Here is a 119,459-nt window from a genome sequence, read left to right as displayed (position 1 = left end):
GATAAACAGGTAGAGGTCATTAAAAAGGAAACACATAAATCCCTTAAAGAAATACAGGAAAGTAGAACCAAAGAGGTGAAGGAATTGAACAATACCATTCACAATCTAATAATAAAAATAATAAATCACAAAGGGAGACAGTCTTAAAGATAGAAAACCTGTGAAAGACATCAGGAGTTATAGATGCAAGCATCACCAACAAGAAATAGAAGAGAGATTATCAGGTGTAGAAGATACCATAGAAAACATTGATATAATAGTCAAAGAAAATGCAAAAATCTCCTAACCCAAAACATCCAAGATATTCAGTACACAATGAAAAGTCCAAACCTAAGAATAATAGGCATAGTAGAGTGCAAAGATTCCTAACTCAAAGTGCCAGTAAATATCTTCATCAAAATTATAGAAGAAAACTTCCCTTACCTAAAGAAAAAGATGCCCATAAAAACACAAGAAGCCTACAGAATGCAAACTAGAATGTACCAGAAAAGGGATTCTTCCTGTTACATAGTAATCAAAACACCAAATGTACAAAACCAAGAAAATTATTAAAAGCATTAAGGGATAATGGTCAAGTAACATATAAAGGCAGACATCAGAGTTACACCAGACTTCTCCACAGACAGTCTAAGAGCAAGGAGATCTTGGGCAGATGCCATAAAGACACTAAAAGATCAAAATGCAAGCCCAGAATACTCTCAATTATGAACATCTATGCCCCAAATCCAAGGATACCCATACTTGTACAGGAAACATTACTAAAGCTGAAAGCATTGGGAGACTTCAACATCCAACTCTCACCATTGGACAGAGCATAGAAACTAAACAGAAATGCAGGTAAACTAAGAGAAGTCATGAACCAACTGAATTTAACAGATATCTACAGAACATTTCAGTCTAAAATAAGAGAATATATCTTCTCAGGAACTCATGGTACTTCCCCAAAATTGAGCATGTAATTGGTCACAATACATCTCTCAACCAATTCAAGAAGATTGAAATAATAACATGCATCCTATCAGATCATGACAGACTAAGACTGGTCTTCAATAAGGACTCAACCCCTGAGGGCCAGCAGAAAGAAAGGAAACAGGCAAACATGGAAGATAGGAGGTGGGAAGACACTCTGGAATGTACCAGAGACCTATGAGGTTACAGACTCTCAGAACTCAAATGGGAGAACTTAGATGAAATGCCCTGCAATGGGGAGAGGGAACTTATGGAGCCCACCTTCAGTAAAAAGACAGGGCATCAAGTGAAGGGATGGCGTTGTCATCCCACAGTCAAAAACTCTGACCTATTATTGTCCCTATCTGAAAGAACTGTAGGAAAAAATAGAGAAGAGCCTGAGGAAAAGGAGGTCCAATAACAGGTCCAAAATGTGTTCTAGCTTAGGGGGAGGCTCCAAGTTCTGAGACTATTACTAATGCTATTGTGTGCTTAGAAACTAGGACCTACTATGATTGCCCTCAGAAAGGCTCAACAAGTAGCTGAAACGGTCAGATGCAGATATTTACTCCTAATCAATGGACAGAAGCTGGTGCCCACTGAGATGGAAGTACAGAAAAGCTGAAAGAAGCTGAGGAGGTTAACGCCATCGGAAGACCAGCAGATTCAACTAAACTGGACTGTTGGTATTTCTAAGAAGCTGAGCCACCAACCAGGCACAATACACCAGCTGATATGAGACCCCCAGTACATACATAGCAGAGGACTGCCCAATCTGAACTCAGTTAGAGAAGATGTACCTAACCCTCAAGAGATTTGAGGCCCTAAGGAGTGGGGTAGTCTGGTGGATTGAGTGTGTACAGACATGCTTTTGGAGACTGGGGTTAGAGGAGCACAGGGGTGTGGAATAGTCTAGGGTAGGCTAGGAGAGAGATAAAATATGGACTATAAAAAATGATTAAAGGATAGATAGATAGATAAATAGATAGATGATAGATAGATAGATAAAATAAAAGGCATATTCAGCAGATGGTGCTTCCTGAAGTGTCAGTCTGTAGAATAATGGAAATTTGTCCATTCTTGTTTCCTTGTACAAGCTCACGGTCAAGTAGATCAAGTACCTCCACATAAAAACAGATATAATGAATCTATGAAAAAGAAAAAGTGGGAAAGAGCCTTGAACATATCTGCACAGGTGAAATTATCCTGAACAGAACACCAATGGCTTAGGCTCTAAGAGCAACTATAGACAAATGAGATCTCATAAAATTGAAATGCTTTTGTAAGACTCAGGACACTTTCAACAGGAAAAACCGGAAACCTACAGATTGGGAAAAGATGTTTACCAATCCTACTTAGATAGATAGGGCTAACCAAACTAGATAAGATGGATGCAAAGAAGTGCAGGCTGACAGGAACCAGATGTAGATCTCTCCTGAGAGACACAGCCAGAATACAGCAAATACATAGGCAAATGCCATCATTAAACCACTGAACTGAGAATGGGACCCCTGTTGAAGAAATCTTAGAAAGGACAGAAAGAGCTTGAAGGGGCTTGAGACACCATATGAACAATGCCAACCAACCAGAGCTTCCAGGGACTAACCCACTACCCAAAGACTATACATGGACTGACCCTGGACTCCAACTGCATACGTAGCAATGAATAGCCTAGTAAGAGCACCAGTGGAAGCGGAAGCACTTTGTCCTGCCAAGACTGAACCCCCAGTGAACATGATTGTGGGGGAGGACGGTAAAGGGGGGAGGATGGGGAGGGGAACACCCATATAGAAGGGGAGAGTGAGGGGTTAGGGGGATTGGCCCCGAAAACGGGAAGGGAAATAACAATCGAAATGTAAATAAGAAAAACTCAAGTTAATAAAGAAAAAAAAAAAGCAATAAAGAAAGAACACAGAGAAAAAACCCTGGATATAGAAAACTAAGGGAAGAGACAAGGAGCCATAGATACAAGCATCACCAACAGAATACAAGAGATAGAAGAGAGAATCTCAGTAGCAGAAGATTCCTTAGAAATCATCGACACAACTGTCAAAGATAATGTAAAACGGAAAAAGCTACTGGTCCAAAACATACAGGAAATCCAGGACTCAATGAGAAGATCAAACCTAAGGATAATAGGTATAGAAGAGAGTGAAGACTCTCAGCTCAAAGGACCAGTAAATATCTTCAACAAAATCATAGAAGAAAACTTCCTTAACCTAAAGAAAGAGATGCCCATAAGCATACAAGAAGCCTACAGAACTCCAAATAGATTGGACCAGAAAAGAAACTCCTCCCGTCACATAATAGGCAAGACACCAAATGCACAAAATAAAGAAAGAATATTAAAAGCAGTAAGGGAAAAAGGACAAGTAACATATAAAGGCAGACCTATCAGAATCACACCAGACTTCTCGCCAGAGACTATGAAAGCAAGAAGATCCTGGACAGATGTCATACAGACCCTAAGAGAACACAAATGCCAACCCAAGTTGCTGTATCCTGCAAAACTCTCAATTAACATAGATGAAGAAACCAAGATATTCCATGACAAAACCAAATTTACACAATATCTTTCTATAAATCCAGCCCTACAAAGGATAATAAATGTTAAAGCCCAACATAAGGAGGCAAGCTACACCCTAGAAAAAGCAAGAAACTAATCGTCTTGGCAACAAAACAAAGAGAAGAAAAGCACACAAACATTATCTCACATCCAAATATGAATATAACAGGAAGCAATAATCACTATTCCTTAATATCTCTCAATATCAATTGTCTCAACTCCCCAATAAAAAGACATAGATTAATAAATTGGATATGCAATGAGGACCCTGCATTCTGCTGCCTACAGGAAACACACTTCAGAGACAAAGACAGACACTACCTCAGACTGAAAGGCTGGAAAACAACTTTCCAAGCAAATGGTCAGAAAAAGCAAGCTGGAGTAGCCATTCTAATATCGAATGAAATCGATTTTCAACTAAAAGTCATCAAAAAAGATAAGGAAGGACACTTCGTATTCGTCAAAGGAAAAATCCACCAAGATAAACTCTCAATCCTAAATATCTATGCTCCAAATACAAGGGCACCTACATACATAAAAGAAACCTTACTGAAGCTCAAAACACACATTGCACCTCACACAATAATAGTAGGAGATTTCAACACCACCCTCTCATCAATGGACAGATCATGGAAACAGAAATAAAACAGAGACATAGACAGACTAAGAGAAGTCATGAACCAAATGGACTTAACAGATATCTATAGAACATTTTATCATAAAGCAAAAGGATATACATTCTTCTCACCACCTCATGGTACTTTGTCCAAAATTGGCCATATAATCTGTCAAAAAACATGCCTCAACACATACAGAAAGATAGACATAATCCAATGCGTCCTATCAGACCACCACAGGGTAAAGCTGGTCTTCAATAACAATAAGGGAAGAACGCCCATGTATACATGGAAGTTGAACAATGTTCTACTCAATGATAATCTGGTCAAGAAAGAATTAAAGAAAGAAATTAAAGACTCCTTAGAATTTAATGAAAATGAAGGTATAACATAGCCAAACTTAAGGGACACAATGAAAGCTGTGCTAAGAGGAAAACTCATAGCTCTGAGTGCATGGAGAAAGAAACAGGAGAGAGCATATGTCAGGAGAGAGCATATGTCAGGAGAGAGCATATGTCAGCAGCTTGACAGCACACCTAAAAGCTCTAGAACAAAAAGAAGCAAATACACTCAGGGGGAGTAGAAGGCATGAAATAATCAAACTCAGAGCTGAAATCAAAGAAGTAGAAACAAAAAGGACCATAGAAAGAATCAACAGAACCAAAAGTTGGTACTTTGAGAAAGTCAACAAGATATATAAACCCTTATCCAGACTGAGGAGAGGACACAGAGAGTGTGTACAAATTAACAAAATCAGAAATGAAAAGGGAGACAGAATCAGAGGAAATTCAAAAAAGCATGAGATCCTACTACAAAAGCCGATATTCAACAAAAATTGAAAATCTGAAGGAAATGGACAATTTCCTAGACAGATACCAGGTACCGAAGTTAAATCAGGAACAGATAAACCATTTAAACAACCCCATATCTCCTAACAAAATAGAAGCAGTCATTAAAGGCCTCCCAGCCAAAAAGAGCCCGGGTCCAGATGGATTTAGTGCAGAATTCTATCAGACCTTCATAGAAGACCTCATACCAATACTATCCAAATTATTCCACAAAATTGAAACAGGTGGAGCACTACCAAATTCCTTCTATGAAGCCACAATTACTCTTATACCTAAACCACACAAAGACCCAACAAAGAATGAGAATTTCATACCAATTTCCCTTATGAATATCGACTCAAAAATACTCGATAAAATTTTGGAAAACCGAATCCAAGAGCACATCAAAACAAGCATTCACCATGATCAAGTAGGCTTCATCCCAGGCATGCAGGGATGGTTTAATATATGGAAAACCATCAACGTAACCCATTATATAAACAAAGTGAGAGAACAAAGCCACATGATCATTTCATTAGATGCTGAGAAAGCATTTGACAAAATTCAACATCCCTTCATGATAAAAGTCCTGGAAAGAATAGGAATTCAAGGCCCATACCTAAACATAGTAAAAGCCATATACAGCAAACCAGTCACTAACATTAAACTAAATGGAGAGAAACTTGAAGCAATCCCACTAAAATCAGGGACTAGACAAGCCTGTCCACTCTCTCCCTACTTATTCAATATAGTTCTTGAAGTTCTAGCCAGAGCAATCAGACAACAAAAGGAGATCCAGTGTATACAGATTGGAAAAGAAGAAGTCAAAATGTCACTATTTGCAGATGATATGATAGTATATTTAAGTGATCCCAAAAGTACCACCAGAGAACTACTAAAGCTGATAAACAACTTCAGCAAAGTGGCTTGGTATAAAATTAACTAAAATAAATCAGTAGCCTTCCTCTACACAAAAGAGAAACAAGCCGAGAAAGCAATTAGGGAAACGACACCCTTCATAATAGTCCCAAATAATATAAAGTACCTCGGTGTGACTTTAACCAAGCAAGTAAAAGATCTGTACAATAAGAACTTCAAGCGTCTGAAGAAAGAAATTGAAGAAGACCTCAGAAGACGAAAAGATCCCCCATGGTCATGGATTGGCAGGATTAATATAGTAAAAATGCGATCTAGAGATTCAATGCAATCCCCATCAAAATACCAATCCAATTCTTCAGAGGTAGACAAAACAATTTGCAAATTCATCTGGAATAACAAAAAACCCAGGAGAGCTAAATCTATCCTCAACAATAAAAGGACTTCGGGGGGAATCATTATCCCTGAACTCAAGCAGTATTACAGAGCAATAGTGATTAAAACTGCATGGTATTGGTACAGAGACAGACAGATAGACCAATGGAACAGAATTGAAGACCCAGAAAGGACCCACATACCTATGGTCACTTGATTTTTGACAAAGGAGCCAAAACCATCCAATGGAAAAAAGACAGCATTTTCAGCAAATGGTGCTGGTTCAACTGGAGGTCAACATGTAGTAGAATGCAGATCAATCCATGCTTATCACCCTGTACAAAGCTTAAGTCCAAGTGGATCAAGGACCTCCACATCAAACCAGATACACTCAAACTAATAGAAGAAAAAGTGGGGAAGCATCTCGAACACATGGACACTGGAGAAAATTTCCTGAACAACACACCAATGGCTTATGCTCTAAGATCAAGAACCGACAGATGGGATCTCATAAAACTGCAAAGCTTTTGTAAGGCAAAGGACACTGTGGTTAGGACAAAATGGCAATCAACAATTTGGGAAAAGATCTTTACCAATCCTACAACAGATAGAGGCCTTATATCCAAAATATACAAAGAACTCAAGAAGTTAGACCGCAGGGAGACAAATAACCCTATTAAAAAATGGGGCTCAGAGCTAAACAAAGAATTCACAGCTTAGGAATGCAGAATGGCTGAAAAACACCAAAAAAAATGTTCAACATCTTTAGGCATAAGGGAAATGCAAATCAAGACAACCCTGAGATTTCACCTCACACCAGTAAGAATGGCTAAGATCAAAAACTCAGGTGATAGCAAATGCTGATGAGGATGTGGAGAAAGAGGAACACTCCTCCATTGTTGGTGGGATTGCAGACTGGTATAACCATTCTGGAAATCAGTCTGGAGGTTCCTCAGAAAATTGGACATTGAACTACCTGAGCACACAGCTATACCTCTCTTGCGGATATACCCAAAAGATACCCCAACATATTACAAAGACATGTGCTCTACTCTGTTCATAGCAGCCTCATTTATAATAGCCAGAAGCTGGAAAGAACCCAGATGCCCTTCAACAGAGGAATGGATACAGAAAATGTGGTACATCTACACAATGGAACATTACTCAGCTACCAAAAACAATGACCTTATGAAATTCATAGGCAAATGGAGAGAACTGGAAAACATCATCCTGTTTGAGGTAACCCAATCACAGAAAAACACACATTGTATGCACTCATTGATAAGTGGCTATTAGCCCAAATGCTTGAATTACTCTAGATGCCTAGAACAAATGAAACTCAAGACGGATGATCAAAATGTGAATGCTTCACTCCTTCTTTAAAAGGGGAACAAGAATACTCTTGGCAGGTTATAGAGAGGCAAAGATTAAAACAGACACAGAAGGAACACCCATTCAGAGCCTGCCCTACTTGTGGGCCATACATATACAGCCACCCAATTAGACAAGATGGATGAAGCAAAGAAATCCAGGCTGACAGGTACCGGACGTAGGTTTCTCCTGAGAGACACAGCCAGAATATCGCAAATACATAGGCGAATGCCAGCAGCAAACCTCTGAACTGAGAACGGGACCCCTGTTGAAGGAAGCAGAGAAAGGACTGGAAGAGCTTTAAGGGGCTTGAGACCCCATATGAACAACAATGCCAACCAACCAGAGCTTCCAGGGACTAAGTCACTACCTAAAGACTATGGACTGACCCTGGACTCTGACCTCATAGGTAGCAGTGAATAGCCTAGTAAGAGCACCAGTGGAAGGGGAAGCATTTTGTTCTGCCAAGACTGATCCCCCAGTGAACATGATTGTTGGGGGGAGGGCGATAATGGGGGGAGGATGGAGAGGGGCACACCCTTACAGAAGGGGAGGGGAAGGGTTAGGGGGATGTTGGCCAGGAAACCGGGAAAGGGAATAACAATCAAAATGTAAATAAGAAATGCTCAAGTTAATAAAGAAAAAAAAAGTATACCAGTATTATTCTGGACAAAAACAAAACAAAACAAAACAAAAAAAAAAAAAAACAGAGTCATAGGTTAATCAGAAAGAACAGTTTTCTGGCCTCCCTTTTACATAAGCCCTACAGGCTAACAAGTGTATATATTTCTGATTAGCTTTTTACCTTTATGTTCCCAACTTTGAGCAATCAGTGAATTGTGGTTCGTGAGAGAAAGACAGTGCTCAGATACTTCCTGTGTCTTAGAATAGGGTTAAAGAAAGCATGAAAAAGTTCAGAAAAGGCTTAGAAAGGAGAAAACAAGAAAGAGAAAAAGCTGAGAGCTGGTGTCAAGAGTGATTCTCCACCTCCCCTTTGTTGTCCACCCTGCTTTCTTCCCTGTTGGACCCCCTAGTAGTCCTTCTTTTGCTTATATCTTTTGGCCCTTGGACATTTAATCATTTAACCAGCTTTATTAAACAACATGTAGATAATATAGCAGCAAAACCTATTCAGGTATATTTTTATAGGCTAGCTATGGAGAATGCCTTTGGTGAGGGCCAAGCTCACCTACACATCCCCTCCCAGCCCAGGCAACGATCTTTTTGTCCTTGAGCCAAATGAAGCCAACATTCTTTTCTGCCTGCTGTCCTGATGCCTTTGGTGAAACATCAATGAATCATAACCCCTGTGAGCGGATCTTGACAGTCAATGACAGGTAAGAGAGGGATATATTCGTGAATAAAGGGCCTAATACAGGAGGGCCACCATTAGCCGCTGCCTTATCCCATAACTGGCCCTGTCCACGAGATTCTCTTGGCCATGTGACAAATATCGCTCGAACCTAAGACAGACACAGTTCCTGAGGGGCTCATTTCAGGACAGCGCAGCCATTGGTCACCTTTTCATTTGACCATAAGGAAGAGGGAGATGTTGGGAGTGATGCCCTTGTAACCCTCTATTATTGGCGTTAATAGTATAGTTAGTTAAGTATGACTGGGTTCATGGAAAATACCCAGCCAGCTGCAGAAGACTAATACAAATCTGGTGGTCAGGATGCCCAGTGATATGACAAAACTGTGACCTTTCTGAGAAACCAACATCCTGCTGACTAATGATATGACAAACCTGTGACCTTTCTGAGAAACCAACATCTCACTGACTGATGATATGACAAACCTGTGACCTTTGTGAAAAACTAACATCCTGGTGACATCTGCTTACCACAAATGTACTATGTCCTTGGCTTGTGTACATGCTTCCCACTTCCCTCTTTTACCACTGATATGGTAAATTCAGCCTTGGGAAAAAATAAGTTGTTGCCTTGATCAGACTCTTGTCTTGGAATCCTTTTTCATGTCTCTTGTCCAGCATTCTCTCCTAGGTAGTCCCCAACCTCTGCTGACTGCCCTGTGGGCAAAGACCTGAGGGACAGCAACCTGTTTCCAGGTTGGAGGAAGTCCCTAATAGAGTGTGACTGACATGATGACAAGCTCACTCCTGTGGTCAAGATGATATCACAGAAGATAGTCTTGACAACCTTCTGAGGTATTTGATGTCACCCTGAAAGAACGTTTCTTCCCATCACGAATTTTGACAGTCTTCCATTTATGCTTAGACTTGGGTGGAAGTATTTCTCTCCTTTGAAATTTATGAATTGGATGAGCTGATGAATTTCTGTTGGATGAAAAAACACTGTTTAATGTCAGTGGATGAAAGGTTTAAACATATCTTTTCATCCATGTTACTGTATGCATTCCTAGTGAAAGCCATTGGTTTCCCAAACTAAACATGGATAAAACAATTTTTTTCTATTATAATTGCCTGATCTTGGGGAAAAGTTGTTTCTTTTTGTTTCCTCAGAAAAAAATAAAACAATCGTTCATAGTCATCCTCACAGATTTCATACTCAATATTTTGTAATATGTAAAAAGTCTCCTAGTAAAAATGGCAATCAATAACCTCTGCCTCAGCTCCTGCCTCCACATTCCTGCCCTGTTTGAGTTTCTGTCCTGACTTTCTTTGTGATGAACACTTACATGGATCTGTAAGCCAAATAAAACCCCATTTCCCCAATGCAAACAATACTTTCTGCATCATACAAGTCAGTATATATGTGAATACAGGCTTCATTAAATCAATTGTTTAAAATGTCAAAAATTTGTGCACGTGATAAATATATTTTAAACAAATGTGTGCTTTCTGTGTTTCTTCAGAGAAACATCATGAACATTGAAAACTCAGCATTGGTCAAGGCACAGATGGTATTATTTAGTATTAGTGCATACACAAGGATATTAACGTTTTCTGGAAAATGTTGTGGAAAAAGTGGAACATATTTTCAATACAAATTCTTGAATAAACACACAATATTATTGAAATGTATTTGATTTGTTTAAAAAGGAAAGAACACCATATAGTAAAGAGAATGTGGTTACCCTCAAAGGGCAAGGTTCACATGCAATTTAGATCTATACTAGCAATGTGTGGTAGATGGGAAATGAACTCAGAACCTCTGGAGGTATATCCAGCACTCTTCTGAGATATCTCTCCAGCCCGTGTTGCTTATTTTCATTTCATAAAAATCCAGAAGATTTTTAGTAATGTATTAAACATAACAAAACATTGATAAAATCTGGTTACAAGTAAAAACCCAGATTTCCCTTCAGGAGCAGGTTAATTTCATTGGTTTGTCATTGATTTTTCTGTATTCTACTTCTCCCTTCTCTCCTCTCACCTCCCCTCCTCTCCTCTGTTCTTCACTTCTTACTTATTAAACTATTTCATGCAACCTTCTCTCCTATCTCTTCCCCTACCATCCTCCCTTTTATATACTCCCATTTTTCCATCACCACATATATATTTTTTCTCCTCACTTATCTTATGTGGACCTCATTTCTGCTTTGTACTCTTGTCCTTTCCCGTTCTTTACATTTTTAGTTTTCTGCTCCTCACTTCGATTGTATCATTATACCTTCTCCCTTCCAGACTACTTCACTCTTTCTTTCCCCCATTCTTCTACTATGCCTTCCTCTTCCATAATTTACCCTCTTTTCTCTTCAATGGCATGAATGTTTAGTGTAGATGTACCACCGATGCCTGCTTATATGCAACAACAATTCTGTCACAGACTTGGACCAGGAATAAATGTCTCCATGGCACTCTCATACCTTAGCAAACAGGATCAGTTCCCCCTCAATCTTTGGTGCCAATTATCCCCAGCAACCTGGACTGTATCTTCCAGTATTATGAATTTCTGCCAGTGAAAAACATATTACCAACTGAACCTAACCTGATTCCTCTGTTCTACAAGGGAGTGTGTTATTTGAAGAAATTCAGCTTTATCAAATAAGGTATAAATACAGAACTCTGACCAAAATCTTTTAATCTAGCAGATTAAAGTCTTCCTATGATATAAATGGCAAAGACTTGAATCATCGATGGAAATTTCTTTATCTTATGAGAATTTGCAGCAATATTGTTATTTCAATATTGGCCTGAAGAAAATTAAATATAAGTGAGCATTAATTTTAAAAGGATACTTATAAATTACCTAATTTTAAATTGGTACTAACATGTGAGCCACTATCAATCAGGACACATAAACACCTTTGTTTTGTCCTTGTGGGGTCTGTACCACCCACTAAAATACCTTCAAGTGTATGTTCAAATAACACCACAGGAAATGGTGTAGACTTCCTGTGGATAGCAGATTCTGACCACCAGGTACTTGCTTATTCTGATTTGAGGATATTCCTTGAAAATTTTGATTTTGTAACTTTTTATTTTCAAAGATTTTATGAAAGGTTTTCTCCTTGTATCAGAAAAGGAATGTACTCACAATCATTAAGCAGTCTTCTCTGGAATTCAAATTTGTGGAGAACCTGTTGCCTTTTATATTTCCTGAGCATAGGCCTTTAAACATTTCTTTTTCAACATGACCTTCCCTCCTCATGAGGATGAGAGTATCCTTACAAAGCCATTTGCATATATTCATGCAGAGGCCTGCAGTTTATAGCTGTGTTGTTAAACTCTGAGTTCTTTAGATGAATCATATGTTCTATTGATACTACTTTTAAACAGAATTTCATCTAAATGACACTGATATAAACTTGACTTGATGTTCACTGTTTGTACTCTCTATGTCTTTCATGATTTCTAATGCATTAGCATTTAAAGCAATGTGCTTAAATGCTCTGGGCACAAAAGATGTCTGGCAAGAATGCACACACCACTCAATTGCAGTTTGTATTTTCAATTCCAACTTTCACTCAAATATCCAACTCTAGATAGCTGGAATATAGTTAATGCTTCTGAGACTAGATCTTAGCATCAGAGACTTCCATTGTTCTGGTTCTGCTAGAAAAATAGTGGAGTTCTGGGTAGCCCATGAAGTGCTTCATGAAGCCTGTCTTTTCTCCAAAGGTATTTGTCATGAAAATGTTCTTTGTTAGACTGATTCTTCTTCAGAGATGCAGTTGCATATTAGTTTCCCATGATGTCTTAAAGAACCCTTATCCATGCTGCTGTACACAATCAAAGTAGACTACCTGACTTAATAAACTAGTATTTTAGCATACTATTTCTTTTGTTCTTCCACAGCTGCCTTTATGGCAGTACCTAATATTCCTTCCCATCACACCAAGCAATTTCTTTCATACAGGCACAGAAAGAGGGACAAAATAAAATCAAAGTCGAATATGAGGATCAGGTGCATTTTCCAGCTGAAAATATGAATGAAATGGAAGCCACCTCATTTGGTGAATTGGGTCTCTCAGGAAATCCTTATGTTGCCTTCTTGCCATTTGGTATTAGCTGTGTGTATTCTTTTAGGTACAATTGTTTTGTCCCTACTTAGTAATAAGAATGGTACAAGAGAACAGTCAGTTTCAGAACAGTGTTTCTCTTGAGGATACACAAAAGGTTGTTATCCTAACTGATGAAATATTGAGTTGCACACATCATTAGTAAATGGTATCACCCTTTAAGTTACAAAGTTTTTCAAAAATGTTTAAGAACACCAGATACATTTTACATAATCAGAGTATGTTTGGCACTGTAAACAGTATCTGTGTGCTATGGGACAAGCCATTAAAGTTTAGTTATCTCTCCAGGTGGGATTTGAGATCATATGGAATAATTACAATTAAAAAATTACCTGAATTATGCCACTAAATTAGAACTTAATTAGATTTTTCAATATTACATTGTAGTTTTACACAGAAGGAGGTTTTATTGTGACATTTAATATATGTATGTAAAGTATTTTCAAAATAGTCATGCTCTCTTTCTACTCTATGCCATTATCTCAACTGTCTACCTTCCCTACTAAATCTTCCCATATGTATTGCCTCAAATTGATTAATTAAATAATTAACTTGTTGACTCAATAAAAATAGTTAAAATTAATTATTGTAGAATGGCTAAGGGGTTATTGACATGAATATGGGTAATTTACTAGTAGCTATAATACTGAAGAAAACATCCCATTTTCTTTTCCTTTCAGAAATAGTTAATTTCAGACGTCCCATAAATGCTTATGTAAGAGAAGGCCCTCCAAGAAAAAACAATCTCCTCTCTCCGTGATAAAGTGTTAGGGAGCCAATCTTTGTATCTGTGTATGTATTTGTGCACAGGTGTTAGGGTTTAAAATTTATTACCAGCCATTTACCTCAATTGATGTCCATTTAATATTTTGGGACAGAGCCTCTCACTGGAAGTAGCACTCACTTATTTTTCCAAGCTGAGATACTACTGTCTCTGCACTGTAAACACTGGAATTTCATGTCCAAATTATCAGACCCAAATTCTACATGGGTTTGGAAAACAAGCCTCGAATCTTCATGCTTATGTGACAATCTATTCTCTAATGAAAACATTTCAATAGTACAATGTCCCAGTCATCTCAAGGCCTTACCCAGGTGATTATAGCTGCTAAGTAATCAAAGGTGCAATGAACATGCTACTCCTGAAAAACAATGTTTCAGCTCTTATTTTCTGTCTTCTTCTTTTTCTTCTTCCACGATGTAATACAGGTTTAGAGAGGATGATATTTGATTTTTGATAATAATGAAGGAACCAACCATGTTGCCTTGACAGCTAACATAGATTTTATGAACGTAAATATGTACCTCTATTCTGTGCTAATTAGTCTCTCCTAGGAGCCAATATCTTGAGAGTCATTGAGAGAATCTGAGAGACAACAGTAAGAAAACTATATATCATGAATAATTCCTCTTAAGTATGAACCTTAATATCTGAAAAAAGAGAAATCTATGTCAGTGAGAAACAGTGACATCACTCTTCAACTTTGCTTGGGATAAACACTTGCATGGAGGAAACTGTTATTAGGGATATGGATGATTATTAGTGGCGAGGCACTCATGAATATCAGAATGGCACACATTAATGGAAATGCATTCCTGGTAAAACTAGGCATGAAAGAGTTGTTGTTTGATGAGAAGTTTAATGAATTAGAACTAAAGAAGGATGTTAATTTGACTGGAATATTATTTAGGTACAGATACTTCAGTGCCTTTGTAGATTCACACATTAGACAATGACGTTTATGAGATAATATTGCCACCATAAAACTGTGTATGAATTGGCTTTATAAAGTGCTAAGGCAATATGTATCAGTCTGTGTTTCCTAAAGGAAAAATGAGAACAAGCCAAATAAAGATTTGTCACCCATAAAAGGTTTAAAAGCAGAAGCAAGAATCAAGCAAAATCTTGAACCAGCAACCGAGGTAATAGTACAGGTGAGAAAAAGACTGTTGCCCCAGGAAGAAGCACTTTACCATTCAGACTGTAATATCTATATTTCTCATTATTAAACGAGCATTCTACACTGCCTCCAGCTCATTGCTCCCAAACCCCGTGGGAGAGAAAGCTCACCACCAAGACAGGTGGGCACTCCTGAGACTGCAGAGCGGAAGAGACCACCAACACTGCCCACCCTTGCCCACATCCCTGGCCCAAGAGGAACCTGTATACAGCCTCTGGGTTCCCTTGGATAAGGGCACAGGAGCAGGAAATCTGCTGTGCCTGAGACACCGCCGGACCTGAAGGGACCGACTGGATAAACAGTTGTCTGCACCCAAATCCCAGGGGAGGGAGAGCTAAACCTTCAGAGAGGCAGACATACCTGGGAAACCAGAAGAGACTACACTCTGCCCACATCTCTGACTCCAGAGGAATACACCAAACGCCATCTGGAACCTTGGTGCACAGAAGCTCTCGGAAAAGACTGTGCAGATCTTCCTGGTTGCTGCTGCCGCAGAGAGCTCATAAGCAACACCCCACAAACAAACTTGAGCCTCCGGACCACAGGTAAGACAAACCTTCCAGCTCCAAGTGACATGCCTGGTGAACTCAAGACACAGGCCCACAGGAACAGCTGAAGACCTGAAGATAGGAAAAACTACATGGCCGAAAGCAGAACACTCTGTCCCCATAACTGGCTGAAAGAAAACAGGAAAACAGGTCTACAGCAGTCCTGACACACAGGTTTATAGGACAGTCTAGCCACTGTCAGAAATAGCAGAACAAAGTAACACTAGAGATAATCTGGTGGCGAGAGGCAAGTGCAAGAAACCAAGCAACAGAAACCAAGACTACATGGCATCATCGGAGCCCAATTCTCCCACCAAAGCAAACACAGAATATCCAAACGCACCAGAAAAGCAAGATCTAGTTTCAAAATCATATCTGATCATGATGCTGGAGGACTTCAAGAAAGACATGAAGAACTCCCTTAGAGAAACACAGGAAAACATAAATAAACAAGTAGAAGCCTGTAGAGAGGAATCACAAAACTCCCTGAAAGAATTCCAGGAAAACAGAAATAAATAAGCAGAAGCCTATAGAGAGGAATCACAAAAATCCCTGAAAGAATTCCAGGAAAACACAATCAAACAATTGAATGAATTAAAAATGGAAATAGAAGCAATCAAGAAAGAACACATGGAAACAACCCTGGATATAGAAAACCAAAGGAAGAGACAAGGAGCCGTAGATACAAGCATCACCAACAGAATACAAGAGATAGAAGAGAGAATCTCAGGTGCAGAAGATTCCATAGAAATCATCGACACAACAGTCAAAGATAATGTAAAGCGGAAAAATCTACTGGTCCAAAACATACAGGAAATCCAGGACTCAATGAGAAGATCAAACCTAAGGATAATAGGTATAGAAGAGAGTGAAGACTCCCAGCTCAAAGGACCAGTAAATATCCAACAAAATCATAGAAGAAAACTTCCCTAACCTAAAGAAAGAGATACTCATAGGCATACAAGAAGCCTACAGAACTCCAAATAGATTGGACCAGAAAAGAAACACCTCCCAATACATAACAGTCAAAACACCAAATGCACAAAATAAAGAAAGAATATTAAAAGTAGTAAGGGAAAAAGGTCAAGTAACATATAAAGGCAGACCTATCAGAATCACACCAGACTTTTCGCCAGAGACTATGAAAGCCAGAAGATCCTGGACAGATGTCATACAGACCCTAAGAGAACACAAATGCCAGCCCAGGTTACTGTAATCTGCAAAACTCTCAATTAACATAGATGAAGAAACCAAGATATTCCATGACAAAACCAAATTTACACAAGATCTTTCTACAAATCCAGCCTTACAAAGGATAATAAATGGTAAAGCCCAACATAAGGAGGCAAGCTACACCCTAGAAAAAGCAAGAAACTAATCATCTTGGCAACAAAACAAAGAGAAGAAAAGCACACAAACATAATCTCACATCCAAATATGAATATAACAGGAATCAATGATCACTATTCCTTAATATCTCTCAACATCAATGGTCTCAAATCCCCCAAAAAAGGACATAGATTAACAAACTGGATACGCAATGAGGACCCTGCATTCTGCTGCCTACAGGAAACACACCTCAGAGACAAAGACAGACACTACCTCAGAGTGAAAGGCTGGAAAACAACTTTCCAAGCAAATGGTCAGAAGAAGCAAGCTGCAGTAGCCATTCTAATATCGAATAAAATCAATTTTCAACTAAAAGTCATCAAAAAAGATAAGGAAGGACACTTCATATTCATCAAAGGAAAAATCCACCAAGATGAACTCTCAATCCTAAATATCTATGCCCCAAATACAAGGGCACATACATACGTAAAAGAAACCTTACTAAAGCTCAAAACACACATTGCACCTCACACAATAATAGTAGGAGATTTCAACACCCCACTCTCATCAATGGACAGATCATGGAAACAGAAATCAAACAGAGACGTAGACAGACTAAGAGAAGTCATGTACCAAATGGACTTAACAGATATTTATAGAACATTCTATCCTAAAGCAAAAGGATATACATTCTTCTCAGCTCTTCATGGTACTTTCTCCAAAATTGACCATATAATTGGTCAAAAAACGGGCCTCAACAGGTACAGAAAGATAGAAATAATCCCATGCGTGCTATCAGACCACCACGGCCTAAAGCTGGTCTTCAATAACAAAAAGGGAAGAACGCCCACATATACGTGGAAGTTGAACAATGCTCTACTCAACGATAACCTGGTCAAGGAAGAAATAAAGAAAGAAATTAAAGACTTCTTAGAATTTAATGAAAATGAAGGTACAACATACCCAAACTTATGGGACACAATGAAAGCTGTGCTAAGAGGAAAACTCATAGCTCTGAGTGCCTGCAGAAAGAAACAGGAGAGAGCATATGTAAGCATCTTGACAGCACACCTAAAAGCTCTAGAACAATAAGAAGCAAATACACTCAGGAGGAGTAGAAGACAGGAAATAATCAAACTCAGAGCTGAAATCAGCCAAATAGAAACAAAAAGACCATAGAAAGAATCAACAGAACCAGAAGTTGGTTCTTTGAGAAAATCAAGAAGATAGATAAACAGTTAGCCCGACTAACGAGAAGACACAGAGAGTGTGTCCAAATTAACAAAATCAGAAATGAAAAGGGAGACATAACTACAGATTCAGAGGAAATTAAAAAAATCATCAGATCTTACTATAAAAGCCTATATTCAACAAAACTTGAAAATCTTTAGGAAATGGACAATTTCCTAGACAGATACCAGGTACCGAAGTTAAATCAGGAACAGATAAACCAGTTAAACCACCCCATAACTCCTAAGGAAATAAAAGCAGTCATTAAAGGTCTCCCAACCAAAAAGAGCCCAGGTCCAGACGGTTTTAGTGCAGAATTCTATCAGACCTTCATAGAAGACCTCATACCAATATTATCCAAACTATTCCACAAAATTGAAACATATGGACCACTACCGAATTCCTTCTATGAAGCCACAATTACTCTTATACCTAAACCACACAAAGACCCAACAAAGAAAGAGAACTTCAGACCAATTTCCCGTATGAATATCGATGCAAAAATACTCAATAAAATTCTGGCAAACCGAATCCAAGTGCACATCAAAAGAATCATCCACCATGATCAAGTAGGCTTCATCCCAGGCATGCAGGGATGGTTTAATATATGGAAAACCATCAATGTGATCGATTATATAAACAAACTGAAAGAACAAAACCACATAATCATTTCATTAGATGCTGAGAAAGTATTTGACAAAATTCAACACCCCTTCATGATAAAAGTCCTGGAAAGAATAGGAATTCAAGGCCCATACCTAAACATAGTAAAAGCCATATACAGCAAACCAGTTGCTAACATTAAACTAAATGGAGAGAAACTTGAAGCAATCCCACTAAAATCAGGGACTAGACAAGGCTGCCCACTCTCTCCCTACTTATTCAATATAGTTCTTGAAGTTCTAGCCAGAGCAATCAGACAACAAAAGGAAATCAAGGGGATACAGATTGGTAAAGAAGTCAAAATATCACTATTTGCAGATGACATGATAGTATATTTAAGTGATCCCAAAAGTTCCACCAGATGTCCCGTGCGCGACTTTCCGCTGGCAAGAAGCACGCGGACATTTCGAAATCCTTGCTATGACCAAACTGTATTTTAATCTTAAACAGAAGCGCCCGCCGCGCCAAGAAGGTGCGCTTATAAACCCCTAGTGCGGTGCACCCACACCTGATTTGTTGTTTACCCATGATCTCATAAGGCACGCCCCGGAGTGGGCAAAGACCTGGCACGAAGGCACTCTTGCACGTGCGCACAGTTAACTTCCTGAAAGGGGGCCGGCTGGCGTGGCGAAGGCTGGCGCCATCTTGTAATGGCGGAGGCTATCCTGGCCTTCCACGTGGGGCACAGTGGAAGCCAGCACCATCTAGTGTTGGCAAATGTTATTGCTGCCCTCTACATCTCCCCCTATTTATTTATTTTATAACAAATCAATTATTTTATAACAAATCATGATCACCCTATCGCGTGCAATGAGGAAACCTCAGCGATGTGCACGGGCTGATCAAAGGATCACTGAGTCTCTCTCATCCCAGTGCAATGGATCCACAGATCCATGGGGTGCACGAGCAGAGAACTCAGATACAGAGAGAGTCCCTCTCCTCCCAGTGCAATGGATCCACAGATACATGGGGTGCAGGAGCAGAGAACTCAGATACAGAGAGAGTCCTGAGCAAGATAACCAAATTCCAGGGGAGGCCCCTAGTACAATGGCCACAAGTACTTGAGTGATAACGGCCTTGTCACGTTTCTGTTGAGATCTGAGTTTGCAAACCAACCATAGTATGAACACTGATCCACAGCATAGGGCTGCACCAGACAGAGCCACTCCCGATAAGTAGTGGGCACCTCATTTGGTCCACCTCAGCTGTTACCACCAAGGGCCGTAGTCAAGCCGCTCCTATAATAAAATTTAGAATTCCCAATTGTTAGTAACTACTCTAGAAAGTTCACCCACTGTACTTGTCTAACAATAGATTGGGGGAGGATAACTCCAGACACTGCAGACACTATGTCTGCAGCAGTAATGGCTGCTGCAATAGCAGCGAAAGTGTCAAGGTCTTTTCCAGGACAGTTCAGGATCAGTCATGTTTCTCTGGAACAACCAGCAGACAATGGAACCATTTCTGAGATCTGTATAACCAGGACAGAGTTCCCCAGTCTACTGTAGCTTTAAGCAGGTAGCATTCCTGTAAAGCTACAGTCTGTAAAATGACCAGTTAAGGCAGCAAGAGTCACCAGGGAAAATGAAGGGGGCAGCAACGGCTGGAGTCCAGTCTTCCCTAGCAAGCAGCAGTGTACAGAGGGTCAGAGAGCAGGCCATAGTGGGACGGGACACGCGCAGCGGTAACACTGACTGCAGCAACGGCAAAATCTCTGTGATGACAAAGGATGAAGGGGAATCTTTCATCTTCGTCTCAGGGCAGAGGGATGACTCCAGGGACCCGAGCCACGAGAGCTGAATAACCAGGATCAGCAAGTCTCAGCAACCACTCAGGCAGCTGGCACACTCTTGTAGCATCCTGTAGAAAAAACACAAACATTCCCTCTCCCCCATATAAAATATCTGGACAGGATCATGTCAATAAGTGGATCTCTCTATTTCACCTAGGCAGCAGTATGCCTAGTTGTAGGGTGCCATAAACCTTGGCATCCAAAATTTTAAAATTGAAATAAAAGGAGCATTATTTAGCATACAGGGATAACTCCCACTTTTTATTTATTAAGATATAGTAAAGATATTATTTATTAAGGTAAGTCCTCGAGGATTAAATTGAGGACACTGAGCACTTGTATTTATAAATTGACTTGTATACCAAATTATTGTCTCCAGCATTATTGTATTGGATATATAAAGAATGAGATTTTTTCACTAATTGTTCTTATGTAAGGCCTATAATCTGTCTGGTATCTTGTCCTCCCTTGCTAAAGAGCCCAGGCAATCCAGTTTGAGTTCTTAGATGTCCTATAAAGGAACAATATTTAGTGCTCTTAACCACTAAGCCATTTAACCTCACAAACTTTATTTACCTAAACATAAGCATTAATTAGAAATGCCAAATCCTGTAAATATTGTCCAGATTCAGTCTTACTAGAAATCCCTGAGCTGGCAGGGCGAGGCTGGGAATTTAAAGTAAGCAAATGGAGTCTTCTTCTTTTCATATCAACTCTATTACCATTTTCAAAGTTAGGTATGAGCCTAAGGTTTAATTTAGTTGTCTGAGCCAGAGCACTGAAAGGACAGTGAGTTGTCAGACATTCACACTGAAATCACTCACTGATTTTAAGTAGAAAACCTGTCTCTAATAAAGCATTAAGTAATTGAAATCAATTGTAAAACACAAGCCACACATTGGCTATCAGTATGTAAATTGAAAGCTTGATTTTTTAAACAAGTGATCTAATCATACATGTAGCCTTTTCATTAGATGAACCACCTATAAATACAGTAAGCGCATTTCCTATGGGTTGTATGCACAAATATACAGGAAGTACAAAAGCATGCAAAGAGTAAAATTATCAATTTTGCCTGAAAAATTTGTATATGTAATAGGCCAAATATCAGTATTTTGTAATAACCAATTAACTGTTGTTTGGAATAAGATATGTTTTACCAGGTTTCTTTTCAAAATACTTCTATGATTCCAGTCCACAACTCTGTACTAACACAGCTGAAGCTTTATCTCCAATGTGCATAACAAAGACCTAAGTCCTCTGTTAGGGTGAGGTACTTAGCCAATTAACATATCCTTAGAAGCTTACAATTAGCTTCAAATATTCTTATCTGGAGTAGTGTAACAGCTACTCCCCAAATATCAAAGCTCATTTTGAGAGCAAAGGTTTGTAGTAAAAATTTCCATATACATTGAAAGATTTAAGTTCTAACTTCTTACACTGAAGAAGCAACAAAAGTACCTAATAGAAGGCTGTTAGCAATCCTCTAAATCTATCCTGAAATGGCAGTTGGAGTAAGTAAACTGGCTGTAATGTTCTCACAAGTTCCAAAACCTCATCAATCCTTCATAAATCTTGTAACAATCTCTACCTGTATGATTTTTCCTTAATTAAAAATAAGTTTGAGTTAGTCAATGTAACACTGGCAATCCTAAATCACAATCTTTAAGTTCTCTTTGTAACACCAGAACACAGCCACAAGGTCACCTGAGTTCTGAGTATGTGACTAGGCAGCTGTCCTTAGGGCAGTGGAAATTAGCATAAAAATACCGATAGCTTTAGGGCAAACCACAACTTTGGAGAGCAAAACTCGCTAGGCAACTGTTCTTGGGGCAGTGGAATTAGCATTAAAATACAGATACAAAGTTTGACTGCCAATTCTTATATATGACACGATGGTGAGGTCTCCAATACCTCAACAAAGAGACAATGTCCTAAATTCTTTTAGAAGCCTGGTTTCTAGGATAATAATTCCATAAAAATATTATTTCAATTTAGACCTGTTTCCCGAGGTTGGCCCATGTCACACGCTATCTAGAATGACTCTATCCAGATTACCAGCTTTATGTCAACTTTCTGTTACCAATATTATACCTTTTTAACCATATCCAATAACTTGAAAGCCAATAGTCCATAACCAAGGCAAGTAGAGCATATTTATACATTTAAAACCAATGAGAAACAAAATTGAAGTGGCTACACATATCTTTAATATTTAGACCAAACACCATTTTTACCTTTTTAGCTATGATTTTAAGAGAAGCACCTTGTCACCTGTTGAGTCAAATAATAAGTCAGGGATCTCTCTAAGAGAAACAGCTATCAACTCTTGTATCGAAGAAGCTGAGAAGCTGTTGGCGCCTTTAAGATCAGCTCGTGTATACGCTTAGCCTCTGGGCAGCTTCTCCAGCTAATCTAGACACCTGGCTCCAGGCACAGGGCTCTAAAAACCTGATTGAAACTGTTTTTTATTCATCTGTTCCTTTTTGAAATGAGTTAAAACCAAGTCAAGGTGTGAACGACCGGCAGATAAAGTTTTTACCATGTTTTCTTTTGAACATGAAACATAAAACATTTAAACAACAAGAAATAAAAACCACAGACATACACTGACAGGCATGGGGACATCCTGGTGCACCAGAGACAAACAATAGACAAAGAGAGAAAAAACCAGATGGTGTTCACCGCGACTATCCACTCGAGTGGAGTCGATATGGGCGATGGATTGTCTCAATTCCTGGACTAGTCCACCAACGTGTTGAAACCCAATTCCTGTAAGATACTGAGATATATTATCTGAGCAGAACGACTGACATTTGCCAATGGTATGGAAATGAAACACAGCCCTGAATATATTTACTCACAACCCAATTACATTAACTCCATCAGGCTGTGTATGGGCACTGAGATGTCCTTTTGTTTGATTCTCCTGAATAAATTTTCAGGCGGTCTGCCTCTATCAAATCTGATCAGTATGACTCTGTAAAGCTGTTGCGTCAGCGCAGGGACGCCGCGGTGTCCCCAGAGCCGGCGCCGGAGCTTAAGCACACTTCTAACAGGCACAAAGACAAAATTTTTCTCCCAAAATGCTATGTTCCTTTTATCTCCTCCCTTCTCCTCACCCGGGGCATTCTTTCCCCAATCTTTTGCTTCTGAATTGGAAGGGCCTGGTGCTTGAGATCGGTCAGGATCCTTTTCTCATTGCAACTTTTCACTACCCTCTGTTTCTGACACTCTGTCGCCTTGCCCTTCCCCCAACACTCTCCGCTTTGCTGTTACAGCTGGGCAGATCCCACGCGACCTCTGACGCCGTTTGGCGGTAACTAGAAACTCAAAGGTCCATAGAAACAACCCGAGGGCTGCCAGAGCAACCATAGCGGCTCCTGCCGCGTCCGGCAGGGGACTGAGCTGGAACAGATCAAGGCTAAACATGATCTCTCAGAGTCTTATCACCACTCACAGCTTCTGGATTTCTTCCGTGAAACGGAGGCTTCTCGTAGCGCCGGCGATGATGTGGCTTTTTGTCCCGGGTTCTCGGCACCAAATGTCCCGCGCGCAACTTTTCGCTGGCAAGAAGTACGCGGACATTTAGAAATCCTTGCTATGACCAAACTGTATTTTAATCTTAGAGAAGCGCCCGCCGTGCCACTATGACGCGCTTATAAACCCCTAGTGCGGCTCACCCACCCCTGATTGGTTGTTTACCCATGATCTCATAAGGCACGCCCCGGAGTGGGCAAAGACCTGGCACGAAGGCACTCTTGCACATGTTCACAGTTAACTTCCTGAAAGGGGGCCGGCTGGCGTGGCGAAGGCTGATGCCATCTTGTAATGCCGGAGGCTATCCTGGCCTTCCACCTGGGGCACAGTGGAAGCCAGCACCATCTAATGGTGGCAAATGTTATTGCGGCCCTGTACAACCAGAGAACTACTAAAGCTGATAAAGAACTTCAGCAAAGTGGCTGGGTATAAAATTAACTCAAATAAATCAGTAGCCTTCCTCTACACTAAAGAGAAACAAGCTGAGAAAGAAATTAGGGAAACGACACCCTTCATAATAGACCCAAACAATATAAAGTATCTCGGTGTGACTTTAACCAAGCAAGTAAAAGATCTGTACAATAAGAACTTCAAGCCTCTGAAGAAAGAAATTGAAGAAGACCTCAGAAGATGGAAAGATCTCCCATGCTCATGGATTGGCAGGATTAATACAGTAAAAGTGACCATTTTACCAAAAGCAATCTACAGATTCAATGCAATCCCCATCAAAATACCAATCCAATTCTTCAAAGAGTTAGACAGAACAATTTGCAAATTCATCTGGAATAACAAAAAAGCCAGGATAGCTAAAACTATCCTTAACAATAAAAGGACTTCAGGGGGAATCACTATCCCTGAACTCAAGCAATATTACAGAGCAATAGTGATAAAAACTGCATGGTATTGGTACAGAGATAGACAGATAGACTAATGGAATAGAATTGAAGACCCAAAAATGAACCCACACACCTATGGGCACTTGATTTTTGACAAAGGAGCCAAAACCATTCAATGGAATAAAGATAGCATTTTCAGCAAATGGTGCTGGTTCAACTGGAGGTCAACATGCAGAAGAATGCAAATGGAACCATGCTTATTACCCTGTACAAAGCTTAAGTCCAAGTGGATCAAGGACCTCCACATCAAACCAGATACACTCAAACTAATAGATGAAAAAGTAGGGCAGCATCTCGAACACATGGGCACTGGAAAAAATTTCCTGAACAAAACACCAATGGCTTATGCTCTAAGATCAAGAATTGAGAAATGGGATCTCATAAAACTGCAAAGCTTCTGTAAGGCAAAGGACACTGTGGTTAGGACAAAATGGCAACCAACAGATTGGGAAAAGATCTTTACCAATCCTACAACAGATAGAGGGCTTATGTCCAAAATATACAAAGAACTCAAGAAGTTAGACTGCAGGGAGACAAATAACCCTATTAAAAAATGGGGCTCAGAACTAAACAAAGAATTCACAGCTGAGGAATGCCGAATGGCTGAGAAACACCTAAAGAAATGTTCAACATCTTTAGTCATAAGGGAAATGCAAATCAAAACAACCCTGAGATTTCACCTCACACCAGTGAGAATGGCTAAGATCAAAAACTCAGGTGACAGCAGATGCTGGCAAGGATGCGGAGAAAGAGGAACACTCCTCCATTGTTGGTGGGATTGCAGACTGGTACAACCATTCTGGAAATCAGTCTGGAGGTTCCTCAGAAAATTGGACATTGAACTACCTGAGGATCCAGCTATACCTCTCTTGGGCATATACCCACAAGATGCCCCAACATATAAAAAACACGTGCTCCACTATGTTCATAGCAGCCTTATTTATAATAGCCAGAAGCTGGAAAGAACCCAGATGCCTTTCAACAGAGGAATGGATACAGAAAATGTGGTATATGTACACAATAGAATATTACTCAGCTATCAAAAACAATGCCTTTATGAAATTCATAGACAAATGGTTGGAACTGGAAAATATCATCCTGAGTGAGCTAACCCAATCACAGAAAAACACACATGGTATGCACTCATTGATAACTGGCTATTAGCCCAAATACTTGAATTAGCCTAGATGCATAGAACACATGAAACTCAAGACGGATGATCAAAATGTGAATGCTTCACTCCTTCTTTAAAAGGGGGAACAAGAATACCCTTGGCAGGGAATAGAGAGGCAAAGATTAAAACAGAGACGGAAGGAACACCCATTCAGAGCCTGCCCCACATGTGGCTCATACATATACAGCCACCCAATTAGACAAGATGGATGAAGCAAAGAAGTGCAGGCTGACAGGAGCTGGATGTAGATCTCTCCTGAGAGACACAGCCAGAATAGAGCAAATACAGAGGCGAATGCCAGCAGCAAACCACCGTACTGAGAATAGGACCCCCGTTGAAGGAATCAGAGAAAGAACTGGAAGAGCTTGAAGGGGCTCGAGACCCCTTATGAACAACAATGCCAAGCAACTAGAGCTTCCAGGGACTAAGCCACTACCTAAAGACTATACATGGACTGACCCTGGACTCTGACCTCATAGGTAGCAATGAATATCCTAGTAAGATCACCAGTGGAAGGGGAAGCCCTTGGTCCTGCTGTCTGAACCCCCAGTGAACGTGATTGTTGTGGGGAGGGCGGCAATGGGGGGAGGGTGGGGAGGGGAGCATCCATAAAAGAGGGGAGTGGGAGGGATTAGGGAGATGTTTTCCCGGAAACTGGGAAAGGGAATAACATTCGAAATGTAAATAAGAAATACTCATGTTAGTAAAAAAAAAAAGATTATTCTAGGTTTGGGGGATGATTCTTTTAGTTAAGTCCCTTTAGTATCCAGCTGTCTGTCAGTGGAGGAAGCAAGGGAATATTCACCTCTATGCCTACTTTTAATGGGAAGGCACCTATTGTAGCAGATAATGACATACTAAAGTTCCTCTTGGTATAGGTAAGGCTTAAGAGGGAAAGCCAACCTTGCATTGTAGGTATGTGATAGAGAACTTATAAGTGTGTGTGTGTGTGTGTGTGTGTGTGTGTGTGTGTATGTTTGTCTATGTATATGCATGTATCTTTGTATATGTGTCTTGTATACATTTGTATGTATGTATACATGCATATGTGTACATATAAATGTATGTATGTGTATATTATATATATACATATATATATATACTTGTACACATGAGTATGTATACACATATCCATACACATATTATACACATATACATACATGTAGTATATATTATAAATCTCTCTCTATATATATATATAGATTTATATATATGGAGGTAGAGAGTTAGAGAGAGAGAGAGAGAGAGAGAGAGAGAGAGAGAGAGAGAGAGAGAGAGAGAGCTGTGTGCATCACTACCAAAAGAAGCAGATGGGTAATGGATGATGATTGTACATTGAAGAGTTTACGAAGACACTGCCCCACATCTATAACACTGTACAGAATGTAGCTCAGCTGATGAGAAAATTACATGCTGTAGCATGAGTCAGAGAGAAACCAGAAAATTATAAGAAATGTCCTCAGCATCCTATGCCTACAATCATAAAGTATTGAAGGAGATTATATTTGAAAGGCATCCAAGATTTTAGGAAAAGGAACAACCAGAAGAGAGAGCTTTTAAATGAAATTTCCAGTATATTTTGCATCAACAAAGAGACTTTGCAGATCCTAGAAGAGTAGCAAATCTTGCACAGATATGGGTGTGGATAGCAGATCAAGATGCCAAGACATGTTTCTAAGACACTGCACCAAGTGTTTGAAAGACAAAGGATTTCTATTGGACAAATTATCTTTCTTGTTGTTACCTGGCTTTTATATTGTAAAATTGGAGCCAGAATTTATACTTAGTGGTTAAACTGTGTTTAATACTAATAATTCCAGCTGAGATGTGCACAGAGCAGTGAAGACATTATATGTACCAAGAACTATATTCAATTGGATTTAACACATTCCAAAGCAAGCAGGAGAAGTTTCTTTTGTTCTGTTATTGATGGATATAATTTAAACAATCTTTTTGGTCATGCAGTCCTGCTATAGAGCACCTTTTTAGGGGGAGATTATTTTGCAGTGGATAGTGATTCTGTAAATACATGACTGTTCAATTTTCACATTTTGGATTAAATTGAATATATACTGTTTAGTTTCAATAATAACTTTATTTTCCTGGTAATTATATTTATTAACTACTCCTTTAAAACTATCTTTGTTTATTCCTGAAAGGATTCTATTCTACCAAAAATTTATAAAAATTAACTCATAAGAATTCTATCAAAATTGAACAATCAGCATGGATTTAACAATCATTTTCTTGGATAATCCCATATAGGACAAATTGCCTCAATGAAGAAGCATTCTATTCATATGACTTACTGTTTTTCCATGTGGGCCAATTTTTATCATGTCTGTTATCAGCCACCTTCTTTCTAAAGAGCCCACAATCCTGTATTCATATGTTTTGCATATATGATCTATTATAATTATTATATTTAGAAGGGTCTCATTTAGTAAACAAATATTTCAAAATCAATGATCCTCTCCTTGCCTAGGAATTCATTTTTTTATTTCCAAATGTACATGATGGTTCACAGGCATCCATGATTTAAATTCCATGTGATATACAACCATATTATGAATTATGAATGCATTATGCACACACACATACACAAAAGCAAAACACTTAGATACATAAATAATGAATACTTAAGGTTAAAATATCTGTTTAGTTGTGTTTTAATAATTTTCCCATGATTTCTAAACATCTAATATCTGAATGTTCAACTGAAATGAAAAAAAAAAAGATGACATCCCAAATCCAACATTACAGTTTCCCAATGTTGGTAAATAACCATCAGTACATAAGAAACACAACCCAAACAAAATTCTATGTGGCATCCAACACCAGTAAACCATAAATGTGCCCCACTGTCACCAATCTCTTAGATATCCTCTACAACAGTTTATTTCCTTAGAGATATTTTGGCACTACATTCTGCATTCAAGTTTACAGCCTAGCTTGAAGCCAGTGTTAATATTTGTTTACACCTGAGATAAATGAATGATAAAGCCATGTAAATTCTCACAGTCTTTACAACTTATATATCACCCAATTTAAATTTATCTAGCACTAAAATATTCTAAATTGAAACAATTTAAAGTAACTGAATTCAAGAGTATGGGGAGATATTATACCTAGAGCATGGATCTGATGGGGAAATTACATACTGAATAAATAATAGTGTATACAACCTATGTTTTAAAGGGCTGACTATGCTATAAAATAGCCCATGATTCACACCTAACTATTGCTGAGCTTATAAACCCTAATATAGTTTCTTATGAACAGAAAGGGGCACAGTGCTGGGAAGCATGCATTCATGGCCACACTGACATTGGCAAGCAATGTCAATTGAAAATATAAAGAAAAATACAACGCTAAGATGACAGAAGTTCCATTAAAAACTACAAAACTGCTCACTAGGGTAACAATACTTTGTGTAGCTTTGATCTCATGAAAGGGCTTATTAGCCAAGGACCTGTGAATATACTGGACCCTTTGCTTATGCTTGAGCAAGAAAAACATCATGGAGCCACTGGTCCACATCATGAGTCCTAAACACATGACATCAGTGGAAGCCAATATGATCGCATATCCTGCATGAAAGAGCTTGGAATCCTTTACTCCTACACAGTACACCAAGTGGATAAATTCAGTAAGATTTCCTTTATCTGTCATGTCAGTCACTGCCATGATTAAGAAGATATTTAAAAGTAGACACAGGGACCAGCACAGTACCAGGGAAGGACCAATGATTTGGGGGGCTCTGGCCTTCAGCTGTGCAGACTTGCAATTGCTGGGGCTAATAGTGATGGCCTGAAAGACACTTAACAGGCATGTGGAACCAAGGGAAAATCCCCTAGAAACTCTATGCAAATAAAAGATAAGTTTACATGTAGTTTCATCTAGAAAATATGTATGACCAAAAGCAGTCATTGTCTGAGGGATTCCTTTGCAGATAACAACCATGATGTTGGCCCAAGTCAGATGTTTGACAATTCGGTCTATAGGCTTTGTCCTGATCCCAGTGAAGTCAGCGATGATTAAACAACAAAGCAAGGCTGAGTTCCCCAGCATTCCCAGAACAGTCTGAGACAGGAAAAAGATGCCCATGGTCAGGTCTCTGGATGCCATTCTCTCAAGTTATGGAGAATGTCAATCAGTATTATAACTCAACACTTCACAATAGACATGAAGGACTAATATCTATATTTCACATAAAGTTTGTGCTGTTAAACACTCAAATATATTTTATATCAGACATTATATCCATTCAGATGTAAAAATAAACTACTTCTATTTTTTTTTTAGTTTTTAACCATGTATATGTATTCATGACTTTAATTGGGAATATTAACTTCAGTTCATATACCTTTGTAGCCGGAGATGTTATAGTCAGTGGTGAGCAGCCAGATGTGTGTGCAGGAGTCTAAAACTGTGTCCTTTGTAAGTTCAGCCTTCTTTCTTAACCCAGAAAGAAGCTGATCCCCAAGATGTTTTTTAAACCAAAATCGTTTCTATGGCTCAACCTATTCCCTTCTCTTTCCACAGACCTTGGTCACAACATTGTGGTTAAAGTAATGACAAACTTAGCAAAATTCTTGCTAGGTGTCAGAATTTTTCACATGGATCTACAAATGAAGTGTGATTTACAGCTCACAGAAGTCCTGTGTGAGGGATTTTAACTGTAAAACAAAGTGTTACTATGGTTTTAGTAACCATCCAGATTTCCCATGCTCTTTTACTGTCAAGGAGAGATGTAATGCAACTGACTCCACCTTTGAAATATCTACCAGCTTATGTGGAACAACATTGTTTTTTTTCTTTATAATAGGCCTCATATGATACATACTATTCATTTTGGCATTCTGGGTCTATTTTTCATACTCCAATATGTTTTCGACATATGCTATTAATTTCCAAAATATGCTATCGGCATATATCACATAGAAAATGTAATATATCAAAATGACAATGCTAATCACATGTAAAACACATAAATTTTATACGAATATAAACTTATTAACTTAAAATGTTCAATGCTGGGATGATAGCCATGAAAATTTTATCCATTTAATGAGTTAAGACAACATTATAGCTAAAAATATAGTTATGATTCTAATTCAATTCTCTAAACATATGTCAAACGAAATTTTTTGTGTATCTAAATGTACAGTGGAAGATATTTTTCTGTGAGACAGAGAACATAAGTGATATATAAACACATTGGTCCAAAGAAGAAGATGCTGATCAAAGGCATTTCTGCAAAGTAGAAACCATAACTCCACTGACATGAACACTCAGCATTGACAAAGTGATGTCTAATTTGGCAAGACAAAGAAACACTATTAAAAGCAATTGAAATTTGAATCTCAAGTGTCTGATTTTTCCCACACCATAATGCTCATGAATTAACATGAAGTTGTTATTGCTGCTCTTAATTTCTACAAAAGAAAAAATTGCCTCCTATCCCTGTGCCACTTAGCACCAGTGTTTCCAAAAGAAAACTACCAATTGCTGAGGTGACCTAGAGTTAAAGTAACAGCCTAAAGTAGATAAGGGGTTATCAGATTTAAGTTCAGCATTTCAGGTAATTGAGGTCCTGCCAGGTATTATATCTCACTCAGCATGCCAGGAAAAATCTCTCTCTCTCTCTCTCTCTCTCTCTCTCTCTCTCTCTCTCTCTCTCTCTCTCTCTCTGCCCTTGATCATGTTGACAAAAAATGGACACCTATAGCAAATTGCTCTTACCAAAGAATATCAGAAAAAGGAGAATAGGCACAGGGGTCTCTCTTTAACAGGCTCCCTGCACCTGTGCAGTGCTTAGGACTCAGATGATCACCATCTCTAACAGCATTCAAAAGGTGCAGCACTGTGTCTCTAAAAGAGAGAGAGAGAAGAGTTCAGTGAGCTTCATTCAAACAGTTGCCCACAAAATGTCCTGTCTTCTACAGGCCTGAAAGAAGGCGTTAAGACTCACCATGGATAATATATATATCTGCTATAACAGATGCTGAATGGAGCATTACTTGTCTGTGAGCCAGATGCCTTATCTCCTTGTAAACACCCACATGTGGTGATATGTTGATATACTGAGAACTCATCTCCTCTGAGGTCAAGATGATCTCATAGAGGTATCCATGACACTTCCCAATGAGGGAGTTGACATCATCCATTTCACCATCACAAACTTAAAGAAACTTTCAATTGTGTTTGATCTGCACAGGGGCAGTTTGAAGAATTGATCTGAATTCTGCTCTCCTTTGATGTTAGGACACAAAAGGAATCCAAGGAGCTGGAGCAGAGGGATCAATTTTAAGGAAGAGTAAGAGATGATGAAAATGTGAGCTATGGTTAATTTTTGAATATTCGTGGAGCCAGTAACTCTAAATCTTACAGAATATACAAACAGAAAGCAACCAGACCATACACACACACACATGCTCTGAAACAAAACATTTTCATTTTGCTTTGCTATGTTGCTGTTTATTTTTCCAGAGAGCAAAACACTAATTGTAGAAATCGCTTATGATTAAATAACATAGATTAATTAACTTCACAGTCCTTAATTTTTCTCAAAATATAATTGTTTTATTCCAATTTAGAAGCATAGAAAGTTAAATATGCAATATAAAAATAAAACCCACATTAGCTGACTTGTGTTATTCAACATACCCCTAATTAAATTGATAACTTTAATCACACATGCCAAACTGCACCTTAATGTCATCCTGAGAATCTATGACTTTCTCTTCCATCTTTGAAGGCCTATATACCAGGAAGACAGATGAAACACCCTATCAAGTAAATTCAGATTCTTCTCATTTCAATGGCATTTTCCTTGTACATCTCTCTACCTTTTAGTTTCTTGGATAACAGTTCGTCAATTTTACTGATTTCACCAAAGAACCTATTATCTAACTCTCTGACTTTGTATTGGATTTTTTCATATTGTTCTGTCTGTTTTATTGATTTCAGCCTTGAATTTGATTACTTCTTCCTGTCTCCACATCTTATATGTGATTCTTTCTCTTCTACCACTTTTAGGTGTGTTGCTAAGATGCCAGTATGAGATCCCTCCATTTTTGTTTTATGTAGTTATTTAGTGCTATGAACTTCTCTTCTACAATCACCTACATTTTGTCCTGTAAGTATGCTGTATATTCAATTTTATTTAATTCACATTATTCTATAATTCCTATCTTAATTTTTGTCTTAAAGCAATTTTTTCATTTAAAAATGTTATCAATTTTCAATGAGTTTTTAAGTTTTCTTTTATTTCTGTAAGTTTTGATATTCCACTTAAACTCATATTAGACATATAGAATAGAGGGTGTTATTTCAATTTTGTTGTATGTCTTGAGACATGGTTTGTGTTCAAATATATGTTTAGATTTGGAGAAAGATTCATAATGTATTGAGAAGAATGCATATTCTTCTGTTATGGAATAAAATGTTGTACAAATATCTGTAGTTCCATTTTACTGATAATGTCAGTTAGCTCTAGAATCTCTCTTTTAGAGTTTTTGTCTGTAAGACCTACTATTTTGATAACAGTGGGTTATTGACCTTCATTGCGTGAGGGTCAACATGTGATTTAAGCTTTACTAGTAATCCTTTTTTTAACTTGTGTGTGATTTTCGCTAGTTAGTACATTTTAAGGATTGCAATTTACTCATGGTGGGTATTTACTTTGATGATATCTAGTGTCCTTTGTATCACTTAAAATACTCCTGGGTGAAAGTCTATTTTTTTCTGATATCATGGCTATAGTAGACTGCTTGTTAAGCTTATTTTCTCAGAATATAAATTTTCATTCTTCAACATTAAGGGATTTTTGCTCTTAAAGTGAATGTGTATTTCTCACGTGCAGAAGAAGGTGAATACTCCATTCACATCCATCCTCTTGGTCTGTGCCTTCTTATTGCAGCGTTTAGACCACTGACATTGAGAGGTGCTAACAACAGCATTGCGGTGGAGTTGGGTGTATAATACATTTCTCCTCTTTTTATTTACTGTTCTGGGATTATTTTTAATATTTTTCTTAGATATATTTCTTTACTTACATTTCAAATGTTATTCCCCTTCCCAGTTTCCTGTCCATAAGCTCCCATCCCCTTTCTTCCCCCTCACCCATATGGGTATTCTCCCCATACTTCCCCCTTACTGCCCACCCCATATTCCCCTGCAGTTCAGGTCCAATCTTGGCAGGACCAAGGGCTTCCCCTTGCACTGGTACTGCAACAAGTTATTCTCTGCTACATATGCATTTGAAGCCCTGGGTCAGTTCATGGGTAGTCTTTACGTAGTGGTTTAGTCCCTGGAAGCACTGGTTGGTTGGCATTGTTGTTTTTATGGGGTTGTAAGCTCTTTCAACTCTTTCAATACTTCCTCTAATTCCTCACCACCAAAGGGGTCCTGTTCTCAATTCAGTGGTTTACTATTAATATTGATCTCTGTATTGGACATGCTCTGGATGTATCATTCAGGAGAGATCTATATCCAGTCCCTTTCAGCATGCCTTTTTTTAGCTTCATCAATCTTAACAAGTATTGGTGGCTGTATATATATATAAATAAAATTTATATATATATAAATATATATATATATAGATATATATATATATATATTTAATCCATTCTTCTGTTGAAGGGCAACTGGGTTTTTTCTAGCTTCTGGCTGTTATAAATAAGACTGCTATGAACATAGTGAAGCATGTGGCTTTGTTATATGTTGGGGCATCTCTTGAGTAAATGCCCAGGAGAGGTATAGCTGGGTCCTCAGGTAGTGAAATGTTGAATTTTCTGAGGAAACTACAGACTGATTTCCAGAGTGGTTGTAGTAGTTTGCAATCCCATCAACAATGGAGGAATGTTTCTCTTTCTCCACATCCTCACCAGCATCTGCTGTCACCTCAATTTTTTATCTTAGCCATTCTGATTGGTGTGTATATATATATATATATACATATATATACATGTGTGTACATATATATATATATATATAATATATATATATATGCCACATGTGGGACAGGCCCTGAATGGCCATTCCCTGAGTCATGCTCTAAATTATGCTTCCATATCCCCTCCTATGGATATTTTCCCCCTTTTTAAGAAGGAGTAGGAGCATCCACATTTTGGTCATCCTTCTTCTTGAGCTTCCTGTGGTCTGTGGATTGCATCTTGGGTAATTTGAGCTTTTGGGCTTATATCCACTTACCGATGAGTGCATACTAAGTGTGTTTTTCTGTGATTGGGTTACCTCACTCAGGATGATATTTTCTAGTTCATACCATTTGCCTATGAATTTCGTGAAGTCATTGTTTTTGATAGCTGAGTAGTCCTCCATTGTGTAAATGTACCACATTTTTTTAATCCATTCTTCTGTTGAAGGGCAACTGGGTTCTTTCTAGCTTCTGGCTGTTATAAATAAGACTGCTATGAACATAGTGGAGCATGTGGCTTTGTTATATGTTGGGGCATCTCTTGGGTAAATGCCCAGGAGAGGTATAGCTGGGTCCTCAGGTAGTGAAATGTTGAATTTTCTGAGGAAACTACAGACTGATTTCCAGAGTGGTTGTAGTAGTTTGCAATCCCATCAACAATGGAGGAATGTTCCTCTTTCTCCACATCCTCACCAGCATCTGCTGTCACCTCAATTTTTTATCTTAGCCATTCTGATTGGTGTGAGGTGGAATCTCAGAGTTGTTTTGATTTGCATTTAACTGATGACTAAGGATGTTGAACATTTCTTTAGGTGCTTTTTGACCATTCGATAATCATCAGCTGAGACTGTTTTGTTTTGCTCTGTACCCCATTTTTAATAGGGTTATTTGGCCTTCTGGAGTCTAACTTCTTGATTCTTTGTATATTTTGGATATTAGCCCTCTATCAGATGTAGGATTCGTAAAGATCTTTTCCCAATATGTTGGTTGCGGCTTTGTCTTCAGGACAGCGTCTTTTGCCTTACAGAAGCTGTGCAGATTTTTGAGGTCCCATTTGTCAATTCTAGATATTAGAGCATAAGTCATTAGTGTTTTATTCAGGAAATTTTCTCCAGTGCCCACGTGTCTTCTAATAGTTTAAGTGTATCTTGTTTGATGTGGAGGTTCTTGATCCACTTGAAGGTAAGCTTTGTTCATGATGATAAGAATGGATCGATTTGCATTCTTGTACATGTTGATCTCCAGTTGAACCACCACCATTTGTTGAAAATGCTATCTTTCTTTCATTAAATGGTTTTAGCTCCTTTGTCAAAGATCGAGTGACCATAGGTGTGTGGATTCATTTCTGGGTCTTCAATTCTGCCTGTCTATGTCCCAATACCATACAGTTTTTTATGACTATTGCTCTGTAATACTGCTTGAAGTCAAGGATGGTGATTTCCCCAGAATTTCTTTTATTGTTGAGTAAAGTTTTAGCTATCCTGTTTTTTTGTTATTCCAAATGAGTATGCAGATTGCTCTTTCTATCTTTATAAAGAATTGAGTAGTAATTTTGATTGCACTGAATCTATAGATTGCTTTTGGCAAAATGGCTATCTTTGTTATATTAATCTTGCCAATCCATGAGCATGGAAGATCTTTACATCTTCTCAGATCTTCCTCAATTTTCTTCTTCAAAGGCTTGAAGTTCTTGTCATACAGATCTTTCACTTGCCTGGATAAAGTCACACCACAATATTTTATATTATTTGGGAATATTGTGAAGGGTGTCATTTCCTTAATTTCTTTCTCAGCCTTTTATCCTTTGAGTAGAGGAAGCTACTGATTTGTTTGAGTTAATTTTATATCCAGACACTTTGCTGAAGATGTTTATCAGGTTAAGTGAAACTTTTGGGGTCACTTAAGTACACTATCATACCATCTGAAAATAATGATATTTTGATTTCTTCCCTTTCAATTTGTACCCTTCCACCTCCTTTTGCTGTCTGATTGCTCTCAAGTACTATATTGAATAAGTAGGGAGAGAGCGGGGAGCCTTGTTTAGGCCCTGATTTTAGTGGGATTGCTTCAAGTTTCTCTCCATTTAGGTTGATGTTAGCTACTGGTTTGCTGTATACTGCTTTCACTATGTTTAGATATGGGCCTTGAGTTCCCAGTCTTTCCAGGACTCTTATCATGAAGGGGTGTTGAATTTTGTCAAATGCTTTCTCAGCATCTAATGAAATGATCATGTGGTTCTTATCTTTGAGTTTGTTTTTATAGTGGATTACCTTGATAAATTTTTGTATATTAAACCAATCCTGCATCCCTGGGATTAAGCCTACTTGATCATTATGGATGATCATTTTGATGTATTCTTGGATCCGGGTTGCAAGAATTTTATTGAGTATTTTTGCATCAATATTCATAAGGGAAATTGGTCTGAAGTTCTCGTTCTTTGTTGGGTCTCTGTGTGGTTTCGGTATAAGAGTAATTGTGGCTCCGTAGAAGGAGTTTGGTAGTGCTCTGCCTGTTTCAATTTTTTGGAATAGTTTGGACAGTATTGGTATGAGGTCTTTTATTAATGTCTGATAGAATTCTGCACTGAACCCATCTGGACCTGGGCTCTTATTGGTTGGGAGACTTTTAATTTCTGCTTCTCTTTCCATAGGAGTTGTGGGGTTGTTTAGATAGTTTATTTGTTCCTGATTTAACTTTGGTACCTGATATCCATATAGACAGTTGTCCATTTCCTCCAGATTTTCCAGTTTTGTTGAATATAGACTTTTGTAGTAGGATCTGATGATTTTTTATTTTCTTCAGATTCTGTTGTTATGTTTCCCTTTTCATTTCTGATTTTCTTAATTTGGATACATTCTCTATGACCTCAGGCTAGTCTGGCAAAGGGTTTATCTACTTGGTCAATTTTCTCAAAGAACCAGCTCCTGGTTTTGTTGAATCTTTTATTGTCCTTTTTGTTTCTACTTGGTTGATTTCAGTCCTGAGTTTGATTATTTCCTGCTTTCTACTCCTCTTGGGTTTATTAATTTCTTTTTGTTCTAGAACTTTTAGGTGTGCTTTCAAACTGCTGACATATGCTCTCTCCTGTTTCTTTTTGCTGGCACTCAGTGCAATGAATATTCCTCTTAATACCACTTTCATTGTGTATCATAAGTTTGGGAATGTTGTATCTTCATTTTGATTAAATTCTAAGAAGTCTTTAATTTCTTTTGTCATTTCTTCCATGACTAAGTTGTCATTGAGTAGAGTATTGTTAATCTTCCATGTATACGTGTGGTTTATGTCATTATTTTTCTTATTTAAGACAAGTCTTAGTGTGTGACGATCTGATAGGATGAAAGGGATTATTTCTATCTTCCTGTGTCTATTGAAGCCTGTTTTGCGAGGAATTATATGGTAAATTTTGGAGAAGGCTCCATGCGGTGCCCAGAAGAAGGTATATCCTTTTGTTTTAGGATGAAATGTTCTATAATTATCTGTGAAATCCATTTGGTTCATAACTTCTTTTAGTTTCTCTATGACTCTGTTTAATTTCTGTTTTCATGATCTGTCCATTGATGAAAGAGTGATGTTGAAATCTCCCACTATTATCGTGTGAGGTGCAATGTGTGCTTTGAGTTTATTAAGGTTTCTTTTATGAATGTAGGTGCCCTTGCATTTGGAGCATAGATATTTAGGATTGAGAGTTCATCTTGCTGGATATTTCCTTTGATGAATGTGAGGTGTCCTTTCTTATCTTTTTTTAATGAGTTTTGTTTGAAAATCAAATTTATTTGATATTAGAATGGCAATTCCAGCTTGTTTCTTTGGGCCATTTGCTTGGACAGTTGTTTTCCAGCCATTTACTCTGAGGAAGTATCTGTCTTTGTCTCTGAGGTGTGTTTCCTGCATGCAGCAAAATGATGGGTCCTCTTTAAGAATACAGTCTGTTAGTATATTTCTTTTTATTGGAGAATTGAGTCCGTTGATGTTAAAAATTAAAGAATAGTGATTGTCGCTTCCAGTTGTTTTCATTTTTAGAGTTGGAATTATGTTTGTTTGTCTCTCTTTTGGTTCCATTGCAAGGAAATTATATTCTTGCTTTCTGTACAGTGTAGTTTCTCTCCTTGTTTTGGAGTTTTACATTTACTATCCTTTGTAGGGCTGGATTTGTAGAAAGATATTGTGTAAATTAGGTTTTGTATGGAATATCTTGGCTTCTCCATCTATGTTAATTGAGAGATTTGCTGGATACAGTAACTTGGGCTGGCATTTATGTTCTCTTAGGGTCTGTATGACATCTGTCCAGGATCTTCTGGCTTCCATAGTCTCTGATGAGAAGTCTGGTGTAATTCTTATGGGTCTGCCTTTATATGTCACTTGAACTTTTTCCTTTACTTCTTTTTTTTCTCCATCTTTATTAAATTGGGTATTTCTTATTTACATTTCAGTTGTTATTCTTTTCCCAGTGTCCAGGCCAACATCCTCCTAACCCCTGTTACTCCCCTTCTATATAGTTGTTCTCTTCCCCATCATCCCCTCATTACTGCCCTCCCACCAAAAATCACTTTCGCTGGTGGTTCAGTCTTGGCAGGACCAAGGGCTTCCCCTCCCACTGGTATTCATTGCTACCTATGCAGTTGGAGCCCATGGTCAGTCCATGTATAGTCTTTGGGTAGTGGGTTAGCCCTGGAAGCTATGGTTAGTTGGCATTGTTGATCATATGGGTCTCAAGCCCCTTCAAGCTCTTTCAGTCCTTTCTCTGAATCCTTCAACTGGGGTCCCGCTCTTAGTTCAGTGGTTTGCTGCTGGCATTTACCTAAGTATTTGCCATATTCCGGCTGTGTCTTTCAGGAGAGATCCACATCTGCTTCCTGTCAGCGTGCACTTCTTTGCTTCATCCATCTAATATAGTTTGGTGGCTGTATATGTATGTGCCACATGTGGGCCAGACTCTAATGGGCGTTCCTTCACCCTCTGTTCTAAATTTTGCTGCCCTATTCCCTCCTAAGAGTACTCTTGTTCACCTTTTAAAGAAGGAATGAAGCATTCAAATTTTGGTCATCCTTCTTGAGTTTCATGTGTTGTGTGCATTTAGGGTAATTCGAGCATTTGGGCTAATAACCACTTATCAATGAGTGCATACCAGGTGTGTTTTTCTGTGATTGGGTTATCTCACTCAGGATGATATTTTCCAGTTCCATCCATTTGCCTATGAATTTCATAAAGTCATTGTTTTGATATCTGAGTAGTATTCCATTGTGTAGATGTATCACAATTCCTGTATCCTTTCCTCTGTGGAAGGGCATCTGGGTTCTTTCAAGCTTCTGGCTATTATAAATAAGGCTGCTATGAACATAGGGGAGCATGTGTCTTTGTTATATGTTGGGGCATCTTTTGGGGATATGCCCAAGAGAGATATAGTTGGATCCTCAGGTAGTGCTATGTCCAATTTTCTGAGGAACCTCCAGACCGATTTCCAGAATGGTTGTACTAGTCTGCGATCCCACCAACAATGGAGGAATATTCCTCTTTCACCACATCCTCTCCAGCATCTGCTGTTGCCAGAGTTTTTGATCTTAGCCATTCTGTCTGATGTGTGGGGGAATCTCAGTTTTGATTTGCATTTCTCTAATGACTAAAGATGTTGAACATTTCTTTAGGTGTTTCTCAGCCATTCGGCATTCCTCAGCTGTGAATTCTTTGTTTAGCTCTGAACCCCATTTTTTCCCTTTTTTTCATCTTTATTAACTTGAGTATTTCTCATTTACATTTCTATTTTTATCCTGCTTCCTGGTTTCTGGGCCAACATCAACCTAACCCCTCCCCCTCCCCTCTCTATCTGTGTTCGCCTCCCTATCCTCCGCTCATTACCACCATCCCCCCAACAATAACATTCACTGGGAGTTCAGTCTTGGCAGGACCAAGGGCTTCCCCTTCCACTGGTGCTCTTACTAGGATATTCATTGCTATCTATGAGGTTAGAGCCCAGAGTCCATGTATAGTCCTTGGGTAGTGGCTTAGTCCCTGGAAGCTCTGGTTGGTTGGCATTGTTGTTCATATGGGGTCTCAAGCCCCTTCAAGCTCTTTCAGTCCTTTCTAAGTTTCCTTCAACAGGCTTCCCATTCTCACTATAGTGGATTAATGATGGCATTTGCCTAATGTATTTTCTGTACTCTGGCTGTGTCTTTGAGGAGAGATCTATATCCAGTTCCTGTCGGCCTGCACTTCTTTGCTTCATCCATCTTATCTAGTTTGGTGGCTGTATGTGTATGGGTCACATGTGGAGCAGGCTGTGAATGGGTGTTCCTTCTGCCTCTGTTCTAAACTTTGCCTCCCTATTCCATCCCAAGAGTATTCTTGTTCCCCTTTCAAAGAAGGAGTGAAACATTCACATTTTGGTCATCCTTCTTGAGTTTCATGTGCTCTGTGCATCTAGGGCAAGTCAAGCATTTGGGCAAATATCCACTTATGATTGCATACTTCATGCGTGTTTTTCTGTGATTGGGTTACCTCACTCAGGATATTTTCCAGTTCAATCCTTTTGCCTATGAATTTGATAAAGTCATTGTTTTTGAAAACTGAGTAATATTCCTCTTAAGGAATAATAAGGGCATCTGGGTCCTTTCCAGCTTCTGGCTATTATAAATAAGGCTACTATGAACATAGAGGAGCATGTGTCATTGTTATATGTTGGGGCATCTTTTGGTTATATGCCCAGGAGAGGTATAGCTGAGTCTTCAGGTAATTCAATGTCCAATTTTCTGAGGAACCTCCAGACTGATTTCCAAAACAGTTGTACTAGTCTGCAATCCCACCAATAATGGAGGAGTGTTCCTCTTTGTCCACATCCTCGCCAGCATTTGATGTCACCTGAGTTTTTGTACTTAGCCATTCTCACTGGTGTGAGGTGAAATCTCAGGGTTGTTTTGATTTGCATTTCCCTTATGACTAAAGATGTTGAACATTTCTTTAGGTGGTTCTCAGCCATTGGGTATTCTTCAGCTGCGAATTCTTTGTTTAGTTCTGAACCCCATTTTTAATAGGGTTATTTGTCTCCCTGCAGTCTAACTTCTTGAGTTCTTTGTATATTTTGGATATAAGGCCTCTATCTGTTGTAGGATTGGTAAACATCTTTTCCCAATCTGTTGGTTGCCGTTTTGTCCTAACCACAGTGTCCTTTGCCTTACAGAAGCTTTGCAGTTTTATGAGATCCCATTTGTCGATTCTTGATCTTAGAGCGTAAGCCATTGGTGTTTTGTTCAGGAAATTTTCTCCAATGCCCATGTGTTTGAGAGGCTTCCCCACTTTTTCTTCTATTAGTTTGAGTGTATCTGGTTTGATGTGGAGGTCCTTGATCCACTTGGACTTAAGCTTCATACAGGGTGATAAGCATGGATCAATCTGCATTCTTCTACATGTTGACCTCCAGTTGAACCAGCACCATTTGCTGAAAATGCTATCTTTTTTCCATTGGATGGTTTTGGCTCCTTTGTCAAAAATCAAGTGACCATAGGTGTGTGGGTTCATTTCTGGGTCTTCAATTCTATTCCACTGGTCTATCTGTCTGTCTCTGTACCAATACCATGCAGTTTTTATCACTATTGCTCTGTAATACTGCTTGAGTTCAGGGATAGTGTTTCCCCCGGAAGTCCTTTTATTGTTGAGGACAGTTTTAGCTCTCCTGGGTTTTTTGTTATTCCAGGTGAATTTGAAAATGTTCTGTCTAACTCTGTCAAGAATTGGATTGGTGTTTATATGGGGATTGCATTGAATCTGTTTTGGTAAAATGGCCATTTTTACTTTATTAATCCTGCCAATCCATGACCATGGAATATCTTTCCATCTTCTGAGATCTTCTTAAATTTCTTTCGTCAGAGGCTTGAAGTTCTTATCATACCGATCTTTCACTTGCTTGCTAAAAGTCACAGAGGTATTTTCTATTATTTGGGACTATTATGAAGCGTGTCATTTCACTAATTTATTTCTTGGTTTGTTTCTCTTTTGTGTAGTGGAAGGCTAATGATTTATTTGAGTTAATTTTGTACCCAGCCACTTTGTCAATGGCCTTTGTCAGGTTTAGTAGTTCTCTGATGGGGCTTTTGGGATCACTTAAATATATTATCACATCATCTGCAAATAGTGATATTTTTACTTCTTCATTTCCATTCTGTATCCCTTTGATCTCCTTTTGTTGTCTGATTTCTCTGGGTAGGACTTGAGGATATTGTATAAGTAGGGAGAGTGTAGGCAGCCTTGTCTAGTCCCTGATTTTTGTGGGACTGCTTCAAGTTTCTCTGCATTTAGTTTAATGTTAGCTACCGGTTTGCTGTATATGGCTTTTACTATGTTTCGATATGGGCCTTGAATTCCCGATCTTTCCAGGACTTTTATCATGAAAGAGTGTCGAATTTTGTCAAATGCTTTCTCAGTATCTAATGAAATGGCCATGTGTTTTTTTTCTTTCAGTTTGTTTATATTGTAGTTTATGTTGATGGTTTTCAGTATTAAACCATCCCTGCATGCCTGAAATGAAGCCTACTTCATCATGATGGATGATTGTTTTGATGTGGCCTTGTATTAGGTTTATAAGAATTTTATTGAGTATTTCTGTGTCGATATTCATAAGGCAAATGGGTCTGAAGTTCTCTTTCTTTGTTGGGTCCGTGTCTGTTTTAGTTGCAAGAGTAATTGTAGCTTCATAGAAGGCATTTGGTAGTGCTCAATCTGTTTCAATTTTGTGGAATAGTTTGTATAATATTGATATGAGGTCTGTGATGGTCTGATAGAATTTTGCACTGAACCCATCTGGACCTGTGCTCTTTTTTGTTGGGAGACTTTGAATGTCTGCTTCTATTTCTTTAGCAATTATGGGGTTGCTTAAATGGTTTATCTGTTCCTGATTTAACTTCAGTACCTGTTATCTATCTGTCTAGGAAATTGTACATTTACTCCAGATTTTCAAGTTTCATTGAATATAGGCTTTTGTAGTAGGATCTGATGTTTTTTTGTATTTCCTCTGATTCTGCTGTTGTGTCTCCCTTTTCATCTCTGATTTTTTAAAATTTTGACACAGTCTCTGTGTCCTCTGGTTAGTCTGGCTAAGGGTTTATCTATCATGTTGATTTTCTCAAATAAACAAGTTTTGGTTCTGTTGATTCTTTGTATAGTCCTTTTTAGTCCTTTTTTTTCCTACTTGTTTGATTTCAGCTCTGAGTTTGATTATTCCCTGCATTCTACTCCTTGGTGTTTTTGCTTCTTTTTGATCTAGAGATTTTAGGTGTGCTGTCAAGCTGCTGAAATATGCTCTCTCTTGTTTCTTTCTGGAGGCACTCAGAGCTATGAGTTTTCTTCTTAACACAGCTTTCATTGTGTCCCATAAGTTTGGGTATGTTGTACCTTCAATTTCATTAAATTCTAAGAAGTCTTTAATTTGTTTCTTTATTTCTTCCTTGACCAGGTTATCACTGAGTAGAGCATTGTTCAACTTCCATGTAAATATGGGCATTCTTATAGTTATTAAAGCCAGCTTTAGCCCATGGTGGTCTGATAGGACGCATGGGATTATTTCAATCTTTCTGTATCTGTTGAGGCCTGTTTTATGACAGATTATAGGGTCAATTTTGGAGAAAGTACCATGAGGTGATGAGAAGAAGGTATATCCTTTTGCTTTAGGATAGAATATTCTATAAATATCTGTTAAGTCCATTGGGTTCATGACTTCTCTTAATCTGTCTATTGTCTCTATTTAATTTCTATTTCCATGATCTGTCCATTGATGAAAGTGGCGTGTTGAAATCTCCTACTATTATTGTGTGAGGTGGTGCTTTGAGCCATAGTAAGGTTTTGTTTATATATGTAGGTGCCCTTGTATTTGGAGCATAGATATTTAGAACTGAGAGTTCATCTTGGTGGATTTTTCCTTTGATGAATATGAAGTTTTATTCCTTATCTTTTTTGATGACTTTTGGTTGAAAGTCGATGTTATTCGATATTATAATGGCTACTCCAGTTTGCTTCTTCTGACCGTTTACTTGGAACGTTGTTGTCCAGCCTTTCACTTGAGGTATTGTCTGTCTTTGTCTCTGAGGTGTGTTTCCTATAGGCAGCAGAATGCAGGGTCCTCATTGCATAGCAAGTGTGTTAATATGTGTCTTTTTATTGGGTAATTGAGTCCATTGACGTTGAGAGATATTAAAGAATAGTGATTTTTGCTTCCTCTTATATTCGGGTTTGGATGTGAGATTGTTTGTGTGCTTGTCTTCTCTCTCTCTCTCTCTCTCTCTCTCTTTTTCTTTCAACATGATTAGTTTCTCGCTTTTTCTAGGGTATAACTTGCCTCCTTGTGTTTTTGCTTTACCATTTATTATCCTTTGTAGGGCTGGATTTGTAGAAAGATATTGTGTTAATTTGGTTTTTTCATGGAATATCTTGGTTTCTCCATCTATATTAATGTATAGTTTTGCTGGATACAGTAACCTGGTCTGGCATTTGTGTTCTCTTAGGGTTTGTATGACATCTGTCCAGGATCTTCTGGCTTTCATAGTCTCTGGTGAGAAGTCTGGTGTAATTCTGGTAGGTCTGCCTTTATGTGTTACTTGACCTTTTTCCCTTACTGATTTTAATATTTTTTTATTTATTTTGTGCATTTGGTGTTTTGACTATTATGTGTTGGGAGGTGTTTCTTTTCTGGTCCAATCTATTTGGAGTTCTGTAGGCTTCTTGTATGTTTATGGGCATCTCTTTCTTTAGGTTAGGGAAGTTTTCTTCTATGATTTTTTCGAAGATATTTACTGGTCTTTGTGTTGGGAGTCTTCACTTTCTTCTATATCTATTATCCTTAGGTTTGATCTTCTCATTGTGTCCTGGTTTTCCTGTATGCTTTGGGCCAGTAGGTTTTTCCATTTTCCATTATCTTTGACAGGTGGATCGATGATTTCTATGGAATCTTCTGCTCCTGAGAGCTTCTGCTTCTTTTCTCTTCTATCTCTTGCATTCTGTTGGTGATGCTTGTATCTATGGCTCTCGTGTCTTCCTTTGTTTTTCTGTACCCAGTGTTGTCTCCCTTTGTTCTTTTTTTATTTCTTCTATTTCCATTTTTAATTCCTTCACCTCTTTCTTTGTGTTTTCCTGTAATTCTTTCAGTGAATTTTGTGTTTCCTCTTTATAGTCTTCTGCTTCTTTTCAGTTTCCCGAGGTCCCATTTATTAACTGCTGTTCTTTTTTTGTTTTGTTTTGTTTTGTTTTCGGAGCTGGAGACCGAACCCAGGGCCTTGCGCTTCTTAGGCAAGCGCTCTACCACTGAGCTAAATCCCCAACCCCAACTGCTGTTCTTAGTGTAGTCTTCTGCTTCTTTATTTGTGTTTTCCTGCATTTCTCTAAGGGAGTTCTTTATTTCTTTCTTGAGGTCCTCCATCATAATGATCAAATGTGATTTTACAGCTAGATATTTCTTTTCTGGTATGTTTGGATATTCAGTGTTTGCTTTGGTGGGAGATTGGGCTCCGTTGATGCCATGTAGTCTTGGTTTCTGTTGCTTGGTTTCCTGTACTTGCCTCTTGACATCACGTTATCTCTGATATTACCTTGTTCTGCTATTTCTGACAGTGGGTAGACCGTCCTATTGTCCTGTATGTCAGGAGTGCTACAGTCCTGTTTTCCTGTTTTCTTTCAGCCAGTTATGAGAACCAAGTTTTCTGCTTTCAGACGTGTAGTCATTCCCGTCTTCTGGTCTTCAGTTGTTCCTGTGGGCCTCTGTTCTGTGTCCACCAGGCAAGTCACTTGTAGCAGAAAAGTTGGTCTTACCTCTGGTCTCGGGCCTGAAGTCACTTCCCGGAGCTGGGTTTCAGCTCTCTGTGAGAGCAGCAACCAGAAAGGCCTGCCCTGCCTTCTCTCGGGTCCCTGTGCACAGGGGGCCCAGATGGCGCTAGGTGTTTTTCTCTAGAGTCAGAAATGTGGGCAGAGAGTAGTCTCCTCTGGCTTCCCAGGCATGTTTGCCCCTCTGAAGGTCCAGCTCCCCCTCACATGGGATTTAGGTGCAGGGACCTCTTTGATCGGGTCCCTTCAGATCCAGGCGCAGTCTGGACTGCAGCCTGGACTGCAGTGTTCCTGCAGCTTGACTGCCCCTATCTTCCTGTTTCCAGTGTCCCTATACAGTTTCCTCTTGGGCCAGGGATGTGACCAGTGTGGGCAGTACTGGAGGTCTCTCCTGCCCTGCAGTCTCAGGATTGCCCACCTGTCTGGGTGCTGAGCTCTCTCCCCTATGGTGTTTGGGAGCCTGGAGCTGTGGGCCGGGCAATTATTTGTTAAATATATGTTCATATTTCATATTTCATTTTATACAGGGTAATTACTATGTTAGTAGGTCACCTGTATTTCCTCCTATTGTCTTGGCCCCTTTAGTGGCAAAAATGTATATTTCTAGTGATATATTAAATATCAAGCCCAACTTCTGTTTCTGAAATCAATTTGGGACCTGGGATATCTTTCAGTTAGGTTAGAGCATACCGGGAAAACTGCATTTTATTAAAAGCTCAAAAGCCTAAGCATTTATTCGTATCCTAGGAAATAAAACTTTATTTTAAGGTTAAAAGTTATTTTTAAAATGGTTTATGTATTGATTTCTATTTTCCTTGTGTGTATGTTTTCTCAGGAAATATATATGTGCACTTTGAGAATGCTGTGCCTATCACCCTGGTCCTCTAACACGCCTAGTATCACAGGTGAGGGGGGCACAACATCGGCCACATTACGTGGAGTAACTGGGTCCCCCCGGATCCAATGATGCAGGAACCCTGACCCAGCAGACCTTGGGCAATGGACCTGCACCTATTCCCACAATACTCAGAGGAAGCCCATCACCCAGCTGCTCTAGCATGCCCAGGAACACAGATGAGAAAGGCTCAATATCTTCCCCAACACCCAGAGTGACTGGATCCCCCTCCATGATTCAGGGATGCACGAACTCCCCCTCAGCTATTGGCATGGGTCCTTTTCCAGTCTGAAATTGTTCCCTGAACAGACCTTGGCACTGGTCCCCCACCTGTTCCCACAACACTCAGAGGTAGCTCATCACCCAGGTGTTCTAACACCCCCAAGATCTCAGGATCTCAGGATCACAGGAATAGAGTACGCTAACAGGCCGAGGATCATAGGAGCATAGGATCACAGAGGAAGCTTGTCTCCCAGAAGATCACCCATACCCAGAAGCATTGGAGCTCTGACACACTCAATGTCACAATTGAGACCACAATGCCTTCACAAACAACCAACATAGCTAGGACCCATATAGTCACCAGAGAAACACAAACCACTACCTAACCAGAGGCATGGGTTCCTTTCGGCTTGTATCTGTGCCAGTAGCAAACTCAGGGCTCTGGTCTCCTCTCACGCACTCCTGTGAAACCCAGAGAAAGCTTGATTCCCAGGAGCTCTGACACAACAGAATCTCAGGAGCTTGGTCATACCAAGACTTCTGTATCTCAGAGGTAGCTTGACTCCCAGGAGCTCTGACACACTCAGGATCCCAAGATCATAGGATCACCAAGATCACCTGGATTCTGAGGAGTTCTGACACAACCATGATCACGAAAGGACAGGTTCCAGTCAGAGACAGCTAGTACAGACACTACAGATAACCAGATAACAAGAAGCAAGTGCAAGGATATAAACAATAGAAACCAAGGCTAATTGGCACACTCAGAACCAAGTTCTCCCAATACATCAAGTCCTAGATACCCTATGACACCTGGAAAGCAAGAATCAGAGTTAAAAAATCAAAGCTCATTATTATTATTATTATTATTATTATTATTATTATTATTATTAATAACTTTAAGAAGGACATGAATAATTCCCTTAAAGACATACAGGAGAACATGACCAGACAGGTAAAGGAATTGAACAAAACCATCCAGAATCTAAAAATGAAAGTAGAAACAATAAAGAAATCACAAAAGAAGACAACCCTGGAGATTGGAAACCTAAGAGAGATCAGGAATCATAGATGTAAACATCACCAACAGAATACAAGAGATAGAAGAGAGAATCTCAGGTGCAGAAGATACCATAGAAAACATTGACACAACGATGAATTTTTTTTTTTTTTTTTTGCAAAACTCAAAAAGCTCCTAGCACAAAACATCCACGAAATCCAGGATACAATGAGAAGACAAAACCTAAGAATAATAGGTAGAGAAGAGACATAAGATTATTCATTTAAAGGGCCAGTAAATATCTTCAGTAAAATTATAGAAAAAAGCTTCCCTAACCTAAAGAAAGAGATGCCTATAAAAATAGGAGAGGCCTACAGAACTCCAAATAGATTGGACAAAAAAAAAAAAAAAAGAAATTGCTCCCCTCACACAATAATCAAAACACCAAATGCATAAAACAATGAAAGAATATTAAAAGACCTATCAGAAATACACCATACTTTTCAACAGAGACCATGAAAGCTAGATGATTCTGGATAGATGCCATACAGACCATAAGACAACACAAATGCCAGAACAGGGTACTATACCCTGCAAAACTCTCAATTAACATAGATGAAGAAAACAAAATCTTCCATGACAAAACCAAATTCATACAGTATATTTCCATAAATCTAGCACTATGAAAGATGATAGATGGAAATCTTCAACACAAAGATGGAAACTATACCCTCGGTAAAGCAAGAAAATAATCTTGCAACAAACCCAAAAGAAAATAGTCAAAGAAAAAAATTCTCCCTCTGACAACAAAAATACCAGGAAACAACAATCACTACTCCTGAATATCTTGTAATAAAAATGGAAACTATTCCTCAATAAAAAGATATAGACTAAAAGACTGGAAACCTAAACAGGACCCAGCATTTTGCTGCTTAATTGAAATGCAGCTCAGTGAGAGAGACAGATACTACCTCAGAATAGAAGGCTGGAAAAAAGTTTTCCAAGCATATGGTTCCAAGAAACAAGCTGGAGTAGCCATTCTAATACTGAATAAAAGATATTGACTTTCATCCAATGTTATAAAAAAGGATAAGGAAGGGCATTTCATACTCATCAAAAAAAATTATCCAAGATGTACTTTAAATTCTGCATATCTAGGCTCCAAATGCAAGGGCAACAACATTCATAAAAAAAAAACTTTACTGAAGCTCAAAGCATACATTGCACCACACACAATAATAGTGGGAGACTTCAACACCCCACTCTCATTAAGGGACAGATTATGGAAACAGAAACTGAACAGAGACACAGTAAAACTAAGAGAAGTTATGGACCAAATAGATTTGACACATATCAATAGGATATTTCATCCTAAAAGAAAGAATATATCTTATGCTCACACCTCATGGTACCTTCTCCAAAAATGACTGTGTAATTGGTCACAAAACAGGCCTCAACAGATAGAAGATGATTGACATAATCTCATGCATTCTGTCAGATCACCATGGACTAAGATCGATCTTCAATAACAACAACAACAACAACAACAACAAAATGACATAAAGCCCTTATAAAAATTGAAGTTGAGGGGGCTGGGGATTTAGCTCAGTGGTAGAGTGCTTACCTAGGAAGCACAAGGCCCTGGGTTCAGTCCCCAGCTACGAAAAAAAAAAAGAACCAAAAAAAATTGAAGTTGAACAACGCTGTACTCAAAGATAACTTGGCCAAGGAAGAAATAAAGAAGGAAAGTAAAGACTTTAGAATTTAATGAAAATGAAGGCACAACATACCCAAACTTATGGGACACAATGAAAGTAGTGGTAACAGGAAAATTCATAGCCCTGCGTGCTGCCAAAAGGAAACTGGAGAGAGCATACGCTAGCAGCTCAACAACACACCTGAAAGCTCTAGAACAAAAAGAAGCAAAGATACCCAAAAGGAATAGATGGCAGCAAATAAACAAATTCAGAGCTGAAATCAACCAAGTGAAAACAAAAAGAAATATACAAAGAATCAACAAAACCAGGACATGGTTCTTTGAGAAAATCAATAGGACAGATTAACCCTTGACCATACTAACCAGAAGGCAGAGAGACAGTATCCAAATTAACAAAATTGGGAATAAAAAGGGAGACAAAGCAAAAAAACTGAGGAAATTTTAAAAAATCATTAATTCCTACTACCAAAGCCTATACTCAACAAAATTGGAAAATCTGGTGGAAATGGACCATTTTCTAGACAGACACCGGTACCAAAGTTAAATCAGGATCAGATAAAACTTGTAAAGAGTTCCAGAACCCCTAAAGAAATAGAAACAGTCATTAAAAGTCTCCCCCCCTAAAAAAACCCCAGTGTTTAGTGAAGAATTCTATCAGACCTTATAGAACATGCAATATCAATACTCAACAAACTATTCCACAAAATTGAAACAGAGGAACATTACTCAATTCATTCTATGAATCCACAAATACACTCACACCTAAACCACACACAGACCCAGCAAAGACAGAACTTCAGACCAGTTGACCTTAGGAGTATCGATGCGACAATACTTTATAAAATTCTTGCAAATCAAATCCAAGAACACATGAAAATGATCATCTATCATGATCAAGTAGACTTCATGCAAGGGATGCAGGGATGGTTCAAAATATGGAAATACATATAGTTGGGGAATGGGATGGGGGTTCCAGAGGCCAAATTGGGAAGGGGATAACATTTGAAATGTAGATAAAGAGTAATATCCAATAAAAAATAAAGGGGAAAAACCTAGCCAGGATAGATGGGCTGGGATTTACTTCAGTTGACATAATGTTTACTTGTGTGCTCAAAGTCCTGATTTGGCTCCAAAGCCCCAGACATGGTGTCATATATTTCTATGACAACACTCAGAAGATGGGGGCAGTCACTCAAAAGTTCAAAGTCATTCTGGACTATGTAACATGTTAGAGGCAAGCCTTGACTACAGGAGAACCTGTCTTAAAATATGAAGAAAAACTAGAGTCCCTGGGAAAGTGTCTCTTTTCAGCGATTTTCTCTGTGGCCATCTCCCTAAAAGAAACTACCCTGTTTTCTGATTAGGAATACAGAACTCTCCCCTCAGTTTTCTGAAGGCTGCCACTAGAAACAAGGTTCTTTGCCCATTTTGCATTCGGGATTCATTGTATCTTTAATTTCAGCCATGTGTCATTGCCCCACACCAACGGAGCCTGGATCCTTGTTCACTTACCTTTTGGTAACACATCCCAGAGCATTCATGTTGAGTTCATCAGGCTTGGCAGCAACCACTTCTACCCAATTAGCCATCTTACCACCTCAGTCACCTAAATAGAATCAGAGAGGAACTAAGAACCCAGAAACCTGGATTCTAAAATTCACCCAGATCCAAGAAAGAAATCTACAGCATCTAGTTTGAAAAATAAGCCCTTCCTTCCAAAGCTCGCACAACCTCCATAAGTAAATACCCACCAAAGGAAGTCGTAGACAAAACTGTAACCCTTCTAGATATAAAAGTTTTTCCTCAGAATCAAGATAGAAGCCAAGTCAATGTCATTTAGAAATAAAAAATATATATTTGATAAAATAGAATTTGTAAAAATAAGGAAATTCTTATGTTAAGAAAGAAGGAGAAATGTACATGCAACAATAAGTGTGAGTTAGAATAGAGACATAGGACCAACAATATTGGTTCAACCAAAACATTAAATGGAAGGAACCCTAAAAAGGCTTGCCCCATTGAAGCTAATTAAAATTAGTTACCAAAAACTGAACAAAAATTAAAATGAACAAATGTTGTAGGAAAAAAAATTGACATTACCAAATTTGTGTGTAGTTCTAGAAATCCAAGAATATCATGGCATTGCAATGACTGTGCATGTCACTAAACATGGTAGAAAAGTGGCCCTATCTTCTCACATGAAAGAAATACAAACCTACATGCCAATAACCTCAGACCTTAGAATAACATTAAAAATTAATTTTGTTGTATCATAGAGAAAAGTAGAATTTGCAATATAGTAATTGTCCTGACAGTTTTCAACTGCATATTACCCATATATTATCAGTAACAATGATGAATTAATCAATATAAACACAAAGTACATAGAATTTTGTAAACGCATAGACTCTTGAAAATGTTAAAGTATTTACTCATGCTTTACATGCTGGCTTCCAAGTCAGGTTTCACTTGCGAAATTCCTATGAGTTGTGTGATTATGAGGTTTGTTTCCTTAATTGAAAATGAATAAAGCAGTAATAATAAAGAAATTGAGTTTAATTTAAGGTTTTGAAGGAGTGGCAGGTGGTGTCTCCCTATAAATGGAAGGAATCAGAACTTGTGATCAACATCCAAAGACATATTATCAAATATTGTGAAGAAAAATACTGAGCTGTGAGTTCATTAAAATGTTGATCAGAACAATATCATGCCTGTCCTTTATTTCTGTTTTGCTGCTTCATCTGATGATCATATATGTGGGAATTACAATGTAGTCTAGAATAAATCTTGTTTATTTCCCGCTTCTGGCTATTATAAATAGGACTGCTATGAACATAGTGGACCATGTGTCTTTGTTATATTTTGGAGCATCTTTTGGATGTATGCCAAGGAGTGGTATAGCAAGGGCCCCAGGTAGTACTATGTCCAATTTTGTGAGAAAACTCCAGATAGATTTCCAGAGTGTTTGCACCACCTTGCAAACCAGTCCACAATGGAGGAGTGATGCTCTTTCTCCATATCCCCACCAGCATTTGCAGCAACCTAAGTTTTTGATCTTAGCCAATTTGACATGTGTGAGGTAGAATTTCAGGGTTATTTTGATTTGTATTTCAATGATGACTAAGACTGTTGAACATTACTTTAGTCATTCATTATTCCTCTGTTGAGAATTCTTCGTTTAGCTCTGTACCCCACTTTCAATAGGGTTATTTGATTCTCTGGAGTCTAACTTCCTGAGTTTTTCACATATATTGGATATTAGCCCTCTATCAGATGTAGGACTGGTAAAGCTCTTTTCCCAATCTGTTGGTTCCTATTTTGTAGTATTGACACTCTCCTTTGCCTTACAGAAACTTTGACACTTTACACTTACAGAAACATTTGTCTATTGTTGATCTTAGAGCATAAGCCATTGATGTTTTGTTCATGAAATTTTTCCCTGTGCCCATGTGTTCAAGACTCTTCCCCACATTTTCTTCTATTGCTTTCATTATATCTGGTCTAATGTGGAGGTCCCATATTCATTTGGACTTGAACTTTTTACAAGTCAATAAAAATGGATCTATTTGCATTCTTCTACATGCTGACAAAAGGAGAAACTAGTGCCATTTTTGGAAATGCTATCTTTTTTCCACTGGATGGTTTTAGCTTCTTTGTCAAATATCAAGTGACCATAGATATGTGTGTTCATTTCACGGTCTTTAGTTCTATTCCATTGATCTTCAAGCCTGTCTCTGTACCAATACTATACAGTTTTTAATCACTATTTTTCTGTAATATGTCTGGAGTTTAGGATGGTAATTCCACCAGAAGTTGTTTTATTGTTGAGGATAGTATTCGCTCTCCTGGGTTTTTGGTTATTCCAAATGAATTTGCAAAGTGCCCTTTCTAACTGTATAAAGAATTGAGTTGGTATTTTGATGGGGATTGCATTGGTCTTTTGACAGGAAAGCCATTTTTACTATATTAATACTACCCATCCATGAGCATGAGAGATAAATCCATCTTCTGAGATCTTCAATTACTTTCTTCAAAGACTTGAAGTTCTTATCACACAGATTTTCACTTGCTTGGATAGAGTCACCTCAGGTATTTTAATTGTGGTTATTGCAAAAAGTGTCATTTACCTAATTTCTTTCTCTATCTGTGTATTCTTTGAGTAGAGGAAGTCTACTGATTTGTTTGAGTTGATTTTATATCCAGCCACTTTGCTGAAGTTGTTTATCACCTGCAGGAGTTTTCTAGTGGAATTTTGGGGGTTACTTCATCATACTAACATATCATGTGCAAATAGTGATATTGACTTCTTCCTTTCACTTGGAAACTCTTTGAGCTCTTTTTGTTGTCTAATTACTCTGGGTAGGACTTCAAGTACTATGTTGAATAAGTAGGGAGAGGGTGGACAGCCTTGTCTAGTCCCTGATTTTAGTGGGATTGCTTCAATTTTCTCTCCATTTAGTTTGGTGTTGGCTCCTGGTTTGCTGTATATTTCTTTTACTATGTTTAGGTATGAGCCTTGAATTCCTGATCTTTCCAAGACTTTTATCCTGAAAGGATGTTGAATTTTGTCAAATGATTTCTCAACATTTAATGAAACGATCATGTGTTGTTGTTGTTGTTTTCTTAAGTTTGTTCACATAGTGGTTCACTTTGATGAATATCTATGTATTGAACCACCCTTGCATCGCTGGGATGAAGCCTACTTGATGATGGTGAATGATCACTTTGATATGCTTTTTGATTCAGATTGTGAGAATATTATTGAGTATTTTTTCATCAAAATTCATGAGAAAAATTGATCTGAAGTTCTCTTTCTTTTTAGGGTCTTTGTGTGGTTTAGGTATAAGAGTAATTGTGGCTTCAACGGTCAAATTGGGTAGTATTCCTTCTGTTTCTGTTTGTAGAATAGTTTAAAGAGTGTTGATATACCTTCCTTGAAGGTCTGATAGAATTCTGCACTAAACCCATCTGGTTCTGGGCTTTTATTAGTTAGGATACTTTTAATGACTCCTTCTATTTCTTTAGGTGTTATGAGACAGTTTAGATAGTTTTTATGATCCTGATTTAACTTTGGTACCTGGACTAAGTCTAGAAAATTGTCTATTTCATCCACATTTTCCAGTTTTGTTGAGTATCAGCTTTGGTAGTAGGATCTGATAACCTTTTTAAATTTTCTTAGTTTCTGTTGTTATGGCTCCCTTTTCATTTTATTTTCTTAATTTGGATACGGTCGCTGTGTTCTCTAGGTGTCTGACTAAAGGTTTATCTATCTTGTTGATTTTAACAAAGAACCTGATCCTGGTTTTGTTGATTCTTTGTATAGTTCTTTTTGTTTCTACTTGGTTGATTTCCATTCTGAGTTTGATTATTTTCTGCCATCTACTTTTCTTGAGCAAATTGGTTTCTTTTTCTTTTAGAATTTTCCGGTGTTCTCTCAAGCTCTTAGTGCATGCTCTATCCAATTTCTTTTTGTAGGCACTCAGAGCTGTGAGTTTTCCTCTCACCAATGCTTTTATTGTGTTCCATAAGTTTCAATATGTTGTGCCTTTAATTTTATTAAATTCCAAAAAGGCTCTAATTTATTTCTTCCTTGACCAAGTTAACATTATGTAGAGCATTGTTCACTTTCCATGTTTATGTGGGCTTTCTGATGTTTTTGTTGTTATTGAAAATCTGTTTTATTCCATTGTGATCTGATAGGATAGGTCTGTTTCAATCTCTTTGTATCTATTGAGGTCTATTATGAGACCAATTTTATGGTCAATGTTTGAGAAGGTACCATGAAGTGCTGAGAAAAAGGAACATTCATTTTTTTGGATGAAATGTTCTATAGATATCTGTGAAATCCATTTGATGCATTACTTCTGTTAGTTTCACTGTGTAACTGTTTAGTTTCTGTTTCCATGACCTGTCCATTCATGAGAGTGGTGTATTGAAGTCTCCTACTTTTATTGTGTATGGTGAAATTTATGTTTCAGTAAAGTTCCTTTTGTGAATGTGGGTGCCTTTGCAGTTGAAGCAGAGATGTTGAAAGTGAGAATTCATTGTGGTAGATTTTTCTTTAGATGAGGATGAAGTGTCCTTCCTTATTTTGACAACTTTTAGTTGAAAGACAATTTTATTTGATATTAGAATATATGCTCTTCGCTGATACCAGTCCACAGCTCCCTGCTCCCAAACCCCGTGGGAGAGAGAGCTCAGTGCGCAGAGAGTTGGGCACTCCTGAGACTGCAGGGTGAGAGAGACCATCAGTACTGCCCACCCTTGCCCACACCCCTGGCCCAAGAGGAAATTGTATAGGGCCTCTGGGAACAGGAAGATAAGGGCACTCAAGGCCGTGGTCCAGAAACCACCTGGATCTGAAGGGACCTGGTCAAACAGCTCCCTGCACCCAAATTCCATGGGAGGGAGAGATAGACTTTCATTGGGGCACACACTCCTGGGAAGCCTGAGGAGACTACTCTCTACCCACATTTCTGACTATAGAGGAAAACACATAGTGCCATCTGGGCCCCCTATGCACAGGGTCCCGAATGAAGGCAGGGAAGGCCCTTCTGGTTGCTGCCCTCACGGAGAGCTGACACTCATCCCTGAGGAGCGACTTCAGTCCTGAGACCAGAGGTAAGACCAAATTTTCTGCTCCAAGTGACTTTCCTGGTAGACTCAGAACACACGCCCAAGGAACACATGAAGAGCAGTAGACAAGAACGACTACACACCTGAAAGCAGAACACTCTGTTCCCATAACTGGCTGAAAGAGAACAGGAAAATGGGTCTACAGCACTCCTGACACACAGGCCTATAGGACGGCCTAACCACTGTCAGAAATAGCAGAACAATGTAACACCAGAGACAATGTGATGGCAAGAGACAAGAGCAGAAACCCAAGCAAGAGAAACCAAGACTACATGGCATCATTGGAGCCCAATTCTCCCACCAAAGCAAACACTGAATATCCAAACACACCAGAAAACCAAGATCTAGATTTAAAGCCACATTTGATCATGATGATGGAGGACTTCAAGAAAAACATGAAGAACTCTCTTAGAGAAATGCAGGAAAACATGAATAAACATGCAGAAGCCTATAGACATGAATCACAAAAATCCCTGAAAGAATTCCAGGAAAACACAATCAAAGAGTTGAAGGAATTAAAAATGGAAAGGAATTCGGTAGCACTCCATCTGTTTCAATTTTGTGGAATAGTATTGGTATGAGGTCTTCTATGAAGGTCTGATAGAATTCTGCACTGAACCCATCTGGACCTGGGCTCTTGTTAGTTGGGAGACGTTTAATGACTGCTTCTATTTCGTTAGGAGTTATGGGGTGGTTTAGATGGTTTATCTGTTCCTGATTTAAGTTCGGTACCTGGTATCTGTCTAGGAAATTGTCCATTTCCTGCAGATTTTCAAGTTTTGTTGAATATAGGCTTTTGTAGTAGGATCTGATGATTTTTCTGAATTTCTTCTGATTCTGTAGTTATGTCTGCCTTTTCATTTCTGTTTTTGTTAATTTGGACACACCCTCTGTGTCCTCTTGTTAGTCTGGCTAAGAGTTTATCTATCTTGTTGATTTTCTCAAAGAACCAATTTTTGGTTCTGTTGACTCTTTCTGTAGTTCTTTTTGTTTCTACTTGGTTGATTTCAACTCTGAGTTTGATTATTTCCTGCCTTCTACTCCTCCTGGGTATATTTGCTTCCTTTTGCTCTAGAGCTTTTAGGTGTGCTGTCAAGCTGTTGCTATATAATCTCTCCTGGTTCTTTCTGCAGGCACTCAGAGCTTTGAGTTTTCCTCTTAGCACAGCTTTCATTGTATCCCATAAGTTTGAGTACGTTGTATCTTCATTTTCATTAAATTCTAAGAAGCAAAAATTTTCAATAAAATTCTGGCAAACTGAATCCAAGAGCACATCAAAACAATCATCCACCATGATCAAGTAGGCTTCTTCCTAGGCATGCAGAGATGGTTTAATATATGGAAAACCATCAACGTGATCCATTATATAAACAAACTGAAAGAACAAAACCACATGATCATTTCAATAGATGCTGAGAAAGCATTTGAAAAATTCAACACCCCTTCATGATAAAAGTCCTGGAAAGAATAGGAATTCAAGCCCATATCTAAACATAGTAAAAGCCATATACAGCAAACCAGTCACTAACATTAAACTAAATGTGGAGAAAATTGAAGCAATCCCACTAAAATCTGGGACTAGACAAGGCTGCCCACTCTCTCCCTACTTATTCAATATAGTTCTTGAAGTTCTATCCAGAGCTAGACAACAAAAGGAGATCAAGGGGATACAGGTTGGAAAAGAAAAGGTCAAACTGTCACTGTTTGCAGATGATATGATAGTATATTTAAGTGAACCCAAAAGTTCCACCAGAGAACTACTAAAGCTGATAAATAGCTTCAGTAAAATGGCTGGGTATAAAATTAACTCAAATAAATCAGTAGCCTTCCTCTACACAAAAGAGAAACAAGCCGAGAAAGAAATTAGGTAAACGACACCATTCATAGTAGTCCCAAATAATATAAAATACCTTGGTGTGACTTTAACTAAGCAAGTGAAAGATCTGTATGATAAGAACTTCAAACCTCTGAAGAAAGAAATTTAAGAAGTTCCCTAAGATGGGAAGATCTCCCATGCTCATGGATTGGCAGGATGAACATAGTAAAAATGGCCATTTTACAAAAACCGATCTACAGGTTCAATGCAATCCCCATCAAAATACCAATCCAATTCTTCAGAGAGTTAGACAGAACAATTTTCAAATTCATCTGGAATAACAAAAAACCCAGGATAGCTAAAACTATCCTCAACAATAAAAGGACTTCTGGGGGAATCACTATCCGTAACTCAAGCAGTTTTACAGAGCAATAGTGATAAAAATTGCATGGTATTGGTACAGAGACAGACAGATAGACCAGTGGAATAGAATTGAAGAATCAGAAATGAACCCACACATGTATGGTCACTTGATTTTTGACAAAGGAGCCAAAACCACCCAATGGAAAAAAGATAGCATTTTCAGCAAATGGTGCTGGTTCAAGTGAAGGTCAACATGTAGAAGAATGCAGATCAATCCATGCTCATCACCCTATACAAAGCTTAAGTCCAAGTGGATCAAGGACCGCCACATCAAACCAGATGCACTCAAATTAATAGACGAAAAAGTGGGAAAGCATCTCGAACACATGGACACTGGAGAAAATTTCCTGAACAAAACACCAATGGCTTATGCTCTAAGATCAAGAATCAATAAATGGGATCTCATAAAACTGCAAAGCTTCTGTAAGGCAAAGGACACTGTTGTTAGGACAAAATGGCAACCAACAGATTGGGAAAAGATCTTTACCAATCCTACAGCTGAGGGCTTATATCCAAAATATACAAAGAACTCAAGAAGTCAGACCACAGGGAGACAAATAACCCTATTAAAAATGGGATTCAATCCTAGTAAGATCACCAGTGGAAGGGGAAGCCCTTGGTCCTGCTAAGACTGAACCCCCAGTGAACATGATTGTTGGGGGGAGGGCACCAATGGGGGGGAGGGTGGGGAGGGAAACACCCATAAAGAAAGGGAGGGGGAGGAATTAGGGGGATGTTTGCCTGGAAACGGGGAAAGGGAATAACATTCGAAATGTAAATAAGACGTAATCAAGTTAATAAAAAAAAATGGGATTCAGAGCTAAACAAGAATCACAGCTGAGGAATGCCGAATGGCTGAAAAACACCTAAAGAAATGTTCAACATCTTTAGACATAAGGGAAATGCAAATCAAAACAACCATGAGATTTCACTTCACACCAGTGAGAATGGCTAAGGTCAAAAATTCAGGTGACAGCAAATGCTGGCGAGGATGTGGAGAAAGAGGAACACTCCTCCATTGTTGGTGGGATTGCAGACTGGTACAACCATTCTAGAAATCAGTCTGGAGGTTCCTCAGAAAACTGGACATTGAACTACCTGTGGACACAGCTATACCTCTCTTGGGCATATACTCAAAAGATGTCCCAACATATAACAAAGACACATGCTCCATTATGTTCATAGCCACCTTATTTATAATAGCCAGAAGCTGGAAAGAACCCAGATGCCCTTCACCAGAGGAATGGATACAGAATATGTGGTATATCTACACAACGGAATATTACTCAGCTATCAAAAACAATGACTTTATGAAATTCATAGGCAAATGGAACTAGAAAATATCATCCTGAATGAGGTAATCTGATCACAGAAAATCACACATGGAATGCACTCATTGATAAGTGGATATTAGCCCAAATGCTTGAATTACCCTAGATGCACAGAGCACATGAAACTCAAGAAGGATAACCAAAGTGCAAATGCTTCATTCCTTCTTTGAAAGGGGAACAAGAATACCGTTGGGAGGGAATAGGGAGGCAAAGTTTAGAACAGAGGCAGAAGGAACACCTATTCACAGCCTGCCCCACATGTGGCCCATACATATACAGCCACCAAACTAGATAAAATGGATGAAGCAAAGAAGTGCAGGCCGACAGAAACTGGATATAGATCTCTCCTGAGAGACACAGCCAGAATACAGCAAATACATAGGTGAATGCCATCATTAAACCACTGAACTGAGAACGGGAACCCCTTTGAAGGAGTCAGAGAAAGGAATGAAAGAGCTTGAAGGGGCTCGAGACCCCTTATGAACAACAGTGCCAACCAACCAGATCTTCCAGGGACTAAGCCACTACCCAAAGACTATATATGGACTGACCCTGGGCTCCAACCTCATTGGTAGCAATGAATAGCCTAGTAAGAGCACCAGTGGAAGGGGAAGCCCTTGGTCCTGCCAATACTGAACCCCCAGTGAATGCGATTGTTGTGGGTAAGGACGGTAATGGAGGGAGGTTGGGGAGGGGAGCACCCATAGAGAATGGGAGGGGGAGGGGTTAGGGGGATGTTGGCCCAGATACCAGGAAGGAGAATAACAATCGAAATGTAAATAAGAAATACCCAAGTTAATAAAGATGAAAAAAAAAAAAAGAAAAAAAAGTCCTGATTAACTGATTCTTCTTTCAATGCTCTTCTTTCAGCGTCTGGTGTGAGAAATTGGTCAGGATTTCAAAACAGATCTGTACTTCCAGATTACAGCTATTGGTGCTTTGCAGCAGGCAAGAGAGGCCTATCTGCTTGGCCTTTTAAGATACCAACCAACTTGTGTGCTGTCCATGCCAAACGGGTAACAATTATGCCAAAGATATCCATCTAGCATGCTACATACACCGAGAATGTGCTTACTAGTCCACTATGAGGGGAAACATTTGATTCTCAGAAATTTTTTTTTCTTCTTCCTGTTATCAGTTCTGAATGTTAGAAATTTTTTCCATGGTGTCAAAGGTACCTAAGTATATGATAGAGTAGAAACATAGTGGACAGAATCAGGTATTGGCAGTTTCTTCACAATCATTTGTGTTTAAGTTTTTCAATACAAAAGTGAGCTATAAAGCATTAATACAAGCAAAATATTTCAGTAAACACTTTGTAAAAGTTCAATTTTATAACAATTATAACCTGTTAAAATAAAAAAAAGGAGCTGGGAGGACAGTGGGAAGAGATAGTTATAGCTGTCCTGCACATTATTGGGGCAAGCCTTTAGAGAAATCCTTTGAAATAATTCCACACTACCTGATTCAGTTTGACTTAGCCTATATACCAAGGAGCCAAGTCCTCAGTTGAATCATATGTTTACCTTGCAGCTATTGGTGGGAGAAGGAAGAGGAGGAGATGGGACAGTAGTGCTTTTTACCCTGCCCAAGTTGATTACATAGTCTATTATGTTCTGTGCCCTTGGAAACCAATCACAATAGAAGTCAGTAGAACTGTTTTGTGTATTTACCCACAATAAGCTTGGACCTGAACAAACCACCCAAAAGGACTTCCTGCACCTCTGTATACACTTTTATGGTATTTATTTTATAAGCTGTTCCTGGAATAGACCCCAACATAAGAGACACCTGCACCAATATAAGAAAGTATTTGGAGTAAGACTTACATTTTGAGTTGGGGGTCAGTAAAGTTTAAGTTCCCAAGGCCTCCCTGGTAACTGACATCCTATTTGCAGAAAGAGACATGTACATGGATAACTGGAATCCTTGTTGGCAAGTTAAGACATGAATGTTAGACAAGTCATATCCTGGTTGACAAATGAATGTTAGGCAAGGCAAGTTCCCTACCACAGTTGAATGTCCTAACCAATGGGAGCAGGATACGTGTACAACAAAGATAATATTCTAGGAAAATCCCTTTTCCCTAAGCCCACATTGATGGAATAACTTAACACACTTGTTTGTAGAGTTTAGGTTTAAAAGCCTGTAAGGTTTTAACTTAAGCTCACAACTAGCTCTCAAGTTGGGTTTGTGACCCTGATTTTGGGGTATATGATCAATAAACTATTTCTGTCTGATTGAGATCAGTGTTCATTTGTTTGTGCGGTGACTTCTGGATCACAACAAGGACCATTATGAGAGTGGGAATTAGTGTCACCAGTGATCTCCCCTGGTGGGTACTAGGGAAGTATTTCAGGGGAAGAATGACTTTGGGGATTATGTGTTGAACAATGGATCCTAAGAGGTGATAATGGAAAACTCTGCTCATATCATGACAGGACTTTGTCACCTTTAAGGATGTCGCCATCTTATTCTCCAGGGAGGAGTGGAGGCTCCTCAATAAGTCTCAGAAGCAACTGTGTGATGCTGGAGAACGTTACTTTGCACTTGTAACTTCATTGGGTAAGACACCATACCCACCCAGCCCATCCTTGAACTTGTCTGTACTTGTTTGTTTTTCCCATAGAGAAAGCTTTGCAATTTCCAGAGCAAGATGTTGGGTTCCATTAACTTCTCCACTGTATTCTTACTTATGTAAGAATTAGTTATGTGCCCTAACCTAAACAGTACCCAGACTAGTCTGGGCCTTAGGAACCCTGATCAGTAAAATAAGACTCTTCTTATTTATATACTTCATTTTGTGGTTACTGTAACCTAGATATGTGGGACTGTAGAAGAGCATTTCTTTTCCTCTTTGTAAATGCTAACTCTTTATGACTGCTACAGTTGGAAATGACAGGCATTGGCATGGTTGATATTTATTTACTCAAGACAACAACATGTTGCCAATACTTCCTTCAATTATATCATTTTCCATCCTGGGCATTTTATAAGCTGAGTCTTTTGGGCCAATCCCGGAGGCTCATCTACTCTGCTTGTCTTTCTCTTAGGATTTGCTTCAAGATGGTTCTGTGCAGATTTCTGGCAAGGAGCCTGGGGATAGCTCTGGATGCTTTACAGTGAGGTGCAATCACAGAGGACCTTGATGAGTTGTCCAGTCAAAAAGGGAGACTTGTTTCCTGTTGCTCTGTACTACCTGCTGTGTGGCATTTTCCACTACTCATATATTTACACTTGAGGTATCCATAGATGTTTAATATTCCTTGAACATAATAGATTGTCCTTAGGTTTACTCGGATTTTCCTGTCTCTGAGCATCAGTAACCTTCAATACCTAAGTCCTATGTCTCTAGACAATAAGGTCTTACTTATCGAATGCTGTTGACTGAAGAATAAGTTGCATCTCATGTATGTGATATAATTGAACCTTGTGTCCTTTGTCTCATTAAGTCTCCACATTTTGTGATATTGACCTAACATTCCCTGGCAGTCCCTTTCCATGAATCTACTTCCCTCTTCTTCACTAAAGCACACTGTGGCCTCAATCCTTGAGATGTGAGTCATGAGACTTTTTAAATCTTGTGTGAAGTGTACCTGGAGGATTCTACCTGTGGAGGTGACTGAGTAATAATTATACAGAGAGCTTAGTAACACTGATGTAAGATAGTGGGTGATCATGTGAGAAGTACCTAGTGATTTGGAGGCAAAAGCGAGAGTTGATGGGAAACATTAAGTTATAACCACCATTAGAGTTGCCTCTTGAAAAGCAGAACCTGGTAATCAGTTTAGTATTGATCAATTTAAATAATCACTGCAGGTTTGTGGGCCAGTTGGCCTCACGTATCTTTTACCTGAACTCACGATGATTAAGGGAAGGAATATTACATCTTGAAGTGTCTAAGAGACAGAAAATAATAACATAGAAAATATGGGCTCTTGACTGGTTTCACTGCATATAAATCCTATAGTTCTAGTGATGCCTTTTGTCATCTCTTAAGCATTGCCTTTCCTAGAGGCAGAAAACCTCTCTGCTGACAGCAGAATTTTAAAAAAGAAAATCCAAGTAACCAGTCTTCCTGTTTTGCTCAGGCTCAGCCTGAACACCTTAGCTAAAAGAGTTCTCCAGCATCAGTCTCCAAGATAAGTAGGATAGCAGACATATACCATCATGCCTTGCTTTTAGGCAAGTTTCTGAAGATACCTGAAAGTCAACCCATGGTTATATTGCTCAGTGGTACTTGACCTAAGATATGTAAAGCCCCAGGACAGTGGTTCTCAACTTTACTAATGCTGTGACCCTTTAAAACAGTTTCTTATGCTCTAGAGACTCCCCACTCCAAAATTACTTGTTTATTCTTGACAACTGTAACTTTTGTACTGTTAAGAATTGTAATGTAAATATCTGATATGCAGGATATCTGATATTTGTCCCCCAAAATGGTCACAATCTATAGGTTGAGGACTGCTGCCCTGGGGTGATTCTTGGCGCCATGGGGGGGGACTAAAAATGAAAAAAATTACATTATCTATAGGACTGTGGGTATAGTTTAGTTGTAAACATTTGGCCAGCAAGCATGAAGCTGTGGGTTTGATCACTAATACACCGAGAAAGCTGGTAAATATCTGTTGAGGGAGGATTCGTCATAATCCGTGACTATATCAGTGTTGAAGTTAACATGGGATATATAAGAACTTATCCAGAAAGTAAAATAAAAAGTAATAAAATATATAGGTAAATAACTTTGTGAAAATATCTTTTGAATGATCAATACTCATTTATCTTAATAAATATTTGTTTTATAGTAATTTCTCTGTTTTCAGATTGCTGGCAAGAAATGGATTATGGAAAGCTACCTTTTGATCAGGTATCTGTAGAAGGATTGCCACTGGTCAGGACTCCAAAAGCAAGTCCAACTAAGTAACTGTCTAACCTGTGTACATATATGTGCTAGTCTTAAAAGGTATTTTGCATCTGGTCAATCAACTTAGGCAGATCGGTACATAGAAAACCTTCCCCAGGACTGGAATCATCCTAGCTCAGAAAACTCCTTGAAAAAAGACTAGGATACATCCTCACAGGGTGAGTATTATAGAATCCGTGAGTCATAAAAGCCCTTTCCCTCTGAAGAAATCAGAGAGAATCTCCCAGCTGCATTAGACAATATTCGTCCAACGACTATCCCCACTTGTAAGCAACCAAACCTATTCACTGAATGTGTAGAGCACTTTCAAACTAAAGCAAGGCATTCTAAGCAGGGTGTATTCAGAGAAGCTGCCAGCCATAAACCCATTCAGGATCACCACCCAAAAACTAATGATGGAAAAAGACATTCTGAATCTACCAAATGTGGGAAAGTCCACCATTCCAAAGACTCTCCTACTCCACCTATAAAGTCCACCATAGAGAAAGGTCTTAATAGTGCAGTGAATACGGAAAGTCTTTTAGCCAAACTTCCCACCTAAAAAATATCTCAGAATTCACACGGGTGAAAGGCCTTATGGGTGTGGAGAATGTGTGAAACCATTTACCCAAAGAGATACCCTCATTGAACATTACAGGGTTCACATGGGAGAAAAACCCTGTGCGTGTGATGAATGTGGAAAATCTTTTAGGCACATTTCCAACCTTACTGAACACCTCAGAATTCACACTGGAGAAAGGCCTCATGAGTGTGATGAATGTGGGAAGTCCTTTGGGTGCAGTCAACTCTTGTTTGGCACCAGAGAATTCATACAGCTGAAAAGCATTATGAATGTGATGAATGTGGGAAGTTCTTTACACAGAGCTTGAACATAGGATGATTCACACTGGAGCCAGGCCTTATGGGTGTCATGAGAATGGGAAATTCTCTAGCAAAAGAGGCACTCCAAACAAACATCAGAAACCTCACACTGCAGAAAAGCCTCATGTGTGTGGGGATTGTGGCAAAGCATTTATTTACAAATCTAAGCTTGTTTGACACCAGAGATCTCACACTGGGGAGAAGCCATTTGAGTGCAAGTAATGTGGGATTTTTTTTTCTCACGAAACCAATGGTCTTATGCAACACCAGAAACTTCACACTGGATTAAAGCCTTATAAATGTGGCCAGTGTGGTAAGCCTTTTGTCCAAAAGTTTCAACTCTTTCAACACCAGGTAGTCCACACTGGAGAAAGGCCATATCATTGTGGCAGATGTGGGAAATCATTTCCTCAGTAGCCCACTCTCTTTCTCCACCGAAAAATTTCACACCATGGAAATGCCTTATGCAAATAACATGCATAAGAGCATCAGTTCCAGGTTTAAAGGCTAGCTTGTGGAAGTTTATACTGTGCTCAAGAAGATGTAGCCCTGCAGGGAATGTTCTGTTTCGTTGTTATTGATGTTGTTTTTCCAGTATTAACTTTTATAATGGAACTACTTACCTGAAGGTGAACCTTATGTTTATAAACATCCATGGCTTTTGTATTCCTTACCAGTTCAGGCATGGGTACTGCTTACAAGAATTGCTCCATATGTGCAGGTGTGATTCCGGCCCTTATTGGAATTAAACTCATGCCATGTTCCCTGGTAAAGACCATCTTCCTCCATCAGCTTGTTTATTGCTCTTTAGTCATCTCAACATGCTAAGGAAGGGCAAACATTTGAATGTTCCACGGAGGAAATCCCGAGCAGAGCAGGGGTGGTTTCTTTTCTGACTAATTGAAACCCATCTGTCATAGTTTTTAACTAGTAGGACCCAGTGTTCAATTAGCTGGTGACTTCCAGCAATGCCTTTTTCTTCCTCATAGAAATCAATCTCACACTGACCTTGTGGTTATTTTTTTCCAGCGTTCCATTTACAACCTGGTGACTACCAACATCTAGTCTACACACCAGCAAATATTTTACTGTTGAGTCTACCTGTAGTCATTGGAATTCTGGTTACAATTCTCAGTGGGAGGAGACAAATTTGGCCTCTGCATAGATCAATAATAGCTTTTGTGGGAATCTCACTTTGTCTTGTATGCACAGGAGAGCTGAAAGTAGTTTTCATTATTTCTTTTATCTAGTTTGTTTTCCTACCTAAGGCCTAGGCACCATGTGGGACTTTGTGGCCTTCATAGCTCCATTTTGGAGAAACCAGATGTCACTGAAGAGGGTTTCTTTTTTCTCCACTTTTCTTTTTTCTTTTTTAAAAAAGAATTATTTATTTATTATATATAAGCACACAGTAGTTGACTTCAAACATATCAGAAGAGAGCACCAGATCCCAGATATTTGTGAGCCACCATTCAGTTCCTGGGAATTGAACTCAGGACCTTTGGAAGAACAGTCAGTGCTCTTAACCACTGAGCCATCTCTCCAGCCCTTTTCTCCACTTCTAATGACAGCTCTTACACACACCTGTTTAGGGGCTGACATTATAAAGGGCAAGTTTCCACCTGCCATATGAGGAGATACATGTCCTCATGTGTGTTGATTCACCTGGTGTTCCTCAGGCTTAGTAAGAGCCAGATGTGATACCTGGTAGGAAATGAAATATGTGATAAACAGGAAGTGCGAGAGCTTTACAACAAAACAAGCGGCTTCTGCCTGTTGGGACAACTCACAAGTCTAGTGACTCCGCCTTCATTTAGTTCTACAGTCTCCCTAAAATGTATAATAATGTATCTATAGCTTTGTTGTATGACTGTTCACTGTGAGATTGAAACATTCTATCCTTAAGCAGGCAGTTAAGACAATGCAAAATAGCTTCAGAAAGTCCAGTAACTTGAGGAGATTTGCTAGGCATATTTTTCCTTAGAGAAGTAAACCAAGCCGCAAAGAAGACTGAGACCAGACCAGTTTCCTAAAAGAAGCCGAGAGCCTAGCTGCCTGGAAGTTTAGACAACTGAGTATCTTCTGAAAAGCATTCTCCAAACTGTTGACTTGGCTTTCCATGTTGGTATTTGTTGATATTTTAGTTTGATTCATGCTATGTAGCCGTGCTAGCCCAGAACTAGTGATCCTCTTACCTCTGAAATCTTTTGCAGTAATTGAATGGTGTACATCAGCATGAGTTACAACTTCAGCTATCTGGTCCTGAGATTGATGGATGCCAAATACACAAATATAGAGAAACACAAAACTTCACATGCTAAGAGTTTAAGATTTGCTTAAACTCTGTTCAACTTTGTCTTGTTGTAGTTGGGGACCATAGTAACCTTTAACATTAGTTTAGGACCAGTTGATGACTATGGCTCTCTACCTCCTTATGTGCCAGGGACTGTTTCCAAAAGACTGTGCCCTCAGGAGAGGGAGAGTTGCAGAACTTGTGGGCCTCACACAGATCCTGATTTATTTATTTATTTATTTATTTATTTATTTATTTATTTATTTATTTATTTATTTATTTATTTTTCTGGAGTGGCAATTTCTGCCTCTCATTGATATTCCAGGCTTTTCAGCCAACTCTCTATAGCTACTGGATAGATTTGAAGTTTTGAGATCTGTGTGTGAATATTTGAAATTTTGAGATATGTGTGAGATCTGTGTGTGATCTTAGGGCAACACTGAAGAAAGGGCAAGTCAAGTACCGTGAAAGACAGGGGAGGTGTTAGAATGCCAAGGGAGTGGGATCTAAACAGACAACAGGGAAATGTAGGAGTCAAAACAGATTTAGATACATCTCCCCGCAAGTGTTTTCCAACAGTGAACCAGGAGGCCAAGTGCCCTAACGTAGTTCAAGACGTTAGGCATGGGCTCTCCCATCAGGGTGTCTGCCCAGCATTTGGGTACAAATGGAGACGCATTACTGCGTCCTCTGACTTGAGTTTATCTATATAACCACCACAGCCTTTTTTGACCTGCAGTTTAGCATCCTTGTATTCTTTTGTCCCAGGTTGGAAAACTGGGGTAGCTCAAGACTAGGGTCGAGGACTTCAGACGGAAAAGGGTTGTTTGCTAGCGTCCATGACATTTCCCAGCATCCATCCCTCTCGGTCTTTGTTCCAGGTGATGATGTTGCAGAGCTTCCCCACCCGGACTCATTTGTAGGAACTACGTTACCCAGAATGCGCTATTTACGGCGAGAAGAACTTGAGCCAATGAGCATTTAGGATAGTACGATCTTCAGGTTTGGATGGAGGGATGGGGCGGGGTTTCCGGCTGCTCTCTGTGGCGCTCATTTTAGCGGTTTTTGGGTCCCTCCTTTCAGATCATGTGCAAGATCCCTTTGTCCAGAGGTAGGGGATGAAGAGTCTCAAGGAGCGGTTCTAAGGGAGTGCACGGACAGTGGCAGTATTGTCCAGGTCCCCGGTCCCCATCTCCCCGTCATCTGCGCTCGCCTACTTGGATGACTGTGCCTAGGCTCATGCACCAGGCTTAGGTAAGTAATGCGACATCTGGGGCTCCCTTTCCCTCACCACTTACCTTCAAAGTCGGAGTTAAGGAGTTCACTTAAGTCTCTTCTCCCAAAATCCCTGCATTAATAGGAGTTCGTGAATCGGGTTTCCTATTTTGCAAAGCTACAGTGAGAAATACAGAGTGGGACAGCCAGGGCCATAGTGTGTGTAATTTCTTGAAGCGACGCTGAAAGGTGGAATATTTTGGCCCGTAATAATGAGATGAAGTGTTGTACCGTTTATTCCCATGACAGGAATTTGTGCTACGGGAAAACTACACAGACTTGAGTCTGAATATATATATTCGTGTGTGTGTGTGTATGTATGTATGTATGTATGTATGTATGTATGTATGTATGTATGTTCTCACCTCAGCTACTTTTGGGCCGCCCTAGTGTTTTCCAACCTGTGGGTGGATGGAGATATATCACAGGCCAACTGAGTCATTGTTCAAGTGCTCATGAATAAGTACCAGCACTGAGGAGGATCGTATGTAATGAGGACATCCCTATGTCACTTGCTCCTGGTTGGGAGAGGGTATGAAAACCTAAAGCTTTGGATCCCTGTCGTCATTCATGACATCTCTCATCTCACAGGTATCCACAACTGCAGAAGTGGATATGGCCCTCATGCAGGTGAGGAGAATATGTCTCAGGCTGTCATTGAGACATTTGTCTTGATCTAAAGGACCCTTAAGAAACTGAAGGTTGGAGTAGTTCCCTTTGGTAACAAACAATAGAATGTGCTATGTAAGGTTGACCCAGGCATTGGTATATGTAAATGATTGGAAATGAGTCCCACGTGGTGTGGTTCCTAGAACCCCAAATGTTTTCTTCTGGGTGAATTGAAAGCAGCAGGGCAAGACTCGAATCTGGAATGAATCTCAGTGTTCTGCTTTAGAGTGATGAGAGTAATTTAACATTTAGGGAAAGGAAAGGAGAAGAGGAAGGAGGTGATCTAATGTTAGTTACATAAGCCTCCATGTTTCTATAGTGTGGAGAACCTGGTTATTGTGAGGAAGGCACTAAGACCATGGGGTAAGCTGCTATATTAGTTCAGTAGAGTTAACAGTGACTAGACCAGGATGAAGTTTGAGGGAATGGTGGAAGTCTAGATTAGTTTCGAAATTAGAGCTGCTTAGAGTTTCAGATTTTAAAGAGGGGAAGATAATATCTATTCAGGCTCTAGGACAGTGATTCTCCACCGTTCTAATGCTGCTGCCACCCTTTAATATAGTTTCTCATGTTGCAGTGACCATCAACCATAAAAGTATTTTCATTGCTACTTCATAACTATGCTTTTGCTACTTTTATGAATTGGAACATAAATACCTGTGTTTTCCTGTGATCCTAGGCATCCCCAATGAAAGGGTCTTTAACCCCAAATGGGTCACAACCAATGAAGGAATATGTCATGAAGTGGGTGGCCTTATTTGAGAGGAAGTTTAAGATAGAAAATATCCAAATAAAATGCTACGTTTTTGGATAAATACTGACCAGCACTTTTGTTTTCCTTCATTGATTTTGAAAGTCCTTAGAAGTAGCCAAAAGGAGTTAAAATTTATTCAATATGGAAATGAACCTGATTACCAACTTTACATTACATTTGATGGTGTTTCCATCCTTCCAGATTTAAACGCCTAAAGCAGTGATTTTCAACCTTTTGAGTTGTGACCCATTTAGGGGTAGTTCTGTTTCTCATAATAGTAATACTATTAGCTATTCAGGAAAGGTGGAACAATGATTGAGTCTTGGGCATCTAGGTGGAAGTGATAGGCATTAGAAACACAGTTATGAGAGAACTAGTCATAGATGGACATGAGCAAGAGGATGATCCAAGTTTCCAAGGCTTAGGGCAATAAGGAAGTCAGCAATACGAAGTAGGTGTCCGGTGGTTAGAACTGAATGTTTTTGTTTTTTTCAAATGTAACTTGTTGAATACTATTCTGTGTGGCCTTTGAGAGATTTAGATTAAGTTAGGTGTAGGATTAGTGAGTACCCTTGGAACAAGATGCCAGAAAACTAGTTAGTGCTCCTTCGTCCATATGAGGCTATCAAAAGCAACCAGTGCTCTATAGTACCTTCACCAGAGACTGCCACTAATGGCTCCTTTACATCAGACTTAAAGTCTTTAGATCTGTGAGAAGTACATTTCTGTTGTTTATAAGCCACCTAGTTGATCGGAGTTTGTAGGAGCACCTGAACTATAGCACTGAGCATATTCACCATGCTGTCAGGTTTATGAACATTTTCTTGTGATCCTATGACTTTTGTGAAGTTTCATTCAGGCACATGGGTGAGTTGAGGTACGCAGATCTGTATCTGTGAGTTTACTGACCATGGTGTACAGAGCCAATGAGGTTTTGAACCACCGAGTAGAAATGATTAAGAGCAAATGTAAGGCTGTGACAGTTGAGGGCATGTTGAAGATCAGCAGAAATAGAAGACAAGTGTGTGGCAGACTGCAGGTGATTCTGGGTAGCTAAGATTGAAGCAAAGAACAAATGGTCTTTGAAGCAGGATCCTGGACTGCTTTTAACAGTCGGGGCTATTGGAGGTTTAGAGTATTACTTGATCTTGTTTTATATTTGCCTATTGCTCTCTGAATGCTGTGTGCTAAATATGTAGGGAAGATCGCGATATGGCTAAGATATGGAGAAGGGGTTTAAAAGATATGTGATTTTTTTTAAAAGCTAGACCCCTAACTTTGAGGATAAAAAGGTGAAGGGTGAACTCATCTGATTGTATCTAAGAGGGATCATCAGGATGACCCCTGAGAAATAGTCTGCCAAGGATAGGTATAGCCTTACATACCAGTTTAGATATATCATTCTATTTGCTATTGGTGCTAGGACACCAATACGGGAACTATTGGAATATAATGGTTACCAGAGGCAATGGGGCTTGGTATTGCTTTCAGGTAGGAATGTGGGGAGGAGGGAGAAGTGAGATAGATAAGTATGTTGGTATTCTTGGCAACATGGGGGTGAAGTTGACTATGGAATAAACTGTCCCTATTATGGCAGGGCTGTGTGACATTTCAAGATGTGGCCATTAGCTTCTCGCATGAAGAATGGAGACTTCTTGATGAGACTCAGAAGCTCTTGTACCTCAGTGTTATGCTGCAGAACTTTGCACTTATAAACTCCCAGGGTAAGACTTTCACATGTTCTTAGCATCCTCAGACCCTGTTATCTCTTTGTCCCTATAGGCAGAATGATCTTTTCCATACTAGACTTTGAGAGCTGTTAATTTCTGCATATTTTGGGTAATATATCTTATATGTGATAGTGTTGAACTGTGTCTACTTCCTCAAGTAGATCTCGAAGTAGCCCTCTTAGCAGCTTCTCATTGTATGGGAGATGGGTACCTTGTGGTCATCCTAATTAATGGGTGTCATCTTGCTTGTCTTGCCACTAGCTGTGTCTACAATCATGGCACTTTGCATAACAAGTGCTTAGCAATGACCAGCTTGCTTTTTTGTGGCTGCATGTGGCATGGCTTCAGTTTTTGGAGCCATGGATTGTTCTTGCTAGACATTGATTTTGGATATTTTGAAACTAATGTTTCCTTCCTGGGATCTAGAGTGATTTTTTTTTTTTTTTTTTTTTTTTTTTTTTTTTTTTTGGAGCTGGGGACCAAACCCAGGGCCTTGCGCTTCCTAGGTAAGCGCTCTACCACTGAGCTAAATCCCCAGCCCCTTAGAGTGATCTTTTGTGAGATACTCTTGCTGAACACTTTTTATATTTTTTCTTTCTTATGGACCTTGTATCATGATGTCATATGTAGTAATAGCATTTCATGACGTCATGTAATGACATCAAGTTTGAAATCTGGTTCTTTTGAAAAGCCACAATGACTTCATAGCAGGCCTGGGTATAATAAGTTGTCGATGCCCCATGCCTTCACCAACATGGTACCGAGAATTGGGCGAAAGCCTGCGGGATTAAAGAAACACACACACACACACAGGTTATTTGTGTCAAGCCAGAAGAGGAAGGGGCTCCTGTAGCTTTATTCACCAAATATATACCCAAGTTCACCAGATAGAAAATATCTGGGAAGCACAGTGGGAAACCCTGGCTTTAGACTTCAGTAATGAAAGACCGACTACTGCCCTGAATTAACTAGGAGAAATCCAGGAAGACCAGCCTAAATCTCAAAGACAAAGGCTGAGAAGACAAAAGGCAGGAACGAATTGACCACCGCCCAGGTGTGGCCCAGGTGTGTTGGTACCAGGCCAGGCTGTTCCATTGTTAGGAACAAAAGGCTTCCACATGCTTCAGCAGGACTCAGCAGGGGTCAAACCCTGCAAGGGACCTAGAAGAGTCTGACAAGGGGGGTGAAACTTTGCCGGGGACCCAGGAGGCTCTGACAATAAGTGACATCTAGAAGAAGGCAAAACATCCAGGACATCTTCCAAAACATCCTGTATCCACTGATTTAGGTGCAAGTACTACCAACCAAGCCTTATTTTCATATTCTCTTCCCCAGACATGGTAGTGTTCTGTCTTCTAATGTTATCTTTGATCTCTGCCACCTGGGTACCCCTTTCTAGTCTCCACGTCTAGTCTTCTGTGCTATATACTGTTCTTCTGTGGTTCCTTTGTTGTTTCCATCACTACCTCACACAGGAATCTGAACACATGCTATATATTTTTTATTGGAGTTCTGAGGCTTGTGTGTAACCTGTCTCCTGTAAAGCTTACACTTAGCACCAGCAAATGACATATTATATACTCTGTCATAAATTTTAGAAATTTAGAAGCTAATCCATGATGAATGTATGACCTCTGTGTTTTAGTAACTTTTGGCCATTGGTAAAAGTTATTGGTTGTCCCCTTGTGGTTCATCTTGGCCTTTATTCAGTGAGGCCTTCCCAGTTCTGTTCTTTTTAGAGACTTGATGTTTCCATGCAGATCCTTCCTACCCAGCCCGTTGTCTTTGGGGAAAACATTGTGTGGAGTGTGTATGTGTTTGGGCTTCCTCCTCTGAGCATAATCAACATGCATTTCATCAGTAATTCTCTTTCAGGTTGTGGGCATAGAACAGAAGATGAAGAGCGGAGGGTTTCTACACGAGCGTCAAAGGTTTTGAGATCTGAGACAGTTCCATTCACACAAAAATCTCACCTCTGTGAAAAGTGTGTCCCAATTCTGCAAGACATTTTGTGCCTGCCTGGTTTACCTGGGCAGAAACATAGTATAGAAGCAAGTTCAGAAGTTGATCAGCACCAAAACCATAATACTACAGGAAAACCCTTGAAGAAGAATGCTGACAAGGCTTCATACCTATTCTACTTGTCAGCAAAGTCCTTCCCTAGTTGGGATGTTGAAAAGGACCTCCCAGACATACTGAGCCTTCTGAAGTCTCAGGTCTGTCCCAAAACTAAGAAGCCTAGGAAAAGCACTGATGATAGGAAAGAAACAAGTCATGAAAGTCACATGTCAGAAGAATGTCAAAGGCTTTCCAGTCAAAAGCAAACATTTGCTCACCACCCAAAAGCCTCCAATGGGAAGAAGCTTTATGAGTGCAGCAAATGCGGAAAGACCTTTCGTGGCAAATACTCCCTTGATCAGCATCAGAGAGTCCACACTGGAGAAAGGCCTTGGGAGTGTAGAGATTGTGGGAAATTCTTTAGCCAGACCTCCCACCTGAATGATCATCGTAGAATACACACTGGAGAAAGGCCTTATGAGTGCAATGAATGTGGGAAGTTATTTAGACAGAACTCCAGTCTTGTTGATCACCAGAAAACTCATACTGGAGCAAGACCATACGAGTGTAGCCAGTGTGGGAAATCCTTTAGTCAAAAAGCTACACTTGTTAAACATCAGAGAGTTCACACAGGAGAAAGGCCTTACAAGTGTAGTGAGTGTGGGAATTCCTTTAGTCAAAGTGCCATTCTTAACCAACACCGGAGAATTCACACTGGAGTAAAGCCGTATGAATGTAGAGAATGTGGGAAGTCCTTTAGCCAAAAAGCTACCCTTATTAAACACCAGCGAGTTCATACTGGAGAAAGGCCTTACAAGTGTAGTGAGTGTGGGAAATCTTTCAGTCAAAGCTCCATCCTTATTCAACATCGCAGAATTCATACAGGAGCAAGACCCTATGAGTGTAACCAGTGTGGAAAGTCCTTTAGCCAAAAGTCTGGCCTGATTCAGCATCAGGTAGTTCACACTGGAGAAAGGCCTTACGAGTGTGACACATGTGGTAATTCTTTTAGCCAATGCTCTAGTCTCATTCATCACCAAAAATGCCATAACGCTTAAGAAACCTCATGAAAGAAGCAAATGGGGATAAGCCTTCAACAGGAGGCCTAACATCATTTAGCTCCTCCAAATTCGTACTTGAGAAAAGCCTTAGATTTATAGGGAATGCCCTCTTCTTTGATCTTTGTGTTTTGTTTTGAAGTACCATGATACTATAGAACCTTCCCAAAGGATACAACTACTATCTGAGCTTGGCCTTCCAGCATCTAGGGGGAGTGACATTCCTCAGGAGTTCAGGCATGCATAAGCTGAGGAGCTGGTTTGCCCATACTGAACTGGCCAACATGCTTCCCATTTCTGTCAGTACTAGTGTTTATGGTAGAAGCCATCATTCTCTACCACGTGACCAGAGTACAATGATCACGCCATCATGGTAAGGAAAAGCCAACTGTGCAGATTGCCTGGAAGAACTCTTAAATGGAGTATTTATGGAGAATTCGTCCCCCAGTTTTAACTGATTAAAGTGTGGATATGACTAAGCTTTCACCAAGAAGATCAAATTTATTGTCTGCTGAAGGTGTCTATAATTTACTTACCTGCTTTAAAAAAAGTAGTTTTTAATCAGTGTCATGTGACAGGTAGGTGAATGTTTCCAGCCTTTCAATTACCAGTTGGTCACTGCCTTCTCCCCATTGCTCTGGTTTGTACACTGATAAATGCCTTATTCTTTAAGCTACCTTTACTCTTAAGAGTGCAGTTTACTAAGTGGGAAGGCTGGGAAACAGACTGATCCTTCTAGGGAAGGATGGACAGCTTTTATAGATGGTTTCAACTTGGTTTACCTCTGCAGGGACAGCAAAATGATGAAAGCAAATTTCTATTGCTTCCCAGGCCAACATCAGAAGCTACAGGAACTTCATTATTACAGTTTATGAACAACTGAATATGTATTCATATACATGAATATGTAGTTGGAAACTTTCTGTGGTCATCTCAAGAGGTCTGCTATTGTGATAAGCTCCTGTACTTGTGGGAATGGAATGAATTGGCTCTATTTTTCTCAGAAGATGTCCTTAAAATGCCCATGATGGAGAGAGGTAACTCATAAGGATGTACAAAAAATTTGCCCCAATAGCATTTATTCCGTAGGCACCAGCCTATAAGATGACCACTTATGAGGTGATCAGAGTTAGGTATAAACCATCTTTGGCATACAAAATATGGGTATAGTGTAGTCTTCAGCCATCCAGATGGCATATGGCTCTTGTAAAAGTGCACCCAGCAATCTTTGTCTTTTGCTGTATTCACAGGACTGAAAGATCTGTGAATGTATAATGGTGGAGGTCATTGTCAAAAACAATATGCCTTTGTGGGATATTGGAGTCTGACCTGACTGTTTACCTCCAGCCTTGTTATAGAGATAGGAAAATAAGGAGCTGGAGAGCCTGTAGTCTTAGAAAGTAGCTGTTGTAATTGCAGTCCAGGTGCTGCATTTGCAGTCTGGTATTGACAAAACTTCACTGCCAGTATTTCCTGTATTAACAAAGGATGCCATGAGGATAGAGTTCAATCAAAATGGGGGTTACTAAGACTTCTGGTTTCTGGAAAGTAGGAATTCTGAGCTTTGTATTTTAAGTAACATTTTATAAAGTTCATTGATATGTTAGTGTAATGCAGTCATCTCTGATTTACCCTTCAGAAATTTTTAAAATTCATCTTTGTGACTTACCTCATACCCTGTTAAAATCTTTCTTGTGTTCCCAGGCTTATAAGTGTTCAGTAACTTACATTTTGTTTACAAGAGTGCAGTTTATGAAGGAAAACAAAAGTTCTTTTTTTTTTGTTAGATATAATGTGTTTTAGGAAGTCATAAATATTTTGACATTTATCACTACTGCTTTTTAAATAACTTTATACTGTTATACCATGTTTGGTTTTTTAACTATACAGCAATCTGTTGACCTATTCATTCGAGTCTTGGTTGAATCCTTTCTTGAGCTGTTATGTTTAAGACTAAAATGGATATAAGCATATTACTCAGTGTGCTCGTAGCATTTTTTAATTCTTCTTGAGCCAGGAATTTAGTATATGTGAATGCTTTCATTTTTAAGAAAGTGTCAAACTGATGTAGATTGGTGTAGACTCGTGGTTCTCAACCTTCCTGATGCTGCAGTTCTTTAATATATTTTCTCATGTTGTGGTAACCCTCAACTGTATAATTACTTTTGTTGCTACTTCACGAGTATAATTTTGCTGCTGATATGACTTGTAAATATTTGTGTTTTCCTATGGTCATAGGTAACATCTGTGAAAGGGTCATTTAACTCCCAAAGGGGTCACGACCCACACATTGAGAACCACTGATGTGCAAAGTAAATGAACATTCTTGCTAGTGCTTAGTGTGGTTAATGTGTTTGTTTTGAGCCATTTTAATAGCTGTGTAATAACACATTGTATAGCCTTGTTGGCTTTTTTGGTGTTTTATGATACTGAATATTTTTGTGTTTATTTGCCAGCTGTATGTCTTTAAAACTTGTTATTCTGCCTATTTTCAGATGACAAATCCTGTTACTGTCCTTTTCATTAATAAATAGATGTACACTAACAATATGTATTAAGACTTCATTTATTCATTTTCAGTTTTTTTGATAGATTAGTCCTTGGTAAATGGGGGGAGGTGTTTATACTGGATCAATATTTTAACATTTTTTTCCCTTCTGTTCACAGTGGTAACAGCCATAGGCACTATATACTTTAAACATGGTCTGTATTATTAGCATATTCCCTGTCTCTTAAGTCTAGCTTTTTCATAAGAAGTAAATATGGGTTTTAGTATTTGTTCATTGCATTCCCACCTTTGGTCAATTCCAATCTGTGAAAATGATGTTAACATGCTGAGTGGGGAAAGGATATGCAGTAGTGGGTTTGGCTTATCTTCATTATGTTGATGCAGTCATGACAACTAACCTGAAGAACATGAATATGGAAGTAAAGCATTAGATCCTGACGGGTTTTCATTGTCATCCTTCCTTTGTAAAGTTGATTTAATGGAGGTGTAATTATCTTACTAAAATTTTATATGCACATTCATAGTTTCCATTTTGGTATACGTGCTTAAAAACAGGTTTCCTGATTTCCTTAATCTATCCCTCTGAATATGAAATGGGTATTAGAATATATTCAAAATTTCCAATGGATATTTTCACATATGCAAATAGTAAAGATTATGTGAGGAGGCTCTAAGAATCCTTATAGATTTTGTCATTAACTATATATATATATATATATGCATATTATCAAGTAGTTATTGTTTGTGTTGTGTCATGTAGTCTATGTTGGCCTTGAGCTCAATAGCTGAGAATGATTTTAGTCTTTAATTATTCTACCTCTACCTTTCTAGTGCTGTGGTTACATGTAGGCTAGGTAAATATCCAATCAACTAAGCTACATCCTAGTCCTGCATTTTGATATACCCCTAAATTCTGGTTTTTGTTACTTATTTATTTTTTATTTTTCATTGTGCTAATGTCATTTAACTTACTGTATACCTTGTGACTAGATACTGTATTACCATAATCAAAAGAAATAGAACTAATTGGAAATTATATGTAATTATAAGGAGAGTCAGGGTAAAATAGATTATACAAAGACTGAATAGTCCCAGAATGACTGGGATGTCCAGAAAACCAGTGTTACTCAGTCTAAGAAGCTGGAAGATTCAGAAAAATAGGACAAGTTGACTCACCCACAGTTTAGGTCTGAAGGCCTAGGGGCCCCTAGAGAATCACTATAGTCTGAGCCAGGTGGAAGTGGGTCTACAATTTCAGGACAGTCAGAAGAACTATATAGTGAACCCTATCTCAATAAATAAACAAATGAATGAATGTTGAATGATCTGCAGTCTGGTGTCCTTAAGTCGTTGCAGATTCAAAGAAAGGGAGGGAGGGGGAGAGAGACAGAGAGAGACAGAGACAGAGAGACAGAGACAGAGAGAGAACAAACTTACCTAGTTAAGAGGAATCAAGAGCCGCAGCGTATTGCCATCCCTTAGAGATGGCATCTCATAGCCGGAGACCCGAACACAGCAGACCTCCAGAGCTGTTTAATGACCCGAATGAAGCCTGGAAATACATTCGCAACTCACAGATGATTGACATCCAGACCAAGATGACTGAGCGAGCGCTGGAGCTTTTCTGTTTGCCAGAAGGTAAGCCCTCTTAACTGTTAGACATCAACAGTGGGTTTCTGGACTGAATGGAGATTATGTCTCAGAAGAGGAACACTATTGGGTGGGCATTGACATCAGCCCTGCCATGTTGGATGCCGCCTTGAACCGAGACACAGGGAGACCTACTGCTAGGGAACATGGGCCAGGGAGTACCTTTCAGACCGGGTTCTTCTGATGGCTTCCTCAGCTCTCTGCTGTGCAGTGGCTCTGCAACTCAAACAAGAAGTCGGATATCCCTGCCAGGTGCCACTACCACTTGTTTTCTTCTCTGTACCCTTGTCAGTGGGTCCTACAGCTGTACCCAGAGAACTAGGAGCAGCTGGATCTGATCACAAGCCAGGCCACGAGGGCAGGCTTCACTGTCAGTGTGGTGGTAAATTTCCCCAACAGAGCCAAAGCAAAGAAGTTCTACCTCTGTTTTCTTGGCCTTTCATCTCCCTGCCAAAGGGGCTGACTGAGAATTAGGATGCAGACCAGGCCTCCGAGTCTACTTTCATCAGTGAGCGGACTCCACAAAAGAAGGCAGAGAGGGACCTGGTGAAGAAGAGCCAGGAGTGGGTCTTAGAGAAGAAGGAGAGATGCAGGCACCAGGGTAAGGAGGTCAGACCTGACACCCAGTATCCTGGCTGCGAGCACAAGCCCCGCTCTGAGGGCCTGGGCACCCAGACCTGTGTCCAGTCCTGCAGAGGTCCCTGGCCACCCACTCTGTTCAGAGAGTGGAAGCTGTCTAAACCAGGACCTGCCTCTGAGGAATTTTCTGGATTGAAGGTTTAAGGTCAGCAGCTTGCAATATAGTATTTTAGAAAAGTTGGGAAGCTCTCAAAATATTTTTTTTTTCTAATTGTTGCAGGGATCTGGGTTTGGCAATCCCAACACCTGTAATCCCAACATTCTCCTGGGAATCTGAGACAAGAAGGTGGAAAGTTCCAGGCCAGTCTGGGCTACACAGCAACAACCTGTCTTAAAAAACCCAAAAGAAAAAAAAAATTCTAAGGATGTTTTATTTTGTCCTTAATGCATTAAATTACTTTCTAAAAAAAAATGGAGGAATCAGCTTGGTGGTTGTTTTATTGTTTGTATGGCAGCTTCACCCTTCTGGGTTTTGCTCATCAAATCCCCAAATGAGCAGTGCCATCAGTGTTGAGGGCCAGTCTTTCTCCTTTATTTTTTTCATCTGATGCCAATGACCTTGAGAAATACTGTTATAAATATGCCCAGAAAGAGCAGTGAGCTACGTCAGTGGCTAAAGCTGCTTGCCACCTAAGTTCACTCCCTCATATCTACAATGGTGGAAGAAAAAAATGACTTCTTCACGTCAGACACACACACACAACACACACACACACACACACACACACACACACACACACACACACACACACCACTAAATAAATGTTTTAGACCTCTTTCAGAAGTGTGCTATACCAATTTTCTAGGAATTTTTCAACCCATTTAACATAACTAAGATTCATAATGCCTAAGAAAATGATCGATGGAATCTATACAGAAGCTTAGTACAGTAGTACAATGTCCTACAGTGAGTCTGGGTTTTCTCTAGTCACAGTATATATTTAAACATCATTTCTATAATGCAATTTACTACCATACCACTGTTTAGAAACAAAAGAGTAAGTGGTGTATTTTAAAGTCATAAATGGAGTAGGAGGGTGTGTTCTGTAATAGTTTTAGAGCATTCCAATCTAGAGACAGTTACATAGTCCAATCTAGAGGCAGTTACATGGTTGGCACTAGTTGAAACAACTTGAATAAATATGTATTACACAGCTAAATTAAATATGATGTGATAAACATATATGACAGGTATATGGTATCAAATATGATGCAAACAAATATGTAGACATGCATATGTAAAATAACATGTAAAGTGGATGAGAGATCTTTAAGACAGAATGGTCAGACATTGATAACTACCAGCTTTCTAAGATTTTACCTGTATGTGAACTGAAGAAAGCCATGTGTGCTTCTTTGATCACACTGGATACCAGACCAGGTGTCTTAGAAACCCACCAAGAGTTTACTTGTGCCAAGAGCTTCCAATCATGTCACTTCCCCCCAACCGTCGCCAACATATTGCTTTTGTTTCTCCGTCATAGCAATCACCATGCTTGATTATTTTTTTTTCTTAAGCCAAACCTATTATCATTTTTGGTCTGATTTTTAAAAAGATTTTTATTATTTTGGAATAATAAAGTGGAATGTGAATGGAAATGTGCACAGCAGTGAGGGTGCCCATGAAGGTCAGAGGCATTGGATCCCTGCAAGCTGGAGTTAGAGAGTTATGACTGACTGAGTCCTGAGGACAGGACCCAGATCCTCACTCAGTGACGAATGTGTCCTTAACTTCTGAACCACCCAGCCCACAGTCTGTGTTACACGCTTGTAGTGAGAATTTTGGATCTTTTAAAAACTCGGGTGAATATGTTTTTGTTTAAATCCTAGATGTGGGATATGGGGCTGCTTCCGTTTGTCCTCAGTCATTGGTTATGATTGTCTCTTGATCTAGGATGGCCATGATATTTTGCCAGCCACAGATAATGTAATTATTGGGACTCCGGAGAGTGAATGAATGCAGAGCTTTGCAAGCAGCCAGACTTGCTTGAAAAATGGAAGAGGCTGCTGCCCCTCCCTGCTGGTCCTGGTTGTTGCTGTTGCGGTTTGACCAAAGAAGTTGGAGATATCTTGAAGTCGAAGATTGGACTTTCCCCAAGGAACCTAAGCACCCTAATTCACAGGAAGTATGTTATTTGTTGGCTAAAAGAGGTCTCCAACCCATTCTGCTCTAAGGTTCTGCTCCTACCTAGTGTTGTGGTGTTAGAACGGATTAAGGTGGAGTAGGGTTGGGAGGATTGTGGAGCTGTAGAGATGGCGCAGTGGTTAAGAGCACTGACTGCTCTTCCAGAGGTCCTGAGTTCAATTCCCAGCAACCATAAAGTCGCTCACAACCATCTGTAATAGGCATCTGATGCCCTCTTCTGGTGTGTCTGAAGACAGTGACAGTGTATCCACCTACGTGAAATAAAGCTTAAAAAAAAAGAACCCAGCAAAAATAGCCTAAACACGCCAACAAACACCCCACAAACACCCCATACCTCTGTAAACTGTGATTGGCCCTCCTCTTTTAAGCCTTACATCAGGTGTAATTTCTTTGGAAGAACTATGACAATATAGAATAACAAAGAGTTTGTGCTTGTGAAAGCCTTTGTGAATGCAGTAAATGCACAAGACTCTTTAGATAAAAGTCCTACCTCAGTAGACTCTGAGGTGATCACATAGATATAAAATTATATAAGTGAGTGCACACAGTCTCCATAAGAAACAATTTTCCTCATTTAATACGAAAGTATACACTGGAGAAAGGACTTATTAGTTTTTAAAATCTTACTATATTTTATTTCATTATTATTCAAATAAACAAATGAAACAATGAAAAATGAATTAATAAAAACCTAGTCACTAGGATAAATATTAACTACTGAACTGTCACTTAAACCTGCTAGAAGAGGAAAACTCAATTTTTCCAATATAGTGACACTGGTTATATCAGCCACTCCACGACAGGTCTCATGTTCAATAGTAGTTTCCAACATACAATGGGTTCCACAGGGGTGTGTGTGTGTGTGTGTGTGTGTGTGTGTGTGTGTGTGTGTGTTTATTTGGTTACAGTATTTTGTGTTTTGTTTGTTTTTTGGGGAGTGTTATTTTGTTTCCTTGGTATGGGGGGACTCGTGGTTTTGTTCAGTTTTTGTCTTTTGAGAAAAAAATCTCTATCTCTATCTATCTGTCTGTCTGTCTATCTATCTATCTATCTATCTATCTATCTATCTATCTATCTATCTATCTATCTATCAGCCACATGATCCAGCCCTTGGCACTCTGGAATCTAAGGAGACCGCTCAGATACCTATACATAAACACACATGTATGCAATGCAGATGTTTCTCATCTGACGAACCGATTATATACAGACATATGCAACACAGACTATTTATAACGACAAATGGTATCTTGAAATGCGGGGCAGTAGAAGTAAAGGTGATTAACTGAAATGAGCTCATCTGAAAAGACAATTTCTATCTCCTGTGAAAGTTTAAAAAATGTGTTTGAAGTAGAATAGCAACTAGCACAGGTTTTGGGGAAGGAACAGCATGTTAGAGGTAGAATGGAAAATACTCAGAAGTATAGCTTGTGAACCAGTGAGTTTCTTGAAATTATTTTAGGAACTAGGTGAGAGGTTAGAGGAGCACAGTTGTCTGAAAGGCAGCTGGATGGCCAAGATCCATCCCATCATGGGTGATGACTGACAAAAGCTTCAGTTTCATCATTGTAGGTCCTGGCACAGCTTGCAGGCAGCTCACATAGAGAGTCTCCTCTAACCAGCAATTGTTTACTGTTTATAAAAGCTTTCACAGGGAATTTATGAATTTTGTAATTTTCTGAGCTTTGGAAATTTTATTAGCTTCTCAAATCTTATGAAGTTTCTCTCCTTCTCTTCCTTTCTGGATGCAGTGTTTTGATTCCAAGGAGGTAGCTGTGAAACAGACTCTCACTATGCAACTCAGACTGGCCTTGATTATCTTGTTGAAACAGCCCAAATCTTGCAGTTATAGCTGTGTATCACGCTGCCCAGCTTATATTCCTTGTCTTTGTTGGAGCTAACACATTGCAGAATTCCAGCATCCATACAATTTTGCATTTTTCATATGTCTTTCTTTCTGAATAGAAGTTATGTTGTGTGTTTGTCCATTATTTCCATATTTGTTCTACCCACATACAATAGTTTTCTGAAATGCAATAAGTATTTGACACACATTTGCTCTATGCATATAAAAGCACAATAGTCTAGCAGCCCTATGTATATTCACCATTTTACCAACTGTCAATATTTCCAAGAACTATTCCTAATGGTAATATTACTCATTTAATTTTAATGTTGGAGAACAAAATCTTGCTGTGATCCGCAAGCTGACAGAATTTCCTATCCTCCCTTTTCACTGTGTGCCACAAATTCACTTAGTTTTTGGGAACATGAAGAAGTTACACTTTAGAGCTAAGCTCAGGAATATTCAAAGTTCTAGAACCCCTTTGCTCAGCTTTAGTACATCTTAGACCTAAGTATATATCCCTACGTTATCCCGAGGCCTTAATTCTTTCTACCTGCCTCCCCCCACCCCCAGAAATATGTATGTACATGTGTAGACAATGGTTTATGGCTAACTTTTAGTGGTTTGAACAATTCAAACTTCCACCAACATCACAAAGCATTTGAAATTTCCATTCCAATCTTGTTCCTGTAATGATAGGTGAAATGAGATCAGCTATTCCAAGTTGGCATTTCCACACTGTTATCTTTGCACACAAGCATGCAGAGAGACCATGCTAACCCTTTATGTTAACATACGGGACTCTTAGAATGGTTCTCATTTTAAATAGAGAATGGCATATTCCTAAATGGAAATAAATGTATCTCAGTTTGAGGGCTAATGGGTACGTAAAGATAAGACTATTTCTTTCTTTGGTTGTCTACCATATAGAAAGGTGCCTCTATTGCTTTCAGAATATTCTGCTATTCCTCTCATTGGCCTTCTCTTCTTGGTCCCTCTTGCTTGGAATTTATGTCCGAGGAGGTTTCCCACTTTAGTTCACCTGGGAACTCAAATATCTCTTCAAAAATCATTCTTCTACTTTAAGGCTTGAAAAAACTCTCACCTTTGAAGGTTGAACAGTTGACCTAGAGCTTTATATTTTACTTTTTTAAAACAATAAATAACATATGAGTGGACAATTAATACACTTACTGATTTTAGTGTTGTGTGTTCATTAGAGGAACATCTGATGTAATTTATTTCAACATTAGCAATCCTTTCTCTGGATATGGGCCCTTTCCAAAGAAGGAGATCCCACTTTTCGTATTCTGTGAACTTTCCTAGAACTTTCTGCCATGTAATAATTGCTTAGGTTCCTGCTGCTCACAGAGTCAGCACCCAATTTCTTGCTTTCTCTGAAGGAACTACATTTTCCAGAATCCAGTGTGTACTGTTAAGAGTTTTTCCGTTTAGGCGGGATTTCCTGCAGCTTGGCGGTTTTATTGTTCACTGGTAGACTGTAGACTGAAGTACCTGAAGAAGAGTTGTTTGCCACTGCATGGAGTATGAGGAGGTAGCGGCGCCAGGTGCTGCAGTTTCCATGGCCAGATGACATCGGTCTCCACTCTCCCTACTTTGGTGTGGCTTTCAGTCAGGTGATGTCTATGGCCTTGAGCACAGCGCAGGTGGGTTCTAAGTTCTCAGCCATTCACCTGTCATAATCAAGCACCTTAACACATCCGTCAGTGGCTGCTGTGCAGGACGGCTTTTAGCATAGGGACCTTTGTCAGTGGGAGGATTGATGATGTCGGAATATAAGGAAATGAGATAAATGAGATAACAAACAAACAATCACAACAACAGCAGCAGCAGCAACAACAACAACAACAACAACAACAACAACAACAACAAAAACCAACCAAACAAACAAACAAAAAAAAAGGGCAGGGACAGAGGCTTGGCAAGTGTAGAGAACAGTTGAAAACTGTACCCTTCCCCAGCTCTGCTCCCAGGCAGCAGAGATTGTAGCAATCGTTCTTTTTACATGTGCCAAACCTAAGGTAGTGCACCCTCATTGGGAAGCCAAGGAGCATTTTACATGATGGAAAGAAATCATCTTCAAAATCATTTCTAGTGTTCACTCAGGAAACAAGCTTCTGTGAAATTGGTGTATGATAAGGGCCAAAGCAGGGACTCAGGTCAGGAAGCTATTACAACTGACTCAGAATGTTTTGGTAATAACTGGACTAGCCCAGGGTCAGTAGGAGCTTGGGTGTATTCTGTTTTTTTTTTTTTTTTTTTTTGCTTCTTTTTTTTTTTTTCAGAGCTGGGGACCGAACCCAGGGCCTTGCGCTTCCTAGGTAAGTGCTCTACCACTGAGCTAAATCCCCAGCCCCCTTGGGTGTATTCTGAATGGACATTAAAGTCTGGAGATAAGTTTGGAGATGAAACCATCAGTTTCCTGCTGTATCAAATGTGGTTGTGAAAGTAGGAAGTTAAGAGCTGTCCCACTACCTCTTACCTCATTTTGTAAGCATCTGAAAGATGGAATGCATTTTAGAGTGGTGAACATTTTCCAGAAGGATTAAGATTTGGGTTTGGACATGGTAAATCCAAGATGTCTCACAGTGCAAATGGCAGGAATGTTTAGTAAGCATCTTAGTCCAACCTCCTGGGGGAAGAGTCTCTGGAGTTCTCACAGGTGAGGCATGAGACATAGAAATGTAACTAAGGTTGAAAGTTATTATGGGTCTTGTTTTATGAGGTGTTTGAGATGAGAAACAGGATAGTTTTCCATTTGGCTAGGGATCATGGAACCTAGCCTATGAATGAATTTAGGTGTTCTTGTTGAGTGAAGTGGGAGTTTCTTGATGAAGTCCAGACCTTCTGCTGTTCTGGTATTATGCATTTTGCACTTTATATTTACCATCTCCTAGATGGCGTAATTATCCTAGATTTGTGGACTGGCACTGCTTCTTATCCTCTTCCTTCTCTTTTAAAACTCTCAGACTGTACATGCCTTGTCTTACCATATCTAGACCTGTACCTATTCCCACATACAGGTTCTCTGCATGCCAAGCCTCACATGTAAGGAATTTTCTCCTCCATTCCCTTTGCTCCTCAATTACTGGAGACTTGCCAGGAACTTGTTTGGGGATCAATCACAGGTCTTCAGATCATCACTGTAGATGTTTACTCTCTGGTGACACAACTTTGTCCACAGTCAGGATACTTCATGGCTCCATGTTCTACATTTGTCTCACATCTTCCTGGGTCAGCAAATATAGGTGTCAGTCATCATAGTCATTGATCATGGAATCCTCTGGTCTGTCCATGCATGATAGGCTTTATTTTATTCTATTTTCCTTCCAGTTATGGTTATGAGTTTTATACTCACCTAGACTTTCCCTGGTGACATCTATTTTCCTAATCTTCTATGAATCCTGAACTATGGCAAACAGAAGAGCCCTGGCACTTGACTGAGAAGGCATGCCTCTAAGGACAGCAGAAAGAGCTTGGATCAACTTTGGTAAGACCTGGAGGACGACATGACTTTCAGATGTCTTTCAGATAGCATCAGAAATCTGTCTTGTATCTACTACTGTAGGCAGTAATCTAATGATGATAGCCTTATCTGTTCCTTTTCTAGCTACCAAATATTTGACATAAGGACCTATTAAGTTTATTAACAAGCTGCATGCTTAACATGGACTGGTTCTGAGCTATTTAAACCTCTAAGGATGCCTGCTTTCTAGCCATGTGTTCTTTTATATTCAGTATGAGTTTGCACTGACTTGTTCTACTCCATGTATGTCATGGAGACTCCCTTTGCGACTCATGATGACTCCTTATGTTCTCTCTACATCTTCCTCTGCTCATGGTCCTTCTTCACTCTGGTCTCTCCTTATGACCTTCTAACTGGGATTGGAAGTCCCATTCAGTTTTCTTCTGTCCAGATAATATGCTGATCAACATTTATTAAGCATTTAGTGGTACTGCAAAACAAATTTTACATAACTTAAAGATCAGAGATGGCTAACTATGCCATTGTGAAGAACACAACCAGCTATCTGGGCATAGAATTCAGGATCTGAATACACAGAGCTCCATTAATACACTACTATTTGATGCCAACACCAGATGCCGTACCTTCTACTTTTCCTCTCCTTCTGGATAAGTTTGTTATTTCTGTCCTAATTTATGACACAGGGCTTTCTTATCCTACTCTAATACATCTGTCTTCTGTTGCTTCCCCTGCAGTCCTTTCCAATATTGGAATGAACTATAGTCATTGGACTGAACTAGGATCATCAGATGTACACATACTCATTTAATAGTCCTTGGATATAAACCACTAACTTTAAATCAAATATTCCTGGACATATATTTATGCATAAATCTGACCTGTTACTAGAAGTCAGATAAAGCCTTTCTAAAAGTCATTTTTAGAGAACTAATATGGAGGCTACTTTTTCTCCTTGTACTAACTTCACTCTGTGTCTTATCTTTCAGCCTTCCCTTGTCTATGATCACTGGATTCCAGGATTATACAGATTATTCCAGGATTATAAACATGATTGTGCTTTTTGTCCTCTTGCAAAACCCTATGAACTTAAAAGTAGACATATTCCCTGGCTAGTTTTATATCAACCTGACACAAGCTAGAGTCATCTGAAAGGAGGAAACCTCAACTGAGATAATGCTTCCATAAGATTCAGCTGTGAGGCATTTTCTAAATTAGTGATCTTGGGGCCCAGCCTTTGTGGGTGGTGACATCTCCTGATGGGGTTCTATAAGAGAGCAGCCTGATCAAACTGTGAGGAGCCAACCAGTAAGTAGCACACGTCCATGACCTCTTTCCTGTCCTGTTTGTTTCCTGATTTCCTTTAGAGACGAACAGTGCCATGGAAGAGTCAGCTAAACCAACTTGCTTTTAGTCATGGTGTTTCATCACAGTAATACTAAGTCACATACATTTCAAAGTGTTCATCACCAGCGTTTTTCTGCCTTCAGGTTATTGGTGGGCACTGAACGATGAAGAGGAACTTTCTCAGCAGAACATTTCTGAAGGAGTGGCATATGCTACTATGCCTAAGGCAGGCTCTTTCTTGACACAAACATCTTACCCTTGTAACATATTTGACCCCATTTTAAATAACCTTTTGGACTTGGAGGAACACCACAGAACAAACCATGCACTTATAATTTATTCATGCAGGGCATGTGAAAACATTGGCCAGAACCTAAAATATCATACTATAGAGAATTCTTCACAAGAAGAGGACAATAAAGCCTTGTTAAGAATTTCAAAGTTCATGTAGAGCCTTACTCATCAGAGAGCCCTCTTCCTGTGAGATGGAGCAGAGGAACCTTCCAGATAATGTGACTGGGCATGAAAAAAAGGCCATCCATAGCAAGAAGACTTCAGGGAACATTGAGAATGGGGAGGGACTTTCATGTTGGACAAATGCATTATAAGTGTAGTGTGTGTGGGAAAGGTTTTGGCCATAAAGATACACTTGTACAGCACTATAGGATCCATAGTGGAGAAAACCTTTATGAGTGAAGAGAATATGGGAGAGCTTTCAGTTGCAAAGCCAAACTTACCTAGCACCAGAGGATCCACACTGGAGAAAATCCTTACGGTTGCAGTGATTATGGAAAATCCTTCGGGCAAAGATATATTCTCATTAAACATCAGAGAGTTCACAAGAGGACAAAGCCCTTTGAGTGCACTGAATGTGGGAAACTTTTTAGTAGAAACTCTGATTTAATTGCACACCAAAGGGTCTATACAGGGGAAAGGCCTTTTGTGTACAGCAAGTGTGGGAAGGATTTCATCTGAACCTCCCACCTTGTTCAGCACCAGAAAGTTCATTCTGGAGAAAGGCCATATGAGTGCAGTGAATGTGGGAAAGCCTATAGCTGTAGCTCCCACCTGAGTAGGCACCAAAAGATTCATGGCACAATTCTACATTAGGGATGCACACTTCAGTGTTCAGTTAGGTATTAAATCTCATGTAGTGAATAATATATCAGGGAGATGCCTTAGGAATGGCATCTAGGAACTTTCAGATCAGCGCAAGTAACTACCCAGAGTTCTGTCACTCAGTAGGTACAGTTGAAACCATCTGAACTCCAGTATATTCACTCCAACATCCTCTGGGAAGACAAGACTTATTTACTCTGCCCAGTCCCTACAGTAGTTGTGAAGCACATGATAATAAGCTTCCTCAATCTGTCACATCTGACTTGTAAAGCTGTATACAAGGCCAATCTTCAGCCAAGGGGATCAGAGATACTCTTTCTATGTGGCTTGCAGAGATGTTTTATTTAGTGGATGTTGGGAGCAGCCTTGAGATGGCAAAAGCAGCCTTCAAGTTAAAAAGCAATTGTGTTCTAGCCTTATGCTTGAATAATAATCAATAGTCTTCAGGTTAAAAAGCAATTATATTTTAGCCTCATGATAGAACAAAAAGCAATAGCCTTAGTTTAGATCAAAGCAGCACCTGCAGCTCTACATAAATTCAATAGATAGCATAAATCTAGGTGTCAGATCACTGAGTACCGGTGGTCAGGCACTGATGGTCAGGTCACTAAGCAATCCACCCTGCTGTTCCCCCGCTTGGCCGATTTACCCAGCCAATATCCTGGTTATCAAGCCAGGCCCATTCTTTGTGGTCACCCAACCCCACCCCACATTTTGCTTCTACCAGTATATCTTCAGCCTGAGAAAAATTAAAAATTGTCAGCTTGATCAGACTTCTTGACTTGCTGTCCGTTCTTTGCGTCTCTTGTCCCCCATTCTATCCTAGGTGAACCCCAGACCCTGGTCGACTTCCCTGCGGGACGGGGCAACTGGATGCTATTTTTTTGTAAAATATGTTGTTTTTACCTATTTAAGACATTATTAATTTCCCAACTAGCCTTGAACTTCTCTTTTCTTGGCCTCCTCAGTAGCTGAGAGTTTAGACATGTGTCATATTCCCAGCTCTTTATGATCTTTGTAATGTAATGGGCTCTGCCCATCTTATAAGTCATCCAGACAGAACAAGCACTTGCCTCCTTTTACTCAAATTTCTAATAATAAATGCCTTAGAATTGAAGTTACTTTTAATCTAAGGGGATGATAGAGTATACTGAAAGCAGTGTGAGAATCTGACAACCTAAAGAGATAGACAATTTTGTATTTAAATATGACAGTGGATTGCTGGGGAACAGTCCTCAGTTCAGTTACCCTGTACTGTTAAAAAACAGCTTCATAAATAATACTTCCAAGTATTTCAGTATCTGACAACTAACTAGATTTCATAGTAATTCTAAGGCTCAGAAATTGATATTGTGACAACTTGCCATGCGTATGGCAGCAGAATGGATTATGTGTCTCGGTTTTAGCACATGCATTATGTTTCCTTGCATGTTTGAGGAGAATATTTGGAATTACAGAGAAATTTCAACACTACAGGGGAAATTCCCATGGTAAAGAAATTCCTAAATGTACCACTCATGATAGCTGTGTGTTACCAGAGGGTTTATAGAGTTCTTTATAAATTACTGTATCACTTACTTAGTATCAGGATCACAAGTTCAGCATCACCCCCTCCACAACATTCTTATGCCTTCCATCTTTGCCAAATGTCTTTGATGTTTAAACAGTAACCCCGAAAGAGCAGGGATATGATCCAAGAATGTAACTTTTATGAATAGCTAGATAGAATTCTTGGTCACCAGTGGAAATGAACATTATGGCTTACCACCAGCGGAAGGGCGCTTTCTTTAGGCATTTATGGTAAGATGTTAGAATTGCTATATTGATATCCACTTGCTTAATTTATCAGTAGACTTGAGTGATCTAGAATTTCAAAAAAAATTATTTATTTTATGTATACAAGTACATTGCGGTTATCTTCAGACACACCAGAAGAGGGCATTGTATCCCAATACAGATAGTTGTGAGCCACCATGTGGTTGCTAGGAATTGAACTCCTAACCTCTGGAAGAGCAATCAGTTCTCTTAACTGCTGAGACACCACCCCGACCTCTGATCTGGAATTTTAAGTAAACGTTTTATGGAATATAATCAAAATACTCTATATTCTATATGTTTGATATATTTGTTTATTATACTGTAAAGCTACTCTAGCAGTGATGTTTTAACACTGGAGAGTTATAAAGTTATGTGCTGCTTTATGATTCTTCTTAGTGCCCTTCTTCATGCCATGGACTCTACTATTCATTAATTCTTTAAGAGGTTTCCGTAAATGTGACTACCAATTTTTTATGTATATTTTGTCTCCTGGTAGTCTGTATAAGTAATCTGACATGTATTTGTCTTATGTGTTTGGACAGCCTTCATTATTGATCATGGGTAGTATAGATTTACCACAATTATCAGTTTATCATATTTCTTATTTTTCCAGCCCCATCTGTTAAATATTAAAAACGCAACAGTTACAGATATTCATATATGGATTTTCCTATGGATTTCTAACAAAACGTTTTAAACAGAAATTCTTTAGTCAAAGGAATATAATAGTGTGAAGAGAAAAAATTTAAGACTTGATTTGGGAAATTGCGCACCCACCTTAATCACAAAAGTAACAGAAATGAAAGAGGCTTGTTGTCGGAAAGTAGGTTCTGAAGTAGTAGCTTACAGTATCATGAAACAGCATGTGCTAATATCAAGATTACAAAGTCAGAGCAGTCTATCACACAAAGTCTTTAAAGAGATTGTGATACAGGCTTCCCTTAATATAACCAGAGAGCATTTAGGAAGTTGAGAGGAACTCCTTAGACATATCTGGAAAAAGGTGTGAGTCCATTAAGGTCATAAATCCTGGGTAAACCTCGTAAAGGCACCATCAGCTTGTATCGAAAAGAACAATGCATATAAATTTGAAGGGAGTCCTAGTTTGCTTTCCATTGCTGTAATAAGTGCAATAACGAAAAGTACCTTGAAGAAGGAAAAGGTTTATATGGCACCCAGGTTACAGATCATCATCATAAGAATCCAAAGGTGAAATTCAAGCAAGAATCTGGAGGCAGGAACTGAATTAGAAGCCAAAGGGGGAAAGCTGCTTGCAAATTTGTTTCCTGTTGCTTGCTCAGCCTGTTTTCTTATACAACCAAGAACCACTTACCCATGGGTGGCACTGACCATAGTGGACCATACCCTCCCACATCAAACATCAGTTAAAAGAAATGCTTTGTAAACAGGCCCACAGGCTAATCTGAGGGAGGAAATTCCAGGATTTAGGTCCCCTCTTCCTAGGTGACTCTAGTTTGTGTCAAGGTGACAAAAATTGACCAGAACAAAGACTTTACAAGCTCTTAACATTTTACCCTTAACATACAGGCTAACAGGCCTAAGCTGCAAACTTTGGATAATTTTGACAATTGAAGTTTGGCTGAGTAAATGGAAGCCCAGTTCTCAGAGGCCTAGGCACAGATAATGCCAGACTCTGATATATTGTTGAGTTTGCCAAACTTGTTGAAATTTCAGATTTTCTTGGGATTGGACACTTTTTATTTGTTTCTTTATTATTTATTTAGTTAATCATTCCATTCATTTACATCTCAAATAATATTGTCCTTCTTTGTTGCCCACCCGAAACCCTCTCATCCCACATCTGTCCTCTTCCCCCTTCCGTTTGCCTCTATGAGGGTGCTCCATCACCCACTCCACTCCAGCATTCCACATACTGGTGCATCAGACCTCCACAGGACCAACAGCCTCCCCTCCCACTGATGTCAGTTAACACCATTCTCTGCTACAAATATATCTGGAGCTCTGAAACCTTGCCTGTATACTCCTTGGTTGGTGGTCTAGTCCCTGGGAGCACTGTGTGGTCAAGCCAACCGAAATTGTTCTTTCTATGGGGTTGCAATCCCCTACGTTCCCATAGTTCTGTCAGCTCCCCCACCAGGGTCATTGAGCACAGTCTGATGGTGTAACCAAGCATCTGCATCTGCACTGGTCAGGTGCTGGCAGAACCTCCCAGGGAACAGCCATACCAGGATCCTGTTAGCAAGTATATCTTGGCGAACAGTGTCTGGGTTTGGTGTCTGCAGATAGGATAGATCCCTGGGTGGGTTAGTCCCCTGATGGCCCTTCCTTCAGTGTCTGCTTTTTTTTTTGTCCCTGTCTTTCCTTTGGATAGGAATATTCTTGGTTTAAACTTTGAGATGGGGGGTAGACCCACCTTTCGACTAGGAGCAGTGCGTATCTGCTGGTGGTAGTCTTTTGAGGTTCTATGTCCCCATCGCTGTGCATTTTTGGCTAAAGTCATTCCTGTTGGATCCTATGTGTCTCTTGCTTCCCTGGCGTTAGGGACCCTCCAGTGGCTACCTACAGTTCCCCATCACTACTGATATATATTGCTATTTTATTTCCTGACCCTCTTGTACTTCTCTCCTGTCCCTTTCAGTACCTGATCCTGTCCTCCCATTTTTCCCCTTCCTCTCTCTCCCAGTTTCCCCCTCCCTCTCCCTCCTTAATCTTCTTGTTCCCCATTCTATACAGGACTGAAGCATCTACACCTTGGTCTTCCTTCTTCCTAAGCTCCATATGGTCTGTGGGTTGTATCATGATCATTGTGAGCTTTTGTGTCCGGGTTACTTCACTCAAGATGATATTTTCTATTTCCATTCATTTGCCTGTGAATTTCATGAAGTCATCATTTTTAATAGCTGAGTAGTACTCCATTGTGTAAATATGCCACATTTTCTGTATCTATTATTCTATTGAAGGGCATCTGAGTTGTGTCCAGCTTCTATTATAAATAAGGCTGCTATAAGCATAGTGGAACATATGTTCTTGTTATATGCTGGAGCGTCTTTTGGGTATAAGCTCAGTAAGATGCTGCAACATATAACAAGGGATTGGGCATTTCTTTTAGTCCCTTAGATTTTCTCTTCTTTAGAAATAATATGCATATAACTATGGAATGGACCATCTCTTTATTTGAGAATACATGATTGGTTCCTATTTCTTGAAGTACGCAGATGAAGATGAACTGTGCTCTGGGGTGGTTTATACCAGAGCTTTATCCATAATTTAGATGATGAAGTTCAGGCCTGTGTAGTTGGTATTGTGATGAGACTTTAATTATATGTTGTAAGGTAATTTAATGAGATCTTGGGGACCTTGAAATGGAATCATTTTATTTTAAATGGGTTGATATAGACCTGTGGGAATCTAAAGTCACAATCTGATAAGCAGCTTCTTTGAAATTTACTAAAAACATTCTCTAAAAACAGGGCCTCACTAGAACAGTGTATGTTTGCAGATTGATTAATATTGTAATGGAACATGACAGATGTGTAAACAGATAGTGCAGTATGATGTGGCTCTTTAACACTCCATTGATGGCTCTGATGATCATTCTGAGAAAGTTAATACTGATGCGAGTGTCTATTAAAGGGGATAATCATCAATTCCTGCTGGAAGTACAAACAGAATCCACTCACGACGATGAGACTCAATCTACCCCAAGAAGCAGCTTTACCACTTTTGAGTTTTATCCCAATAAATGGCTACTATAGAGATACTTCCTCCACAATGTTCATTGCTGTTTTCTTCATAATAGCAGGCAATTGGAACCAAGTTAGAGGTTCCTCAACAGAAGAATGAATAAAGAAAGTGGTACATTTACACAATGGAGTACAAAACAACAACAACAACAACAACAACAACAACAACAACAACAACAACAACAGCAACGACAAACCCATGAAATTTGTAGACAAATGGATAAAAATAATCATCCTATGTGAAATAATCCAGATGTTGAAATACAAATATGGCATGTATTCATTTATATGTGGATATTAACATTTAAGACAAGGAAAATAGTCTATATACAACCCACAGAATTCTAAGTTAATATAAAGTAAGGGATTAGGATATCTAGATAGACTCATTAGTATAGAGAAATACAATAGATAGTTTTGAATGAAGTGGGCGACAGGAACAGAGGAATCAAGAGGAGATGAATGTTGAGGGATGCAATGGAGCAATACAGGGTCAGAGACAGCTGAAATTGAGGACCATTTGAGGGGCAGTATGGAAATATCCTATAGTAGAAGTGATTTCTAACTGAAATCCCCAAATCATGCTAGAGACTGAGTCACAACTGGCCATTTCTTGTCACCAAATGAGCCTTCCCATACTGGGATTGGGTTGTTAGCCAAAATGGTCTGATTGGAATCCACAGACAACCTACATAAAAATATACATTCCTCTTTATAAGTTTATGGCAAGGTGTTCATTGCTGAAAAAAAAGTGCCTCCATATCTCTTAGAGAAGTTGAGGTGGTACCTACAGAAAGCTTTCACCCCTATGCTTTAGCATCTTTGGTAAAGGAAGGCTATCAAAAGAGAAAAATGAACAACAGGGTAGCCAGAATTTCTTTGTTCTACAATGCTGTCCTGTCTTCAAAATACACAATGGTAATGATGGCAGAAAGCTTTTGGATGTAACCATTAGAATCTGATTTGACATAAGGGTCATTCCACAAGATGAAACCCATATCAGACAAGATAGTTCAGAGATCTCAGGTAAACAAAAATGATACTGGTTTAAAAATAAAGTAGCAATACATTGAATTCTAAAGAAATTTTGTTATACTCACAGACCAGTGCCTTGATGGGGTATTATCAGAGGCACTTTCTCCATCAACAGATGGAAAAACTACAGAGACACTCAGCCAGACATTAGGCAGAGAATGTGAGGCCCTGGAATATTCAGAGCTAAATGGCATGTCTGTTTTAAATGCCTCCTCTCAGGGCTCATGAAACCCTATGGAAAGGAGGTATAAAGAATATGAAACTTGGGGTGAAAGAACCCAAATATCAAAGCTTATATGAATTCACAGAGAGTCACTATGCATAGGGCCTGCAAAAGTCTGCTTCAGTTCCTCAGCATATATATTATACCTTTCAGTTTAGCGTTTTGTGGGGATTTATGAGTGTCAAAGGTAGCAGAGCTCTAATTTTTATTCATTCTTGTGGGCTCATTTACTTCTGTTTGTTCATCTGGTCCAACACCAATGTGTTAACTCTTGCTTTATATTACCTTTTAAAACAATCCTTTAGAAACCTGATTGTTTCCTAATGAGAGACAGAAAGGGAATATATCCAGATGGGAGGCAGGGGATTAGGTGGAACTGAAAGGACTAGAGAGCAGGGAATCCAGAATTAAGATATTTTGTGTGAGGAAAAAAATCTATTTTAAATCACAGGAATTTTTCCCAAACATTTAGCCTATAGTTTTAATGAATTTCCTATCATAATTCTGCTGTCATAACATACATGTTGAAATGAAAACTACAACAATTAATATGAAGCCAGGAAAGACCATACATAACAGGCAATTATAAGAAATAAAAACAAAGCTGAAAGAACACAGATACTTGGCCTCAAATTTTTCCACAGAGCCGTAGTGATAAAGACAACTTGGCACAAGCATAGACACAGTCAAGTAGAAAGAACAGGATAGCAATCATAAGCATCAATTCACATGTTGACCAAAATGAGTAGTAAGAACATACACAGAGAACATATTGTTTATATATTTAAAATAATAGTAAGAGGTTTTTATTTAATGTCGAGACCAAACAGAATCTGGACACAATGGAGTAATGACTTATAAAAACAAAGGGTGCAAAGAGGGAAAAAACAGAGAAGCAATGGGAGTGATGTTCACCAGCCACAAATAGTGATTATGTGAAAAAGTAATACAGCCTCTTAAGATTGAAGAGAGAGTATAAAAAGCCAAAAAGGCAGACACCAGGGCCAGGATATTTTGAGTGGCTCTGAACTCAGGAGAATTTCTGCTGGAACCATGAGAACTGTGAATGTGTTGAACCCTCTGCTTGTGTCGGTACAGAATGACAATCATGGATGTACTGGACCAAGTGATGAGCGCAGAGAAGAGCACTTCAGGGCACATCACCAGTGCAGCATAGAGTGATAAAATGATATCATCTTGCCCTACAATGGAGCAGAATGCAAATTCTAGTTCTTTTGTCATATTTTTGCTATTCCTTTTGATAAATGTGTACATAAAGAAAGTGGAATGTATCAACAAATACAAAACCCAGAGGAGAGAAGTGGAGCAACAAATGTAGTTGGCTGTTCTCATTTTATGATCTGTCAAACACGATTCCCTGGGGCTGATTTTCATGACCCGGAAAACACTCAGAAGGCAGGTGGCACCAATGGACACACTCCTGCCAAATCGTTGAATATACAATAGGAGCTCGCATGCAAAATCATTCAAGAATGGCTTCTGTCTGAAAGCTGACATTGTGCTGGGCACTCCTGAAGAGAGAAGGATCACAGCATTGGCTGCCATTATGTGCATAAGAATCAAATCTGTGGGTTTTAATGTGCCTTGTCTGTAGTAAAGGATGAGGTAGTAGAACATAAGAGAGAAGTTTCCTAGAATTCCAATTGTAGTTTGAGACAAAAAAATGATTCTGATTGTCAGATTCCAGAAGTCCATGCTGTGATTTGACACACTTTTTTTTAGAATATTGCCAATGATAATTCCCTGGTCCAATGAATTATGACAAGTGTTTGTGGCCTTGGGTGAAGAAGGAAGCCTTTATTCCATGGAGCTTCTGAAAGACTGAAACAAATGATCCCCTAACGTAAGGTGTTCAAGGCCTGCATACACCATATAAAAATTTATCCCAAAAATTTTGACAAGACGAGTTATTTTCCATATATGTTACACTGAGATTGCTCAGTTCTGGACAATGCAGATATTTATGGAAGGGAAGCTATCTAGTTTCATACAAAGTACACCATTTTGTGTGATGTGATGTTGAACTGTGAGAAATAATGAAATGTGACAGCCCTATATAAGCAAATATAAGGTAAGTTTTCCAGAATATATTTTCTAGTCACAAAGCAAAGCAATAGAAAACATCAATTGTTACCACAAACCATAAAATATCAAGTTATAATATGTATTTCATCTATAGTTAAAAGATAAGTAATGGGATATTTGTAATACAAATCAAAATATTCCTCTGGTCTAGACAGGGCAAAGATTTCTCAATTTTTTCTCACCAGGGGCCATCTTTAATTTAGCCTGAAAATGAGCTACCTCTTTTTTAACCCTTTCATTAGGAGACTTTACAAAACCAAACCAAACCAAACCAAACCAAACCAAACCAAACCAAACCAAACCAACAAAATCCAGAACTGACCAAATAGCAGAAAACCTGTGATTGTGTTGTGGCAACTGCAGTTGATCCAGTTATGATGCATTTCCTGTACTCAATGCTCAGGGAACATTGAGGTTGTCAAGGCAGAAAGATTCTAAGAGGCAGAGAACAGATATCTGCTGTGAAGCGAAATCTTCTAGGTATTTCAGAGAATCTACACACAAGAAGACTCAGCATGGATGCCCAAATTAAACTGGGCAGGGACATCAACAGGCACATTAGCATATTAGATGGAAATGCCACTGGGTTCTAGTAATCTCAATATTAAAAATAACTGTACAAATTAGTTTCATTTTTGAGAGGATCCAGTAATAATCATGGGAGTTTTTCCTTGCAGATTACAAGCTCATGGCAGCCCATGATTAATCCCTATAAAAGTAGAATTTTACATACCAATCTGGGCACTGAGAGATTTCCTGCCATTGCTGCTGGAGCTGCTGCTCGACAGAAAGATGGGCATGCACCAAGGTCACCATGCCTTGAAGCAATGCAACTGCCATTTTCAGAGTGAGTATTGATGGGTTCACAGCTTGAAGGAAGTATATGGAGATTTTGTTGTGCTGGAGGACCTCAACATTGTTCATAGCCTTCAGGAAGAAGAGGTTGAATAGCATTTGGCACCAAACATTGAGCAGAATCATTTATATCTCCATTCTCTGCAAGTTGCAAAGCAACTTAGGAAGAAGATCTACAAGTTCAAACTCAGTTCTAGAAGTGCTACAAAAATCTTGAGGGAAAAGGTTGAGAAATTTCTCAGGAAATCATGAGAAGCTGGAAACTTTTGCCTAGATTTGACATGCAGGAAAAGACAATTGATGACAGAGTTTTTGCAAAGAAAAGGGTGGGGTTACAGGAATAGAAAAAAGAAGGTGCACATTCCAAAGTTCTCTGCAGGCAACAGTCAGTATGGAGAAGAGGGAAGAATGGAACAAAGAGTGATGAAAGAAAGTGTTGCTAATTGAGCAAGAGTGCCCCACAAAGATCAGAACAATTATGTGTTAAAAGTGCCCAGAAATTCTAAGAAAAAATTAGGAAATTTCATTGAAGAAAGAAAAGATTACAGGAAAGAAAAAAAGTAAAGAGAGAAAAAAGAAAGTAAATGAAAAGAAAAAAATATTAGTTGTCTTGTATTTGGACACAGGAAAACATGACCCTGAGTGCAAGCAAAAGCAGCTAAGACAATACAGACAATAAACTCAAAGTCAAAAGATTGTGATGAAAAGTGTTCTGAGATTGACAGACCATAACAGACACTATCACCTACAATGGTGGAATCTGAGGAGATTGATCACAGTCATTTTACAGACCACTATAGTACCACTTCTCATTTCTCAAAATCAGAGTCCTCTCCGAAAGAATTCAATAGTATGTAGTAATAAAAATTGTGCCTCAAAAGTGGTCTTACTCTAGCAAATATCACTGAATGATAAAACATGTATCCCACATTTGATGTTTTTCTTCTATCTGGCAAACAGGGAAGTTATTCACAAGTGTTTTCCTAACTGTAAAAAATTTTAGATCATTTTTTAAAAATATTTTCAAATACCAGTACTGAGGACAAGAATACATTCATGATGTAAAGTAATAAAAATATCAAAATGTACAATAGTTAATGAGAGCAGGATTTCATGTATAAAAGCCCCACGCAAGGAAAGTGTGGTCTAATCTCTGAAATGTTTACCAAGAGTTCTTTTCCCTTCAGCAATACAGTAGAGATCTGATTTTGGTTAATTAAAAGGAACTTTGGGAATCTTATACTATTGTTTTGATTCTGTTATGTTTCAAGTTTGCTTCACTTTTGAAAGTTTTCTGAAATGTAAGGTTATAATTTTTATTGCATTATTTAAAAACATACATGTGAAAACAGAGGAGGAGGAGGGAGAGAGGCAGGGTGCAAAAAAGAAGAAAGAAAGTAAGGAAAGAAGGAAGGAAGAAATTAGTGTGAGTTTAGATTGGTTGTTAAATAGCACTGGTGTCTGTACATAAATAACCCTTTTGGAATTACAGTGTGAGACCATGATGCAAACAAACGTCATCGTATATTTGGGAGTTTTGAGGCTGACTGAGGTGTGAGTTCACTGAAATGTCAGAAAAAAAAACCTCAAGCATGTTCTTTATCTATGCTTTTAGTGCTCAATCAGACTATCATCCATGTAATAAATATGACATCATTTAGGACACAAACTGGCAAACAGGAGTCACATGAAAAAACATTATCCCTCAAAGTTTTATAAAGCTCTGCCTACCTGGGCTTGTGCTTACTGAGAGGCCATGCACATTCACACAGTGCAATGCCTCTTTTGTATTCAGATATGTGAGGTCACTCTGCTCAATTCTGGAAAAGGCTCTTTGGCTTTACAGAAATAGTACTGTGCATAAGAAGGTATAGAATGGTCATACTGGTCACGTCCACTGAAATTTTTTGTGTCTGGCAAATATTCACTGTTTTATTTTGCTGTTTTATTAAGTTAAATGTAAATTGGCAACTATAATTATTAAATAGATGTGTTTTTATTCATATTATATGCATACCAATCTGTGTAATTCAAGTCCTGCAGCCTTTCTTACCAGAACATGGTCATGGTATCATGTTTTGGCACAGCACCAAAAGTCCATACCAATGAAGTCCTTCTGCTTTGACTTCTTTTCTTTCCTCCCTCCCTGGCTTCCTCCCACCCTCTCTTGATCCATCCCTTCTTCTCTTTCTCTTTTTTCTCTCTTCCTTCATTCTTTCTTTTCTTTCTCCTCCTTCATTTCTTACTAATTTCCTTCATTTTTTCTTTCTTTCTTTTTTTTCAAGACAGGGTTTGTTTGTGTAATTCTGACTGTTATGAAAGTTGTTTGTAAAGCAAGCTAGTCTTGAACTCAGAGAGCTGACTGCCTCTGCCTCCAGAATTCTGGGATTGATGGTATGTGCTACCACCATGCAGCTTCATTCCTTTCTTTTTTTTTCTTTTTTTTGTTTGTTTGTTTGTTTTTTTTATTAACTTAAGTATTTCTTATATACAATTCAAGTGTTATTCCCTTTCCCGGTTTCCAGGTAAACATCCCCCTCCCCCCTCCCCTTCCTTATGGGTGTCCCCCTCCCAACCCTCCCCCCATTGCCGCCCTCCCGCCATAGTCTAGTTCACTGGGGGTTCAGTCTTAGCAGGACCCAGGGCTTCCCCTTCCACTGGTGCTCTTACTAGGATATTCATTGCTACCTATGGGGTCAGAGTCCAGGGTCAGTCCATGTATAGTATTTAGGTAGTGGCTTAGTCCCTGGAAGCTCTGGTTGCTTGACATTGTTGTACTTTTGGGGTCTCGAGCCCCTTCAAGCTCTTCCAGTTCTTTCTCTGATTCCTTCAACGGGGGACCTATTCTCAGTTCAGTGGTTTGCTGCTGGCATTCGCCTCTGTATTTGCTGTATTCTGGCTGTGTCTCTCAGGAGCGATCTACATCCGGCTCCTGTCGGTCTGCACTTCTTTGCTTCATCCATCTTGTCCAATTGGGTGGCTGTATATGTATGGGCCACCTGTGGGGCAGGCTCTGAATGGGTGTTCCTTCAGTCTCTGTTTTAATCTTTGCCTCTCCCTTCCCAGCCAAGGGTATTCTTTTTCCTCATTTAAAGAAGGAGTGAAGCATTCACATTTTGATCATCCGTCTTGAGTTTCGTTTGTTCTAGGGATCTAGGGTAATTCAAGCATTTGGGCTAATAGCCACTTATCAATGAGTGCATACCATGTATGTCTTTCTGTGATTGGGTTAGCTCACTCAGGATGATATTTTCCAGTTCCAACCATTTGCGTACGAATTTCATAAACTCGTTTTTGATAGCTGAGTAATATTCCATTGTGTAGATGTACCACATTTTCTGTATCCATTCCTCTGTTGAAGGGCATCTGGGTTCTTTCCATTTTCTGGCTATTATAAATAAGGCTGCGATGAACATAGTGGAGTACGTGTCTCTTTTATATGTTGAGGCATCTTTTGGGTATATGCCCAAGATAGGTATAGCTGGATCCTCAGGCAGTTCAATGTCCAATTTTCTGAGGAACCTCCAGACTGATTTCCAGAATGGTTTTACCAGTCTGCAATCCCACCAACAATGGAGGAGTGTTCCTCTTTCTCCACATCCTCGCCAGCATCTGCTGTCACCTGAGTTTTTGATCTTAGCCATTCTCACTGGTGTGAGGTGAAATCTCAGGGTTGTTTTGATTTGCATTTCCCTTATGACTAAAGATGTTGAACATTTCTTTAGGTGTTTCTCAGCCATTCGGCATTCCTCAGCTGTGAATTCTTTGTTTAGCTCTGAACCCCATTTTTTAATAGGGTTATTTGTTTCCCTGCGGTCTAACTTCTTGAGTTCTTTGTATATTTTGGATATAAGGCCTCTATCTGTTGTAGGATTGGTAAAGATCTTTTCCCAATCTGTTGGTTGCCGTTTTGTCCTAACCACAGTGTCCTTTGCCTTACAGAAGCTTTGCAGTTTTATGAGATCCCATTTGTCGATTCTTGATCTTAGAGCATAAGCCATTGGTGTTTTGTTCAGGAAATTTTTTCCAGTGCCCATGTGTTCCAGATGCTTCCCTAGTTTTTCTTCTATTAGTTTGAGTGTGTCTGGTTTGATGTGGAGGTCCTTGATCCACTTGGACTTAAGCTTTGTACAGGGTGATAAGCATGGATCGATCTGCATTCTTCTACATGTTGCCCTCCAGTTGAACCAGCACCATTTGCTGAAAATGCTATCTTTTTTCCATTGGATGGTTTTGGCTCCTTTGTCAAAAATCAAGTGACCATAGGTGTGTGGGTTCATTTCTGGGTCTTCAATTCTATTCCATTGGTCTATCTGTCTTTCTCTGTACCAATACCATGCAGTTTTTATCACTATTGCTCTGTAATACTGCTTGAGTTCAGGGATAGTGATTCCCCCTGAAGTCCTTTTATTGTTGAGGATAGCTTTAGCTATCCTGGGTTTTTGTTATTCCAGATGAATTTGCAAATTGTTCTGTCTAACTCTTTGAAGAATTGGATTGGTATTTTGATGGGGATTGCATTGAATCTGTAGATTGCTTTTGGTAAAATGGCCATTTTTACTATATTAATCCTGCCAATCCATGAGCATGGGAGATCTTTCCATCTTCTGAGGTCTTCTTCAATTTCTTTCCTCAGTGTCTTGAAGTTCTTATTGTACAGATCTTTTATTTGCTTGGTTAAAATCACACCGAGGTTCTTTATATTATTTGGGTCTATTATGAAGGGTGTCGTTTCCCTAATTTCTTTCTCGGCTTGTTTCTCTTTTGTATAGAGGAAGGCAACTGATTTATTTGAGTTAATTTTATACCCAGCCACTTTGCTGAAGTTGTTTATCAGCTTTAGTAGTTCTCTGGTGGAACTTTTGGGATCACTTAAATATACTATCATGTCATCTGCAAATAGTGATATTTTGACCTCTTCTTTTCCGATCTGTATCCCCTTGATCTCCTTTTGTTGTCTGATTGCTCTGGCTAGAACTTCAAGAACTATATTGAATAAGTAGGGAGAGAGTGGGCAGCCTTGTCTAGTTCCTGATTTTAGTGGGATTGCTTCAAGTTTCTCTCCATTTAGTTTAATGTTAGCAACTGGTTTGCTGTATATGGCTTTTACTATGTTTATGTATGGGCCTTGAATTCCTATTCTTTCCAGGACTTTTATCATGAAGGGGTGTTGAATTTTGTCAAATGCTTTCTCAGCGTCTAATGAAATGATCATGTGGTTTTGTTCTTTCAGTTTGTTTATATAATGTTTCACCTTGATGGTTTTCCGTATATTAAACCATCCCTGCATGCCTGGGATGAAGCCTACTTGGTCATGGTGGATGATTGTTTTGATGTGCTCTTGGATTCGGTTTGCCAGAATTTTGTTGAGTATTTTTGCGTCGATATTCATAAGGGAAATTGGTCTGAAGTTCTCTTTCTTTGTTGTGTCTTTGTGTGGTTTAGGTATAAGAGTAATTGTGGCTTCGTAGAAGGTATTTGGTAGAGATCCATCTGTTTCAATTTTGTGGAATAGTTTGTGTCATTCTAACTGCTATGAAAGCTGTTTGTAAAGCAGGCTAGTCTTAAACTCAGAGAGCTGACTGCCTTTGCCTGCAGAATTCTGGGATTGATGGTATGTGCTACCACCATGCAGGTTGATTCCTTTCTTAAGTCAAGGGTGAACACAGTCTTGTGCCAATCTGAACTAGAAAACAAAAGCTGCCTCTCATGTGTCCAAATCATTCTATCATGCCTGATCATCTCCTGTGATCTTTCAGTCACATATATTCATTGACAAATCAGCCAAAAATAACAACATATCTTTGATAACTTATAAAAGCCAGTATATCAGGAACCTGTTTCCTATATGGACTAATATATGGATCTTTGTCTTAAGGAAAGATGGTAGGTTGCATACTTCAATTTTTGTGCTTCAAAGCTCTCAAAGTGATTATATTGGACACATTTTCAGTGACACCATGGTCCAGGTTATGTTAAACACCTTTTTTCCTTGTCCTCCATACTCCCTGATATAGGCAGCTGAGAAACAGAATGTTTCTTCAATTTCATAAAATTCTGTGCTGAGTTATGATAATGACCACATTTCCAAACTAAGCCTTAGATCTTTTCTTTTCTATTGATTACAGATTTGACTTCATCTTAGATTTCTATTGTTTCTCCTGTGCTCTTGTTTCTTGCATCCTGAATCTTATAATAAATTGGAGATGCCATTTTTTATTAATTATATGTATAAATAGACAACAGCAGTAACAATTTTTGAGTCAGTGATATCCTATTAGTTTGTCACCTTCTTTTATTTTTATAATTCTCTGATTTAGACTGTAGGTTTGCCTATCAAGGGGGATGTTTGCCCGGAAACCGGGAAAGGGAATAACACTCGAAATGTATATAAGAAATACTCAAGTTAATTAAAAAAAAAAAAAAAAAAAAGAAATGTAAATAAGAAATACCCAAGTTAATAAAGATGAAAAAAAAAAAAAAGAAAAAGCAAAAAAAAAAAAAAATAAAAAAAAAATAAAACTGTGGACAGAATTCAGCATGAAAAAAAAAAAAAAAAAAAAAAGATGAGAACTGAGACACAATGGGGAAGTGAATCTTTACACACAAAGCTCTTCACTTTAGAGGGGATACTTGAAGATCTTTAACATGGATATTTTATCATGAACACAAACACCACAATCTGTTACCACAAAAACATGAAATGCATTCTCAAATTCACTGTAGTTTTTTTTTATGTAGTTTGTGTTCTCTGTACAACATTTGCTCCACATTTTTGGTATTTTGTTGTTTTCTTTTTGTAGTATGAATTTTTACTTGAGGGTAATAAAGAGAGGGCTCAATTATAAGAAACATTTGATGGTGTTGGAAAGAACCTAGGTTTGGTTTTCAGCACCCACATGGTAGCTCACAACTGCCTCTGATTTCAGTTTGAGGGGCTTCTGACGCACATTCTGACCTCAACATTACTTCAGTCTCAAGCACATGCACACGCACACACACAGACACAGACACACACACACACACACACACACACACAGAGACACAGACACATTAAAACATGGAGGCAAAATATTCATGCACATAAACCAATAAAAAGTCAAATAAATATTTAAAAATATTTGGAAATATAGGTTTATTTCATAGGGAAATATCAAGTGCAAATAAAGCTTTTGAGATTTCAGTAAAATAAAGTGTTCTAAGTTTGATCTGACATGACAGCTGTCCCATCACTATCCACCATTTTGAATTCACAAACACAAGATGGACAGATATTTATGATGGCACTGGAAATATGCATTGTTATTGCTGATATAAAAGCTAAAGTGGCAACCACTGATGAATTACTCACCCCATACTCTGTTCAAAGGGCAACATGAAATCCTAACATATTTAAATAGCATGAGAAGAAACTGTACCTAAAATATTTCCTTTCATGTTGCATATACATTTACTTCTCCTTTTATAGATGGAACTATTATAATATTTATAACAAACCTACATAGAAGAGATGCATAGAAACAAATTTGAATGTAAAAACATTAACGCTATGCAAACTAAATAAAGAACTAAGTGTGGAAACAAATGTAGCTGATGAATAGAGTCATGGCCTGCCATGCTCAAAGCGCTGTGTTCCATTATTAACAATGAGAAAACAGTGAGGAAGGCATGTCAGCACGTTGAACTTAACATTAGTGTGTGATAAAACCTGGAGAGATAATTCCAGACACTTTCCTGGGTTTCATTGTCTGTTATACTATAACTTCACTTCTGTCTTACCCTCTCACATTTAAAAGTGAAATTTCAATTAGACCACTGGTGCCTCAAGATAGTCTCAGTCACTGCCTCTTTAACTCATAAATGTAGGTTACATAAGAATACCTTTTATTGCAGAAAGAGATTCATATCTTAATTCTTCCAGGGTTGTGTACTTCTTATATATCTATTTGAATGTTTACTACAGATGTGAAACTATAGTAAGTTCAACCATGACAATCCCACTGCAGAGATAGTCTTCCCATCATGCTATGTAAGGTGAATTATAATATTGACTTATTAGCAAAGTACTTCAACACTTTCACAAATGGATTGCATTAACCTTATGATATCAAGTCAACCTCAGTTGGAATAAGTAACACAAGTTAGGTGTGCCTATATTTTTGCTAACGTCTTTGCGATAGAATTATTCTTGTGCTTTCCATTCCTTTTCTACAGATCTGTTTCAACCCAAAATTACCCTCACCAGACATGAACATGAACTTGTACACAAGTTTCTCTTCTCTGCTGGCTCTGCAGTTTAGACTAAAACACAAAGTACTCACCTGGTTTCTTGCCTCTGAAGGATAATGGTTTCACTGGGCTGATCCAGAATCATAAATAACCAGTGTAGGAAAGTCAACTTAAGCCTGAGGGAGAGATCTTTGATTCTGTCACCTCACGTCTTTCCAGAAGTGCAATTTTCATTTCACCTGCAGTGGGAGCAATAATGCTGGCTTTTGGGGGAAAAAACTCATTAATGACTTTCGTTTCCAGTTACTAATTAATAAAGATATTTAGGAGAATTTTGTTTTGTTTTGTTTTGTGAATATCTCCACAGAGACAAGGTAATTGGAAGAGGCATTGAGCTTTCATCATTTCTAAAGGTTCATGAACTATTCCGTGGTAGATCTAGAAATTTTGCAGTCAGGCCATGAGAAAGTTAGAGAACTCTGTGTCTCATTAGACCCAGGTTTCTTTGACTTCTTCCAACACAAATAAATGTAGGTATTTTAAAAACGATTTAAAAAATTTATTGATTAAAATGTCTTTCGAGTATTTATTTCAAACATAAATAAGTGTTTCAGTCAAGTCGCTTCCCAGTGTTTCTCTTTTAATTACTTTTAAAAAATTATTTTATTTTTATTGGTTATTTTATTTATTTATATTTCAAATGTTATCTCCCTTCCTCATTTCCCCTCTGCAAATGCTTTATCCCATTCCCCTTACCTGATGTTTCTATGAGCGAGCATCCACTCCCACCTTACCACCCTAACATTTCCCTATGATGTGGCAAGTCTCCACAGGACCAAGGGCCTCCCCTACCCTTAATCCTAGGTAAGCAATCCTTTGCTAGATGTATAGCTAGAGCCACAGATTCCTCCGTATATATTCTTTGATTGGTGGTATTATTTTCTTCCTCAACACTGATATTTGTAAATCTCTTTAAAAAAATCAAAACTTATCTACTGTTAGGAAAATACTTGTGAGTAACTCCCCAGAATGCAAAATAGAGGGGAAAAACATTTTGGAATATATTTTGAGTCACTCACAGCTATTTACTACAAAAATAAATCACTTCACGAGAGATTCTTAATTAACAAAAAAGGCAAAAGAGTGAGAAAAGCCAGTCATGGAAAAAGGAAAACTTGACCCTGAGTGCAACCAAAGCCAGCTAAGTCAACACACTCAAAGTCAAAAGACATTTGTGAGTTCAGTGTTCTAAGGTTGACAGGGCATCTCAAACACCACCAGCTAAAGTAATGCCGTCTGAGCTTCTGGATCACAAATATTATATGTCACAATTCCAGATGTCATTTTTCTTAAAAGGAGTTCTTTTTTTAAAATAACTTTTCTATAGTAAGGAGTAAAAAAAAACAATAAAATAAATTTAAAAAATTAAGAATCTGTCTTGAAATGATTTTTATGTAGTAAATAGCTGCAAGTGATAAAAAAATTATTCCAAGATATTTTTCCCCTCTGTCTCACATTCTGAGGAGTTATTGACAAGAATTTTCCTAACTGTAGACAAGTTTTGATTTTTTTAAAGAGATTTACAAATACCAGTGCTGAGGAAGAAAATAATAAATTCACACAATCATATGGACTAACAAAAAATTTCAAATATACAACAGATACAGATGTAGGACTCCATCTAATAAAGCTCTGTACAGTGAAAATGTGTTCTAATCATTGAAGTGTTATTGAAAGGTTCAATAGGTCTGTTCCCTTCAACAACGCGTGCAGAGATCTGCTGTTAGTTACTTTCTTATCCAGTTAAAGGGAACTTTTGAGAATTTTATAGAATGATCTTTACATTAATTACTGTGTTCGAAGTTGTGCTTCACTTGTAACTTCCCATGAAATACGTGCTTATGATTTTTGTGTCATTAGTTAAAAAAATGTCACAAATGAAAGAAAAGAAGGAAGGAAATAAGGAAGTCAAGCAGAAAGGAAGGAAGAAAGGAAAAAAGGAAATGAGTTTGAGTTTAGGTTGGTTTTTAAATGGTAGCTGGAGCTGTAGATAACCCTATGGAATCACAGGTTAAGACTAAAATATCATTTGTATGAACACTGAAGCTGACTGAGATGTAAGTGCACTGAATTGTTGTCAGAAGAAAAATACAAGCATATTCCTTATTTAAGTTTTTAGAGCTCAATCAGATGATCATTAATGTGGTAAATATAGCATCATCTAGAATGAACTATCAAATGAAAAGCCAACATCCTTTGAGGCTGTATACATCTCTACCTACCAGGGGCTGTACTTACTGAGAGGCCATGCACATTTCCCGAAAGATGAATCCAGATGACCTACCCCACCACATCTCTGAATATGGAAAATATTACAATTATTAACAGGATATTCTAACTGAAATGATGTGGTGGCTTGTGAGCCTCCTTGAATTACCATGACTAAGAACTATTTGTACATGTATTTGAGTTTGGGTATCACCTACATTCATTGTAGTGAAGTAAGAATAAATGTTAAAGAAAAGAAACAGTGCCCAATATCCACCAGAGTGCTACATCTCTCCTATGTTGAGATCTCTGAGATAACTCTGCTTAATTCTGGAAATGGGTGTTTGACTTCAAAATCATTGGATTCTGAACATGAAAGGGCAGTGTGAGAACACTAGTCATTTCTACTGATATCCAGAATTCTCCTTGGTAAATATTCACTTTTTATTTTTTCAATAGTTAAATGTGTAATGGCAAATACAATTTACAGAGTGACTGGCTTATTTTTAATTATGCATACAACAATGTGTCATTTAAATTCTACATCCTTTTTATTTAATTATATTGTGGATCAACATAGAACCTAAAGACCTATAACAGTACTGAACTCCCACTGATATTTTGCCTCCCTTAATAGTGAGTTCAAGTCCTATCCTGTAGTTGCTTGTATTCTAATGTTATTTTGTGTCCCCCCAAAACAGTGTATGAGAGGCTCTACATACAGCATCTGGGAACCTACCCCCTGTTGGTTGTGATTCATAAATAAAGATGTCAGCAGTCAATAACTGAGGAGGACAGACAGATGTGGGAATTTAGAATTCCTGGGCTTGGGACTGAAGACAGGAGGAGAAGGAGGTACAGATGTCAGGAGAGTGTGGAGGAAAGTAGCGATGCCATGATGGAAAAAATTTACATGACACAGAGACATAGCAGCCCTGTGAAGGAGTCATGAAACCATAGTCCAGAAGACTGCCCAACTTGGTCTAGAGCAGCCAAGACAGAACACAGGATTTAGTAAGTAGTAACTTGGATTTAGCAACAGGATGTAGATTTAGCAACATGGAGGCTAGACAGCTGTCCAGTTATTGGGTTACATAAGGCATATAAAAATATAAAGGCTGTATGTGTGTGTTTCATTTGGAAACAAACCATTGAGGTTGGTAAGGGCCATGCCCTAAGATTTATTTATTAAATATTAATACTATTTTATTCTACTTAGTATACTAGAGAGCAAAAACTCCTTCTCATATATTCAGTTGCCTCAATCACACCTGACCTCTTTCTTTAATTTTTAAGTCCTTTACATTAACTGAAATACCAGCCAGTAATAACATGTCTCTAGTAACTGAGAAGAATCAGTCAGTCATGGTTATCCATCTACTGTTGACTACTATCCCCTTTGTCTTAAAGGGGAGATATAAGTTACATTGTTTAATTTATCTGCCTCCAATGCTCTTACATTGATCACATCAGACAAATTTTCTGAGACCACATGAGCGAGATTTTTAAATACACCTTTGTTTCTTGCTCAGAAGGCTCCCCAATATACTCAGCTAAGATAGAGAGTCTTCCCTAATTTTCACAGAATCCTGCACTGAGCCAATAATAAGGTTCCATCTCTATATTCAGTCTCCGGTCATCCTTTTTCTGTGGATTACAGGTTGTACTTCATGGTGGTTTTCTATTCTTTCTTCTGTATGCTCTCCTCATATATCCTGAATATTATAATGAATGAAATGTAATTTGTATTAATTATGCTTAGATTTGGAAATCACTGAGAGTAATTTGTCAGTCACTAGTATTACGTTTGACATTTTCTTTGATTTTAATAGCTCTCTGATACTGTCAAGACCAGAAGTAGAAATATGTGTGATTGACTATTTAAATCCAAAAACCCTTTCTGTCACAGTTGATTGAGGAAGGTCTTTAAAATTAACTTGATTAAATGTGGTTTGTGTACCAACTTGAACTTCTATTCACTTTGTTGATATTTATTGTATGATTTTGGCTGTAAAAAATTTTCACTTGGGGGAACTAGAAAGATGACTCAGAGGTAAGGTACATTTGCTGCTTTTGAAGAGGACACAAATTGGTTCCTAGAATCCACAAAGAAGCTCATATCTGTCTGTACATCTATTGACCATGGATGCTGAAACTCTATTCTATCCTCAGCAGGAACTATATTTTCATGCTGCACATATGTAAATTCAGGAAAAACATTATGCAAACGAAATAAAATAGAAAAAAACCAAATCTTTAAAAATAACTTCTTATGGTGAAATAAAGGTTTATTTTATAGGCAAATGCAAGTGCCAATAAACCTCCGATACTGCACTAAATGCCACAGCAAAAAAAAAATTCCTTTCTTCAAGTTTAATTTTACAAGTACAGGATGGACCCCATGTTTATAAAACCACAGGAATTATGCCATATTTTCATTACATCTATAACTGATAAATATAGGGTTACATAGGAATACCTTTTACACAAGTAACAGTTTTATATCCTATATTGTTCAGAATTGTGTGCGTCTAATATTTCCATTGATGTGTTTCTTATGGAGGTGAAACTCTGTTAAGTTCAACTATAACAATCATATTCCAAAGACAGTCCTCAAATCATTTTGGTAGGATGAATTATCAGATAGAATATTATCACAGTTATTCAACATCTTCACAGATGAACTTCCTTTCTGTGTGTGAAGCACAATTACCTTCAGTCAAGGATGTAAATTATTGGAGTAACCAGCAGGGATAGGCATGAGGTAAGGTATGCTTATTTATTTTCACAACAATATTAGCTATGAAATTATTCTTGTGTCTTCTCTCTCTGTTTTGTGGATCTGTTCCTACCCCAGATTCCCATTACTAGACACCAGCACCCAAGCAGGCTTTTTCTTTTTTGGTTCTACAGCGCATGCTGAAATGCAACATACTCACTTTGCTTCTTATGCCTACAGGATTTTATGTTCATTGGGCAGATCCAGACTCATTAATGAGGATCATTAGAAGAGTAACTCAAGGCTGAGATATAGGTCTATGACTGTGTGCTCACTCCCTTTAAGAACTGCAATTTTCATTCCACCTGCAGTAGTAATGACTGTGCTGGTTGTGAGAGACAAAATCATTTATGAAACATTTCTGGTGGCTAATTTAAAAAGACACTGAAGTGTTGAATATCTCCTAACAGACATGTGTTAAAGTTTCAGGATTCTTGAAAATAGACCTGGTATCGTTCATAACGTGCTAGAAATTATGAGGTTGGATTCATGAGAAAATTTACAGAAGTCTGTTTGTATTGCCATGACGGCTGGCCAATTGAAATTTAGAGCAGCCCATACAGACCTTGGGAAATCATATTTCAGGGTTAATAGTGTGTAAATAGATCCCTATGCCAGAGAGATTAGATATTTGCCCTGTTGCAGTACTGAGTATGGCTTATTATAAATATAAAAGTGTGTGCCTTTTATCCAGAAACCAAGTGATCAAAGGTTTGGGACAAACCCCCAATTGAAATGAAATATTTGTTCAGTAAGGGTGTGATCCTTTAAACTTCAGTGTGATGGTTTTTATTTTATCCTTTTGTATTCTCTTAGGTTTTGCTGTTATTTTGTTTTGTAATGACAGAAAAGGACTTCATTTCATGGGAGGGGAGAAAATGGGTGGAGAAGAGTTAGAGAAAGCTGTAGTCACAATATATTTATAAAAATATAATTATTTTCAATAAAATATTAAGTAAAATATTTCTGGAATATAGCATGATAATCAAGCGATTTCTGTCATTGAGTCCATTTATGCAATACATCACATTTACTAGTGGCTACATATGGAATAATTTCTGCATGGAAATATTGTTTTGGTGTTTTATGTCAAACTAAAATCACTTCATTGTAATGAGCACATAAATAAAAGAATTAAAAAATCTACAATGAAATAACTAATAAAGGAATACTTGCTCAAGCCAATTTTCTGTACATTTCAATGAACTGCAGATGTTAGAATAGTCATGATATAGCCATAGAGCTTTACTTAGGGTTCTATGCTCTGAGTAGCAATTATATTTTTATACTCGTATGCATCAGAAAGGAAAATAAATTGATAACATTGAAAATTAAAATATTATTGTATATCATCTGTTTTAAATTCTGGATACTTTCATTTGCCCATCATCTAATATTACCTTTCTAGGTATGCTTTAGAAATGTTATAACTGAAGTTACACTTCCTATACCTAGACATTATAGGATAAGATCTGCATGAAGGAAAACACGTGGTCATTTTTCTTTCTGATTTAGGTGATGTGGCTAAATTTTATCCATTATCAATCAATTTTCATAAATATTTTGTGATTTCATCTTTCACAGTGTAGAATTATAGTACATTTTATGTGTGAAAAATTGAATATTTGATTCACATGTTTATGGATATATGGGAGAGATATGCTTCATTGCTAAATAAACAGACCAGCAATCATCACTGATAGGCAAATATTTCTATGTTATAATATGGATTTTTCTCAGTCTAGGTCCAGGAATAGAAGAGCTGGTCAAACAGTTGATTTTTCACATCCCGGGAGACCACAGAAGTGGTTTCCATAATGTCTATATTAATTTATTCAAAGCTCTTTTGATGAAGGTAGCATTACTGTGATGCCAAACCAGATAAACACAGAATTACAAGGGAAATTTATAATCATATATCTCTAATGATGAAAAATCTCTGAATAATATATTATTTAAAAAAGCTCAAATAATATCAAAAATATCATTCATCTTGAAATGATTTTTGTATGAGATAAAAAACGTAAACTTATTTTTTGGTACATGCTACAGCAACTACGATAGGATCAGGGCCTCCCAAAGAAGAAGTATTTGATCAGCCATGGTTTCAGTTTTCTTTTTTTTCTTTTTCTTTTTCTTTTTTTTCGATGTAGGATCATCAGGCTGTCTGTGAAATTCTAAGCAGCTAAGCTGCCTGACAAGATGAAACCAACAAGAAAGTCAGTTTTATTGGCAGATTTTCCCCTGTATTATTTATACAGCAGATATAAAAGGAAGACGTTCAGGAGTACAATGGTCATCATAATATGATGAGATCATGTGGGCTACTGATTCAACCAATTGACAAACTCCATTCTAAATTTGGATAACTTTAACAGAGAAGGTCCTATGTTTTAATTATTTTAGTGACTTTTTGATGAAGAGTGTGAGATCACAATTGGAAATCAAGTAAAATATATCACTCAAATAGTTAAATATGATTAGGAGATTTTATTCCATATCCAGATCAAAGTGAATCTGGGCATAAAAGAGTAATGACTCATAAGAACAAAGTGTCCAAAGGATGGAAAACACAGAGAAGTGAAGCGAGTGACATTCACCAGCCACCAACTGTGATTATATAGAAGAGCAATGCAGCCTTGTAAGACAGAGGAGAGAGTATAAAATGCCAGGAAGGTACACACCAGGACTAGGATCTTCTTAGTGGCTTGAGATTCTGGTGAGTTTTTGCTGGAAACAGGACAGCTGTGGATGTGTTGAACCCTCTGCTTGTGTCTGTACAGAATGACAATCATGGAGACACTGGACCAGGCAATGAGCACAGAAAAGAAGATTTCAGGGCACACCACTAATGCTGTATAGAGTACGGCATTGATATCATCACCCCCTCCAGTAGAACAGTACTTATAATCTCGGTTTCTTGTAGTGTTTTTGCTATTCCTCTTGACAAGTATGTAGACAAAGAAAATGAAATTTATACTTATGGACATGACCCAGAGAGAGGAAATGGAGCAGCCAATATACTTTGCAGCTTTCAACTTTTGATTTTCACAACAGGATTCTCTGTTACTGATGCTGATGGCTTGGAAGACACTCAAGAGACAGGTTGTGCTAATGGACACACTCCGGCCCACCATTTGAATGTACAAAATTAATCTGCATCCGAAATCATTTAAAAAGTTCTTCAACCCGAAATCTGCAAGTGTGTAGGGCATTCCTTTAGAGAGAACTATCAAAACATTGGATGCCATTAGGTGCATGAGAATCAAATCTGTGGGCTTTAATGCATGTTCTGTATAGTAGATTAGATAGTGGATAAGAAGAAAGAAATTCCCCAGAATTCCTGTTGTAGTTTGTGATAAGAAAATTATTTTGACTGCCAGATTCCAGAAGTCCATTTTTTAATTGCTCCTGATTCTCTTTAGATTATGGCCACACCCATTTTCTGATCAAAATGAATGAAAGGTATTAATAATCTGAAGAACAACTGAGAGACTAAAACAGAGGGGTCCCTAAAGTGCAGGAATACAATGTCAGTATAACTCTAATTTATGTACTCTATGTATTGTAACAATAATTTCTGGAACTTTTTGACAAAAGTAATTACAACTTACAATACATACTTACAACACAATATTGTAAGATGGCTGAAGATTTCAAGACAGACCTGTGAATTGGAAATATGCTTTCTTAATCATAGGATATGCAGCATTTAACATTACTTGGCCTGTGAGAAGCAATGAAGAGAGAGAACTAGTACTACTAAGCATGGTCCAAGATAATCCAAGACTGTAACAAAATTCTGGTATTTTGTGTCATGGTATAAAGGAAGACAATCTTCGTGACTACTACCAACCTCAAGCATATCTATTCTTAAAGCACATTTCATCTAATATTAAGTGGCAGATAATGAAAATTAATAATACCATTCTACCTATCTATCTTTCTATCTTTCTATCTATCTATCTATCTATCTATCTATCTATCTAGAGTCATAGATAAGAACATTTTTATCTAGTGTATGAAATGTTTAAATGATGGGTCATAACAACATATATATTATTAAGTTGTGAGATAGCTCTTATGCAATGATACAGGGCACAGACATACATGAATGTGCTGTTACAGACCTGGGGACATTCTGTGTCATGCAATCTCACACAATCTAGACCATGGGATTTCCTTAAAACTATTTTCTCTCTGTTGCATACATTCCCCTCATTGATTGCCTTGTCTACCATCAGTGGAAGAGGATGCAACTAGCCCTGCAGAGCCTTGATGTGCCAAGGTTGTGTCGGGGGGATTCCCAGTTGGTGTCCTCCCTCTCAGTCGTGAAGGGGAAGGAAGGATGGGCAGTGACCAGGATGAAAAATAAATAATAAATAAATAAAATAAAATACATAAGTGGGAGAAACTGCATGTGTAATCATCATGTACTACTCAAAAGATTACAGTGAAAATGCTGGGAAAGAAGACAGTGAGTTAGTCAGCACATCCATGCAGTGCAATGGGAAAAAAATCTCATAACATCACATTTTATTTCTGAAAGTCAAGTTGTCATCAAATTCCTTTTAGATCAAGAGTGATCTTATTCCAATGTCTGACAATACCGAATGTGACAGCAGCAGGTTCAACCAAGAAGCCCCAGGGGAGGAAATACTGCATTACACAATAATGAGCTATGCAGGGACAGTGAACTGGACAGTGAAGAACAGGGACAGTATTGATAGTGAAGTCAGGAACATGTAAAAGTTAAAAGAAAGTAGAGAAATGAGCTGAGACCTTAAGAACTATCAGATATTTATAGGCTTGCTTCTCCATACACTGACACTTCTGAACATCCTAGGGAATGGCTAAGGCAGTGAATTAAAAGTCCTGTCTCAAGTAAAGTAAGAGAGCTTAAGAAAGATCATTATTGTTTCCCAGGTTATACATTTTAAAATGTGTAATTATATGGGAGTGAGTCTGTTTTGATCCCACATAAATAAAATGGGGTCCATAAATGGGATCAAATACCCCTATGAGATAGTCTTGTACAGGTAAGAAAGCATGTAAGATAAGAGAGTATAACCACAAATGTTCACAGAACACATAAGCATGAGT

The 119,459-nt window shown here is 38.7% G+C and overlaps 4 protein-coding genes, 1 long non-coding RNA gene and 2 pseudogenes across 5 annotated transcripts; 3 read left to right on the top strand and 4 right to left on the bottom strand.

Annotated features, from left to right (window-relative positions):
* Positions 1-8,652: 8,652 nt before the first annotated feature.
* Positions 8,653-32,254, bottom strand: LOC120099261 (uncharacterized). The gene is made up of 4 exons (XR_005498337.2): positions 32,133-32,254; positions 31,904-32,032; positions 24,009-24,114; positions 8,653-9,876 (listed from the first exon to the last, which is right to left on the bottom strand). It is a non-coding gene; the product is annotated as an uncharacterized LOC120099261 (long non-coding RNA).
* Positions 29,149-30,407, bottom strand: Vom1r30 (vomeronasal 1 receptor 30). The gene has a single exon (NM_001009511.2). It carries the CDS (start codon positions 30,284-30,286, stop codon positions 29,393-29,395), a length of 894 nt encoding a protein of 297 aa, NP_001009511.1. The 5' UTR covers positions 30,287-30,407; the 3' UTR covers positions 29,149-29,392.
* Positions 32,255-32,332: 78 nt separating the features above from the next.
* Positions 32,333-79,105, top strand: Zik1 (zinc finger protein interacting with K protein 1). Its single transcript, XM_039100336.2, has 12 exons — positions 32,333-32,495; positions 33,200-33,299; positions 47,731-47,800; positions 61,806-61,951; positions 63,377-63,500; positions 63,989-64,177; positions 65,759-65,802; positions 69,895-70,015; positions 70,097-70,267; positions 70,880-70,918; positions 73,309-73,435; positions 75,317-79,105. The coding sequence occupies exons 10-12, from the start codon at positions 70,904-70,906 to the stop codon at positions 76,555-76,557; spliced, it is 1,383 nt and encodes a 460-aa protein (XP_038956264.1). The 5' UTR covers positions 32,333-32,495; positions 33,200-33,299; positions 47,731-47,800; positions 61,806-61,951; positions 63,377-63,500; positions 63,989-64,177; positions 65,759-65,802; positions 69,895-70,015; positions 70,097-70,267; positions 70,880-70,903; the 3' UTR covers positions 76,558-79,105.
* A 150-nt stretch (positions 79,106-79,255) lies between these two features.
* Positions 79,256-81,569, top strand: Bud23-ps3 (BUD23, rRNA methyltransferase and ribosome maturation factor, pseudogene 3; annotated as a pseudogene).
* A 6,048-nt stretch (positions 81,570-87,617) lies between these two features.
* LOC134485098 (zinc finger protein 134-like) lies at positions 87,618-91,437 on the top strand (annotated as a pseudogene).
* Positions 91,438-98,691: 7,254 nt separating this feature from the next.
* LOC100911184 (vomeronasal type-1 receptor 4-like) lies at positions 98,692-100,257 on the bottom strand. Its single transcript, XM_006228164.5, has one exon. It carries the CDS (start codon positions 99,833-99,835, stop codon positions 98,975-98,977), a length of 861 nt encoding a protein of 286 aa, XP_006228226.1. The 5' UTR covers positions 99,836-100,257; the 3' UTR covers positions 98,692-98,974.
* A 16,579-nt stretch (positions 100,258-116,836) lies between these two features.
* Positions 116,837-117,798, bottom strand: Vom1r29 (vomeronasal 1 receptor 29). The gene has a single exon (NM_001008946.2). It carries the CDS (start codon positions 117,752-117,754, stop codon positions 116,837-116,839), a length of 918 nt encoding a protein of 305 aa, NP_001008946.1. The 5' UTR covers positions 117,755-117,798.
* Between the last annotated feature and the right edge of the window lie 1,661 nt (positions 117,799-119,459).

The sequence above is a fragment of the Rattus norvegicus genome, chromosome 1 (genome assembly GCF_036323735.1).
Source record: "Rattus norvegicus strain BN/NHsdMcwi chromosome 1, GRCr8, whole genome shotgun sequence".
NCBI classification, from domain to species: domain Eukaryota; kingdom Metazoa; phylum Chordata; class Mammalia; order Rodentia; family Muridae; genus Rattus; species Rattus norvegicus.
This window is presented reverse-complemented; position numbering and strand designations above follow the sequence as displayed.

Coding starts and splice junctions, on each gene's coding strand:
- Zik1 (XM_039100336.2), top strand. Junction 73,436..75,316: donor TGCACTTATAAACTCCCAGG/GTAAGACTTTCA, acceptor ATTCTCTTTCAG/GTTGTGGGCATAGAACAGAA.
- Vom1r30 (NM_001009511.2), bottom strand. CDS start 30,286: ATGGCATCCAGAGACCTGACCATGGGCATCTTTTTCCTGTCTCAGACT.
- LOC100911184 (XM_006228164.5), bottom strand. CDS start 99,835: ATGGACTTCTGGAATCTGACAATCAGAATCATTTTTTTGTCTCAAACT.
- Vom1r29 (NM_001008946.2), bottom strand. CDS start 117,754: ATGGACTTCTGGAATCTGGCAGTCAAAATAATTTTCTTATCACAAACT.